Source organism: Salvelinus alpinus, chromosome 1 (genome assembly GCF_045679555.1).
Source record: "Salvelinus alpinus chromosome 1, SLU_Salpinus.1, whole genome shotgun sequence".
Taxonomy (NCBI): domain Eukaryota; kingdom Metazoa; phylum Chordata; class Actinopteri; order Salmoniformes; family Salmonidae; genus Salvelinus; species Salvelinus alpinus.
Genome location: NC_092086.1, coordinates 99,194,020 through 99,338,198, shown reverse-complemented (window position 1 = coordinate 99,338,198; position 144,179 = coordinate 99,194,020). Strand labels below are relative to the sequence as shown.

The 144,179-nt window shown below is 43.8% G+C and overlaps 1 protein-coding gene, 2 long non-coding RNA genes and 2 pseudogenes across 3 annotated transcripts; 1 reads left to right on the top strand and 4 right to left on the bottom strand.

The window, feature by feature from the left end:
* Window positions 1–8,917: 8,917 nt before the first annotated feature.
* Window positions 8,918–13,778, top strand: LOC139567502 (piggyBac transposable element-derived protein 4-like; annotated as a pseudogene).
* Window positions 13,779–24,572: 10,794 nt separating this feature from the next.
* On the bottom strand, window positions 24,573–26,006 carry LOC139536478 (uncharacterized). Its single transcript, XR_011667316.1, has 3 exons — window positions 25,329–26,006; window positions 25,144–25,227; window positions 24,573–24,917 (listed from the first exon to the last, which is right to left on the bottom strand). It is a non-coding gene; the product is annotated as an uncharacterized lncRNA (long non-coding RNA).
* An 8,700-nt stretch (window positions 26,007–34,706) lies between these two features.
* LOC139536471 (reticulon-4 receptor-like) lies at window positions 34,707–97,585 on the bottom strand. The gene is made up of 2 exons (XM_071337026.1): window positions 97,026–97,585; window positions 34,707–37,603 (listed from the first exon to the last, which is right to left on the bottom strand). Exons 1-2 carry the CDS (start codon window positions 97,045–97,047, stop codon window positions 36,213–36,215), a joined length of 1,413 nt encoding a protein of 470 aa, XP_071193127.1. The 5' UTR covers window positions 97,048–97,585; the 3' UTR covers window positions 34,707–36,212.
* LOC139536463 (general transcription factor II-I repeat domain-containing protein 2-like) lies at window positions 68,467–71,499 on the bottom strand (annotated as a pseudogene).
* An 8,913-nt stretch (window positions 97,586–106,498) lies between the features above and the next one.
* On the bottom strand, window positions 106,499–109,146 carry LOC139568364 (uncharacterized). Its single transcript, XR_011673592.1, has 3 exons — window positions 108,962–109,146; window positions 107,598–107,704; window positions 106,499–107,493 (listed from the first exon to the last, which is right to left on the bottom strand). It is a non-coding gene; the product is annotated as an uncharacterized lncRNA (long non-coding RNA).
* Window positions 109,147–144,179: the final 35,033 nt, after the last annotated feature.

Here is a 144,179-nt window from a genome sequence, read left to right as displayed (position 1 = left end):
CCTTTCATTCTCATGCATGATGGTAGATTCCTTTACCCCTGATCTTGGCACTTTCAGAGCTAATTTTAATCTCACACAACCTCTCTAGAATAGGATCATATTGACCTCATTTATTCTAAAGGTTATATATGTGAGGTATACCTCTGCAGTGTACTGACATTTCAACTATGGTTTTCTACATGTACCTGGGCAACTGTGGCCCGCGACCCCTTTTGTATGACCGTGGATCAATTCCCACTACCACCACCCCAAAAAACTATTTATATAATACAGTAGATATTTAAGAAATCATTCAGGGTCTCAATTTACTGTTGAGGATTAGAATTGTAGAACACACAAGGTGCAATTTCTAAATTTCAGCAGTTTTTCTCTTGTTATTTCAGTCACTGACATTCACTCAATTAACCCGTATCAGCTGAAAATGTTTAGATTGGTAACTTAGTCTATCCAGCTATCTAAACTTGTAGTAATCATGGTTGAATTACTGACTTGGGTGCCCTCATTGATTTTGTCAGTCCTTTTGTCAGTCATGTTAAAAACTTCAAACATTTCTCTCCATCCTTTGGCAAAATGAATGGAATTGCATGAAATTTGTTTTAAAATTGCTAAATATTATCTTAGTCCATGGCAAAATATGTAGAATTACATCAAACGTTAGTTAAAACTGCAACATTTTTTCTACGACCTTGGCAAAATGTGTAGAATCGCATGAAATCAACTAGAAAACGTAAAAAATTGTTTCTCTCCGCTGTGGCCCCCACCCCCATCAAAGTTGCCCATCCCTGTTCTAGTGTGTCCAATCAAAACCCATATTTTGACCAATGGGTAGATAATCTTCTAAGAAAACCAATGGTCCAAAACTCATGTCTCTATCATAATCTGTTTAAAACTTATTGGAGTTTTTACCATTGTAGGATGGTAAAAATTAGGGTGACTAAATCAATTCCAGAGAAAAAAAGGGGACAAAAATCATGAAAATAACATTGCGTCAGCTAGACTGGATGCTGTAAAATAATTAAGGCAATCTGACAGGCTAACCATTGATTTTGTCATCTTTCTTCTCAAATCTGGAGGACATAAAACAATACAGAGGCAAGATAGATATCGATTTTGAGACATGACATTACTTTTTTGAAGACTTCTCACAAAAACAAGCGTATCTCTGTGAAATGTCAACGGAGTGCTGAGCCTACCGCAAGCTTTTTATTTGAATTCAGCTCATGTCATGCTAATTTAGCTATTTACGACCCGCGGAAACAACTTGGAAGAGGACAACCACAAAATTTGGCCAGAAAGCTGCACTGCTCTGTCAAACGAGCTTGGTGCTTTTTATCGGATGTATTAGGTTACGATATCTGACTTTTTTGATATAATGTTAACTTAATGTTAGAGAAAGACCTGACTGAACGATTCAGAACATGAACAATCTTATTTGTCTTGGCAAAATGTATTTTATATCATAAAGAAATTAAATGTCATCACCAAAGCACCCTACATCTTCCCTTGTTTTGTGGTGGAACACATACAAAATGTGCTGCTGCATTGGGCTTAGGTATAAGGAGTTCCTGTTAGGCCCATATATGGAGTTCCTGCTAGGGCTCCATTCCAACATGAATTCGACAAGAGTCAGCTACGCCCATATATGGAGTCCCTATCAGTCTGAGTACTCAGACTAGGCTGTAGCAGTAGTGGGCCGTCAGGGCCTGCAAGGCCTTCTCTGCTGGCCTAAACATCATCAGAATATAATTTTTTTTAAAATATATTTTCCCACAAATATGTATTAAATTATTCCCCAGAGTAAGAGTTATACTCTTCATTTCATAGCTTTCCTCTTGGTTGCACTGCTTCCAGCCCCAGGTTGAGATTTGGAGGGCTGGTCTTTATGTTAGATCTTTTATCCAATCATATTCAGCCATCATGTGTTGCCAGGGGTCTAAAATCTGCTCTCAGGCCTTCAGAATCAACAGTGCGGGCGCTTGTAGCTTAAAGTGAATGGAAATTAAAATTTTGTGTCAACCAATCAGCTTTAGAGTTGGCTATTGTACGCCTGCTGGCTGGCTCCAGTGTTACACAGGAGCCAGCTAGCAGGCCTAGGGCGTCCACGTCTTTTGATTGGATTACCAATATTGAGAGGCAGGTCCTATGGGCAGGTCTATGCAGATCTAGGAAACTCTACTAAGCTGTTTTTTGAACCCACAATGGCGGAAGGAGGAGAAGATATCGATTTCGTCGAGGATATAATTATAACGCCATTCTCAAGACGAACTTTTCAAGAAAAGTTAGACATTGTAAGGAGAGGTCGCCCGACGCCACAAAGCCTGTCACAGGCGGGAAAGTGGTTCGTTCGCTCGCCACTTTCAAAGTTTCAACTACGAGCGCTGTCAATGGCTCAAAGGCTCCGAGAAGCACTGCAAACTGTACTGCTGGGAATGCCTATTATTTGCAAGTGATCGATTTGGTGTTTGGAGCCACACTGGCTTTGCAAACTTGAGTTGTCTGTTAAACACTGTTTACCCAAAAATTTCAATTTGTCAATTTCAAGGTGACGCAACGCCTGGTTATACTGCGTTTCTGTCTAAATGTATAGTGTCTAGAGCCATGGCATAATTGATGATAATAAGAGGTGGATTAATTCGGGTGGGACTGTGTAGTACCTCACTGAAGGCCTAGGCCCCAGGCCCACGGCACGCCACTGGGCTGTAGATATACCAAACCAATCAATTGTCAATTTGTGACTTTGTGCACTTTGTGACATCGGCTGATGTAAAAAGGGCTTTATAAATAAATTTGATTGAGATATACCAAACAAGCTTTCACAGACTCCAAAACAATTTATACACAATGCTCTCAGCTTAGCGAAGCCTGATAAAGACAATTTGCAGTTGTGAATGCTACACTACTTTTGAAAAAAATAAAATAATAATATTATAGAAAATAATACTCAGCTCCAGATACAAAAACATACAAATAAAGTAAATCTTGCATGAGTCCTATCAATCTCACTACATATAGGATTATACAGTGATCTATGAAATACTAAATAGAGCATACAGTAGAACAGGGAACCCCAACTGGCGGCCAATTTTATTTGGCCTCCCAAGTAAAAAAACTATTTGCATTCAAAAAACACTGTAAAAACACCAGCAAATCAGCTCCAAGTGATTATAATTTGGGAAATCTGTTCCAAACTATCCACAGTGATAATAGAGAGATATATGTGATCGTATACAAATTTAAACAAGGTTTGAAATTATTATTTTTTAGACAAATATGTGACTCACCACCTGGATTTGGTCTTATGTAGCAAAATTAGCAATGGTGTTTTACATTAGATAAAAGTAGAGACTCAGAGCTACAAAATGGTATATCATACACTGCATTTGAGGAACAATGGGAAAGTAATTCTGCTTTGAAAGTTGATCAACTTGTAAACTCACTTTTGAGAAAATTGCCTTTGAATGTTTTGCTATCTAGTGAAGAGCTCTTCTTTGTCTACACCCATTCAGCATTGTTCACACCCTCTTAAGCTTTAGCCCCACCCATCTTGTCTCGCTCTTGAGGTGCACACTCGACACTCTGGCCGATGATTTGTTTACCTCTGGATAACATGAAAACAGTCTAACCAGCTCTGCTGGCAACAATTTCATTATGCTTTTTTGCAGACGTTTAATGACACCGGCCATATTCAACGGGTGTTGTACACACATCACATAACGTTAGCTAACAAACCAGCAGGCCAACATTAGCTAGTTAAACAACAATGAACAGTGCCAACAACGCCATAGTGCTGGGAGCTAACCAACCATGTTCAATGTTAGCTAACTAACATTAGGCTCGAACTAGAACAGCAAACGGCTCTGGGAAACTAATAATAACGTCAGCTAGGGAGCCAGCCAGCTAATGTTAGCTAGCTAGCTAACAGTACACTTCATCTTGAAATTTAACCACTTTCTGTCAAAATTAGAAAACGTGTAATATCTGAAAATGTAGCTAGCTATCTTACCTGTATACATCATCGTGCATGGACGCGTCTCCCTGTCAGGAATGCCATTACCCTTAGTTTGAAGATGTAATCTGGAGACAGGTGTTTTCTCCATATCTTTAACTATCATACTTTATCACGTTTTGAAATCAGTGGAATTAAAGTCCCCCCTTATCTCAGCTCGCTGGTCACCATAGCAGCACCCACCTGTAGCACGCGCTCCAGCAGGTGTATCTCTCTGGTCACCTCCAAAGCCAATTCCTCCTTTGGCCACCTCTCCTTCCAGTTCTCTGCTGCCAATGACTGGAACGAACTACAAAAATCTCTGAAACTGAAAACACTTATCTCCCTCACTAGCTTTAAGCACCAGCTGTCAGAGCAGCTCACAGATTACTGCACCTGTACATAGCCCATCTATAATTTAGCCCAAACAACTACCTCTTCCCCTACTGTATTTATTTATTTATTTTGCTCCTTTGCATCCCATTATTTATATTTCTACTTTGCACATTCTTCCACTGCAAATCTACCATTCCAGTGTTTTACTTGCTATATTGTATTTACTTCGCCACCATGGCCTTTTTTTGCCTTTACCTCCCTTATCTCACCTCATTTGCTCACATTGTATATAGACTTATTTTTCTACTGTAAGATTGACTGTATGTTTGTTTTACTCCATGTGTAACTCTGTGTTGTTGTATGTGTCAAACTGCTTTGCTTTATCTTGGCCAGGTCGCAATTGTATATGAGAACTTGTTCTCAACTTGCCTACCTGGTTAAATAAAGGTGAGAAGAAAAAAATATATATATATATTATATCTGTTTGGGCTTCTTCTGGTCAATTTGCGGTCTACAATCTACTTTATCTAGTTGATGATCCCTGTAGTAGAAACTCAGTTAGTCTTATGGCTAAGAGGCTGATGCTAATTACCCGGGAAGTTTATTTTTCTCACTCTCTGCTGTGACCTTGTTAAGAAGGCTGAGGTGTTTCTTATTCAGTCCCACTTCCTGGGGACCTGCTATAATCCAGCTGTGCTAGCTGACCTCACACTGCTCAATAGGAGAGAGAGAGAGAGAGAGAGAGAGAGAGCAGTCCTCCACATTAGCCTGGCCATGAAAACTAATAAAAGTAATGAAGCATTAATGTTATAAACACAAGGCCACAGCCAGCTTTCATAGGAAATGAAACATCACTTAATTTATGAAAGACACATACTTAATGGTATATAACATTGGTAAGACATTACAGGGAAAAGTCACGTAGGAAAACACAGGTGTGAAATCTATAAAATGTGTGTAAGTTTATATCATATTTCCTCCATTTAACATGCCAAAAGTAGTGGAGTAATTGTATAACATTAACATACCCCCCCACCTGTGGCACATAGCATACGCCCACCCAATGCAGGCCCTCCTTACCACCGCATTAAGCTTTGACCTGAAATAGATCCTATTCTCATTTTAAGATTCCATCAACGATTTCACAAGTATTGCATCAGGTCGCTAGGGAAATTTACCTCAAACCATGCTGATAGCGTTTCATACAAAACTCGCCACGAGCCCTGGCAAGTGCAGCAATTCGGAGTGCCATAAGTGATTCCTTAGCATTGAGTTTGGGCACCAGAGAGAGGTCGGTCACCCTGTCCCCTTCAGTGAGAATAAATGAAAAAGAAATGGCTTCAACTCCTGTGGTCGGGCAGCCGCTAACGGTGCCCCTGGTGTGAAAAATGCCACAGCAAGACATTTTCAATGCTTTCATATCGTAAAGAGAAGACTGCTGGAAGTCCCATGAGTGGAATCCAGTAATGAAGAGGCTCTTCCTCTCCTGCTCCTGCTATTGAGATGAGTCACAGTGTCTTTGGTGCTGAGAGGGTTGGAGAAGTCAATGATGAATCAGGATGCTGCAATTAAATTACCATAAATACGGAATTAATTTCTGCCTCAACAGCATGTTCCTTTCTTATTAGTTAGACATTGGTTCAGGTTTTTGTTAGGGTTAAAGAAACGTTTATTTTCCTCTAACAAATGTTGCTGCAATAGTTCACAGTTAATAATGGACTGAAATTGACTTGGTAAGAATACTTACCAAGACTTGAAGATTTTGTGAGGAAGATTAATGGAAAGTTGTTATGTGTGTATAAAATGTGCAAATGTATTCTCATACTCAACTTTTGGTTGTCTTGGTTTTCATACTAGTAGGCTATGTTGGGCCATCTAGCATCCCACTGGGCACAGACTTCAGTTCAACATCTAGTTTTGATTTACATTTGATTAAGTTATCAACTAACGTGAATTCGACTTTAAATCAACAGAAATGTGAACCATGTCATAGGATTTAGGTTAACATATGGGTGAAAAAATGACAACAATTCCTGAAACGTCTTTATGTTGATGACCAATCAGTTTTCCACATTGATTCAAAGTCATCACCTTTATTTTTTGTTGTTGAAATGACATGGATTTTTTGTGCCAAGTGGGAGGATTCTTCTTTCACATGGATTTTAGCTATGAAGTTTCACTGGAAGCTAGTTCAGGTGCAGGATCTTAATTTGAGCGGGTTTGCTACAGCAAGAAAATGTTCCTGCAGCAACAGGAAATGTGAATTATTATGTGGATTCTAATTAGTGGACATTTTTGTATGGGTTGATACATTACATTTTTAAGTGGAAATGACACACTTCAGAAGCTTAAATGTTTAAATGTCCTGCATTTCAGGAAAGTTATTCTGCAACAGCGTGATCAAATTAAGATCCTAGATCTGGATGTCTCTGAATGCGGTTACAGCTGTTGCATAGTGGAAGCTGCTTTATTTCTCTACCCAGCTGAATGGTTCTGAGAGCTGTTTGAACTCATTGATCAAAATGAATTTCCTAACCAAAGGCTTCACTTCCTAAGTGAGGACTGTCTCATTTGTTTCCCTCAGTTTCATTCTCACGTTGACAGCACCTTTGATTTGATCTCAGGATAAGAACCATGATTTGTTATCATTAGACCATGTTTGAGAAGCTATGAAGTGAAATGTAATTTCACCAGTGACAAGCAGTCAGGGATGGCAGCAGGAGCGTTTCTAGGATTTGAAGATATTGGGGGTTTAGCCCAAAGCCATTGGTGGGGTCCCGGTGCATCCTTCCCCCGTCTCTCTTGTCTGACCTCTTCTGTTGCTGTCTCTTGTCTTCCTTCCTCTCTCTTCCTGTCCTTGTTGTAAAAGTGATCTCACCAGCTAATTCTTTGTTTTACGTTTGACCTTTTCACTGTCCTTATTTCACCTGTTATAATTTGAGCAAATAAATACAACTTGTAAAAATCTGCAGAGCAGCTTCAAGTGATACAAGCTGTGTGCTCAACCCACCTCTGTCCTCTCTCCATCTGCCCTCTTCTGTCACTTTCTCAGTGTCTTGTCTGTTGCTGTCTCAGGTTCTTGTTTGTTACGGTCTCCTTTGTCTATCATCTTCTGTTATGGCCTGTTGTGTTATTCTGGTGTCTCTCTATCGTATCCTATTCTTCTTTATACAGTGCATTCAGAAAGTATTCAGACCCCTTGACTTTTTCCACATTTTGCTACATTACAGCCTTATTCTGAAATGGATTAAATTGTTTTTCCCCCTCATAAATCTGTACACAATGCCCCATAATGACAAAGCGAAAAAACAGGTTTTTAGAATGTTTGCAAATGTATAAAAAATTCAAAATGTACATAAGTATTCAGACCTTTTACTCAGTACTTTGTTGAAGCACCTTAGGCAGCGATAACAGCCTCAAGTTTTCTTGGGTAGGACTCTACAAGCTTGGCACACCTGTATTTGGGGAGTTTCTCCCATTCTTCTCTGCAGATCCTCTCAAGCTGTCAGGTTGGATGAGGATCGTCATGTACAGCTATTTTCAGGTCTCGCCTGAGATGTTCGATTGGGTTCAAGTTCGGCCTCTGGCTGGGCCACTCAAGGACATTGAGAGACTTGTCCTGAAGCCACTCCTCCTGTCACGACTCCGACCGAAGGTGACTCCCCTTCCCGTTCGGGTGGCGCTCGGCGGTCGTCGTCGCCGGCCTACTAGCTGCCACTGACTCTTTTTCCTCCCCCTCCTTATGTGTTTATTTGTTACACCTGTGTTGAGGTGATTATAATTAGTTGGGCTTTATTAGTCAGCCAGCCCGCCCGTTTCTTTGTGCGGGATTGATCAGTTGTACCTTGGTATCGGGAGTAGACGAACGTATTGTTTATTTCGTTCGTAGAGTGTATTTGGACTGTTTTTTCGTCCCCCGTGTATGGGGCATTTGTTGGTACACCCAGTGTTTTCGTGGGGACGTTGTTTACCGTGTGTGCATTAAAAGCACTATATTGAACTCTCTGTTGTTCCTGCGCCTGACTTCACGCCCCCGACACCCAGAGCGTTACACTTCCATTGTCTTGGCTGTTTGCTTAGGGTTGTTGTCCTGTTGGAAGGTGAACCTTCACCCAAGTCTGGGGTCCTGAGTGCTCTGGAGCAGGTTTTCTTCAAGGATCTCTCTGTACTTTGCTGAGTTCATGCCACCACCATGCTTCACCGCCAGGTTTCCTCCAGACATGATGCTTTGCATTCAGGCCAAATAGTTCAATCTTGTTTTCATCAGACTAGAGAATCTTGTTTCTCATGGACTGAGAGTTCTTTAGGTGCCTTTTTGCAAACTCCAAGCGGGCTGTCATGTGCCTTTTACCGAGGAGGGGCTTCAGTCTGGCCTCTCTACCATAACGGCCTGATTGGTGGAGTGCTGGAGAGATGGTTGTCCTTCTGGAAGGTTCTCCCATCTCCACAGAACAACTCTGGAGCTCTGTCAGAGAGACCATCGGGTTCTTGATCACCTCCTTTACCAAGGCTCTTCTCCCCCGATTTCTCAGTTTGGCCGGGCGGCCAGCTCTTGGAAGAGTCTTTGCGGTTCCAATCTTCTTCCATTTAAGAATGATGGCAGCCACTGTGTTCTTTGGGACTTTCAACGCTGCAAAACTGTTTTGGTACCCTTCCCTAAATCTGTGACTTGACACAATCCTGTCTCGGAGCTCTACGGACAAGTTAACGTTAGCTAACTAACATTACGATTTTTTTTGTTTTACGTTTGGCTACAAAGTTGCAGGTACAAACCCAACGTTCCGCATGTCTCCAACAACTGAGTATCTCCAAAGTGACTTCCGATAAAAAAGATATAGCTAAATATGCTATCTTTGTTGTTTTCTTGGTTTCAGTTCTTCTAGCTAATGTTTAACGATCATCCTTTACGAAGTGAATGGCAATTTCTTTTTACAAAGATTTATTTTCAAACGTTGTGCTCTCGTGCAGTCCTTAAAAATCACACCTCACGAGCATCGCTGAGCAACTGCTTCATCAAGGCTTGGAAATGACTCTTAAGGACCGCTCTAGCACTCAAAGTTTCCTTATTTTTAAATGTTTAGCTACCGTTACTTTTATTTTGGTGTTGTGCATTTTCTACTTCGCTAGCTAGCTCTAATTCAACATCGGCAAGGTATAAACGGTACCTCTGGGACCATATTGTCTCAGAGGTACCTAAGTCAACTATAAGGTATCGATGAGGCGATGTAAGTAACGCTAGCTAGCTAGCTTGCCTATCTTTAGTGCTGAATCTATCGTTGAATAAAATTCTTATTTGTTGTAGGAGAATTGTGCGCATGCGCAATTGAACTTAGACCAGTATGATGTGGACGACAATAGCCAGGTAACGTTAGACACACTAGGTTTTCACAAGTTTGCTAGCAAAACTGTGCTGACACTGTCCCCTCTACTTTGTTTCAGACGAACGTTGTGAATACCCAATTAAACTTGGACCATGATGAAGGAATAGAATGTGAGAACCAGGTAGGCTCAGCTAATCATCAGGTCCTGATAACACTAACTAGACACACTTGAGTTTTCCTCAAAAGGCACATAGTCCTCAAAGCCTTAAACCTCCCGTGGTCCTCGGGTCAGGGTGACCCAGGTCCTGTGTGTGGAGGGCTCCCCGCTCTGTGCTCTGTGCTCGGTGGGTCAGAATAACCCAGGCCCTGTGTTTCCAGGGCTCCCGCTCTGTGCTCTGTGCTCGTGGGTCAGAGCGACCCAGCCAGCCACTGGCGAGGCGTATGCCGTTGAGTGTAGAGAGTCTGCGAGTGTGGCGAGTGTGCGCGTGGCTCCCCGCTCTGTGCTCGTGGGTCAGAGCGACCCAGGCCCTGTGTTTCCAGGGCTCCCGCTCTGTGCTCGTGGGTCAGAGCGACCCAGCCAACCACTACACAGGTCCAGACATGCTGCGCTGTGTGCTCGTGGGTCAGAGCGACCCTGCCAGCCACTGGCGAGGCGTATGCCGTTGAGTGTAGAGAGTCTGCGAGTGTGGCGAGTTTGCGCGTCGCTCCCCGCTCTGTGCTCGTGGGTCAGAGCGACCCAGGCCCTGTGTTTCCAGGGCTCCCGCTCTGTGCTCGTGGGTCAGAGCGACCCAGCCAACCACTACACAGGTCCAGACATGCTGCGCTGTGTGCTCGTGGGTCAGAGCGACCCTGCCAGCCACTGGCGAGGCGTATGCCGTTGAGTGTAGAGAGTCTGCGAGTGTGGCGAGTTTGCGCGTCGCTCCCCGCTCTGTGCTCGTGGGTCAGAGCGACCCAGGCCCTGTGTTTCCAGGGCTCCCGCTCTGTGCTCTGTGCTCGTGGGTCAGAGTGACCCAGCCAGCCACTACACAGGTCCAGACATGCTCCGCTGTGTGCTAGACAGCAGCCAAGTGTTATTGTTGTGCTCTGTGCTCGGTGGGTCAGAGCGACCCAGCCAGCCACTACACAGGTCCAGACATGCTCCGCTGTGTGCTCGTGGGTCAGAACGACCCTGCCAGCCACTGGCGAGGCGTATGCCGTTGAGTGTAGAGAGTCTGCGAGTGTGGCGAGTTTGCGCGTGGCTCCCCGCTCTGTGCTCGTGGGTCAGAGCGACCCAGGCCCTGTGTTTCCAGGGCCCCCGCTCTGTGCTCTGTGCTCGTGGGTCAGAGCGACCCAGCCAACCACTACACAGGTCCAGACATGCTCCGCTGTGTGCTCGTGGGTCAGAGCGACCCAGGCCCTGTGTTTCCAGGGCTCCCGCTCTGTGCTCTGTGCTCGTGGGTCAGAGCGACCCAGCCAGCCACTACACAGGTCCAGGCATGCTCCGCTGTGTGCTAGAGAGCAGCCAAGTGTTATTGTTGTGCTCTGTGCTCGGGGGTCAGAGCGACCCAGCCAGCTACTACACAGGTCCAGACATGCTCCGCTGTGTGCTCGTGGGTCAGAGCGACCCTGCCACCCACTGGCGAGGCGTATGCCGTTGAGTGTAGAGAGTCTGCGAGTGTGGCGAGGTTGCGTGTGTCTCCCCGCTCTGTGCTCTGTGCTCTGTGCTCGTGGGTCAGAGCGACCCAGCCAGCCACTGGCGAGGCGTATGCCGTTGAGTGTAGAGAGTCTGCAAGTGTGCCGAGTTTGCCCGTGGCTCCCCGCTCTGTGCTCTGTGCTCGGTGGGTCAGAGCGACCCAGCCAGCCACTACACAGGACCAGACATGCTCCGCTGTGTGCTAGAGAGAACAGCCAAGTGTTATTGTGGCTCGGGTGGGGTGGGTCAACTGCACACGGCTACACACGCGCGCGCAAGCGAGCCTCGTGCATTTTCAGGTCTTGGTGTCCCGGCCATAGAGAGGATACTAATATTGTCAGCGGCACACACACACACACACACACACACACACACACACACACACACACACACACACACACACACACACACACACACACACACACACACACACACACACACACACACACACACACACACACACACACACACACACACAAAGTGACCGGCGCCCCACCCGTGCCAAGTGCGCTCTTCCCCGCCGCTCAGTGGACCCGATCAGAGGAGCCGAGCGGCCATGGCCGTGCGTTTTACGGCCGCGCAGGTTCTAGAACAGATCTTGTCCAGCGTGGACGGAGAAGACAACTCAGATTCCGAGGAGGAAGAGGTTTCGGAAGACGAAGACGGGGAGGAATACAACCCAGAGCGCCGCCAGGTCGACGAAGCTTCTCCTGCCTCTTCTGAGGAAGAGCCCGAGGAAGCCCCCGAGGACGAGTGCGAGGACCAACGCGAGGAAGAGATCTCCTCGGCGCCGGACCAAAGGGAGATGCCGTTGCTGTCGAAAAACGGCAAAATCGAATGGTCCCCCATGGCCTACGGCCGCCACCGCAGGGCCCGACGAGACTCCGGGCCCCACGGCCTACGCCGCAACCCAGGCGCGCGACATCGCGTCCGCCTTCCACCTGTTTGTCACACCGGCGATAGAAAGGATAATTGTGGAAATGACGAACCTGCACGGAGCTAGAAAATACGGTGACGGCTGGCGAGCCATGGACGCCACGGACCTGCGTGCCTATGTAGGGCTGCTGATCCTAGCGGGCGTCTACAGGTCCCGAGGCGAGGCCGCGGCCAGCCAGTGGGACGCCGAGAGCGGCAGGACCGTGTTCCGAGCCACCATGCCGCTCAAGGTCTTTCACAGGTACTCGAGGCTGCTGCGATTCGATGACCTCCAGTCGAGACCCGCAAGACTCGCCACGGACAAACTCGCAGCCATCCGAGAGGTCTGGGACCTGTGGGAGGCGCGATTGCCGGCCCTCTACAACCCGGGGCCTGACGTGATGGTGGACGAGCAACTGGTCCCGTTCAGAGGTACTGTGCGTGCGTGCGTGCGTGCGTGTGTGTGTCTACGTGCGTGTGTGTCTATAGAGAGGTAGTAGCTGTAGCGGCTGTAGCAGCAGCGGCTGTGGCAGCAGTAGCAGCGTGTGTAACACAAAAGGCCGTTGGCCCCAATGAGACAGTAACGAGGCTAATCTCTTCTCCCCTTTCCAAAAGGCCGCTTTCCTTTCCGTCAGTACATCCCCAGCAAGCCGGCGAAATACGGCATCAAGTCGTAGGTGGCCTGCGACGCCAAGTCCAGCTACGCTTGGAAGATGCAAGTGTACACCGGCAAGGCGGCCAGCGGAGGCCCCGAGAAGAACCAGGGGATGCGCGTCGTCCTCGACCTGACAACGGGACTGAGCGGTCGCAACGTTACCTGTTACAACTTCTTCACCTCCTACGAACAGGGCCAGCGGCTCCTCGAGAGGAACTTCACCATGGTGGGCACGGTGAGAAAGAACAAGGCCGAGCTCCCGCCCGCGCTGCTCGAGTCCAAGGGCAGACAGGTCCTGTCCTCCAGGTTTGCCTTCACGCCCACCGCCACTCTAGTGTCCTACCTGGCAAAGAAAAACAAGAACGTGCTACTACAACAAGGGCGGCATGGACAACCTAGACAAGGTGGTCGGCACCTACAGCTGCAGACGGATGACTGCCCGCTGGCCCCTGGTCGTCTTCCACAACATCCTCGACGTGTCCTCCTACAACGCCTTTGTCATATGGCGAGAGATCAAGCCTGACTGCATGCCTCGCAAGCGGAACAAGCGCAGGGTGTTCCTCGAGCAGCTGGGAAAGGCACTTGTGAAGCCGCTGATCCAAAGAAGGCAGCATCTCCCCCGCAACGAAGCGGCCTCAGCACTTGTCAAAGTCCTACAGAGTGCTACGGCGGCGGCTCGTGATCCACAGCGCGAGGAGCCCGCTCGCTGCCCCGGCCACCGGGGCAAGTAAGAGGAAGAGGTGTCAGCTCTGCCCACCCAAGAAGGACTCCAAGACACACACGGTGTGCTGCAGGTGTAAGAAATACATCTGCAAAGGCTGTTCACACGCATACTGTCACACTTGCGCACATTGGGCCTTTAGCCAGGACGGGACAGGGTGACCCGGAGGACGCGGGGACTAGACACAATATGAGGACGACGGGAGGGTTAAGTGTGCTGACACAGTCTGCCCTCATTTGTTTCAGGGGAACCATGTGAATGCCCAACTGAACTTGGACCATGATGAAGGAATAGAACGTGAGAACAAGGTAGGCCCAACTAATCATCAGGGCCTGATAACATTATCTAGACACGCTTGACTTACCCTCAAAAGACACATAGTCCTTAAGTTTATTGACACAATCTGTCCTCCTTTGTTTCAGGGGAACCTCGGGAATACCGGACTAGACTTTGACAATGATGAAGACATGGGTGATGATGGCCAGGTAGGTTGAATTTTTGCTTCGTCTAACCTTGTGAATATCTTCTTGTGGATTTACTACAACTACAAAATTACTTGAAATGAATGAAACGAATGGCTAATGAGGCTACCCTTTCACATACTTAACATATACTAGCTCATACAGTGGAGAGTAAGGTTTCTATATTATTTAGATAAGATAATGTAACTGCTTCTTGGCACTCAGTCTCACACTATACTTGGCATAATTTAATTTCAGGCAACATTTGAAGATACGGACACTGATGAAGACCCTTCAGACGAACAAGAGCTAGAGGAATATGATAAAACACTCTTTGCCGCATCAGGCCTTACTGTTGGTGGTGCTATTGTTCTCATCATGTGTTTTGTTGTACAATTCAATCTGTTATGGCTTGCTCTGCAAGGGCTGTTTATGTTTCTCTGTTCATTGATGCCAAACTCCAACCTGCCTACCACAAAGTACCTGTTCAGAACATTTTTCAAGGTATGTACGGGTATAGTGGAGTTTTATTTAGTTTGCCCAGAATTTTCTACATACATAGGTCCTACCAATAAAATCTACATTCAGTTCTTGCCATACAGAGACAAGGTCGGACACACTGTCATTGTAATTCCAATGAAGGAACAGTTACGTGACATGTTTAAGAATAGCAATCTGTCTGGTTTTATCACATATCATTGCAATAGACAGAACAAATCTGAGGAAAACATTTGATTGTAAACAATACAAAACTTTCAAAGCATTATTTGATGTAAACAATATTTCATTGACATGGAATTCTGATTTCAAATCATCCAAGATGTCCATATGGCCTATACACATTGTTATTACTGAGATGCCCTTTATTTAAGATCCAGCGTGCTCACATAGTTCTGACAGGGTTATAGTTAGGCAGGCAATAAATCGAATAATTACAATTTAGCAGATTAACACTGGAGTGATAAATCATCAGATGATCATGTGCAAGTAGAGATACTGGTGTGCAAAAGAGCAGAAAAGTAAATAAATAAAAGCAGTATGGGGGTGAGGTAGGTAAATTGGGTAGGCTATATACCGATGGACTATGTACAGCTGCAGCGATCGGTTAGCTGCTCAGATAGCAGATGTTTAAAGTTGTTGAGGGAGATAAAAGTCACCAACTTTTAGATGACAAACTTGTGGTTTGACTCTGACATTATATTTCCCCATGGTACAGTGGAAGAAAAGTTGGTCATGTTGACAAACGGTTGAATAGTGTAATACCTCCAAAGAATAAAACCTTTGTGGCTCAGTTGGTAGACCATGGCATTTGCAATGCAAGAGTGGTGGTTTCAATTCCCACGGAAGATCAGTTTGGGAAAGTATGAAAAATGCATGCACTCACTAATTTAAGTTGCTCTGGATAAGTGTCTACTAAATTACTAAAAAGTGCAACTCCAAGGTCATTATCTGAAAAGCTTCTGAATGAAGAAACAGGCTTTTGTTTTACTCACTCATTTGTGTTAATGGTATTCTTCCAATGATCTATCTAAGGCACTTTCTGCTTCTAGTTAAAGGTATTGACTTGCTGCTTCTAGAATCAATAAGTCCAAATTACCTGTTGAGAGCAAATTCATTGTTGAGAACCTTTTCTCACAGAAGTCCCCAGGTTTGTATGCCATGAATCACATAACCTTTAATATTCATCAACTGTTTCATATTACGGAGTCGGTGGATAACTGAGGTCCGCTGTGGGGCACATCAAACTTTGTTTGAAACTGGGAACCACACAATATTAAAACATCCAACAAATTTGTAGAGTCACAAGCTTGATGTAGTCATTGTGTGCTATGAATATGGGACCAAATTAGTGATGCATCGATATTACATTTTTGGCCTTTACCGATATCCAATGTTTTCCATGCCAAAAAAACGGATACTGATACCAATAACCGATATTTAAAATTTTAGCGGCCTTTTAAGGATTCTAGTACAGTTAAATAGTTAACACACAGACGCAGCGGTCTAAGGCACTGCATCTCAGTGCAAGAGGCGTCACTACAGTCCCTCGTTTGAATCCAGGCTGTATCACATCCGGCCGTGATTGGGAGTCCCATAGGGCGGCGCACAATTGGCCCAGCGTCGTCCGGGCCATCATTGTAAATAAGAATTTGTTCTTAACTGACTTGCCAAGTTAAATAAAGGTTACACACACACACACCACACTGACCAAAAAGTAATTTTGCTGGCATTTACGTATGTCCCCATTACCAGTAAAGCATAATCAAAACCTATTTATTTCACTTACTTGCTGTGCTGTTTCGTGGTTCATTTGTTCAGTCATTTCCTTCTCAACCAGGGTCTCTATGGAACGCCGTTTGGTTGCGTGTCAAAAAAGATACACGTCAACACTATTTGACGTGTCAAATACCACTATTTGACCTGTCAAATAAGCTTGTTGACCAATCAGGACCTGAATATGACTGCATGTCACATAATAATTTAATGCGTTCATACATTTTTTACGTAGTTATTACACACTGATTACACTATCACTCGCATTTCATATGTCACAACGATTCATCGATACATATGCTATGACGCTGGTAAAATAGTCTCGCACACCTACAGTGCTGGTCATGAAAAAATGCAAACAATGTTCTTCCCCAAAAACTAGCTCAGGTAACTATATAGCTAGGTGTCATCATCTAAAATAACTCTAATTTATAAGACAGTTCTTATTTGATTAATGGTGGTCAGACCCATCTATGTGAAGCTAGCCACAATAAGGATTAGTCACAATAGTGGACTTTGCGGTTAGCCTTTAAAATAAAAGTATGGCATAATTCTACTATTTGTATTAATTTGCATCACTGTCAATGACATACTGTTATTTTAAAGGCAAACCGCAAATTCCACTATTGTGCCTAATCGTTATTGTGGGTAGCTTCACAACACATAACCCGGTCCGGTCGAGCCTCACTAGCCAGATGAAGCTAGCTGGCTTCTTATAACGTTAGCTTTGGGCAACAGGGTTAAGTAGCTGGCTAGCTATTTATTTTCCTGAACTGAAGTTCAATTTCAATAAGCAAACAATACTTACTCACAAGGATTCCTAAATCATAATGATAATGACAGCAGTTTCTACTGGTCATTGTTTTCAGGCTGGTTGTGTTGATGCTAGCTAGGTACCAAGCTAAAGCTATCGACCCCAGAAGTTGCGGTCGAACAAATGATGCTTTATTACCAACGCGGTTGTTACGGATACAAGTATCCTGTGTGTGTATTTCTTTTCTCTCCTTCTCCTCTCACAGATGGCAATTATCAGTCACCAAGCAGTCGCTAATCAGAAGACACCTGCTCCTTTTCCCTTACCCTATCACATCCCCTTTCCCTTGGTTTAAAAACCCAGTCAGTTGTTTTCTCTGGAGCTCGATCTCTCTGTGTCTCAATCTCTCTCTCGTGCGCTCTCTCGCGCTCTCTCTCGCTCTCTCTCGCTCTCTCTCGCTCTCTCTCGCTCTCTCTCTTTTTATTGAGCTCTCTTTTGGTTTTTGTTCCTACATGTCACATTTGTCCGGAATTATGTGAGTATGTATTGTTGTTCTTCATGACTGTTTGTTTGTTGGTGGGAAAAGGGGGTACCAAGACAAGTCGCCCATGGGCATACACTACCCGTAGGTAAACTTTGTCTAAATACCCTAGTTAGAACTGTGTGGACCACCCACTGTATTTTTGGTTAGTTAGCTAGCTGTTCTTAAAGCAGGCTAGTCTAGCTTAGGGGTGTTTTTGGATATGTATTATTTATTTCCTTGGGTCCAGCTCAGCCCCTCTTCCCGCCCCCCTTTACCGTGTGTTTAAAAATAAACCCTGTGTTTGGCGGTAGATTTAAGTTGTCTGTGGTTTTTGTTCTCACTGTTACTTTTTCACTGTTATAATTTGCATGAGTTATGTTACGGGTCTCGTTGCCATCACCCCTAGACTGTAGAGCCAAAGGGATTCGTAACAGCGGTATTGTAAACACATCGTTTGGGGCCGGTATTTGCTTGTTTGCAGACTTTTTTTTTGTACAGCTTTGAAAGTGCTACTGTATCTTTGTTGACACGCAAAGACCCAAACGGTGTTCCATAGTATGTATGTCATGAAGCTAATAGCAGTGATGCTATTACTGTGTAACAGTAACAGTGAAAAATAACGCACTTGGTAAGTTGTACCGGTGCTTGACCAGTCAGCGAAAGCCAACATCACCCACGACAGAGAAGGGTTGATTGTCAAGGGGAATGAATTCCATTATCTTGGCTTTAATGGAATACGGCTTTGAGTTGTCCCGCTGAAATTCTTACTCTTTCAAATGACTGCTCGACTTCTTGACTGCTCGATCCGCACAGCAGACATTGTAGGCTAAGTTAGGAATACTGTGTCGCACGTGTAGCGCAAAATTATATGTGCCGTCATTACATAATTTATCTACGTTATGTAGGTATGCACGGTAGCTTTGACATTGGTTTTTAACATCGGCGTTAAACTAGACATCAGGCCGATACCGACGTTGGCATTTTTAGCTAATATCGGCCGATTTTGATTTGTTCACCAATATATTGTACATCCCTAGACCAAATACTTAACTTTTTAATACTTTAATAAACATTTTGCTACACCCGCAATAACATCTGCTAAATATGTGTACGTGACCAGTAAAACTTGATTTGATATAAGTGAATTTGTCCCATTATTTTTTATCACCTAAAATGGGGGGACTATTTACAAGAATTGCTGTAATTTCTAAACAGTTCACCCAATATGAATGAAAATACCCTCAAATTAAAGCTGACAGTCTGCACCTTAACCTCATAGTCATTGTTAAATTTCAAATCCAAAGTGCTGGAATACAGAGCCAAAACAAACAAACAAGCTAATGGGGTAAATCATCATCCTCCCTACCATTTGCCCCTAGATGCTCCACTGGCCTGCTGTTCTCATCTGTCCTCCTCCTTGGCTCATCTGCAAGGTAGCAAGGTAGAGGTGCAACATCCCCACTACTAAGTGGTGTACTTGTTTAGCCAGTACATCAGCTGCCTCGTTTCCCACCACCCCCACATGGGCTGGGACCCAAGTAAACCTTGTCTGTATTCCCATCTGTCTAAGCCTGCCATGGGTTTGTAGTACCTCATACAGCAGGTCTTGTCTGCTACGTAAAGGACTGCAGACTCATCAACACTACACATAAGTCAAAGCAAATAACTACTCTGTCTGGCTTGACTTCCTCCACCCACTGCAAAACCAACTGTAGAGCCTGACGCGTCCACCTCCACTATGAATGCCAAAGAGGGATCCGGATGCGCCAGCATGGGAGCCGAGGTAAACAGGGCCTTCAGGCGACCAAAAGCTCTGTCCGCCTCAGCCGACCACCCCAGACTCACCGGCCCCCTCTTCAGCAGTGACGTAATGGGAGCAGCCACCTGCCCAAAAGCCCGGATAAACCTCCGGTAGTAGTTGGCAAACCCTAAAAACCGCTGCATCTCCTTTACTGTGGTTGGAGTCGGCCAATTACGCACGGCTGCAATGCGGTCACACTCCATCACCAACCCTGATGTGGAAATGTGATACCCAAGGAAGGAGACGGCCTGTTTGAAGAACAAGCATTTCTCAGCCTTGACGTACAGGTCATGCTCCAACAGTCGCCCAAGTACCTTGCGCACCAGAGACATATGCGCGACGCGTGTAGCGGAATAGATCAGAATGTCATCGATATAAACCACCACACACTGCCCGTGCAGGTCCCTGAGAATCTTGTCTACAAAAGATTGGAAGATTGCTGGAGCATTTTTCAACCCGTACGGCATGACGAGGTACTCATAATGGCCGGATGTGGTACTAAACGCTGTCTTCCACTCATCTCCCTCCCGGATACGCACCAAGTTATACACGCTCCTGAGATCCAGTTTTGTGAAAAAGCGTGCCCCGTGAAATGACTCAATCGCCGTGGCAATGAGAGGTAGCGGGTAACTGTAACTGGAATTTAGACCTCTATAGCCAATGCACGGACGCAGACCTCCCTCCTTCTTCACAAAAAAGAAACTCGAGGAGGCAGGTGATGTGGAGGGCCGAATGTACCCCTGCCCCAGAGATTCAGAGGCATATGTCTCCATAGCCACCGTCTCCTCCTGTGACAGGGGATACACGTGACTCCTGGGAAGTGCAGTGTCTACCAGGAGATTTATCGCACAATCCCCTCGTCGATGAAGTGGTAATTGGGTCGCCTTCTTTTTACAGAAGGCGATAGCCAAATCGGCATATTCTAAGGCAATGCGCACGGTGGAGATTTGGTCTGGACTTACCACCATCGTTGCACCGATGGAAACCCCTAAACACCTGCCTGAGAACTACTCTGACTACCCCTTTAGAGCCTTCTGTTGCCACGAAATCTTGGGGTTGTGACGGGCCAACCAGGGGATCTCCAGCACCACCGGAAACGCAGGAGAATCAATGAGGAAGAGACTAATTCTCTCCTCATGACCCTCCTGCGTAACCATGCCCAGTGGAGCCGTGGCCTCCCTGACTAGCACTGACCCTAATGGTCGGCTATCTAAGGCGTGCACTGGGAAGGATTTATCAATCTGAACAAGGGGGGTCCCTAAACTATGCGCAAAACCGCGGTCAATAATATTCCCTGCTGCGCCTGAATCTACTAGCGCCTTATGCCGGGAATGAGGGGAAAATTCAGGAAAGGAAATTACCACATACATGTGACCAACAGGGGGCTCTGGGTGAGCCTGGTGCCGACTCACCTGGGGTGTCCGAGCAGTGCTCGGCCTGGCGTCTCGACTCCCCGAAGGACCCCTCCAGCACCGATCAGCAGTGTGCCCTCTACGACCACAGCTGGTACAGGAAAGGGCTCCTCCTCCGGTCTCCCTCGCTGCAGCACCTCCTAGCTCCATGGGCGTTGGAGTGGAGGGGCTGGGGGATGAAACTGACGGGACCCGATCCGGACGCCCGCGGGTCGCCAGCAAGTTGTCCAACCGAATGGACATGTCTATCAGCTGGTACAAGGAGAGGATGGTGTCTCTACAGGCTAGCTTCCTACGGCCGTCCTCGCGCAAACTGCACCTATAGTGATCGATCAGGGCCCTGTCGTTCCATCCCGCGCCAGCGGCCAAGGTCCGGAACTCTAGGGCGAAGTCCTGTGCACTCCTCTTCTCCTGCCTTAGATGGAACAGCCGTTCACCCACTCTTGGTAGTGGTCCCTGGCCGAATCTGGATCGTTCCATACCGCGTTGGCCCACTCCAGGGCTTTGCCTGAGAGGCAGGAGACGAGGGCGTTCACGCTCTCACCTCCCGAAGGAGCCGGGTGAACGGTTGCCAGGTATAACTCCATCTGGAGTAAGAACCCCTGGCACACGGCCGCCGTCCCATCGTACTCCCTTGGGAGTGCGAGTCGAATACCACTGGGACCAGGCAATGAAGGAGAGGGTTGTGGTACTGGCTGGAGTGTGGCTGGTGGAGGTGTAGGAAGGCCACCTCTCTCCCATCTTTCCATTGTCGCCATCACCTGATCCATCGCGGTCCCCAGCCGGTGTAACACTGCCGTGTGGTGTTGAACGCACTCCTCCATAGATGTTCGGAGCTCGTCAGCTCCTGCTGACTCCATCGATCGGGTGCGGGATTCTGTGACAATGTTGCGTTAGGAGGTAGGTGAAGGAGTCAGGCGCAGGAGAGCAGAGATGTCTGAGATGCGTACTTTAATAGGCAAGTCCACCAAATACAGGTATGGCACAATCCAAAAGTCAAACGTCCTCGACAACAGAGACACCCGTTACTCACGCAAGGAGAAACAAACAAAGCTCCTAAATAACACACTCTATTTAAATGCGTGAAACAAAAAAATAGGCACAACCTCACCGAACTACATCACAAGATAAAACAATCCCACACAAACCTAGGCAGGCAACAGGGTAAATACATACACACAGAAATTAAGGCAAATTAAACCAGGTGTGAAAGAACCAAAGACAAAACAAACAGAAAAGGAAAAAAGGATCGGTGATGGCTAGTAGGCCAGCGACGCCAACCGCCGAGCGCCGCCCGAACAGGGAGAGGAACTACCTTCGGTGGAAGTCGTGACAGAACATGTTTCAAGTGTTTGCAGAAGGGAGAAGCAGAGATGTCCAAGTTGTGGAAAAGATAATGTCATGTGTTTTAAAAGTGATGAAAGTGTGACATGTTGCAATTGTGGTGGGAAAAATGGAGCCACGTCTTTGGAATGCCTAACAAGGGTGAAAGAGAATGAGGTGGCCAAAGTCAGAGCTGTCCAAAGCATTTCATATGCAGCGGCTGTTAAAAGGGTTTAGGGTTTGAATGGTGCTCCTGAAGAGTCCACGGTGGTTGATTGGCTTTCACTGCCTTTCACCAGCAGGACCCAGATATTTTAAAGGTTAAGAAGGTAGACTTTGTAGCTATGGTGATTAATGGCACTGCCCAGGTGGAGAGAAGGTCCAGGAAAATAGATATCATTATGGATGCAGCGGCGCGTTTCCTGGGACTGAAAGATTTCTTGGTGGAGGAGTTGCATGGAATATTGTCACAAGCCGTACCACCCTCTCAGGCCCTAGAGCCTGAAAAGGCAGATTTATTTTGGTTTTGTCAATGTACTATTTTTATTTGGGTGGATTAAGTTCTCAATCATGTTTGGATTTTCTTTTTACCTTGTTTTTTCAACCCTTCAATACACCTTTTTGGGTTGTGGTCTTCCAGAAAACACACATGAAGAGAAAAAGAAAAACTTCTGTCTGCTTAGTGTCCTGTCTTCTCAGGTTGTTAGTCTGGGGTAAGATGAGATAGGGTCCAGGGGCGAAAATCTGACATCAACCTTGGAGGGGACAATTACATGAAATTTTCTCAGGAGCAATTCCTGAGGGGGACACCAAAAGTAGTGCTGTAACACATAGACTATGTTGTAATATGTTAAATGTATATTGAGGGACCATAATCACTACTACTGGATAATTGACAAGAGGAATACCCATGTGAGAATGCTGTTCATCGATTACAGCTCAGCATTTAACACCATAGTACCCTCCAAACTCGTCATCAAGCTCGAGACCCTGGGTCTCGACCCCGCCCTGTGCAACTGGGTCCTGGACTTCCTGACGGGCCGCCCCCAGGTGGTGAGGGTAGGTAACAACATCTCCACCCCGCTGATCCTCAACACTGGGGCCCCACAAGGGTGCGTTCTGAGCCCTCTCCTGTACTCCCTGTTCACCCACGACTGCGTGGCCATGCACGCCTCCAACTCAATCATCAAGTTTGCGGATGACACTACAGTGGTAGGCTTGATTACCAACAACGACGAGACGGCCTACAGGGAGGAGGTGAGGGCCCTCGGAGTGTGGTGTCAGGAAAATAACCTCACACTCAACGTCAACAAAACAAAGGAGATGATTGTGGACTTCAGGAAACAGCAGAGGGAGCACCCCCCTATCCACATCGACGGGTCAGTAGTGGAGAAGGTGGAAAGTTTTAAGTTCCTCGGTGTACACATCACGGACAAACTGAATTGGTCCACCCACACAGACAGCGTTGTGAAGAAGGCGCAGCAGCGCCTCTTCAACCTCAGGAGGCTGAAGAAATTCGGCTTGTCACCAAAAGCACTCACAAACTTCTACAGATGCACAATCGAGAGCATCCTGTCGGGCTGTATCACCGCCTGGTACGGCAACTGCTCCGCCCACAACCGTAAGGCTCTCCAGAGGGTAGTGAGGTCTGCAGAACGCATCACCAGGGGCAAACTACCTGCCCTCCAGGACACCTACACCACCCGATGTCACAGGAAGGCCATAAAGATCATCAAGGACAACAACCACCCAAGCCACTGCCTGTTCACCCCGCTATCATCCAGAAGGCGAGGTCAGTACAGGTGCATCAAAGCAGGGACCGAGAGACTGAAAAACAGCTTCTATCTCAAGGCCATCAGACTGTTAAACAGCCACCACTAACATTTAGCGGCCGCTGCCAACATACTGACTCAACTCCAGCCACTTTAAAAATGGGAATTGATGGAAATTATGTAAAAATGTACCACTAGCCACTTTAAACAATGCCACTTAATACAATGTTTACATACCCTACATTACCCATCTCATATGTATATACTGTACTCTATATCATCTACTGCATCTTGCCATCTTTATGTAATACATGTACCACTAGCCACTTTAAACTATGCCACTTTATGTTTACATACCCTACAGTACTCATCTCATATGTATATACCGTACTCTATACCATCTACTGCATCTGCCATGCCGTTCTGTACCACCACTCATTCATATATCTTTATGTACATATTCTTTATCCCTTTACACTTGTGTGTGTGTGTAAGGTAGTAGTTGTGGAATTGTTAGGTTAGATTACTGTTGGTTATTACTGCATTGTCGGAACTAGAAGCACAAGCATTTCGCTACACTCGCATTAACATCTGCTAACCATGTGTATGTGACTAATAAAATTTGATTTGATTTGATTTTAATTGTTAGGTACAGTAGTTAACTGAAGGGTTGTCCCAACTTGTTTAAATCATTATAATACTACTAATAATAATAGTTATAGCAATGTTCCTTATCAGTGCAGTGTTCCTCTCTCTTGAAACGTCAACACTCTGTTTGCAAGAGTTTGCGGTTCTATAAATTGTGGGTGTGGCTGATATGGTTTTGTGTCATCACTGAGGTAACTGGACGATGCTGTGCCACTGTCCCCTATACTGGTGCTGCTGGCAACAAGGGTGACACCTGGTCCTGCCGTGGCTGTGACACTGTCCTCTGAAGTCTCTCTCCTTGGCTCTTTCCCTTTCACCACCCTCACTGACTCACAGTCTGTCTCCTAGAAAATAAATAAGGTGTTTGCTGTACTCCTAACTACCGGTACCCAAAACTACACAATTAATCACAACAGCAATACCATTGCCTTAAACAAATCTTGGTTCAGTCACCAGTTTAAATTGAGAGTGGGGGTATTCATGGCATTTTCCAATTATGTCCCTATTTTACAAATCAAAAAAATTGAGAACCTTTCATAATGTTGCCAAACAAAGACTCAACAAACTTACCTGAGACTCCCTGTCTCTGCCAGTCTGTCCCTGCATATCTGTCCCCAGCTCTGCTGTCTGTGTGCCATCTGTTGCCTGCTCTGCCTAATGACATCATTGTGAAATATTTCCATTAGCATTTCACTTCTTTCTTATGAACATTTTATCAACTGGTCTTTGAGATATTAGGCTACTAGAGTTCTTACTTTGCGTTTTGGTGTACTGAAAAATACTCTGATGTCCGTCTTTTTACCTTTTTCTGACATTTTTCTACCTGGCTGGCTGGCTGACCGGTCTAGCTGCACACACACATTTACACAACACATGCTGCACCGTTTTGAAATTTTAACATAGTTTGTTTCATATTGGCAGGCTTCCAACAATAGCTGAATTTGCAAAGCTAGCGAGCACCAATTCCGTTTCTGTGGTGTTTGCTATAATCTTTGCTACCTGGTTAAAGGTGAAAAAAATAAAAAAATTCACTAGCGACAATTTAGCTTTTGCAACGAGACCATTAAATATATTTAAGACAATGGTATAAGAGAGTGTAGTTCTGTTCAGTTTGGACTTCAGTTTATCGCTAACCTTATCACAGGGACTTTGAAGCACTACAGCTGCATGCTAATCTTGGAATAAACTGACGATAGCAAATATTCCATCTTTGACGACGCCACATAAATGGAATAGGTACTAGCTAGCTTGATAGTTAATGTTTGCTTTAGTTTGCGCGCTAGCTCTGCAAATTCAGCTAGTGTGTGAACCCTGCAACATTAAAAAAATATATACATTGCTAAGGCGCGATTGACTGGATTACCTCACGTCAGTTACGTACATTGAGTGCCTTTCGGACAGTAGATACGAGCCCTCTATTACCTTGCCAGCTAAAGAACTGGCAGTGGATCAAACCATTGTGAGGCAAAGGGCGGGCGGGGGGGTCGCAATCTTGTGAAACTTAAAAACGCGCTATTAAGTGTCTATAATCAGCACAAGTGCTTTCATTGCGTATTATTAATATTATTGAAATTACATAGTTATGTTTACAGTGATATATTGGGGGGGACAAATCATATTTTCCCCAGGATGGGGGGGTCGTGTCCCCCCCGTCCCCCCTGGGATTTCCGCCTATGATAGGGTCAAAGTAGTGGAATAAGATGGTGGGTTTTAATGAGTGTAGGGTAATTTAAACATCATTTTTTATATTTCCCCCTTTCCCATTTTGTATCTCAGTGTAAGGGATTTATACTATAGTTCAGTTGGGGGCGGTAATGCAACATATTGGATGCCAACTGCTGTTAAACTCCACTGAAGAAGAACACGACAACTTGCAGCAGCTGTTGAGAACATCGACTCTGGCTGCAGTCCTAACACATAAAAGCCACACCCTATCCCTTCATACCTCAAATTAAGTGGGCACTTCTGATGACGTTTAATGACGTCTGACGAGTATACACTTGCAGGGCAATGGGCGAGGGAGGAAGGAATGATTTTTAAATGGACCACCCTTGCCAGGAAATTCGTCACTCGTTCATCCCGCGATGATTGTGTTTTCAGTGCTTTATATGCACTACAGTCAATTATGATTGCATGTCTACTTACATTAAATATATAATTATTAATATACACCTACTGTATGATAACTAGAAAATGAATTAGCTAAATAACGTTAGCCTGCCTAGCTGGAACTTCTGAAGAAAGAAAATGTTTTATTTCTACAATTTCCCAAAACATTTAAGAGACATGTTTGTGTCGTCGTGTGCATTAATAGCACTTATTAATGCACACTCATTGGTTTTTACTTAACTCCATATGCAGTCAACATACAAGTGTGAGGTTAAAGTTTTGGCAGATTTTTCTTAGTGGATGTACAATCGTCATGAATTGATTTATGGAGAGTGTCAGGCCCCAAAGTGAATTGTACACTCGGAAACTCGACTAAAAACGAGCGCTGAGGGGCTTACATGCTGACTAGACCGGACACGTCGCGTGCGCGAGCGTCGCAAAATAAATTTTGAAATCCATGTTAATTCAATTATTGTACAAACACTGCTCACGTGCGCCAACGAGCGTCTGCGATGCCATGGGCTAAAATATAACTCCTTTCTCCCATCTCCCATCTCCTCATTGGTTTATAGAAGCAGGTACCCACGTGCCATCTCCTCATTGGTTATACCCACGTGGGTGATTGAAAGACGAAATGTTTTGCCGGTTGTCGTGGTAAAAGTGTCGATGCCAATCACCATATAAGTTCAAAGATGAAAAAGTCTGGAAGGAGAAGAGATGACTAGAAACGATTCGGTAGGCCGTTTTATGTGTGGATTAATTGTCGGAGTAGAGGACCTTGTGCATTTCAGGTAAAATAACAACTCAATGTTTATATCCCAGGACAAATTAGCTAGCAACAGCAAGCTAGCTAAATAGGACAAATTAGCTAGCAAGTGCAAGCTAACTAGCTAAATTGCCATACATGTTTAATGCTTTTCGACCTGTCCCCAAATTAATGTCATTGGTTCAGAGCTTGTTTTGATATTTTAACCTGCGTGTCGTGATCGCGTTTGGTGTAGGGGGACAAAATACATTTATGCACGATAGCGCACACGCGCAGCCGGTCTGGGTTCCGTGTTACGTTGCAAACTTCTCTTGCTTGGCTAATCATTTCGACTACACTCCAAGATGGTGATGGGGATTCCCCCAAGGGCATAAGGCGAGGGTAAGTGGACGAGGGTGTGTTTTTTACGAGTTTGAACCGCAGCCTATGACTGGATGTTAAGGCGCCACCGCCATGCTACGCGTCCGCCATGCTACGCGTCCGCCATGCTACGCGTCCGCCATGCTACGCGTCCGCCATGCTACGCATCCGCCATGCTACGCAGCCGCCATGCTACGCAGCCGCCATGCTACGCATCCGCCATGCTACGCGGCCGCCATGCTACGCGTCCGCCATGCTACGCGTCCGCCATGCTACGCATCCGCCATGCTACGCAGCTGCCTTGTTACAGTACGTATCTGCAACCAAGCCACACTGATGCCTGGAGGGGGATGGAAGACTGAGCCGAATGATGAGTGCTATGTTGCACAACACCTGCTATTGACCAGATAAGCAATGGTCAATTCCTGGACTGAGTGTTTGTGTGTTTCCTAGAGAATGCTCTCCCTAACCCCTGCTCTGTTCTTTCACCCTGTACCAAGTGGCAAGGCAGCATGTGCCAACAGACGGGCAACCTACTGGCTGTGACAGCCTTCTTGTTCACCTCACCAGCAGCTGGGACTTCATCTTGGGACTAAGTCTTGTCTTTTGTCTCGCGTTAATTTTTGAATGTTTGTAAACTGCCCAAGTCCTAAAATATAAAACTGTCTGTGGTGGCCCGGGATCTGTAGAACCTTTGTTTTGCCTACTACATTAAGCTTGTGACTCCACAAACTTGTTGGATCCATTTGCAGTTCGTTTAGGTTGTTTCAGATTATTTTGTGCCAAATAGAAATGAAATGAATATAATGTTTCTACATACTTCTACATAAAGGTATACTTTAAATGTTTCCAATGATGCCCTTTATCTACTACCCCAGAGTCAGATGAACTCATGGATACCATTTTTGTCTCTGTGTGCAGTTTGAAGGAAGTTGCTAACTGGTGCAACTACCGTTACCCATAGCCTTCCAGTCATTGTACTAATGCTAGTTATCATTGGCTCGCAAGACTACTAACTTCCTTCATACTGGACACAGACATATAAATGGTATCCACAAGTTAATCTGACTCTGGGGAAGTAAATAAAAAGCCTCATTGCCAAAATCTTGAAGTATCCCTTTAATGTAGATCATACCATGATTACAGGTAATCCTGAATGAATTGTGAATGAGTGAGGAAAATTAGAGACTCAAGGATCATACCCCCAAGACATGCTAACCTCCCCTGTTATTGGTAATGGTAAAAACATGATCAAATATAATTTCCCCCCTTTTGCATATAATGTAAATCAGTATGTGAATTATTTTATACAGCCATTATTGCTCATCTTTATCAAGGGTGTCAATAATGTCGGACCCCACTGTATATCTTGCTAGATATGAAGTGATATGTCGTGTTTAATAACTTTAAAACAAATTATTAAAATGTTTTCTATATTAAGTTTTCTCTGTATAACAAAGAGAGAGTACTTGAGTTGGATGGGGTGGCAGGTAGCCTAGTGGTTAGAGCGTTGGACTAGTAACTGAAAGGTTGCAAGATCAAATCCCCAAGCTGACAAGATAAAAATCTGTTGTTCTGCTGCTGAACAAGGCAGTTAACCCACTGTTCCTAGGCCGTCATTGAAAATAAGAATTTGTTCTTAACTAACTACGATTAATTAATGGATGGGGATGCAGGAGCCAGGTTTCATTAATGGATGCAGGAGCCAGGTTTCATTAATGGATGCAGGAGCCAGGTTTCATTAATGGATGCAGGAGCCAGGTTTCATTAATGGATGCAGGAGCCAGGTTTAAAAATCGATCCTCTATGGAGCAGGACTAATCGTGTCACTTTATTCCATTAAACCATTCAACTCAATACAAGACACACGAGAGAGAAAAGTCCCTCAGCTTGAAAGGTTGGAGTGGTAGTACTAAGACGTAACAAACTAGGCACAAATTGGCTCTCTTAGTGAGACAGGATAACTTCTGCAAGGTTTCATGTTCTGAATTATAATTATGATGTAAGCAATGCATGATTGTTGAAAAGCTCTTGTTTGAGCAGAACATCTGACGGCATGGCCATCAGGCCCTAACTGTAGATACACTTCGGTTTCACAAAGGTTCTTAGACTGTACAGTACATAGTCCTACTCACTGTGGTTTCTTCTTCTATGCAAATTAGACTCCAGAAGAGAGAGATGCTGTATTTCATAGACAAATGATACCATCTAACTCATTATTGGAATAATTATTTGCGGTACACTAATGTGTTTTCAACAACCACAGTGGACAATATGATCAATATTTGGCTCTCTCAAATTCTCTCTTTCTTTCTCTCTCTCGGAGGACCTGAGCCCTAGGACCGTACGTCAGGACTACCGGGCATGATGACTCCTTGCTGTCCCCAGTCCACCTGGCCTTGCTGCTATTCCAGTTTCAACTGTTCTGCCTGCGGTTATGGAACCGCCACCTGTCCCAGACCTGCTATTTTCAACTCTTAATGATCGGCTATGAAAAGCCAACTGAAAATTATTCATGATTATTATTTGACCATGCTTGTCACTTATGAATATTTTGAACATCTTGGCATAGTTCTGTTATAATCTCCACCCGGCACAGCCAGAAGAGGACTGGCCACCCCTCATAGCCTGGTTCCTCTCTAGGTTTCTTCCTAGGTTTTGGCCTTTCTAGGGAGTTTTTCCTAGCCACCGTGCTTCTACACCTGCATTGCTTGCTGTTTGGGGTTTTAGGCTGGGTTTCTGTACAGCACTTCGAGATATTAGCTGATGTACGAAGGGCTATATAAAATAAACTTGATTTGATTTGATATTTCATATGGCCTATCATCATTTCAGACCAAGTGTCCTACCTTAACGATGAATGAATTAAAGATGGATGAAGAATGTGTTGCCCTTGGTGATACATTTCAATTAACAGTAGCTGGATATGTATGACACTTACTGCAGTGCCAGGCCATATTCATGTCACCAAACAGGAAGTGAATGATTATATCCATGAACATTAATATTATTTAAAGATGGAATGGATGTGGTGGTTTCACCATTAAGGATTCCAGCTTTAATGTTCAGGTTTGACTGTTGGCAATGATTGACTAATGGCAATGATTGGTGGGCTAGGCTGGGACATCCAACTAGATCATCCATGCTCTGCAGTGAGGACCTTGTCAATAAAGAGGTCAGACCTCTTGCACACCTTAAGAACATTGTAAATGTACTAACAGCAATAACAGTAGATAAAATATTTTTTGTGAGGTACTGTATTGACCTCAATGAAAAGCATTTTAAATGATCAGATGTCTTTTATTTACAACATACATAAATGGGGGTTCAATTATTATTATTTGAGCCATTGCAGTACAGTTGTTATGGCTAAAGCCATGGTAAAGAATAACGCAGCTAAAACGCACTTGGGATTTACTTGTGCTCTGTTTTTCTGGAGCTATTCGAATAGGGATTTAATTTCTTACTTATGTGGGAGTATCCTATTCATCCCTGGTGTCCTTGACCTTCCGGAAGGTGCTCTATCTTAATTTGACTCTGCTTCTCACAGCAGGATGACAATCCTGCAGCAACAGAAATTGAATGTGGATTACAATTAATGGACTTTTTTGTAAGGGTTGATACATTTCTCGTAAGGGGAAAATTAAGTCTGAAATTTCAAAGTGGAAATTACAAACTTCAGAAGTGTCTTAAAACCTAAAATACACAACAAATTTTACATTTTTTGCATTGCAAGAAAGTTCTGCTCCAACAGGGTGATCAAATTAAGATCCTACCTCAAGGTTCTGAACAAATCACTTATACATGCATGTCATCATGTTGTGGTTCCTTAACCATTACCATTGACAATTATGGACGTATGGATGTTTAGCTTCTGTGTGTGTGTGTGAAATCCTCATTGTACTTGACCAAGGCAGATGAGCTGGAGTAATCATCGTTCCTCTTCACCTCCATTCATTTTCACATCTAGCTACTGTCAATGACTCTTGCCCAATCAAAGGCAGATATCGAAACAACAAGTGAAAGTGGTACAGCAGAGAATTGTTGTAATTTTTCAAGAGTTTGCAACTACAAACTAGCGAGCAGGTGCCATTTGAGTAATGCCAATAAAATCCATGTGTCTATTATTGGTCCTGTCATGTTTCCGTAGGCCTTTACAGTATCTGTCCTGAAAATGTTTGTGTTCCTGAATGATTCATGTGTTCCTAAAATTGCTTTATGGAATACAAATGGGATCTATTTAGAAAAATGTAGATACAATTACTAGTGTTTGTTATATGCATCATTGCAAGTATATGTTGAAACCATTAACAACTATTTTACTCAAAAAGATGTGTCTGTGGTCTAGTGAATGGCATCTAAAATTATTTTTAAGGTTAAATATGGAATTGATTAAATATTCCTATTAGAAATGAGAATGGCTTACCAAGAACAACTTCCAAAAGGACTAATTTGAAGTAAAAAGTAGTTGGAGTGGACTCCCGAGTGGCGCAGCGGTCTAGAGTCATCACTACAGACCTGGGTTCGATCCCGGGCTGTATCACAACTGTCCGGGATCGGGAGTCCCATAGGGCGGCGCACAATTGGTCCAGCATCCTCCGGATTAGGGAAGGTTTTGGCCGGGGGCTTTACTTGGCTCATCGTGCTCTAGCGACTCCTTGTGGGGGCTGGGCGCCTGTAGGCTGACCCCGGCCGTCAGTTGAACGGTGTTTCCTCCGACACATTGGTGCGGCTGGCTTCAGGATTAAGCGGGCAGGTGTTAAGAAGCTCGGTTTGGCGGGTCATGTTTAGGAGGACGCATGACTCAACCTTCTCCTTCCGAGCCGGTTGGGGAGTTGCAGCGATGAGACAAGATTGAGTTGGAACACTCGATAAAAAAGGCAGAGTGATTTATTTTGCTCACTTTATTTCACTCTACAGGATGCGAACAGACGACTGGCGTTTCGACGTCAAACTGACGTCTTCCTCAGTGACCTGATCATTGCACTTAGCTCCTATTTATAGCCTAATAGCCCATTGTGAAACAACAATGTAAAACAAGTATAATGATAATATGTTTCAAGGTAAAATAGTGTGTCTCGTTAATCAATTGGCCATGTCAAAATATACTGTACATAGGTGATATTTGGGTGTCTGAATCCGGATTCACAGAATATCACCAATGTATATTTTTACATGGCCTGTTGATTAACGAGACACACTATTTATGTAATTATTTTGTGCTATAACTTGCCATTTACCTTGAAACATATTATCATTTAAAAAAATTACAATTGTTGTGCCTCAATGGGCCACTAGGCTATAAATAGGAGCTAAGTGCAATGGTCAGGTCACTCCGGAAGACGTCAGCTTGATGTGGAAACGTCAGTACTTCTGTTCGCATCCTGTACAGTGGATTAAAGTTAGCAGTGCTCCAACTAATTTTTACCTTGAATTAGTCCTTTTGGAAGTTTTTCTTGGTAAGCCATTCTCATGATTATTGTCATGGTTGTTGAGCAGCCCTCCTTTCCTTTGTTTGTTGAAGCGCGAAGGCCCACTTGAACTCATTCCTATTAGAAAGTTAACCTTCATTGAGTTTGCATGATTGACTTGCCTTAAGAAAAATATATTGGCTGCAAAATATTCTACATTTTTTTGTTAATCTGTTTAACCTACTGTACATTATGCCAAGAAATGTGTGAAGGTATCTAAAATACCATATTCCTCTGAATGTGATAGCAATGATGACAATGATAGCTTAGATGATACTATTTGGAAAGGAACCATATGCAGGAGGTACATTTACCATTACATTACTGCCTCTTTTTGCTATGTGCTGGCAGATGCCTAAAGCCTATAATGTAGCTGTGTTCCCATAGGTTTAATACAGCATAGAAACTGTCAGGCGTGGACTAAAATTAATTATGGGGTGGCAGATAGCCTAGCAGTTGACAGTGTTGAGTCAATAACCAAAAGGTTGCTGGTTGCCATCTGTGCCCTTGAACAAGGCACTTAACCCTAATTGTTCTGGATAAAATCTGAATGAATTCCTTCAGTAAAACAATATAAGAATCTTCACTGTAAGGTATTGAAGTGATCTATTGCTATAATATGTTACATTATTCAGATTTTCTGTACTAAGTATCATGTTATTGCTGTTATATTGGCTAATACTACTGGGAGTAGTGCGATTAAATTAGTTTGAAATCCAGCAACAATTGGACTAAAAATATACATTTGAAAGTCCATTTAAATGAATGGAGTCAGTCATACCCTTCTATGAAATCAGATATGCATCATTACACTTAATAAGTTGTCAATATCCCTCCGATTGACCTTGAATTCACAGGGTGGCGGTGCATCAGCGACCCCACATTGATTTATGTCTGTGTCAATGTGTTTCCAGCAGGTCTCGCTCATGGGTTTTGACATAATTACATCTTGCATTCACGCATTCCAGTGTGATCAAGAAAAATGAGTGGTTTGCTCTCAGCAGGTTAAACATTGTATTTATCTAAATAGAAAGTGTTATTATGTTACAAAGCTGCCAGAGACAAGACAATCACCATCTGCAATGTTGACTGTCCCCTGTGCAGACTTGATAATCAATATTTTTTTAAACCTTTATTTAACTAGGCAAGTCAGTTAAGAACAAATTCTTATTTACAATGACGGCCTACACTGGACAATGCTGTGCCAATTGTGCGCCGCCCTATGGGACTCCCAATCGCGTCCGGTTGTGATACAGCCTGGATTCGAACCAGGGTGTCTGTAGTGACACCTCTAAAACTGAGATGCAGTGCCTTATACTGCTGCGCCACTCAGGAACCCACAGTAGGAGGCTATATTTCCTACTCATACAAAGCAAGCTGGTGACTATACTTTTTTTTATTTGCTAGAATAAATAGCGTAACGAATGTAAGAAAAAGAATACTTTATTTGCAATATATTTATACTTTTACACAAGTAAAATAAAATGCATATCTATAGTACACAGCAACTTCAGTGAACGAATAGACAGTACTCTTTTGAGAATGCTACCCATAACCACAGCGTGACAAGAAACATTAAGTATTCGTCTTACGTTTACACTTATAAACATAAAAATAGCATTTAAATCAATGTTTCACTCTAAAAAAAGATTAACAAAAATAAATGGAGAAATACGATCTATCACATCTTTGGGGTTGTCATGAAGGAAACCTCAAAACATTCTTAGTTTTAAACAGCTTGTGCTGTTTCAATGTCTTTGTAATAAACAACCACCACCATTGGCAGAGTAAACCTAGAGAGGATAGGGCCTCCCAGAATAAGTGCTTTATAGCTGGGCAGAACATACAGTATCACCTGGGAACAAATCCATTACATATATACATTTGGAATGGACATACTGTAGAAAGGCATCCATTTGTTGATTTGTCTTTTTTTTAGCTCTTCCAATTCTCTTTTCAAATTCATATCATCAGATCTACATGTAACTGACAAAATAAAGGAAACACCGACATAAAGTGTCTTAATAGGGTGTTGGGGCACCACTATCCAGAACAGCTTCATTGCACCTTGGAATATATTATAGTGTCTGGAACTCTATTGGAGGGATGCGACACCATTCCACGAGAAATTCCATTATTTGGTGTTTTGTTGAATCTACCATAAGTGTTCAATTGGGTTGAGATCTGGTGACTGAGACTGCCATGGCATATGGTTTACATCATTTTCATGCTCATCAAACCATTCAGTGACCACTCATGTCCTATGGATGGGGGCATAGCCATGGTAGCCAAATTATTGGCCAAAATAATGGCCTGCCCAGTCATTTTATAGATGACCCTAAAAGCCAATTTATGCTTGCTCCATAAATGCAATCCGGAGGTTCCGTGCGGAGGGTGTGACACAATTGCGGAGGCTTGCGGAGGCCAAATCGAGCTCCGTACAGCATCGCTGTGCGCCTCCCAAATTCTGTAACAATGCGGAGGGCTCTGTAATTCTCCGTATAGCTCTGCATTGACATGATTGGTTGACAGTAGCTGGGGGTGTGAGGTCCTATATAAACACAAACACTTCCTTGACAATTTCCTTCACAACAGCTCTGCTCTGCACCACAAAGTGCAAAAAGTATCAATGCCCTGACTTCTGGAGAGGCCATATCACAGTAAATGCTGTACGGCCACTGCAGATGGCAGATTGATCATGCAGAGCCTTTGAGCATGACGGGATGTTAATTGCCTAATTAAATCAGGAACCACACCTGTGTGGAAGCCCCTGTTTTCAGAATACTTTGTACCCCTCATTTAGTCAAGTGTTTCCATTATTTTGGCAGTTACTTGAATGAAAGGTCTGTTCCCCTTTCCCACCCTTGGCACTTAGCAGGGCCTCCTGCACTGGCCTTACACTGGCCCATATTATCCCTCTGTTATTGTAACTTCTAACAGAAGTCTAAGGATAGCCAAAACACAGGCAGAAAGACAAGCCTCCATGCTCCAATTGTAGATCCGTGGGACTTGAGACACAGAGGGTCTGACATGTTCTCCTTTGCACACCTTTTCTTCATTTCAGGGTCATTGGAGGGGCTTAGATCCTCTGAGGACTGGTCCAGGTTGTTAGATAATGTTCCCACTGGCCCATCGTTCAAACTCTGTTTGTTCTGGGGTTTGTTGGGGTCAGCTTCCAACAGTTTAGTTTTGGAGATGTTCTCTTTCTCCTTCAGAGGATTGTTGGTGATTTGTCTGCTGTTGTAGGAGGAGGGATCTGGGAGACCCTTGCTGGAGATGATGGACGACTTGTCTTTGTCTGAGAGGCAGCACCTGGGAATACCAGCCCTAAGTGGACTTTCCGTGGTGAGTTTTCCAGATCGTGTCTTGGAACTGAACACGCTAATCCAAGTATGGTCAGAGCTGTCATAGCAACCTTCCAGGTCAGGGCTCTTTAGCTGTTTCAGGTCTTTTCCGGACAGTCTGGCAGGAACATGGCACTCAAGCTCTGAGCTAGACCCTTTAAATCCCTTAAACCAGTCCCACAGGGTCCTGGCCCGGCAGTCACAGATCCACTGGTTCCCATTCAGACGCAGGTACTGGAGGGACACTAGTGGGTCCATGGTCTCCCCTGTCAACACTGTTAGATTATTGAAGAACAGAAACAAAGTGGTCAGCTTGCGCAGGTCATGAAAAGAATTGCGCTGGACGAAGGTCACTCGATTCTGATGCAGCAGCAAGCGGTCCAAGCTCACCAAGCCTCGCAGCATGTGATCTGTCACAGTCTTTATCTTGTTGTTGTGGAGGAACAGGTAGGTCAGGTTGGCCAGGTCCAGAAAAGTATCGTCATGGAGAGTCAGTAAGCTGTTGTCCTGGAGATAGAGGTGCTGCAGGGAAAATAGTCCCCTGAAAACACCTACAGGCAGCACAGACAAGCCACAGCTGTGCAGGTGCAGGGTGTGCAGTCTAGACAGGCCTCGGAAGGCCGTGGGGCTGATGATCCTCAGGTCATTGTCCCCTATGTCCAGCTCCTCCAGCCTCTCTAGGCCGTAGAAGGCACCAGCCTCGATGTGGCTGATGTTGTTGGAGTAGAGCCAGAGTACGGTGAGGTTTCTGCAGGGGCTGAAGCTGGTGGAGCGGACCACGGTAAGCTTGTTGTTCTGGAGGAAGATGCGCTGGCTGTGGATGGGGATCTCTGTGGGGATGGAGTAGAGGCCCTGCTGTTGGCAGGCCAAGGTGGGCCGCGGCTCGCTGTGGCATATGCATGGCACTGGGCAGCCCTCCACCCAACCTTCCATCCGAGGCACTGACTGAAGCCAAAGGACCAGAAAGTAGAGTTCGCCAACTGCAAAAGAGGAAGACACAAGTGGGTAATAAGAATATGTCTGGGTTCTGCTGGACTTAGAAGAAAAGCATTTGTGTTAACTTCCAAACACCCAGTCTGCTGTAAATCATGCAACATGAATAGAGTCTTGTCCTTGAGACAGAACTGAGCAATTTCCTTTAAGATAGGCCAGGTGCAAAGTCAAAATTGGCTATATTGTAAAAATGTATGAACCCAAAAAATGTGTTCTTTGTTTCTAATTTAAGGTTAGGGTTAGGCATTAGGGTTAACAGTGTGGTTAAGGCTAGGGTTAAGGTTAGGGTTATGTTTAAAATCATATTGTATGACTTTGTTCTAGCATAGGGTTTCCCAAACTCAGTCCTGGTTGATTATTTGAATCACCTGTGCAGTGTACCCAGGGGGGGCCCCAGGACCAAGTTTGGGAAAGCTGATCTAGCACATACTGTAGAACATTTAAACAGTCTCTTAAAATACCTCACAGTACATTTACAAAGTTCGAATTTACCTATTAAAAGCTAGAATATATTTAAACAATGGAAAATAAAACACAATAATAGTAGAAGCATGGAATTCATGATTTTACATATTAAAATGTAGTGATCTTTAGATCTTTACGTTTTGGGATTTTGTTGAATGAAGCAGCAGAACACAACACCCTCTATAAAATGGCGATATTTACAATCCTTAGAAGAAATCAGTTTCGCAAGTCTAATCAGAGCAGAAGATCCTGGTTTAGTTTTCACTGACTGTGCCTCAACATTTCATCTCTGTTCAGCTCTCCAACTACTGCAGTATCACAGTCTCTTCCTCTGTTTTACTACTATATAATCGCCTTGGCATTTGCAATGATGTCTTTGAATTGAGTTTTTATTTACTACAGAAAACAAAATTTATTAGGCGAAATGGATATAATGCACTCATGATGGACTCACTCAGTCAATTCACATTAAAAAATCCCCATTTCCCTGTATGAGTAAAGCATACCATATAAAGTGGATAGCGGCTGGAATACACACCAAATTTGATAGCTTTTGACTACTTCATTTTGATTCCTGTTCTGGAAGCACAGGCCAGAGAGAGAGGGAAAGAGAGAGGGGGGGTTGTAGGGAGAGAATGCGGAAGTGGGGGGGTGGACTATTTGACAAATTAACAAAACATTAGTGGGTTGAGAAAAATTGCTCCAGACTAACAGAGCAAATCACATATGAGGATAGCGGGGATTTGCCACTTGGCCTATGCTAGAGATCTCAGAGTGGATTTTCTTGCTTCAATGCTATCTGGAGTGATGGGGTGGAGAAAGGAAAGTTGGCATAGGCTCTCACATCAGTGGTGACATCACTTGAGTGCCTACAGTAGAACTCGTGTCCAGTGCAGGATGCACTTTCCTGCTACATTTACTACACTGTAAGGCTCTCTTATAGTAAAGGACAACTCAATTTGATAAAACAGATATGTTTTCTTAAACATAATATCCATAAAAAACATTAACAAACTGTGTGCTGAAAAGTCTTACATTGTGACTATGCCACCCCACCAACATATCATATGGACTACAGGTTTTTGCCAATTGATGTGCATTGTAATTTATTATTAGAAGAAAATAAGAAATGTGAGAAATGTAATATGATTTTAATAAATACCTTGGAGCAATTTAAAATGTGGGAGATTTGCGGAGGCTGTCAGACTGGCAACATGGAGGCATGTTATTTAACCAGGCTAGTTGAGAACAAGTTCTCATTTACAACTGCGACCTGGCCAAGATAAAGCAAAGCAGTGCGACACAAACAACAACACAGAGTTACACATGGAATAAACAAACATACAGTCAATAATGCAATAGAAAAAAAAGTATATATACAGTGTGTGCAAATGAGGTAGGATAAGGGAGGTAAGGCAATGAATAGGCCATAGTGGCGAAATAATTACAATATAGCAATTAAACACTGAAGTGATAGATGTGCTGAAGATGAGTGTGCAAATAGAGATATTGGGGTGCAAAGGACAAAAAATTATAATAATAACAGTATGAGGATGAGGTAGTTGGATGGGCTTTTTACAGACGTGCTATGTACAGGCGCAGTGATCTGTGAGCTGCTCTGACAGCTGCTGCTTAAAGCTAGTGAGGGAGATATGAGTCTCCAGGTTCAGTAACTTTGTTGGAGTGTTGGAGGCTATTTTGTAAATGACATCGCTGAAGTCAAGGTTCGGTAGGATAGTCAGTTTTACGAGGGTATGTTTGGCAGCATCAGTGAAGGAGGCTTTGTTAAGAAATAGGAAGCCGATTCTGGATTTAATTTTGGATTGTAGATGCTTAATGTGAGTCTGGAAGGAGAGTTTACAGTCTATCCAGACACCTAGGTATTTGTAGTTGTCCACATATTCTAAGTCAGAACCGTCCAGAGTAGTGATGCTGGATGATGATGGTGTGGGCAGCGATCGGTTGAAGAGCATGCATTTAGTTTTACTTGCATTTAAGAGCCGTTGGAGGCCACGGAAGGAGAATTGTATGGCATTGAAGCTCGTCTGGGGGTTAGTTAACACAGTTTCCAAAGAAGGGCCAGAAGTATACAGAATGGTGTCATCTGCGTAGAGGTGGATCAGAGAATCACCAGCAGCAAGAGCAACATCATTGATGTATACAGAGAAAAGAGTCGGCCCGAGGATTGAACCCTGTGGCACCCCCATAGAGACTGCCAGAGGCCCTCCGATTTGACACACTGAACTCTGTCTGAGAAGTAGTTGGTGAACCAGGAGATGCAGTCATTTGAGAAACCAAGGCTGTTGAGTCTGCCATTAAGAATGTGGTGAGTGACAGAGTCGAAAGCCTTGGCCAGATCGATGAATACAGCTGCACAGTATTGTCTCTTATCGATGGCAGTTGATATTGTTTAGGACCTTGAGCGTGGCTGAGGTGCACCCATGACTAGCTGGGAAACCAGATTGCATAGCGGAGAAGGTACGGTGGGATTCGAAATGGTCGGTGATCTGTTTGTTAACTTGGCTTTCGAAGACCTTAGAAAGGCAGAGTAGGATAGATATAGGTCTGTAGCAGTTTGGGTCTAGAGTGTCTCCCCCTTTTGAAGAGGGGGATGACCGCGGCAGCATTCCAGTCTTCGGGGATCTCAGACGATAGGAAAGAGAGGTTGAACAGGCTAGTAATAGGGGTTGAAACAATTTCGGCGGATAATTTTAGAAAGAGAGGGTCCAGATTGTCTAGCCTGTATGATTTGTAGGGGTCCAGATTTTGCAGCTCTTTCAGAACATCAGCTATCTGGATTCTGGTGAATGAGAAATGGGGGAGGCTTGGGCAAGTTGCTGTGGGGGGTGCAGGGCTGTGGACTGGGGTACGGGTAGCCAGGTGGAAAGCATGGCCAGCCGTAGAAAAATGCTTATTGAAAATCTCAATCGGTGGTGAGAGTATTTCCTAGCCTCACTGCAGTGGGCAGCTGGGAGGAGGTGCTCTTATTCTCCATGGACTTTACAGTGTCCCAGAACTTTTTGGAGTTTGTGCTACAAGATGCAAATTTCTGTTTGAAAAAGCTAGCCTTTGCTTTCCTAACTGCCTGTGTGTATTGGTTCCTAACTTCCCTGACAAGTTGCATATCGCGGGGGCTATTCGATGCTAATGCAGTACGCCGCAGGATGTTTTTGTGCTGGTCAAGGGCAGTCAGGTCAGGAGTGAACAAAGGGCTATATCGGTTCCTGGTTCTACATTTTTTGAATGGGGTATGCTTATTTAAGATGGTGAGGAAGGCACTTTTAAAGAATAACCAGGCATCCTCTACTGACGGAATGAGATCAATATCATTCCAGGATACCCGGGCAAGGTCGATTAGAAAGACCTGCTCGCTGAAGTGTTTTAGGCAGCGTTTGACAGTGATGAGGGGTGGTCGTTTGACCACAGACCCATTACGGACGCAGGCAATGAGGCAGTGATCGCTGAGATCCTGGTTGAAGACAGCAGAGGTGTATTTGGAGGGCAGGTTGGTTAGGATGATATCTATGAGGGTGCCCGTGTTTACGGATTTGGGGTTGTACCTGGTAGGTTCATTGATAATTTGTGTGAGATTGAGGGCATCAAGCTTAGATTGTAGGATGGCCGGTGTGTTAAGCATGTCCTAGTTTAGGTTAGCATGTGCTAATAGGGCACAGTTGAAAAGCAAGAGAAGAAGCGATAGGGCTCTGTAGAGACAAAGCATCTTCAAACCAGGTGGCTTGTAAATAACAGAAGACTCCAAAGTCAAAGAAGCAAAAGGCGAATGAAAGAGAGAGAGAACTAAAGAATTCTGCTTGTGAACAAAACAATAGATAAGGCTCATTTAAATTAAAATAAAATTGTATTTGTCACATGCGCCGAATAAAACAGGTATAGACCTTACCATGAAATGCTTACTTACAAGTCCTTAACCAACAATGCAGTTCAAGAATTAAGAAAATATTTATTAAATAAACCAAAGTACAAAATGTATTGAAAAAAAACACAAGCCTATATACAGGGGGTACCGGTACTGAGTCAATGTTTATTTTAATTTTTTTATTTCACCTTTATTTAACCAGGTAGGCTAGTTGAGAACAAGTTCTCATTTGCAACTGCGACCTGGCCAAGATAAAGCAAAGCAGTGCGACACATACAACAACACAGTTACACATGGAATAAACAAACATATTAATAAATAATACAGTTGAAAAATCTATATACAGCATGTGCAAATAAGGTAGTATAAGAGAGGTAAGGAAATAAATAGGCCATGGTGGCGAAGTAATTACAATATAGCAATTAAACACTGGACTGGTAGGGTGTGCAGAAGAAGAATGTGCAAGGGTACAGGTTAGTCGAGATAATTTGTACATGTAGGTAGGGGTAAAGAGACTATGCATAGATAATAAACAGCTAGTATCAGCAGTGTAAAAACAAAGGGGGTGTGGGGGGGATTAATGTAAAAGTCTGGGTGGCCATTTTATTGATTGTTCAGCAGTCTTATGGCTTGGGGGTAGAAGCTGTTAAGGAGCCTTTTGGACCTAGACTTGGTGCTCTGGTATCGCTTGCTGTGCGGTAGAAGAGAGAACAGTCTATGACTTGGGTGACTGGAGTCTTTGACCATTTTTAATTCCTGAGGGGGAAAGGGTGTTCTCGTGACTACTTCACGACTGTCTTGGTGTGTTTGGACCATGATAGTTTGTTGGTGATGTGGACACCAAGGAACTTGAAACTCTCGATCCGCTCCACCACAGCCCAACATTGTGAATGGGGGCGTGTTCGGCCCTCCATTTCCTGTAGTCCACGATCAGCTCCTTTGTCTTGCTCACTTTAAAGGAGAGGTTGTTGTCCTGGCACAACACTGCCGGGTCTCTGACCACCTCCCTATAGGCTGTCTCATCGTTGTCGGAGATAAGGCCTACCACTGTTGTGTCGTCAGCAAACTTAATGATGGTGTTGGGAGTCGTGCTTGGCCATGCAGTCGTGGGTCAACAGGATATACAGGAGGGGACTAAGCATGCACCCATGAGGGGCCCCCGTGTTGAGGATCAGCGTGGCAGATGTGCTGTTGCCTACCCTTACCACCTGAGGGTGGCCTGTCAGGAAGTCCAGGATCCAGTTGCAGAGGGAGTTGTTAAGTCCCAGGGTCCTTAGCTTAGTAATGAGCTTTGTGGGCACTATTGTGTTGAACGCTGAGCTGTAGTCAATGAACAGCAATCTCACAAAGGTGTTCCTTTTGTTCAGGTGGGAATGAGCCGTGTGGAATGCGATTGAGATTGCGTCATCTGTGGATCTGTTGGGGCAGTATGCAAATTGGAGAGGGTCTAGGGTTTCCAGGATGATGGTGTTGTTGTGAGCCATGACCAGCCTTTCAAAGCACTTCATGGCTACTGATGGGGGGCGGTAGTCATTTAGGCAAGTTACCTTTGCTTTCTTGGGCACAGGGACTATGGTGGTCTACTTTAAACATGTAGGTATTACAGACGCGGTTAGGGAGAGGTTGAAAATGGCAGTGAAGACACTTGCCAGCTGGCCCGCTCATGCTCTGAGGACACGTCCTGGTAATCCACCTGGCCCCGCAGCCTTGTGAATGTTGACCTGTTTAAAGGTCTTGCTCACATTGGCTACGGAGAGCGGGATCACAGTCGTCCGGAACAGCTGGTGCTCTCATGCACGCTTCAGTGTTGCTTGCCTTGAATTGAGCATAAAAGGCATTTAGCTTGTCTGGTAGGCTCACCTCACTGCGCAGCTCTTGGCTGGGTATGCATTTGTAGTCTGTAATAGTTTGCAAGCCCTGCTACATCCGACGAGCGTCAGAGCCGGTGTAGTAGGATTCCATCTTAGTCATGTATTGACTCTTTGCCTGTTTGATGGTTCGTCTGAGGACATAGCGGGATATCTTATAAGCGCCCAGATTAGTGCCCTGCTCCTTGAAAGTGGCAGCTCTACCCTTTAACTCGTTGCGGATGTTGCCTGTAATCCATGGCTTCTGGTTGGAATATCTACATACGCTCATTGTGGGGATGAAGTCATCGATGCACTTATTGATGAAGCCTGTGATTGAGGTGGTATACTGGTCATTGCCATTGGATGAAGCCCGGAACATATTCTGTATTGAGTGAGTCACTGGTACTTCCTGCTTTAGAGTTTGTTTGTAAGCAGGAATCAGGAGGACAGAATTATGGTTCGATTTGCCAAATGCAGGGCGAGGGAGAGTTTTGTATGCATCTCTGTGTGTGGAGTAAAAATTGTCTAGTTTTTTTTCTTCTCTGGTTGCACATGTGACATGCTGGTAAAAATGAGGTAAAACTGATTTAAATGTGCCTGCATTAAAGTCCCTCGCCACTAGGGGTGCCACTTCTGGATGAGCAATTTCTTGTTTGCTTATGGCCTTATACAGCTTGTTCTTAGTGCCAGCATCGGTTTGTGGTGATAAATAGACGGCTATGAAAAATATAGATGAAAACTCTCATGGTAGATAGTGTGGTCTACAGCTTATCATGAGGTACTGAACCTCAGGCGAGCAATACCTTGAGACTTCCTTAATATTAGACATCGCGCACCAGCTGTTATTGACAAAAAGACACACATACCCACCCCTCGTCTTACCAGACGTAGCTGTTCTATCCTGCCGATACACAGAAATCCCAGCCAACTGTATATTATCTGTGTCATCGTTTAGCCACGACTCGGTGAAACCTAATATATTACAGTTTTTAATGTCCCGTTGTTAGGATAGTCTTGAACAGAGATCATCCAGTTTATTCTCCAGCAATTGCACGTTGGCCAATAGAACGGATGGTAGAGGCGGTTTACCCACTCGCCAACGAATTCTCACAAGGCACCCCGATCTCCACCCCCTGTATTTCTGTCTTTTCTTCACGCGAATGACAGGGATTTGGGCCTGGTCTCGGAGAAGCAGTATATCCTTCGCGTCGGACTCATTAAAGAAAGAATCTTCGTCCAGTTCGAAGTGAGTAAATGCTGTTCTGATATCCAGAAGTTATTTTCGGTCATAAGAGACGGTAGCAGCAACATTATGTACAAAAGAAGTTACGAAATGCGAAAATGCGAAAAAACACACAAAATAGCCCAGTTGGTTAGGAGACGGTAAAACGGCAGCCATCCCCTCTGGCGCCATTATTAATTAACACAATATAATATATTTGTATTCTAGGATTTTTTTAGAGCCATTCCAACCAGACAGTTATTTCATCAACATTGCCCAACGTGTTTTGGGATGTTGGCATTGCCCATCGGTCCTCAGTGTGATAGAGGCAGGCCTTAGTCATCTAAGTTAAATATTCCTCTGGCACAGGTGCCAGCTTTGGGACTAGGAGACCTCTCAGAAGAGATGCTCACAGCTTCACCATTATGTTCTCTATCGTAAAGGTCCCCACAGTTACAGTAATTATCCTGTAAATGAAGCCATCATCATTTCAGGCACTGAGAGGTGACTCCCAAATGAACTGCCGCCACGTAGCGTATTTACTCACTGTGAAAACAGCACGTGTGCATTTTCCGACACTAAAACGAAACCTGAAATTGTACAATGCACTCATAAAGATGTTGGTAGGTATTGACATACTGTACATGTATTTACAGTACATTCACAGAAACTCATCAACAAATGTCTTAACGGGGTTTACTTTATTATTGGTATAAAGATTTTCAGGACCCCCATTGTTTCTGAACAGCTTGGGAGTCTATGGCTATTATAGTTGGCAGCAATTCCGCTGGTTCTTTTCAGAGGGAGAAAAAAAGCATATCTTTCAGCACTGAGCCAGGCAAGAAGAAAAAGCTGATGCTTGCTAGACAGGACACCACAGTACAGACAGTCACAACAAGTCATTAAAACTGCAAAGCATTGAGATCAGCTCAGGAAGAAGTGTTTGCAGTAAATATACATAAAGTCAACTCGACACCCAAGCATACGGTATCAGTATTTAAGAAAAATACGTTTTTCAGAGTTTTTCAGAGAAAAATACGTTTCAGAGTTGATAACAAATTTTTTCACCTTTATTCAATCATACAAATCAGCTAGAATGAACTTAAAACTTTCAATTCCATTTTAAAACTGGTTGTTTAGATCCTGGTTGCTAATTGGGCGAGCTGTCTACCTATAGTAAACTGTAATATACCGTAGAATACTATACTACACACTGTACTATCCCTCGATCATGATGGAAACTCTATTCACAGTAGAATACTATAGTGAACACTACAGTATTATGTGCAAAAAAACACTGTAGTAAATACTACAGTATCTAATTTGCATATACCCTGCCCATTCCCCTCCCCCATATCACAGTTTGTACCCCGCATAAGTGAGAAACCTACATGCCAAGTATAGATGATATATTGTGTTCCCTACAGATAATATGAAAGAGCATAAGCGCTGAACTATCTGTTCAGACCTACCTACCTACCTACTGCTTATGGAAAATGTGCTCTTTTAGTATTTCTCTAGTAGGTTCCATCAAGGAAACAGGCTCTGCTTCAATGTCAAATATAATAATACCAAAACACTATAGTAAATACTACAGTATAATAGAGTCTGCAAAACACTACAATAAATACTACCGTTTAGTAATGTCCGCAAAAACATGACAGTAAATACTACAGTACACTACAATCTGCAAAAACAGTATATTAATTACTATAGAATAATATATACTACAGTTATTTTACTACAGTATTTATACTATTGTTAACTGTAAATACTACAGTATACTACAATATACTACACTAAATACTATAGTAGGCCTAAATACTAAAGTAATGTCCGCAAAAACACTACAGTGAATACTACAGTATTTAAACCATATTATAAACTGGGTGGTTCGAGCCCTGAATGCTGATTGACTGAAAGCCATGGTACATCCGACCGTATACCACATGTATCACAAAACATGTATTTTTACTGCTCTAATTATGTTGGTGACCAGTTTATACAGTGCATTCGGAAAGTAATCAGACCCCTTGACATTTTCCACATTTTGTTACGTTACAGCCTTATTCTAAAATTGATTAAATTGTTTTTTTCCCCTCATCAATCTACACAAAATACCCCATAATAACAAAGCAAAAAAAGGTTTTTACACATGTTTGCACATTTACATATAATTTTTTTTTTTTAAATCACATTTGTATAAATATTCAGACCCCTTAGTACTTTGTTAAAAGCATCTTTAGCTGCGATTACAGCCTCAAGTCTTCTTGGGTATGAGGCTACAAGCTTGGCACACCTGTATTTGGGGAGTTTCTCTCATTCTTCTCTTCAGATCCTCAAAAGCTCTGTCAGGTTGGATAGGGAGTGTCGCTGCACAGCTATTTTCAGGTCTCTCTAGAGAAGTTTGATTGGGTTCAACTCCGGGCTCTGGCTGGGCCACTCAAGTACATTCAGAGACTTGTCCTGAAGCCACTCCTGCGTTGTCTTGGCTATGTGCTTAGGGCCGTTGTCCTGTTGGAAGGTGAACCTTCACCCCCAGTCTGAGGTCCTGAGCGCTCTGGAGCAGGTTTTCATCAAGGATCTCTGTACTTTGCTCCATTCATCTTTCCCTCGATCCTGACTAGTCTCCCAGTCCCTGCCGCTGAACAAAATCCCCACAGCATGATGCTGCCACCACCATGCTTCACAGTAGAGATGGTGCCAGGTTTCCTCTAGACGTGACGCTTGGCATTCAGGCCAAAGAGTTCAATCTTGGTTTCATCAGATCAGAGAATCTTGTTTCTCATTGTCAGAGTCCTTTAGGTGACCTTTGCAAACTCCAAGTGGGCTGTCATGTGCCTTTTACTGAGGAATGGCTTCTGTCTGACTACTCTACCATAAAGGCCTGATTGGTAGAGTGCTGCAGAGATGGTTGTCCTTCTGGAAGGTTCTCCCATCTCCACAGAGCAACTCTGAAATGCTGTCAGCATGACCATCAGTTTCTTCCTTCCCCAGATCTGTGCCTCAACACAATCCTGTCTCGGAGCTCTACGGACAATTCCTTCAACTTCATGGCTTGATTTTTGCTCTGACATGCACTGCCAACCATGGGACATTATATAGACAGGTGGGTGCCTTTCCAAATCATGTCCAATCAATTGAATTTACCACAGATGGGCTCCAATCAAATTGTAGAAACATCTCAAGGATGATCAATGGAAACAGAATGCACCTGAGCTCAATTTCGAGTCTCATAGCAAAAGGTCTGAATACTTATGTAAATAAGTATTTTTATTTTTAATACATTTGCAAAACATTTATTATGGGGTATTTTGTGTAGATTTATAAGGAAAAACATGTATTTAATACATTTTATAATAAGGCTGTATCGCAATAAAATGTGGAAAAAGTCAAGGGGTCTGAATACTTTCCGAATGCACTGTAATATAAATAATGCACTTCAGGTTTTTGTGGTATATTGCCAAAATACCATGGCCAAGGGCTGTATCCAGGCACTTGTGCAAAGGAACAGCCCTTAGCCGTGGTATATTGGCCATATACCACACCCCCTCGGGCCTTATTGCTTAAGCATACCATAGTATTCATGTGGGCGACCTCGGAAACAATGTTTCACTTTTGAGTTTTGATCTCTGTACCACTAGAGGCTGTGTATACACTTAACACTTACATGCGGTTGCTGCTATCAGAATACGAAGATCGCATTGAAGGTCATGACAGGTCAAGACACACAAAAGTCGCATTGTGGTCAGATTGTGTTCAGATCTGGCATACTACTTCAGGAGGTGGTCAGGGGCGCATTGTGTGTGGATTTCTTCTCAGTCTGGATGCAATCAGGCCACCTGAAAGCGCATAGAGTGGGCCACTTCATCAGCACAAATCTTGTGTTTTGGGAGCGAGAGGCACATCTTTTCATTAAAAGTTGGAGGAAATACCTTCCTAGCGTGTGAGGAACGTGTTTGCTGGCTTTATAAATGCTAGCCAGCTAGCTTATTAGGAAAGCATTTTTGGGGGGGCTGGAGATATGCTAACCTGTTCGCAATACCCTTAACTTTACTAGCTAGCTTGCTGGCTAGTTACAGAGGTTAGCTGGCTAGTTAGCTACAGTAGTTGGCTAGTGCCATCAAGTTGTTGTGTTATTATCAAATTTAGCCTGTTCCACCATTTGCAGAATGCATACTGGTATTATAATATAGTGTGGGAAAAGGGAATCCGGACACTATAAATGCACTAAAAGAGTCAATGAAACGCAGACTGTTCCATCAACCAGATTGGAGCACATTCATCAAGTCTGATCTAACTAAGTGGATATTGCTTAAATCCGTTATGATTGATTTATTGTAAAAAGCCCACAATGTGGTTACTTAAGTCCGATTTGGATATATTTGGCTGTTTTCACTGCACAAGATTTACATAAGCGGTCCCTTTTAAGATTTAGAAGAAGTGACTGCTAAATGCTAACTCCAGTTCGTATAAACTGGTTAGCATAGCTAGCATTCAGAAATCGGTAGTCAAAGTCTTTTTTAACTGTAATGCAGTTGATTGGTAACGATGACATGAATATGTGTTGGGGTTGACAGCCATACAAGCATTATACTCAGATTTGTATCTCAACATAATGTGAAATACACATATAAACAATAGCCTAAATATGTTAATTCCATTGTTTTGGTTGAGTTCGATTGACCTCTTTACCACGTCTATAACCCTTTTCCATAAAAAAATATTCATGTGCTAGAACTAATGCGCATCAAGAAATAACGACGACAAACGTACTGGAAAACTGCTTAAATCAACTTTAGGCGCACTAGAGCACATAAGATAAATCTGCTTATAAGAAGTGGTTTTAACTCCATTTTAATGTAAACTTTGCTTTTGAGAAACCGAATCAAGAGAGTTAAGGATTTATGCATGCTCAGTTGTTGGGTCTCGAGCACTGGGCGAAAGGACATTTGAAATGGAAGTTATGGAGCTCCCTTGCGTTCTTCTGTTATGTAGAAAAGTTACAGGAAACTGATATGTGGAGAATGATACATTTGCATCTGATGGCCATCACGTATAAACTCAGCAAGAAAGGAAACATCCTCTCACTCTCAACTGTGTTTACTTTCAGCAAAATTAACATGTATAAATATTTGTGAGGACATGAGACATAAACTGAACAAGTTCCACAGACATGTGACTAACAGAAATTTAATAATGTGTCCCTGAACAAAGGGGGGGTCAAAATCAAAAGTGACAGTCAGTATCTGGTGTGGCCACCAGCTGCATTAAGTACTGAAGTGCATCTCTTCCTCATGGACTGCACCAGATTTGCCAGTTCTTGTTGTGAGATATTACCCCACTTTTCCACCAAGGCACCTGCAAGTTCCCAGACATTTCTGGGGGGAATGGCCCTAGCCCTCACCCTCTGATCCAACAGGTCCCAGACGTGCTCAATGGGATTGAGATCCGGGCTCTTCGCTGGCCATGACAGAACACTGACATACCGGTCTTGCAGGAAATCACAGACCGAGCAGTATGGCTGGTGGCATTGTCATGCTAGAGGGTCATGTCAGGATGAGCCTGCAGGAAGGGTATCACATGAGGGAGGAGAATGTCTTCCCTGTAACGCACAGCGTTGAGATTGCCTGCAATGACAACAAGCTCAGTCCGATGATGCTGTGACACACCGCCGCAGACCATGACGGACCCTCCACCTCCAAATTTATCCTGCTCCAGAGTACAGGCCTCGGTGTAACGCTCATTCCTTCTACGGTAAACTCAAACCCGACCATCACCCCCGGTGAGACAAAACCACGACTCGTCAGTGAAGAGCACTTTTGCCAGTCCTGTCTGGTCCAGCGATGGTGGGTTTGTGCCCATAGGCAACGTTGTTGCCGATGATGTCTGGTGAGGACCTGCCTTACAACAGGCCTACAAGACCTAAGTCCAGCCTCTCTAAGCCTATTGCGGACCGTCTGAGCACTGATGGAGGGATTGTGCGTTCCTGGTGTAACTCGGGCAGTTCTTGTTTCCATCCTGTACCTGTCCTGCAGGTGTGATGTTCGGATGTACCGATCCTGTGCAGGTGTTGTCACACGTGGTCTGCCACTGCGAGGATGATCAGCTGTCTATCCTGTCTCCCTGTTGCGCTGTCACAGTACGGACATTGCAATTTATTGCCCTGGCCACATCTGCAGTCCTCATGCCTCCTTGCAGCATGCCCAAGGCACGTTCATGCAGATGAGCAGGGACCCTGGGCATCTTTCATTTTGTGTTTTTTTAGAGTCAGTAGAAAGGCCTCTTTAGTGTCCTAAGTTTTCATAACTGTGACCTTAATTTCCAACCGTCTGTAAGCTGTTAGTGTCTTAACGACCGTTCCACAGGTTTATGTTCATTAATTGTTTATGGTTAATTGAACTAGCATGGGAAATAGTGTTTAAACTCTTAACTATGAAGATCTGTGAAGTTATTTGGATTTTTACGAATGATCTTTGAATGACAGGGACGTTTCTTTTTTTGCTGAGTACATAGTGAACAAAAATATAAACGCAACATGCAACAATTTCAAAGATTTTCTTGAGTTATTAGGAAATCAGTCAATTTAAATAAATTCATTAGGCCCTAATATGGCTTAGGGCAGGGGTGCAGCCATGGGTGGACCTGGGAGGGCATAGGCCCACCCAATGGGGAGCCAGGCCCAGCCAATCAGAATGAGTTTTCCCCCACAAATGGCTTTATTACATACAGAAATACTCCTCAGCACAAGGTGAACCTGTGTAATGATCATGCTGTTTAATCAGCTTCTTGATATGCCACACCTGTCAGGTGGATGGCCTATATTGGCAAAGGATAAATGCTCACTAATAGGAATGTAAACAAATTTGTGCACAACATCTGAGAGAAATAATTATTTTGTGCATATGGAAAATGTCAGGGATTTTTTTTTTCAGCTCATGAAACATGGGACCAACACTTTACATGTTGTGTTTATATTTTTGTTCAGTGTACATTTCTATGCTATTGTAGGCTACTGTAGCTTGCATTTGATTTGGAGCTGGTAAACAGAATTAATAAATAGCCTATAAATTCAGTTTATTGCTGTAGCTTTCTGTTATTATGCAATTATGAATGGCCAAGTTTAGTTTAAATGAGAAGTTATCAATTGGGAAGGGAAAGGGGATAGGGCCTATTGAAATAGCCTAGGCCTATTGAAATTACAAGTCAATCACGCAAATTGGCCTAACTATTGCATTATCCATTTATAACGGTGTGTATAACTTTTGCACAATTGCCAGAAAATATCATGCGTTTTTTTTTTTTGTCCTAGTGTTCCTTGGGCAGAGTTTTCGAGATCCTCTGTCCAACTTTAATCACTCTTTCCTGACCGATTTATCCATAGCTATGCAAATGCAAAAAAACAAGAAATATTTATTTACAATCACTATCAGTCAAAGAAATTAAATCCATTGATGGAAAATGATCTGGCGAATATAATAAGGAACAATTCTATTTTGTTTTGCGACATATGCAAATTCTTTGTTAATAATATTTTTTGGGATGGCAAACACTTTTTTTAAATTTGTTTTATGTCGCTACAGGTTACATTGACATTGCTTCTTAATTCGCTATGAAAAATGGGTTAATGTGGACATGGTAGACACATTTAAATGTAGCTGTAGACTCATGACGTGTTCACAATCAGAATACAAAAGCTAAATGAACTGCCAAGTCTAGACATAGAGAGTGAATGATGCCTAGACTAGACTAGACTAGACGAGACAATTATTTCTGAGACAAGCGAAATCACGCATCAACGTCATTCTCATGGAAATATCCAAGTAAATGCCCAATAGAAAAAAACAAACGAAAATGCAGCTAGTGTACTGTCATTCCAGGTGCAATGTTTGACATGATTGAGTTAGCTATAGTTGGCTATAGCTAGCAAGTGACAAGAACGTTATCCAGCCTTCATAGCAACCATATTGTTTAGAACAGACGTCCAATTTCTTTGCAAAAATAATTTACGAGTGGATCGCATCTGTAATAACATGACCAAAAGATCTAACAACCAGATTTTTGTCCAGACTATATTTTCTGGTGTAATAATGAAATTGTATGAATTTACTTATCAAAATAAAGTTAATGAAAATATGTTATTCATTGTTATTTTAATATGTTGGTAACCGTTTTATTAAAGCAATAAGAAACGCGAGTCAGTGCTGTATCATGAATACAGTTACAGGTAAATGGGTTGACTGGCCGTTCGCTATCGTGTCGGGCAGAACAACGCCATTTACTTTTGACTGAATTCATGATACAGCACTGCCTCTTGTGCCTTATTGCTTAAATATAAATATACTTTAGTCGAAAGCCCTGATTTGCAGAACACTAAGACAAAACCCTGTCAAATGATGACAACCAACATCTGGTAAACAGCAAATGAAAGCATGGGTGCTACCGAGTTGGTGGCAGGGGGGTTTATAAACAATATGACAATCTCCAGATATTAACTATACAGTAATTGCAGAGCGGGCAGCATATTGTAACAACAATATGTCCTTGTTTAAGTCAAATTGCAGGCAGGTGCAGAACATCACTCAGTCACAGACTATGCTAAAAAATATACTGCAAGATTATCCCAAATTAATTAAAGGTGTGAAGTGCATCAGTGTGCATAGACTGTGTGCATAGACATAGGTGTATCGTTGTGCGTCATCTACATTCTTGACAGACTGGTATTTTTTTATCCTCTTTAACGTGTCACGAAACAGTGTGAAATTGTTTTACCTGACTGAAGTGCACGTCAACAGAAAAAAGCTAAAACAACATTTTTGGGGGGATTACATTTGCACCGACATGCAAGAGAGAGAGGGGGGCCCCAATCCATCACAAAGAAATCCAGAAAAGTTTGACTGTGCCCTTAAAGGTTTTCTTTATACGTACAAGCCTGTGTTGTGGGGCCCATGTTGTGCTGAACATCCTATGGAGGGGGAAAAGGTGCTGCATTATTAACAAGCTGCTCTTGTTCGGGTGCTCCTGGGTGCACTAAGCCCTGTGGTGGAAAATAGATTCTGCAGTAAATAGTAGCGATAAGGCACGAGGCCACTGAACCCTGGCGCTCTCCACCTCTAGATCATCGCACAACGCTCTCTGGAGCTTCTCATTGCTCAGCTGATAGGACACTTCTCAGCCACAGCCTTTTATTGATCCATCACCTTTTCATTTAGAGGGCTGTCCAGTCTAAGCCCTGCCTTGCTCTCCACAGCACAGCACAGCTCCTTTGCTGGCCAGCCCAGACAGCCATCACTCTTGGTGTTGTTCCCTTCCCCTTTTCTCATCCTCTTATCTCACCGCTGCTGAACAACAACCGAAATGCAAGCGGACATGAAATTAGTTTGTGTACCTCACTCGACATGGCCCTGAAGAAAGGGGTAGGGGGTGTTGAGTAAGCCGAAGGCAGCGTCGGCGGTGATTTGATAAGTGTCTGTGTTCGACAGGCGGCAGCTGCGAAGGTGGAGGATCGCACAGCTGTAAGGGCACCTATCTGCTGCCTACCTCCACTGTTCAGGCGGTCACAGAGAGGAGTAGGAGAGGCTGAGCCCACGGTCCTCCTGCCTGTCACAGACAGTCTGAGCTGCCTTGGTACTGCTGTACTGAAGGGGGTAAACATGCCTGCAGCTGGAGAACAGAGCCTGCTCTCTGATCCCCACCACAGCCTGGTGGTACTCGAATACTGGCTATGAATACTGTGCCTATTAATCAGCTGCCTAAAACCATAAAACCTGCCGTAGCAATATTTATGGAAAAAGCTTTGTTTACAATAGTGTCAGTGCACACACTTGTTTTCTTACGAAATCTGGAAGGATCTACTTGTGACTCCCGTGCCTACACTCATATGTTCCATTTGGAATGAAGCCTATGATTATGTAAGCTCAACCTGCTTTTTGTTTGTTCAAATGAGGTGCTGCCTTGAATTCATCCTATTTTGGATATTTTCCATGGGTACACTCCAATGTTCAAATATCTGTGAGAGTAGCCCAATTGGTATTTTCACAATGCCCAAAAACATTTCACGATTTTATTTGACAATGGGTAACAAGGGTATGCATGCTACAGCATGTATTTCATGAAAACTTCAAAGCGAGTCTGATTCTATTGGGTCCCATGTCAGCCAAACCTATTGTCTCAGCTTCCATCCTCCCATTGATAATAGAACAAAGCTCACAATGTATATTTTCTTCATGGAGGCTGAAGGGTTGAGTCATAAATCACCAGTCTCCACCTTCACTGCAAATAGTCTCACATTGCATCTATTATGCAGCTATGTTTTCCAAGAAATGTGGATCTGAAGTTAACATGTTAGCGTGCCTTTTGAATCCATCCAAAATCAAAGTTTATTGGTTGCGTACACAGATTTGCAGATGTTATCGCAGGTGCAGCGAAATGCGTATTTTTAGTTCCAACAGTGCGGTAATACCTAGCAATAAAAAATACGAAATAATAATAATACTAATATCAGAACAAGCAATTGTTCTTCTGTCTCGTGGTTGTTGGTAATCAGGCCTACTGCTGTTGTGTCGTCAGCAAACTTGATGATTGAGTTGGAGACATGCATAGCCACGCATTCATGGGTGAACAGGGAGTAGGTTCCTGCTATGTATGCCTTGCATAAATACACAAATAAAAAAAGTTACAGAGAAAGATGCCATACAGCAGAGAAAAAAGGATGAAAGTGATTTCACACAGATGTGACGTTGCATCTTAACGGCCCTCATAAAAACCCTGCATATCTTCCATAGTTCTTCCATATTATTATTATGTGGCTTAGCCTATTCAAATATATTGTGGGATTTGTATGTCACATACACTGAGTGTACACAAACATGTACGAAACATTAGGAACACCTGCTCTTTCCATGACAGACTGACCAGGTGAACCACACCTGTTATATCCACTTCAATCCGTGTGTATCAAGAATGCCACCCAAAGGACATCCAGCCAACTTGACACAACTGTGGAAAGCATTGGAGTCAACATGGGCCAGCATCTCTGTGGAACGCCTTGTAGAGTCCATGCCCCGACGAATTGAGGGCAAAAGGGGGTGCAACTCAATATTAGGAAGGTGTTCCTAATGTTTTGTACACTCAATGCATACACACACAAATATTAATAATTGTGTTAGATCGTTAAATTCTACTGATCAAACAACATTATATTCAGATATGAATAAACTCTGTCTGTATAAAATATTTTATGTACATTGGCAGATTGAATTTAAGCTGTACATTGCCAAGCGTCTATGAATCAGCAACGACAACTTGATAAGCATCTCACACTCTCCATTTCTCTCTGCTTCTCTCCATCCCTCTACCATCCCACCCTCGGTTTCTTACCTCCATAAGTCTCCTCTACCTTCCCACTCTGAGTGTCCTTGCATCTATCATCTGCCCTCCCCCTCCTTTCCTTTCATCTTTGTGTATTCACAACCACAAACTCAAGAGGGAAATCTGTTTGCACATGGGCGCCTTTGACGATCTGAACTGGGATCTCCTCTGCCTGCATGTCTCTACCGCCCCCCCTCTTCTCTCTCTCTCTCTTTATCACTTCCCCCCTCTCCCTCTCTTCCCCACTCCTCTCTATCACACACTCCCCTCTCCCACTCCTCTCTCTCTCTCTCTCACACACACTCCCCTCCCTCTCTCATCAACTGCCACACATTGTATTCACCAGAGGAACACACAGTAGATGAGCTATCTGTGAAAGTAGCCCCAACGCTACACTGCTGCATGTATGCATCTAATGATCAGAACAGTACAGTGTCAGAGCATAGCACCCCTCAATGAATACTAATTTAAACACTAAATGATTGTGTAGAGCCATATGCGCGATGTGCCCGTAGAATCTTATTCCCCATACACATTATGCAACTTTCTGATCACCCAGTTTTAATTTGCATACTAGTTTAGGCTATACGGTATAAGCCCAAACTCTTAGAAAAGGGTTCTTCAAAGGGTTCTCCTATGGGGACAGCCAAAGAACGCACAGTTGTGTCAAGTTGCCTGGATGTCCTTTGGGTTGTGGACCATTCTTGATACACATAGGAAACTGTTGAAAAACCCAGCAGCGTTGCAGTTCTTGACACACTCAAACCAGTGTGCCTGGCACCTACCACTATACCTCGTTCAAAGGCACTTCAATATTTTGTCTTTCCCATTCACCATCTGAATGGCACATACACAATCCATTTGTCAATTATCTCTAGGCTTAAAAATCCTTCTTCAACCTGTCTCCTCCCATTCAACTACACTGATTGAAGTGGATTTAACAAGTGACATAAATAAGGGATCATAGCTTTCACCTGGATTCACCTGGTCAGTCTATGTCATGGAAAAAGCAGGTGTTCCTAATGTTTTGTACACTCAGTGCGCATTCTCAGAAAACAGTGCAAATACAGTTGATCTGCCTCTCGCAAAGCCTGCAGTCTAGAAGCTGATGTTCTAAACCATATTATGGGAAAACATCAAAGTGAGAAGGTAATCCTTTTGGAAAAAGCTCCTGACTGTGAATACATGGAAAGGTGCACCTGTAAACTGCTTTAAGCTATGCTATCATAATGTTTTATTCTGTAAACATGTGGGTGGCCTGGTGTCTTTGTTCCTCAAGTGATTTATGATCGGGACTTGAAACATCGCTGACAGAACTGCCTGGCAGTTCAAACTCACTTAATTATGCCATTAGCTCCAGTCAACATAGAAAATGGGTCATCCCACTGAAATGGAGAGAGAGATAGAGAGTAGGTGAAGAAAGGGAGTCTGTAGTAAAACAACTATTTGAGACTGCCAGGCTTAAAAAGCTACAGAACTGATGACATAATTGTCCAACACAGTTATCACCATGACATAAACAATAATGACAGGAACTGACTTAGTTAGGACACAAAGAGTTATGTAGGTAACCTAAGCTTCAATAAGTCAGCTAAACTATTTTCAGAGTCAGCCAATTTCAAAAGGTCCATAGTTATCTAAAAGGAAACAACCCCAAAAAATGAATCCGCACAACACAAATGAACATTGCAAACTCAAGACAAGCATCTGCTATTTACAGCTGATAATGTGTGTCCAAAATATTATCACCCCTTTGGAAAAGCTTCCAGTTTACTGTAAGACATTGAAGAGGAACCGCAAAATCTAAGACGAAAACTAATTTAGGAGATTGTCTATTTTAAACTGAACCCCAAAAAGGGGAAGCAGGGAAGGAAGGAGGAAAACAAACAATGGCTGAAAATAGTTTAGAAATGTGTTCCTTTGTGTGGCATTAATCCACATGCAAAGCAAGATTGTCTTCTGTGTTGGGCAACTTGTCCTTCTGTAACCGATGTGAAATGGCTAGCTAGTTAGTGGTGGTGCGCGCTAATAGCGTTTCAATCGGTGACGTCACTCGCTTTGAGACCTTGAAGTAGTGGTTCCCCTTGCTCTGCAAGGGCCGCAGCTTTTGTGGAGCGATGGGTAGCGATGCTTCGAGGGTGACTGTTGTTGATGTGTGCAGAGGGTCCCTGGTTTGAGCCCGGGTATGGGCGAGGGGACGGACGTAAAGTTATACTGTTACATTGATGCTGTTGACCCGGATCACGGGTTGCTGCGGAAAAGGAGGAGGTCGAAAGGGGGGTGAGTGTAACTGATGTGAAATGGCTAGCTAGTTAGCGGTGGTGCGCGCTAATAGCGTTTCAATCGGTGACGTCACTCGCTTAGAGACCTTGAAGTAGTGGTTCCCCTTGCTCTGCAAGTGCCGCGGCTTTTGTGGAGCGATGGGTAACGATGCTTCGGGGGTGACTGTTGTTGTTGATGTGTGCAGAGGGTCCCTGGTTCGCGCCCGGGTCGGGGCGAGGGGACGGATTAGAGTAATACTGTTACACTTCCACGAGACAGGATTTGCTGAAGATGGGTTTTTTTGAGAGGAAGATGCTCCGAGTCCTCTGGCCAACAGGGATAAATACAAGAACAGAATGCCGCCAGACAGACTAGTGGAAAACAGACAGCAGAGATCCAATGTAAAAGGATTTGATCCCGTTCCCTGTCAGATAAAGCTTGATCATATTAATGCACCATACTGTGGTCCACCCCGTCAATATAGTCTATTGGATTATAAGTCGCGTTTAAAGTCATTGGAGCTCCATTGGAAACTCAGATTCTTCCCCATCCATTCTTAGTGTTCCTGACTGAGAAGTGAGCAGCGATATCACTATCATGATGTCACTTCTATCAATAGAGCCTGCTAACATACAGTAGAGGTTGCTTTGGGGAAATCTCATAATATCTGAACTAATCACAATTCCACAAAAATGTGGTTACGGAGCAGAGGGATATTAGAGAGGGCAGGAACAGTGATTCACTACAGCTTGCTGTATTTTAGCTATGGAAAATGTTTTACTGAGGAAGATAAAGGATAGAAAACTCAATGCTGATTGGTTTACACATGCACACAGTTCAGCAGGTCTCTTGAGCAGCCAGGCTTTTCATGCTCAATGGAAAATGTCTTAGACTATGAATTCCGGTCTTGGTCCTCGAGCAAGTCCAACCCAGCTGGTGGCCTCCAGGCAGAATTGAAATAACCAAATCAATAATTTAATTCAAACCCCCAATCAGACCACAGAGAGGACATCACAGAGATTAAATGGGCAAGTCAATTAGATTGAAATAACTGTCCATTGAGTGATAAGCAAAGCTGTATTTCTGTGAACAATGGACTCAGTATTGAGTTTGTATGGTTCTTGACATATACAAAGTAGGCCTAAGGCAAGCTACCAAAGTAGAACAGACACCTGATATGTTGTCATTCCTGCTAGACCTGCTGAGACTAATCTAGAAAGGTACAGTTGAAGTAAGAAGTTTACATATACCTTAGCCAAATACATTTAAACTCAGTTTTTCACAATTCCTGACATTTAATCCTAGTAAAAATTCCCCATCTTAGGTCAGTTAGGATCACCACTTTATTTCAAGAATGTGAAATGTCAGAATAATAGTAGAGAGAATTATTTATCACATTCGCAGTGGGTCAGAAGTTTACATACACTCAATTAGTATTTGGTAGCATTGCCTTTAAATTTGTTAGCATTGCCTTTAAATTTGTTAACTTGGGTCAAATGTTTTGGGTGGCCTTCCACAAGCTTCCCACAATAAGTTGGGTGAATTTTGGCCCATTCCTCCTGACAGAGCTGGTGTAACTGAGTCAGGTTTGTAGGCCTCCTTGCTCGCACACGCTTTTTCAGTTCTGCCCACAAATTTTCTATGGGATTGAGGTCAGGGCTTTGTGATGGCCACTCCAATACCTTGACTTTGTTGTCCTTAAGCCATTTTGCCACAACTTTGGAAGTATGCTTGAGGTCATTGTCCATTTGGAAGACTCATTTGCAACCAAGCTTTAACTTCCTGACTGATGTCTTGAGATGTTGCTTCAATATATCCACATCATTTTCCTACCTCATAATCAACATGATGCTGCCACCCCCGTACTTCACGGTTGGGATGGTGTTCTTCGGCTTGCAAGCCTCCCCCTTTTACCTCCAAGCATAACGATGGTCATTATGGCCAAACAGTTCTATTTTTGTTTCATCAGATCAGAGGACATTTCTCCAAAAAGTACGATCTTTGTCCCCATGTGCAGTTGCAAACCGTAGTCTGGCTTTTTTTATGGCGGTTTTGGAGCAGTGGCTTCTTCCTTGCTGAGCAGCCGTTTAGGTTATGTCGATATAGGACTCATTTTACTGTGGATATAGTTACCTTTGTACCTGTTTCCTCCAGCATCTTCAGAAGGTCTTTTGCTGTTGTTCTGGGATTGATTTGCACTTTTCGCACCAAAGTACGTTCATCTCTAGGAGACAGAACACATCTCCTTCCTGGGCGGTATGACGGCTGCGTGGTCCCATGGTGTTAATACTAGCGTACTATTGTTTGTACAGATGAACGTGGTACATTCAGGCGCTTGGAAATTGCTCCCAAGGATGAACCAGACTTGTTCTTGGGTGATTTATTTTGATTTTCCCATGATGTCAAGCAAAGAGGCACTCAGTTTGAAGGTAGGCCTTGAAATACATCCACAGCTACACCTCCAATTGACTCAAATTATGTCAATTGGCCTATCAGAAGCTTCTAAAGCCATGACATCATTTTCTGGAATTTTCCAAGCTGTTAAAAAGCACAGTCAACTTAGTGTATGTAAACTTCTGACCCACTGGAATTGTGGTACAGTGAATTATGAGTGAAATAATCTGTCTGTAAACAATTGTTGGAAAAATTACTTGTGTCATGCACAAAGTAGATGTCCTAACTGACTTGCCAAAACTATAGTGTGTTTACAAGAATTTGTGGAGTGGTTGAAAAACAAGTTTTAATGACTCCAACCTAAGTGTATGTAAACTTCTGCCTTTAACTGTATCATAGACAGGGACACAACACTGAGTTGTATAGAGGATAGATATTACTGAAACCATGCTATTATATATGTGGGAGTGTTGGGCAGTATCCATATTTTCACACGTCATACCGTTTCTGTACCATACGGTATACATTATTACCGGAAGTGCCCACAAGGGGCGCTATTTATTAAACGGTATTGAAAATCATACCGTCGGTATTTTGAAATACCCCAGTAGACAATACAAATGGTATATTGTCCAAGGCTAATATGCAGTGACAAAAACTTGAGAAGTTTTCATTCTGTCCTCTAAATTGTCATGGTAAATTGCAGCTCTTGTTAAGGGCAGGCTAAAAGTGTGGGCTAGATAAAGAGAGGGGCATCATTATTATATGTGACCCACCACCTGGATTCAGTCCTATGCTGCAAAATTTGAAGTAGTGTATTTTACATTGGCTAAAAGTAGAGACTCCAAGCTAGAACATTGTAAATCATGCACTGCAGTTGAGGAACAATGAAAAAGTTATTCTGCTTTGAAAGTTGATAAAACCCCACTTTTGAGAAAATGTCCCATGAATGTTTTGGTACACCTACTAGAGTACTCTATGTTTACACCCTTGCAGCATTGTTCACACCCTCTTAAGCCTCAGCCCCACCCATCTCTTTAAGGATTCAATGTAGTAAAAAAAACAAAGATTTCAAACAAAAAGTGGTGAACGTAGTAGAAAAAAGTAGTAGTAAACATTAAATGTATCTAGTCCTTGGCCTGACTTTGGTGCAGGTCATGTTGTTCTTCACATTACCATCTCTGGTCAACACACACCATATCAAATAAAATCTAAGTTTATTTAACACATGCACAGGACACAGAAGGTGTAAACGGTACAGTGAAATGTTTACTTGCATAGTGGAGTCTTTTGTTTAGACATGTAGCTAGCTAGCTAACTAAACAATAAACCATAATCCCAACTCTGATGCCGCGTTCAAAACAACTGGGGACAACTCAGAATTTCATTTCGGGACCTCGAGCCTCTTTCTAGAGCTCATACAGAGGTCATACATGTAATGTTATCTAGCGAGCCAGCCAGCTAAAGTTAGCTACAGTAGATAGCTAACAGTAAGCTTTAACTTGCAATGAAAATAACTTTCTGACAAAATTAGAAACATATTATATCTGAAAATGTAGCTAAACTCTTACCCGTATACATGGATGGACGCTTCTCCCTCATGGATGCCATGGTTGCCCTTAGTTTGATGTGATCCGGAGACAGGAGTTTTATACAACAGCCTTCTTTCTGTGTTTTCTTTTTGTACTCTCTCTGCATTTGGCAATCATCTCTGCTTCCACCGGTCAAAGAGAGTGAACATGGCACGATCATCCTCCAGAAAGTAGTCCATCACAACGTTTTCACACTGTGCTTTGTCGATAGCGCTATTACCTTCAGGGCAGCAATGTTGAGAACAGTAGCTACATTTATTCAGTTCTTCATTATATATATTTATTAAAGCCGTGGAAAACAGGATTATCCACACATATTTAGCAGCTCATGTTATAGACAGAAGCATGCTACATAGCAGACCAATCCGAACTCATCTCTCGGCATGTCCAACTCATCCATTATCTCAGCCAATCACGGCAAGCAGGAAGGTTTTTTTCGAGGCTTAGCCAACTATGCTCGTTATTTAGCAATTTGATTCGTATTTACAGATGGCAAACAAGTTCGTTATTAAGGCACATGAAAGGTCACATGTTCCATTTGTGCCCCAAAATGTATTTTGATAAACAGTTTTACAGAAACTTCAAATGCCTCTCCTGTGAAGTAGTGACGTGTGACATATGACCTATTTTCTTCAGAATTTTCCTTTGTCTACACCCATTCTTTGAAAAGTGTCACGTGTGCTCCCTCTCTGGCCTCTAGTTCACCAGGCTGCTCGTTATGGCGCACACCTGTCACCATCGTTACACGCATCTGCGTGTCATCACTCACCTGGACTCCATCACTTCCTTGATTACCTGCCCTATATATGTCACTCCCTTTGGTTCCTTCCCCAGGCGTCATTGTTTCTGTTTCCTGTCTGTGCGTTGTTCGTGTTTCTTGTTTTGTATTATGTTTCATTTATTTATTAAAACACTCACTCCCCAAACTTGCTTCCCGACTCTCAGCGCACATCGTTACAGAGAGGGAGCTTTTGAGCATCCTCTGTTCTCTAGCCGAACCTGTCTCCCAGAGAAGCCTGAGATGTCCCACTCTCTCTCAAGCTATGTTTGTGCAGTATTTTTAGGGAGGAATTCATTAAAGTGAAAAACAAATGCTCTGGCATTATTTATAACATGCATTGTCAGGACTGTCGGTATAGAGATCCCTCTGCATGGGCTGGAAAAGGAATGTGGTTGGAATAAGAACCACAATTCTGTCTAAGTTTTTACATTAATGGAGATTAAGATTACTAACATTTTCTTCTCCCACCATACAATCTATAGTTTCCTCATGCTAGCTATAACAGCAGTTGTCCATACTTAACAGTTAATTGATAGAGTACTCTAGCAGAAAAATATTGGATAGCTCATTGGTGCGCTAACACATCATGGCGTAGAAATGGACCATGCTTGTGGCCTTCCTGGTTTATGGCGTTCAGCAAGTTAGGCCATCAAGTATTCTTGGGAGAGACAGAGTGATGCCATCTTTTTTCATGCGTCCATACAGCACAATGCAAATCTACAGGTACAGTAACTGCCAAAATAAAGGAATGGGCTGAGGTTGGAGCAACCCAGCCGGTCGCTGTCAAGAGGACTTGCTTTGTGCACAGGTGGAACAGGCCGCAACAAAGGATCTCACATCCTCAATCATGTTGGGCCACCAGAATTTCTGCCTCAGGAACTCCAGTGTCCGATTAACCCCTGGATGCCCAGTTAATTTAGAGGAGTGTCCCCATTGTAGCACTCCAGAATAGGCTGATTGCGGAACATAAAGTCTGTTAGTGGGACCCCTGCCGGGGTCAGGTTCTCAGGTCTGGGCTTGTCGTACCATGGTCTCAATACTCCATATCACAGGGGCCACAATGCAGGAGCTGGGGATGATGGGATCGGAGTCCCTCTCCTCATTAAAGACATCATGTTGACGGGACAGGGCGTCTGGTTTCTGATTCTTGGATCCATGGAGATAGGCTAGTGTGAAAACAAACTGTTAAGAACAGCCTACCTAGCCTGGTGAGCGTTCAACCTCTTGGCTTCTTGAATGGAGATCAAGTTCTTATGGTCCATCCAGATCACGAAAGGATGAGGTAACCGCAGTAGAGATTCAGCACCCTTCACACATTCACCTGTCATGCTCCTGTGGGCTCAGATGTGTGTGTCTCAGCTGCATGGGCTCCACAATGTTGGGTTCGGGGGGCTTGGGGTTCTCAAGAAACTGGGATACTGGGGTAGTGTCAAAAAGGGGCTGTCTCACGTTCTTGGAGGCGGTTTTCGATCCTGATTGCCAGTGTTATCAGGGACTCGAGGTCTTTTGCCAGTTCCCGAGAGGCGAGTTCATCCTTGATGGAGTTAGACAAACCCTGGTGGAAAGCGGTAACCAGGGCCTCCGTATTCCACGCACTCTTGGCGGCGAGGGTGCAGAACTCAATGGCCAGGTCAGCCACTGGTCTACCCCTTGGCGGATGTTGAACAGTCGGCTGGCAGCTTCTCGTCCGCCGACTGGGTGGTCGAAGACTAGTTGCAGCTCGGCAGTGAAGGCTAATACGGAGCTGCAGGATGGTGGCTGTTGTTCCCACAACGCTGTTGCCCACGCCAGAGCCTTGCCCGAGAGTAGAGAGATGTAGGCAATCATGGCCCGATCGGTAAGGAACGAGGAGGACTGTAGCTCAAACACCAGAGAGCACTAAGTGAGGAACCCCTTGCATACCTGACTGGTAGTGTGCAGGCTTTTCTTACACTAACTTCTCTCACTGAATTAATTTATGCACTTGTCAATATTCAGAGAAGCTCACAGCTTCACGGCTTAACCCATTAGGACTATGTATAAATGACTGAGCTATGGTGCAAACTCCAAATGTTCGATTTTTCCATTGCATCAAAATGTAACACCATTGTATTTCAGGCAGGAATTCAATACCCTTGTCTGTACAATTTGCCCTGAATCTATCCTACCACACCCAGAAATCTGCTCCTTTTATTCTCTGTTCCCAACGCACTAGACGACCCGTTCTTATAGCCTTTAGCCGTACCCTCATCCTACTTCTCTTCTGTTCCCCTAGTGATGTAGAGGTTAACCCAGGCCCTCTCATTAATTGATTTCTGTAACCGTAAAAGCCTTGGGTTCATGCATGTTAACATTAGAAGCCTCCTCCCTAAGTTTGCTTTACTCACTGCTTTAGCACTCTCTGCCAACAATGATGTCCTAACCGTGTCTGAATCCTGGCTTAGGAAGGCTACCAAAAATTCTGACATTTCCATCCCCAATTACAACATTTTCCATCAAGATAGAACTGCTAAAGGGGGCGGAGTTGCAATCTACTATAGAGATAGCCTGCAGAGTTCTGTCATACTATCCAGGTCTATGCCCAAACAGTTCGAACTTCTACTTTAAAAAATCCATCTCCCCAGAAATAAGTCCCTCACTGTTGCCGCTTGCTCAGCTCCCAGCTGTGCCCTGGACACCATAGGTGAATTGATTGCCCCCCATCTATCGTCAGAGTTCGTACTGTTGGGTGATCTAAACTGGGATATGCTTAACACCCCGGCCGTCCTACAATCTAAGATAGATGCCCCCAATCTCACACAAATTATCAAGGAACCTAACAGGTACAACCACAAATCCGTAAACATGGGCACCCTCATAGATATCATCCTGACCAACTTGCCCTCTAAATATACCTCTGCTGTTTTCACCCACGATCTCAGCGATCACTGCCTCATTGCCTGTGTCCGTTATGGGTCCGCGGTCAAACCATCACCCCTCATCAGTGTCAAACGCTCCCTAAAACACTTCTGCGAGCAGGCCTTTCTAATCGACCTGGCCCGGGTATCCTGGAAGGATATTGACCTCATCCCGTCAGTAGAGGATGCCTGGTTGTTCTTTAAAAGTGCATTCCTCACCATCTTAAATAAGCATGCCCCTTTCAAAAAAAATTGAACTAAGAACAGATATAGCCCTTGACAAGCACAAAAACATCCTGTGGCGTACTGCACTAGCATCGAATAGTCCCCGCGATATGCAACTTTTCAGGGAAGTCAGGAACCAAAATACACAGTCAGATAGGAAAGCAAAGGCTAGCTTTTTCAAACAGAAATGTGCATCCCGCAGAACTAATTCCAAAAAGTTCTGGGACACTGTAAAGTCCATGGAGAATAAGAGCACCTCCTCCCAGCTGCACCCTGCCCTGAGGCTAGGAAACACTGTCACCTCCGATAAATCCACGACAATCGAGAATTTCAATAAGCTATGTTGGTGAATTTTGACCCATGCCTCCTGAAAGAGCTGGTGTAACTGAGTCAGGTTTGTAGGCCTCCTTGCTCGCACACGCTTTTACAGTTCTTCACACAAATTTTCAATGGGTGTCACGTTCCTGACCTGTTTTCTTTTGTCTTTATTTAGTTGGTCAGGGCGTGAGTTGGGTGGGTTTGTCTATGTGTGATTTTCTATGTTGGTATTTTGTGTTCGGCCTGGTATGATTCTCAATCAGAGGCAGCTGTCAATCGTTGTCCCTGATTGAGAATCATACTAAGGCAGCCGGGGTTTCACGTGTGTTTTGTGGGTGTTTGTTTCCGTGTTTGTATTCGTGCCACACGGGACTGTTGTCGGTTGTTTCATTTTGTTATTTTGTTTCGTGTTCAGTTTCGATTTAATAAATTATCATGAGCACTACCCACTCTGCATGTTGGTCCGATCCATGCTCCTCCTCGTCTGAGGAGGAGAACGACTATGACGACCGTTACAATGGGACTGAGGTCAGGGCGTTGTGATGGCCACTCCAATACCTTGACTTTGTTGTCCTTAAGCCATTTTGCCACAACTTTGGAAGTATGCTTGAGGTCATTGTCCATTTGGAAGACCCATTTGCGACCAAGCTTTAACTTCCTGACTGATGTAATGCCAGGTTGCTTCAATATATCCACATAATTTTCCTGCTTCATGATGCCATCTATTTTGTGAAGTGCACCAGTCCCTCCTTCAGCAAAGCACCCCCACAACATGATGCCTCCACCCCTGTGCTTCACGGTTGGGATGGTGTTCTTCGGCTTGCAAGCCTCCCCTTTCCCCTCCATAACAATGGTCATTATGGCCAAACAGTTCTATTTTTATTTCATCAGACCAGAGGACATTTCTCCAAAAAGTACAATCTTTGTCCCCATGTGCAGTTGCAAACCATAGTCTGGCTTTTTTATGGCGGTTTTGGAGCAGTGGCTTCTTCCTTGCTGAGCGGCCTTTCAGGTTATGTCAATATAGGACTCATTTTACTGTGGATATAGATACTTTTGTACCAGTTTCCTCCAGCATCTCCACGTGGTCCTTTGCTGTTGTTCTGGGATTGATTTGCACTTTTCGCACCAAAGTACGTTCATCTCTAGGAGACAGAACACGTCTCCTTCCTGAGCGATGTGACGGCTGCGTGGTCCCATGTTGTTTATACTTGCGTACTAGTGTTTGTACAGATGAACCTGGTATATTCAGGCGCTTGGAAATTGCTACCAAGGATGAACCAGACTTGTGGAGGTCTGCATTTATTTTTTGAGATCTTGGCTGATTTCTTTTGATTTTCCGAATGATGTCAATCAAAGAGGCACTGAGTTTGAAAGTAGGCCTTGAAATACATCCACAGGTACACCTCCAATTGACTGAAATGATGTCAATTAGCCTATCAGAAGCTTCTAAAGCAGGGGTGTCAAACTCATTTTCACCGAGGGCCACATCAGCATAATGGCTGTCCTCAAAGGGCCAGATGTAACTTATAAATGTAATCGAATGTAATGTAAAATAAATGTAACTCCTCCTTAATGTTAAATAACTAATTATTTATTATAACTTATTCAAGTGACAATTACAGTTGCATAGAAAATATATGTTTGCTTGTAGCTCTAACATAAATCCTTTAAAATTTTGTCAGCTTATGAAAACCCACATAACTCCATTAATGAAGGATCAAACTGTCCAAGTGAATAAAGAAAAATAACATAAAACTGAGCTGCAAAGAACATGTATGACACATGTAGCATTTTACAAAAAAAGGCTGCACACAGCCTTGCACCCAACTGATGGTTTGATGACAACAATTTGTCTGCATACACACATAAACCTGCAAACATTAAATAATTACTACAGCAGCTACACATAAATAATATGTAATCAACTAAAAATACCAAAATAAAGGTTGACTCAGTTCACAACTATATTGGTCAAGTTTCTCGGTTAGTCTTTGATGAGGAGATGCTGCCTGTCCTTGAACACACCAAGTGGATTCTCTCTCTACTATCGATTGATCATGTTCTGAAAATGATAAACACAAAACAAAATGCAAGCACAATCATTAAATTGCACACAGTTTAACTGTTCTTCTTCTTGGTTGAATTACATTTTATTATATTTTAATAAAGTTTTTTTTTTAAATGCTTGCCTGTGTGTTTTCTGACCAGATGTCTGACACCGTTTTCCCGTTACCAGTGTGTCAATGTCTGGTTTTAGGTCCTGTGCTGAGGCAATGCGTAGAACAGCATGGAGGTTGTCATCCGTGAGGCGTGATCTGTGCTTGTTTTTGTTCAGATTCATTATGGAAAAAAACTGTTCGCACAGATAGGTGCTCCCAAACATGGACAGAACACGGGCAGCATGAAGTCGAAGCTGTGGCATCAAACCAGGAGGCAGCAGACGGTAAAAGTCCTGGATTGTAGCATCCTGAAACTTTGCTCTCAGGCCACTGTCGCTTTGAAGCTCAATTAGCTCCATCTGAAGGTGTTGGGGTGCAGTGCAGACATCGGTGGTGAAAGGATTGGCAAAGATGTCAAAGCCAGACTGTTGTGCTCTGAAGTCAGAGAAGCGCCGATCAAACTCAGTCTTTAACCAGCTCAGTTTGGTAGCCAACTGAGCACATGAAAAAGTCTCGGGAAATGAGGCTGACATGCTCTGACAAACAGGAAAGTGAACAAGATTGTCCTGTTACACTTGCCACATCCATAAGTCCAATTTACGCTGGAAAGCCGTGATCGTGTCGGATATCTGCGTGATGACTTGTTTGCGTCCCTGCAGCTTCTGATTCAGCTGGGCGAGATGGTCGGTTATGTCACACAACACAGCAAAGTCACACATCCACTTTGGATCTGATAGTTCAGACATGAGTTTTCCTTTACTCTGCATAAAAAGAGCAATGTCTTTCCTGAGCTCGAAAAATCGCTTGAGGACTTTGCTCCTACTCAGCCACCGCACTTCTGTATGGTACAGCACATCCCCGTGTTCCGAGCCCATCTCCAGCAAAAACTGCTGGAACTGACGGTGATTCAGGCCACGCGCCCGAATGAAGTTCACTGTTTTCATGACTGTGGTCACAATGTCCTCCATCCCCAGCACCTTCCCACACAAAGTTTCTTGATGGATAATGCAATGATACGTTATCAAAGTGACAGTTCATTTTTTGCATTTTCCCCTTCATTAGTCCAACCAAGTCCACTTTTCCTCCACACATTGCCGGTGCACCGTCTGTAGTTAATCCTACCAAGTTTTCCCACTGCAATGCATTTTTACTTACGGACTTCTCTACCGCATCAAAAATGTTCTGTCCCGTCGTGGTCCCATGCATTGCAGCCACATCCAACAGCTCCTCAGTGATAGAGAGGTCCGACTTTACGCCTCTAATAAAAATTGATAACTGCGCTGTGTCCGTGTTATCTGTGCTTTCATCAACAGCTAATGAAAAAGCTGTGTAGCTGCGTGTCTCCTCGGCCAGCTGTGTTGTAAGATTTTCTGCTAGTTCCTTCACTCGGTCGGCGATGGTGTTTCTTGATAAACTGACATTTTTAAAAGTCTGTAACTGGTCGGGACACACCTGCTCACAGACCTTCAGCATGCACTGCTTCAAAAACGCTCCCTCTGAAAAAGACTTGGAAGCGTGGGCGATTTCTTCAGCCACAATGAAGCTAGCTTTCACCGCGGCCTCGTTTTTGGCTGTGGATTTCATGAACAAACTCTGCTGCGACCGCAGTTTGCCTTTTAATTCTTGGGCAATTTGTTGCTTTTCTTGAAGGCTAGCTTTAGCGTACTTAGCTCCGTGTTTGGTGTCAAAATGTCGACGCAGATTGTACTCTTTGACAACCGACACCGCCTCGTAACACAAAAGACATACCGGTCTTTCTCCTTGAAGCACAAACAAGTATTCGCCTTCCCATCTTTCTTGAAACAGTCTTCCGTCTGCATCAACTTTTCTCTTTCTGGACATTTTGGGATCATTATTTATATCTCAATTCCACTCGTTGGCATGGACACTGCCGTGGCTAGCGTAGTCGAAAGGCATTGTGGGAATGTAGTTTTTGGTCAAAGCACGCTCTTAATTTATTTTTTGGTATTTATTTTTAGACACTCAAAACTTTTAAGCTCTCGCGGGCCACATAAAATGACCTGGCGGGCCACATCTGGCCCGCGGGCCTTGAGTTTGACACATGTGTTCTAAAGCCATGACATAATTTTCTGGAATTTTCCAAACGTTTAAAGGCACAGACAACTTAGTGTATGTAAACTTCTGACCCACTGGAATTGTGATACAGTGAATTATAAGTGAAATAATCTGTCTGTAAACAATTGTTGGAAAAATTACTTGTGTCATGCACAAAGTAGATATCCTAACCGACTTGCCAAAACTGGTTTGTTAACAAGAAATTTGTGGAGTGGTTGAAAAACGAGTTTTAATGACTCCAACCTAAGTGTATGTAAACTTCCGACTTCAACTGTACCTACCTCATCCCCATATTTGTTTTTGTTTTTCTGCTCTTTTGCACACCAGTATTTCTACTTGCACATCCTCATCTGCACATATATCACTCTAGTGTTAATTGCTAAATTGTAATTACTTTGCCACTATGGCCTATTTATTGCCTTACCTCCTTACTTCATTTGCACACACTGTATACAGATTTTTCTAATGTGTTATTGACTGTATGTTTGTTTTTCCCATGTGTAACTCTCTGTTGTTGTTTTTGTCGCACTGCTTTGCTTTATCTTGGCCAGGTCGCAGTTGTAAATGAGAACTTGATCTCAACTGGCCTAACTAGTTAAATAAAGGTGAAATATTTTCTTTTAAGTCTCAAGCTCACGAAGGTATAATAAATTGCTACTGTGCTGAGTTTTGTAGACGTAAGCTGTATTGCACTTGTTTAAAAGAGCAAGTTTAATGTTGTGAAGCTGACAGCTGTAAGCCTTAGTTATTATTCTGTTTTTAAGTTAACACAGGTGTGAGTGTTGACGAGGACAAGGCTGGAGATCACTGTCATGCTGATTGAGTTCGAATAACAGACTGGAAGCTTCAAAAGGAGGGTGGTGCTTGGAATCATTGTTCTTCCTCTGTCAACCATGGTTACTTGCAAGGAAACACGTGCCTTCATCATTGCTGTGCACAAAAAGGGCTTCACAGGCAAGGATATTGCTGCCAGTAAGATTGCACCTAAATCAACCATTTATCGGATCATCAAGAACTTCAAGGAGAGCGGTTCAATTGTTCAAAAGAAGGCTTCAGGTCGCCCAAGAAAGTCCAGCAAACGCCAGGACCGTCTCCTAAAGTTGATTCAGCTGCGGGATCGGGGCACCACCAGTAAAGAGCTTGCTCAGGAATGGCAGCAGAACGATGGGCTGGTGTCAAGAAGGGCAGCCACTTCTCTCTAGGAAAAACATCAGGGACAGACTGATATTCTGCAAAAGGTACAGGGATTGGACTGCTGAGGACTGGGGTAAAGTCATTTTCTCTGATGAATCCCCTTTCCGATTGTTTGGGGCATCCGGAAAAATGCTTGTCTGGGGGAAGACAAGGTGAGCGCTACCATCAGTCCTGTGTCATGCCAACAGTAAAGCATCCTGAGACCATTCATGTGTGTGGTTGCTTCTTAGCCAAGAGAGTGGGCTCACTCACAATTTGCCTAAGAACACAGCCATGAATAAAGAATGGTACCAACACATCCTCCGAGAACAACTTCTCCCAACCATCCAGGAACAGTTTGGTGACAAACAATGCCTTTTCCAGCATGATGGAGCACCTTGCCATAAGGCAAAAGTGATAACTAAGTGGCTCGGGGAACAAAACATCGATATTTTGGGTCCATGGCCAGGAAACTCTCCAGACCTTAATCCTATTGAGAACTTGTGGACAATCCTCAAGAGGCGGGTGGACAAACAAAATCCCACAAATTCTGACAAACTCCAAGCATTGATTATGCAAGAATGGGCTGCCATCAGTCAGGATGTGGCACAGAAGTTAATTGACAGCATGCCAGGGTGGATTGCAGAGGTCTTGAAAAAGAAGGGTCAACACTGCAAATATTGACTCTTTGCATCAACTTCATGTAATTGTCAATAAAAGCCTTTGACACTTATGAAATGCTTGTAATTATACTTCAGTATTCCATAGCAACATCTGACAAAAAATATCTAAAGACACTGAAGGAGCAAACTTTGTGGAAATTAATATTTGTGTCATTCTCAGAACTTTTGGCCACGACTGTATAGGTTTAGACTGCAAACATTCACAAAAATTACGATTCTGTAAGCATATTTCTGTAGAAAGTTTCATAGAATTGATCGATAGAGACAATGCAGAGCTTCAGCAATATTTCAGTGTTTTTTCTCAGTGTAGAAGGTTTGAAAATGGGTCATCTGCCTTCCTTGCAGAAGAAGCTTTTAGGTTTCATAATACCCTCAGCAAGTCAAACCTGTAGTTAAAGCAATCATCAGCTGTTTTTAATAAAGCCAATAATTACTGACTAGGTGTGAAAATGACGAGCTGCAAAAAATAAATGCTTACATGAGGGTTGTTGCCTGAACAATTTATTGATTGTTGAATAAAAAAAAATAAAAAAAAGCAGTAATAAACCAGAGCCTGTATGTTATTGTGATTATTGTCATGGCTGTGCAAGTTGGCAGTATTCAGTGATTGGAGCAGAGCCAGCAATCATAATAATCAATAAAAAAACATTTGAATGCCTTATCATTGTATTGACATGATGTGACATCCAAATCAAATCAAATCACATTTATTTGTCACATACACATGGTTAGCAGATGTTAACGCGAGTGTAACGAAATGCTTGTGCTTCTAGTTCCGACCATGCAGTAATATCTAACAAGTAATATAATCTAACAATTTCACAACAACTACTTTATACACACAAGTGTAATGGAATGAATACAAATATGTACGTAAAAATATATGCATGAGTGATGCCCGAACGGCATAGGCAAGATGCAGTAGATGGTATAGAGTACAGTATATACAGTGGGGAGAACAAGTATTTGATACACTGCCGATTTTGCAGGTTTTCCTACTTACAAAGCATGTAGAGGTCTGTCATTTTTATCATAGGTACACTTCAACTGTGAGAGACGGAATCTAAAACAAAAATCCAGAAAATCACATTGTATGATTTTTAAGTAATTAATTTGCATTTTATTGCATGACATAAGTATTTGATCACCTACCAACCAGTAAGAATTCCGGCTCTCACAGACCTGTTAGTTTTTCTTTAAGAAGCCCTCCTGTTCTCCACTCATTACCTGTATTAACTGCACCTGTTTGAACTCGTTACCTGTATAAAAGACACCTGTCCACACACTCAATCAAACAGACTCCAACCTCTCCACAATGGCCAAGACCAGAGAGCTGTGTAAGGACATCAGGGATAAATTGTAGACCTGTACAAGGCTGGGATGGGCTACAGGACAATAGCCAAGCAGCTTGGTGAGAAGGCAACAACTGTTGGCACAATTATTAGAAAATGGAAGAAGTTCAAGATGACGGTCAATCACCCTCGGTCTGGGGCTCCATGCAAGATCTCACCTCGTGGGGCATCAATGATCATGAGGAATGTGAGGGATCAGCCCAGAACTACACGGCAGGACCTGGTCAATGACCTGAAGAGAGCTGGGACCACAGTCTCAAAGAAAACCATTAGTAACACACTACGCCGTCATGGATTAAAATCCTGCAGCGCACGCAAGGTCCCCCTGCTCAAGCCAGCGCATGTCCAGGCCCGTCTGAAGTTTGCCAATGACCATCTGGATGATCCAGAGGAGGAATGGGAGAAGGTCATGTGGTCTGATGAGACAAAAATAGAGCTTTTTGCTCTAAACTCCACTCGCCGTGTTTGGAGGAATAGAAGGATGAGTACAACCCCAAGACCACCATCCCAACCGTGAAGCATGGAGGTGGAAACATCATTCTTTGGGGATGCTTTTCTGCAAAGGGGACAGGACGACTGCACCGCATTGAGGGGAGGATGGATGGGGCCATGTATCGCGAGATCTTGACCAACAACCTCCTTCCCTCAGTAAGAGCATTGAAGATGGGTCGTGGCTGGGTCTTCCAGCATGACGACCCGAAACACACAGCCAGGGCAACTAAGGAGTGGCTCCGTAAGAAGCATCTCAAGGTCCTGGAGTGGCCTAGCCAGTCTCCAGACCTGAACCCAATAGAAAATCTTTGGAGGGAGCCGAAAGTCCGTATTGCCCAGCGACAGCCCCGAAACCTGAAGGATCTGGAGAAGGTCTGTATGGAGGAGTGGGCCAAAATCCCTGCTGCAGTGTGTGCAAACCTGGTCAAGAACTACAGGAAACGTATGATCTCTGTAATTGCAAACTAAGGTTTCTGTACCAAATATTCAGTTCTGCTTTTCTGATGTATCAAATACTTATGTCATGCAATAAAATGCAAATTAATTACTTAAAAATCATACAATGTGATTTTCTGGATTTTTGTTTTAGATTCCTTCTCTCACAGTTGAAGTGTACCTATGATAAAAATTACAGACCTCTACATGCTTTGTAAGTAGGAAAACCTGCAAAATCGGCAGTGTATCAAATACTTGTTCTCCCCACTGTACATATGAGATGAGTAATGTAGGGTATGTAAGCATTATATAAAGTGGCTAGTGATAAATTGATTACATACATTTTTCCATTATTAAAGTGGCTAGAGTTGAGTCAGTATGTTGGCAGCAGCCACTCAATGTTAGTGGTGGCTGTTTAACAGTCTGATGGCCTTGAGATAGAAGCTGTTTCAGTCTCTCAGTCCCCGCTTTCATGCACCTGTACTGACCTCGCCTTCTGGATGATAGCGGGGTGAACAGGCAGTGGCCCGGGTGGTTGTTGTCCTTGATGATCTTTTTGGCCTTTCTGTGACATCGGGTGGTGTAGGTGTCCTGGAGGGCAGGTAGTTTGCCCCCGGTGATGCGTTGTGCTGACCTCACTACCCTCTGGAGAGCCTTACGGTTATGGCCGGAGCAGTTGCTGTACCAGGTAGTGATACAGCCTGACAGGATGCTCTCGATTGTGCATCTGTAAAAGTTTGTGAGTGTTTTTGGTGACAAGCCGAATTTCTTCAACCTCCTGAGGTTGAAGAGGCGCTGCTGCGCCTTCTTCACCACGCTGTCTGTGTGGGTGGACCATTTCAGTTTGTCTGTGATGTGTACGCCGAGGAACTTAAAACTTTCCACCCTCTCCACTACTGTCCCGTCAATGTAGATAGGGGGCTGCTCCCTCTGCTGTTTCCTGACGTCCACGATCATCTCCTTTGTTTTGTTGACATTGAGTGTGAGGTTATGACACCTGACACCACACTCCAAGGGCCCTCACCTCCTCCCTGTAGGCCGTCTCGTCGTTGTTGGTAATCAAGCCTACCACTGTAGTGTCGTCTGCAAACTTGATGATTGAGTTGGAGGCGTGCATGGCCACGCAGTCGTGGGTGAACAGGGAGTACAGGAGAGGGCTGAGAACACACCCTTGTGGGGACCCAGTGTTGAGGATCAGCGGGGTGGAGATGTTGTTACCTACCTTCACCACCTGGAGGCGGCCCGTCAGGAAGTCCAGGACCCAGTTGCACAGGGCGGGGTCGAGACCCAGGGTCTCGAGCTTAATGACGAGTTTGGAGGGTACTATGGTGTTAAATGCTGAGCTGTAATCGATGAACAGCATTCTTACATAGGTATTCCTCTTGTACAGATGGGTTAGGGCAGTGTGCAGTGTGATGGCGAATGCGTCGTCTGTGGACCTATTGGGGCGGTAAGAAAATTGGAGTGGGTCTAGGGTGTCAGGTAAGGTGGAGGTGATATGGTCCTTGACTAGTCTCTCAAAGCACTTCATGATGACGGAAGTGAGTGCTACAGGGCGGTAGTCATTTAGCTCAGTTACTTTAGCTTTCTTGGGAACAGGAACAATGGTGGCCCTCTTGAAACATGTGGGAACAGCAGACTGGGATTAGGATTGATTGAATATGTCTGTCGATAATCGATATACTGATAGAATTTGGGGAGCCTTGTTTTCAGATTAGCCTTGTTAAAATCCCCAGCCACAATAAATGCAGCCTCAGGATATGTGGGTTCCAGTTTACATAGAGTCGAATGAAGTTCTTTCAGGGCCATCGATGTGTCTGCTTGGGGGGGAATATACACGACTGTGATTATGATCGAAGAGAATTCTCTTGGTAGATAATGCGGTCGGCATTTGATTGTGAGGAATTCTAAGTCAGGTGAACAGAAGGACTTGAGTTCCTGTATGTTGTTATGATCACACCACGTCTCGTTAATCATAAGGCATACACCCCTGCCCTTCTTCTTACCAGAGAGATGCTTGTTTCTGTTGGCGCGATGCGTGAAGAAACCAGGTGGCTGTACCGACTCAGACAAGTCCAATACAGCAAATGAAAGATACACATCTTGTGAATCCAGTCAACATGTCCAATTTTTTAAGTGTTTTACAGCGAAAACAGCACGTATATTTATGTTAGCTCACCACCAAATACAAAAAAGGACAGACATTTTTCACAGCACAGGTAGCATGCACAAAGCCAACCTAACTAACCAAGAACCAACCAAACTAACCAAGAAACAACTTCATCAGATGACAGTCTTATAACATGTTACACAATAAATCTATGTTTTGTTCGAAAAATGCTATAAATCAGTTTTACATTGCTGCTACCATCACAGCTACCGTCAGAAATAGCACCGAAGCAGCCAGAGTAATTATAGAGACCAACGTGAAATACCTAAATACTCATCATAAAACATTTCTGAAAAATACATGGTGTACAGCAAATTAAAGACAAACATCTTGTGAATCCAGCCAATATTTCCGATTTTTTAAGTGTTTTACAGCGAAAACAGCACGTATATTTATGTTAGCTCACCACCAAATACAAAAAAGGACAGACAATATAGCATTATATTAGCTTACTACAATAGCCTACGACACAACCGCATTCATTCATCAAGGCACGTTAGCGATAGCAATAGGCACGTTAGCGTTAGCGAATAAACCAGCAAAATATATTAATTTTCACTAACCTTCATAAACCTTCCTCAGATGACAGTCCTATAACATCAGGTTATACATACACTTATGTTTTGTTCGAAAATGTGCATATTTAGAGCTGAAATCAGTGGTTATCCATTATGCTAACGTAGCATCTTTTTCCCAGAATGTGCGGATATTTCTATTAGACTCTCACCTATTCTGACCAAATAGCTATTCATAAACATTACAAAAAAATACATGTTGTATAGGAAATGAGAGAAACACTAGTTCTTAATGCAATCGCAGTGTTAGAATTCTAAAAATATCTTCATTACGACATAAGGCTTATGTTATAGCGAGAGAGTGGCCAAAACCTGGGCGCAAAACTACTAGTACACAGTTCGACAGATATATGAAATAGCATCACAAAATGGGTCCTACTTTTGGTGATCTTCCATCAGAATGTTGTACAAGGGGTCCTTTGTCCAGAACAGTCGTTGTTTGGATTTAGAACATCGTTTTTCCCTCTTGAATTAGCAAGCACACTGGCCAAGTGGCGCGAAGCTCTCCATCGTCAACAAACACAGACAACGCAACACGCCTAACGTCCCAAAAAAAATTCAATAATCTAATAAAACTATATTGAAAAAACATACTTTACGATGATATTGTGACATGTATAAAATAAAATCAAAGCCGGAGATAGTATTCGCCTATAACGACAGCTTTCCAGAAGGCAATTCCAGGTTCATCTTCGCGCTTTCCAGAAAACAGGAAATGGCGGACACGTCATTCCAAGAGGATTTATTTCACCTCAGACCAAGATAATCACTTCATTTCTTCTCTCACTTCCTCTTGACATCTAGGGGAAGGTGTATGACGTGCATGTATACTCATACGTATCATGCCCATTTATAGGCAGGCCCTTGAACAGAGCATCATTTTCAGACTTTCCACTTCCTGGTCAGAAAGTGTGCTGCCAAATGAGTTCTGTTTTACTCACAGACAAAATTCAAACGGTTTTAGAAACTAGAGAGTGTTTTCTATCCAATAGTAATAATAATATGCATATTGTACGAGCAAGAATTGAGTACGAGGCCGTTTAAATTGGGCACGATTTTCCCCCAAAGTGAAAACAGCGCCCTCAGTCCTCATCAGGTTAACTTCTTATGGCTGCAATCCCGGTAACGGGATGATATGACAACAGCCAGTGAAAGTGCAGGGCGCCAAATTCAAAACAACAGAAATCTCATAATTAAAATTCCTCAGACATACATGTTTCTTATACCATTTTAAAGGTAATCTTGTTGTTAATCCCACCAACGTGTCCGATTTCAAATATGCTTTTCAGTGAAAGCACTACAACCGATTATGTTCGATCACACCAAACCACAATAAGCACAGCCATTTTTCCAGCGAAAGATAGCAGTCACAAAAAGCAGAAATATAGCTCAAATTAATCACTAACCTTTGATGATCTTCATCAGATGACACTCATAGGACTTCATGTTACACAATACATGCATGTTTTGTTTGATAAAGTTCATATTTATATAAAAAAATCTGAGTTTACATTGGCGCGTTACATTCACTAGTTCCAAAAACATCCAGTGATAGTGCATAGCCACATCGTTTCAAAAGAAATACTCATCATAAATGTAGATGATAATACAAATTATACACATGGAATTATAGATATACCTCTCCTTAATGCAACCGCTGTGTCAGATTTTAAAAAAACTTTACGGAAAAAGCAAACCATGCAATAATCTGAGACGGAGCTCAGAACAAGAGTCAAATTAGCCGCCATGTTGGAGTCAACAGAAACCAGAAATTACATGATAAATATTCCCTTACCTTTGATGATCTTCATCAGAATGCACTCCCAGGAATCCCAGGTCCACAATAAATGCTTGATTTGTTCGATAATGTCCGTTATTTATGTCCAGTTAGCTACTTTGGTTATCGCGTTTGGTAAACAATTCCAAAGTCACAAAGCGCGTTCACTAAAACGTGCCGAAATGTCCAAAAGTTCCATAACAGTCAGTAGAAACATGTCAAACGATGTATTGAATCAATCTTTAGAATGTTGTTAAAATACATCTTGAATAACGTTCCAACCGGAGAATTACATTGACTTCAGATGAGCGATGGAACGGAGCTGCCTCTCACGTCAAAGCATGGTCACCTCATGGCAGTGGTTACTCATTCCTGTCTCCTTCGGCCCCCCTTCACAGTAGAGTCATCAGACAAAGTTCTATTGACTGTTGACATCTAGTGGAAGCCGTAGGAAGTGAAAACTCATCCATTTCTCGCTGTAATTTCAATTGGAGCTTGGTTGAAAATCTACCAGCCTCAGAAAAAATCCAAACAGGAAGAGGAACTTCTCAGGTTTTTGCCTGCCATATGAGTTCTGTTATACTCACAGACATAATTCAAACAGTTTTAGAAACGTCAGAGTGTTTTCTATCCAATACTAATAATAATATGCATATATTACCAACTATGACTGAGGAGCAGGCCGTTTACTCTGGCACCTCTGTGCACCTTTCATCCAAGCTACTCAATACTGCCCCTGCAGCCATAAGAAGTTAACGAGAGAATCACTGACATGATGTCAGCTGGTCCTTTTGTGGCAGGGCTGAAATGCAGTGGAAATGTTTTTGGGGAATTCAGTTCATTTGCATGGAAAAGAGGGACTTAGCAATTAATCACTCTTCATAACATTCTGGAGTATATGCAAATTGCCATCATACAAACTGAGGCAGCAGACCTTGTGAAAATTAATATTTGTGTCATTCTCAAAACCTTTGGCCACGACTGTAGTACTGCTTATAATTATTGAACAAGAATTGCACTTTCTTGCATCAATCGCACCATCATCAGAGTATGGACTGTTGAGTGAAAATTCTGAGAGTTGTCATTGGAGCTATATAAAATTAGCAAAAAAGAAACATCCTCTCACTGTCAGCTGCGTTTATTTTCAGCAAACTTAACATGTATAAATATTTCTATGAACATAACAAGATTCACCAACTGAGACATAAACTGAACAAGTTTCACGGACATGTGACAAACAGAAATGGAATAATTGTTATGCTGATGAATGAGGACCCAACAGCGACGTAATAGTAACAGAGTCTTTATTCCAGTATCAAACAAACAATGATTCTCCTGGATATATCAAAGGTAAATCCAAAACAGGAAACTGAAATCCTCTCGTCAGTAGAGAGGAACGACAGGAGACGCGACCACAGACTGCAGGTCGCTTAAGGAAGGCACAGGCCGTAGCTGACATAGACACCTGCTCACACGCAGCATCTGAAGAAGGCAAAAACACGACAGGGCGGAACAAGGACACAGGAACAGCAAACATCAAACAAGAATCCGACCAGGCAGAAGCGGAAAACAGAGGGAGAAATAGGGACTCTAATCAGAGGGCAAAATAGGGGACAGGTGTGAAAGAGTAAATGAGGTCGTTAGGAGAATGAGAAACAGCTGGGAGCAGGAACGGAACGATAGAGAGAGAGAGCGGGAGAGGGAGAGAGGGAGGAGGAGAGAGAGAGAGAAAGAGGGAAAGAACCTAATAAGACCAGCAGAGGGAAGCACAGGGACAAGACATGAAGATCAAAGACAAAACATGACAGTACCCCCCCACTCACCGAGCGCCTCCTGGCGCACTCGAGGAGGAACCCTGGCGGCAACGAAGGAAATCATCAATCAACGAACGGTCCAGCACGTCCCGAGATGGAACCCAACTCCTCTCCTCAGGACCGTAACCCTCCCAATCCACTAAGTACTGGTGACCACGTCCCCGAGAACGCATGTCCATGATCTTTCGTACCTTGTAAATAGGAGCGCCCTCGACAAGGACGGGGGGGGGGGAGGGAAGACGAACGGGAGCGCGAAGAAAAGGCTTGACACAAGAGACATGGAAGACAGGGTGGACGCGACGAAGATGTCGCGGAAGAAGCAGTCGCACAGCGACAGGATTGACGACCTGAGAGACACGGAACGGACCAATGAACCGCGGAGTCAACTTGCGAGAAGCTGTCGTAAGGGGAAGGTTACGAGTGGAAAGCCACACTCTCTGACCGCGACAATACCTAGGACTCCTAATCCTACGTTTATTGGCGGCTCTCACAGTCTGCGCCCTGTAACGGCAAAGTGCAGACCTGACCCTCCTCCAGGTGCGCTCACAACGTTGGACAAAAGCCTGAGCGGAGGGAACGCTGGACTCGGCGAGCTGGGACGAGAACAGAGGAGGCTGGTACCCAAGACTACTCTGAAACGGAGATAGCCCGGTAGCAGACGAAGGAAGCGAGTTGTGAGCGTACTCAGCCCAGGGGAGCTGTTCTGCCCAAGACGCAGGGTTTCGAAACGAAAGGCTGCGTAATATGCGACCAATCGACTGATTGGCCCTTTCTGCTTGACCGTTAGACTGGGGATGAAACCCGGAAGAGAGACTGACGGAAGCACCAATCAAACGACAGAACTCCCTCCAAAACTGTGACGTGAATTGCGGACCTCTGTCTGAAACGGCGTCTAACGGGAGGCCATGAATTCTGAACACATTCTCAATGATGATTTGTGCCGTCTCCTTAGCGGAAGGAAGCTTAGCGAGGGGAATGAAATGTGCCGCCTTAGAGAACCTATCGATAACCGTAAGAATCACAGTCTTCCCCGCAGACGAAGGCAGACCGGTAATAAAGTCTAAGGCGATGTGAGACCATGGTCGAGAAGGAATGGGAAGCGGTCTGAGACGACCGGCAGGAGGAGAGTTACCTGACTTAGTCTGCGCGCAGTCCGAACAAGCAGCCACGAAACGGCGCGTGTCCCGCTCCTGAGTAGGCCACCAAAACCGCTGGCGAATAGAAGCAAGCGTACCCCGAACGCCGGGATGGCCAGCTAACTTGGCAGAGTGAGCCCACTGAAGAACAGCCAGACGAGTAGAGACAGGAACGAACAGAAGGTTACTAGGACAAGCGCGCGGCGACGCAGTGTGAGTGAGTGCTTGCTTTACCTGTCTCTCAATTCCCCAGACAGTCAACCCGACAACACGCCCTTCAGGGAGAATCCCCTCGGGGTCGGTAGAAGCCACAGAAGAACTAAAGAGACGGGATAAGGCATCAGGCTTGGTGTTCTTATTTCCCGGACGATAGGAAATCACGAACTCGAAACGAGCGAAAAACAACGCCCAACGAGCCTGACGTGCATTAAGTCGTTTGGCAGAACGGATGTACTCAAGGTTCTTATGGTCAGTCCAAACGACAAAAGGAACGGTCGCCCCCTCCAACCACTGTCGCCATTCGCCTATGGCTAAGCGGATGGCGAGCAGTTCGCGGTTACCCACATCATAGTTGCGTTCCGATGGCGACAGGCGATGAGAAAAGTAAGCGCAAGGATGGACCTTATCGTCAGACTGGAAGCGCTGAGACAGAATGGCTCCCACGCCCACCTCTGAAGCGTCAACCTCGACAATGAATTGTTTAGTGACGTCAGGAGTAACAAGGATAGGGGCGGATGTAAAACGCTTCTTGAGGAGATCAAAAGCTCCCTGGGCGGAACCGGACCACTTAAAGCAAGTCTTGACAGAAGTCAGAGCTGTGAGAGGGGCAGCCACTTGACCGAAATTACGAATGAAACGCCGATAGAAATTAGCGAAACCGAGAAAGCGCTGCAACTCGACACGTGACTTAGGAACGGGCCAATCGCTGACAGCCTGGACCTTAGCGGGATCCATCTGAATGCCTTCAGCGGAAATAACAGAACCGAGAAATGTGACAGAGGAGACATGAAAGGCGCACTTCTCAGCCTTCACGTAGAGACAATTCTCTAAAAGGCGCTGGAGTACACGTCGAACGTGCTGAACATGAATCTCGAGTGACGGTGAAAAAATCAGGATATCGTCAAGGTAAACGAAAACAAAAATGTTCAGCATGTCTCTCAGTACATCATTAACTAATGCCTGAAAGACAGCTGGAGCATTAGCGAGACCGAACGGCAGAACCCGGTATTCAAAATGCCCTAACGGAGTGTTAAACGCCGTTTTCCACTCGTCCCCCTCTCTGATGCGTACGAGATGGTAAGCGTTACGAAGGTCCAACTTAGTAAAGAACCTGGCTCCCTGCAAAATCTCGAAGGCTGACGACATAAGGGGAAGCGGATAACGATTCTTAACCGTTATGTCATTCAGCCCTCGATAATCCACGCAGGGGCGCAGAGTACCGTCCTTCTTCTTAACAAAGAAAAATCCCGCTCCGGCGGGAGAGGAAGAAGGCACCACGGTACCGGCGTTGAGAGAAACAGACAGATAATCCTCGAGAGCCTTACGTTCGGGAGCCGACAGAGAGTATAGTCTACCCCGAGGGGGAGTGGTCCCCGGAAGGAGATCAATACAACAATCATACGACCGGTGAGGAGGAAGGGAGCTGGCTCTGGACCGACTGAAGACCGTGCGCAGATCATGATATTCCTCCGGCACTCCTGTCAAATCACCAGGTTCCTCCTGAGTAGAGGGGACAGAAGACACAGGAGGGATAGCAGACATTAAACACTTCACATGACAAGAAACGTTCCAGGATAGGATAGAATTACTAGACCAATCAATAGAAGGATTATGACATACTAGCCAGGGATGACCCAAAACAACAGGTGTAAAAGGTGAACGAAAAATCAAAAAGGAAATGGTCTCACTGTGGTTACCAGATACTGTGAGGGTTAAAGGTAGTGTCTCACATCTGATACTGGGGAGAAGACTACCATCTAAGGCGAACATGGGCGTGGGCTTCCCTAACTGTCTGAGAGGAATGTCATGTTTCCGAGCCCATGCTTCGTCCATAAAACAACCCTCAGCCCCAGAGTCTATCAAGGCACTGCAGGAAGCAGCTGAACCGGTCCAGCGTAGATGGACCGACAAGGTAGTACAGGATCTTGATGGAGAGACCTGAGTAGTAGCGCTCACCAGTAGCCCTCCGCTTACTGATGAGCTCTGGCTTTTACTGGACATGACATGACAAAATGTCCAGCAGAACCGCAATAGAGGCAAAGGCGGTTGGTGATTCTCCGTTCCCTCTCCTTAGTCGAGATGCGAATACCTCCCAGCTGCATGGGCTCAGTCTCTGAGCCGGTGGGAGGAGATGGTTGAGATGCGGAGAGGGGAAACACCGTTAACGCGAGCTCTCCTCCACGAGCTCGGTGACGAAGATCTACCCGTCGTTCTATGCGGATGGCGAGTGCAATCAAAGAGTCCACGCTGGAAGGAACCTCCCGGGAGAGAATCTCATCCTTAACCTCAGCGTGAAGTCCCTCCAGAAAACGAGCGAGCAACGCCGGCTCGTTCCAGTCACTGGAGGCAGCAAGAGTGCGAAACTCTATAGAGTAATCCGTTATGGATCGATCACCTTGACATAGGGAAGCCAGGGCCCTGGAAGCCTCCTTCCCAAAAACTGAACGATCAAAAACCCGTATCATCTCCTCTTTAAAGTTCTGATAATCGTTAGAACACTCAGCCCTTGCCTCCCAGATAGCTGTGCCCCACTCCCGAGCCCGACCAGTAAGGAGTGATATGACGTAAGCGATCCGAGCTCTCTCTCTTGAGTACGTGTTGGGCTGGAGAGAGAACACAATATCACACTGGGTGAGAAAGGAGCGACACTCAGTGGGCTGCCCAGAGTAACATGGTGGGTTATTAACCCTAGGTTCCGGAGACTCGGAAGACCAGGAAGTAGCTGGTGGCACGAGATGAAGACTCTGAAACTGTCCAGAGAGATCGGAGACCTGAGCGGCCAGGGTCTCAACGGCATGACGAGCAACAAACAATTCCTGCTCGTGTCTGCCGAGCATTGCTCCCTGGAACTCGACGGCAGTGTTGAGAGAATCCATAGTCGCTGGGTCCATCTTGGTCGGATTCTTCTGTTATGCTGATGAATGAGGACCCAACAGCGACGTAATAGTAACAGAGTCTTTATTCCAGTATCAAACAAACAATGATTCTCCTGGATATATCAAAGGTAAATCCAAAACAGGAAACTGAAATCCTCTCGTCAGTAGAGAGGAACGACAGGAGACGCGACCACAGACTGCAGGTCGCTTAAGGAAGGCACAGGCCGTAGCTGACATAGACACCTGCTCACACGCAGCATCTGAAGAAGGCAAAAACACGACAGGGCGGAACAAGGACACAGGAACAGCAAACATCAAACAAGAATCCGACCAGGCAGAAGCGGAAAACAGAGGGAGAAATAGGGACTCTAATCAGAGGGCAAAATAGGGGACAGGTGTGAAAGAGTAAATGAGGTCGTTAGGAGAATGAGAAACAGCTGGGAGCAGGAACGGAACGATAGAGAGAGAGAGCGGGAGAGGGAGAGAGGGAGGAGGAGAGAGAGAGAGAAAGAGGGAAAGAACCTAATAAGACCAGCAGAGGGAAGCACAGGGACAAGACATGAAGATCAAAGACAAAACATGACAATAATGTGTCCCTGAACAAAGGGGGGTCAAAATCAAAATCAAAAGTAACAGTCAGTATCTGGTATGGCCACCAGCTGCATTAATTACTGAAGTGCATCTCTTCCTCATGGACTGCACCAGATTTGCCAGTTCTTGTTGTGAGATGTTACTCCACTTTTCCACTAAGGCACCTGCAAGTTCCCAGACATTTCTGTGGGGAATGGCCCTAGCCTTCACCCTCTGATCCAACAGGTCCCAGACGTGCTCAATGGGATTGAGATCCGGGCTCTTCGCTGGCCATGGCAGAACACTGACATACCTATCTTGCAGGAAATCACGCACAGAACGAGCAGTATGGCTGGTGGCATTGTCATGCTAGAGGTTCATGTCATGATGAGCCTGCAGAAAGGGTACCACATGAGGGAGGAGGATGTCTTCCCTGTAACGCACAGCATTGAGATTGCCTGCAATGACAACAAGCTCAGTCCTATGATGCTGTGACACACCGCCCAAGACCATGAGGGACCCTCCACTTCCAAATCGATCCCGCTTCAGAGTACAGGCCTCAGTGTAACGCTCATTCCTTCGACGATAAACACGAATCCGACCATCACCCCTGGTGAGACAAAACCGTGACTCGTCAGTGAAGAGCACTTTTGCCAGTCCTGTCTGGTCCAGCAACGGTGGGTTTGTGCCCATAGGCGACGTCGTTGCCGGTGATGTCTGGTGAGGACCTGTCTTACAACAGGCCTACAAGCTCTCAGTCCAGCCTCCCTAAGCCTATTGCGGACAGTCTGAGCACTGATGGAGGGATTGTGCATTCCTGGTATAACTCGGGCAGTTGTTGTTGCCATCCTGTACCTGTCCCGCAGGTGTGATGTTCGGATGTACCAATCCTGCGCAGGTGTTGTTACACGTGGTCTGCCACTGCAAGGACGATCAGCTGTCCGTCCTGTCTCCTTGTAGCGCTGTCTTAGGCGTCTCACAGTATGGACATTGCAATTTATTGCCCTGGCCACATCTGCAGTCCTCATGCCTCCTTGCAGCATGCCTAAGGCACGTTCACGCAGATGAGCAGGGACCCTGGGCATCTTTCTTTTGTTTTTTCAGAGTCAGTAGAAAGTCCTCTTTAGTGTCCTAAGTTTTCATAACTGTGACCTTAATTGCCTACCGTCTGTAAGCTGTTAGTGTCTGTTCCACAGGTGCATGTTCGTTAATTGTTTATGGTTCATTGAACAAGCATGGGAAACAGAGTTTAAACCCTTTACAATCAAGATCTGTGAAGTTATTTGGATTTTTACGAATTATCTTTGAAAGACAGGGTCCTGAAAAAGGGACGTATATTTTTTTGCTGAGTTTACATTGGAAATATGTGGGAGGTGTTTTGGGGTAGATAACATATATGGATGCTGTTAGACAAAATTGAGTATTCTTAATCTGGCATGAATGACGTACTACACGTGTACTGTAGTTGGGATGTTTCATGGGATGCATTTACAATGCAGAGGAGAGGTATGAACCATCACCTTCAAGCTCTTCTGAAAACCCCATCAACGTCAGAATAACAAAGTAGCTAGTAGCTGTGCAACCTTTTGAGTCTGTGCCTTTCTTCAGAATAATTATGAACATAAAATATTCTCAGTTGACATTACAAATTCTCTTGTCTGGGAAAGTATTGCAATCTTTTAGGCCAAATGTTTCTGACACTTTAATTGGCATAAATACATTTGTTAAGATGCTCCCTCTTTCCCCTTACCCAGTCAGGAAGCTCAAGCATGGGGTATCAGGGCCTGCTATCAGCAAGGATAGATAGCACTTACAGGTTGAAAGTCTTAATGCTGCATTACTTATTTATTGAAACACTGATTATTGGTTTACTGGTACATGCCCCTATGTCATCAATGTCATAATAATCATCAAACTCTCACAGACCCATTCACCATCACAAAACGCCTCATTGCATCACAGACCTCTGCCTATAATAACATGAATGGACCATGAACCAAAATGTGTTCTAAATTAAACAGAAGTTACAGATTAAGCAAAGTAAATCCCATCGGTTTAATTCGAACTCCATTGAGTAGCAATGTTCAGTGTATGTGGAAACCATTCACAGCACAGTCAATGGTCTGTGACTTCACGCTACAATACCCAAGCAAATAAAGGAGAAACACAGGTTTAACCATGCAGGTGTGTGTGATATCTAGTGGATGATGTACATTTTCCACACCCTAATTCCCCCCAAAAATGCCTGGTACCATTTGGCTCAATTATCAATCAACCAAGCCATTCCTCCCTTCCTCTGCAACACGCATAATAATGAGAAGAACATGCCTTCCACCAATAAACCACCACCATACCCTCCACCCTCCCAGACACTTTCATGGTAGATACCGCCCGTCCATGTCCACGACTGATTGAACCATAAAGTCTCCAGCGAGCTAATGGAAGGGGCCCACCCACAGCATGCTCACACACAGGAATGGATTCAACCCTTCTGCAATTAAAGCTAATCTGAGGCCAAAGGCGTAGCCTAATGGATTTCAATAAAGGAGGCTGGCTGCACCAGACAATTGGGACGTTGATTTATGTGTGCTGAGCTGTAGAGGGAAAGTGGTTGATGTACAGGAAGCACTGTGAGGAGCTGTGGAGGGAAAGTGGTTGATGTACAGGAAGCACTGTGAGGAGCTGTGGAGGGAACGTGGTTGATGTACAGGAAGCACTGTGAGGAGCTGTGGAGGGAAAGTGGTTGATGTACAGGAAGCACTGTGAGGAGCTGTGGAGGGAAAGTGGTTGATGTACAGGAAGCACTGTGAGGAGCTGTGGAGGGAAAGTGGTTGATGTACAGGAAGCACTGTGAGGAGCTGTGGAGGGAAAGTGGTTGATGTACAGGAAGCACTGTGAGGAGCTGTGGAGGGAAAGTGGTTGATGTACAGGAAGCACTGTGAGGAGCTGTAGAGGGAAAGTGGTTGATGTACAGGAAGCACTGTGAGGAGCTGTGGAGGGAAAGTGGTTGATGTACAGGAAGCACTGTGAGGAGCTGTGGAGGGAAAGTGGTTGATGTACAGGAAGCACTGTGAGGAGCTGTAGAGGGAAAGTGGTTGATGTACAGGAAGCACTGTGAGGAGCTGTGAACACCTCAGTGGTTGTTTCTCCAAGAGGGATATCATGCACTGCTGAGTGTAATGACTACAGGCTCAATCTTTCAAATGTGATGGGTTTGGGGATGGATTGACCTTTACACTGACTAGATTCCTGTTTCCACTCAACATACCATATCGTATGAGCATTTGTCTGATCTTTAAACCTGACCAAACACAGCAGAGCTATAACAAAGGATTTACGATTATTTTATTGGATAGCAAAGGATTCGTGCCTTGTTCTCATTTGCAAAACCATTCTATATTTACAGTGCAGGCTGTTCAAGGTCTTTCCTCCAGTAAGTAAGAATGAAAAATACACAGTACACCACTTACATGATTTATAAACAATTGCCAGTGGATTCCAGATTATTACTCTCTTCCTACAGACAATGGTGTAACTGTGCACACTATAGGACACAGAAACAATAGCTATACCTGTCATGCTTGTCATATTACATAATACCACAAACACAATGTCTATACAGACATATATAACAACCTCTTGATAACCAGCTATCCATTCCTTCTGCATCCTCTCTGTCTTTTATCTCATAACCTTTGCTCTTGTTTCCACACACACCAACAGGCACGACAACGCCTCTTCCCCCTCAGGAGGCTGGAAAGACTGCAAGGCACTACAGAGGGTAGTGCATACGGCCCATCACTGGGGCCGAGCTCCCTGCCATCCAGGACCTCTGTACCAGACAGTGTCAGAGAAAGGCCCTAAAAATTGTCAAAGACTCCAGCTACCCAAGTCACAGACTGTTCTCTCTACTACCGCACGACAAGCAGTACTGATGTACGTACCAAGTCTGGAACCAACAGGACCCTGAACAGCTTCTAACCCCAAGCCATAAGACTACTAAATCGTTAACCAAATAGCTACCCGGACAATCTGCATTGACCCTCTTTGCACTAACTCGTTTGATTCATCACATCCAAGATGGCGTAGCAGTCGGATGTGTCTTTGTCCTGTCTGTCCCGTGTAAATAGTATTCGTATTTTTCGTATACATTTCGTATATATTTTAATTTCACTTTCCATCTAGGAACTGAATATACATTCCTACATTCCGCCTCACCCAATGTGGTACGGACCTGCTATTTTTTTTATACTTTATAACCGTAACCCCAATCAGAAGCTAGCCAGATAACTAGCTACTAGCTAGTAGTCAGTTAGCCACTGCTGCGGTCTTCGCCCTTAACTCGGACACAGCCAGCTTCAATACCGGGCCAATACCTGCCAGTCTGCAAGCGCGATATCAACCCAGAGCATATAGGACTGCTTTTTCTCTACCACATCACCGGATTCCTGACGCAAGCTCTGGACAATTACACCGTATTATCACAGCTAGCTAGCTGCAACCGAGTGGCTACTACTGGCTAACACCTCTGTCCCGAAGCAAGCACCAGTTAGCCTTGAGCTAGCCTCGAGCTAGGCCCATCTGCCGGCTAGCCGAAGAGGTCTACCAGCGAATTCTTGGGCTACAATACCTCTTTTGCCAATTGGACTGGACCTTTTTTTTGCCGACACAGAGCCCTGCCAATCCATCACAACTGGTCTAAATCAGCTACAAGCTAATTTAGCCATTTTTTTGCCGCTGCTAGTAGCTTTTACCTTCTGCACAGACACCAGCCCTGTTATTAGCCTGGATATTACTCACCAATTTACCAGCATCGGACTGTCTCTCGACAACAACGCCGGATTCCTGCCGTAATCCCTGAGCCACTACTTCTGATCCTCACAGCTAGCTTGCAGCTAGCGCAGTTAGCGCCACTGCCACGAAGCTAGCACCAGTTAGCAAACACAATTCTACAATTCACAACCTCTCTTTCGCCATTCGGCTTGGATTCTCTGGATTCTCTGTCGACACGACCACGTCTGAGCAGACCCCCTCCGTCTGAGCAGACCACCCCCCGGGCTACTAACTTTAAACGCCGCGTGCTAGTTTAGTGGAGGCCTCCCTGCTCCATCTACGGCTGCCCCCTGGACACTATGATCACTTGGCTACATAGCTGATGCATGCTTGACTGTCCATTAATTCACGGTACTCCATTCTGTTTATTTGTGTTTTATCTGTCGGCTCTGTGCTTTAACTCAGGATCTGTGTGTAGTTAATCCGACCCTCTCTGCCTAGTCGTCGCCATTTTTACCTGTTGTTGCTGTGTTAGACTAGCACCCTGTTATTGCTGCTGTTATCTTACCTGTTGTTTTAGCTAGCTCTCCCAATCAAGACCTGCAATCACTTTATGCCTTATTGTATGTCTCTCTCAAATATCAATATGCCTTGCATACTGTTGTTCAGGCTAGTTTTCATTATCATTGTTTTGGTTTGCAATGGACCCTGTAGTTCCACTCTCCGTACCTCTGATACCCCCTTTGTCCCACCCCCCACACATGCGGTGACCTCACCCATTGAGACCAGCATGTCCAGAGATACAACCTCTCTTATCATCACCCAGTGCCTGGGCTTGCCTCCGCTGTACCCGCGCCCCTCCATACCCGTCTGCACATTATGCCCAGAATCTATTCTACCACGCCCATAAATCTGCTCCTTTTATTCTTTGTCCCCAACGCTCTAGGCGACCAGTTTTGATAGCCTTTAGCCGCACCCTCATCCTACTACTCCTCTGTTCCTCGGGTGATGTGTAGGTAAACCCAGGCCCTGCATGTCCCCAGTCACCCTCATTTGTTGACTTCTGTGATCGAAAAAGCCTTGGCCTCATGCATGTCAACATCAGAAGCCTCCTCCCTAAGTTTGCCTTACTCACCGCTTTAGCACACTCTGCCAATCCTGATGTCCTTGCCGTGTCCGAATCCTGGCTTAGGAAGGCCACCAAAAATTCTGAGATTTCCATACCCAACTATAACACTTTCCGTCAAGATAGAACTGCCAAAGGGGGAGGAGTTGCAATCTACTGCAGAGATAGCCTGCAAAGTTCTGTCATACTTTCCAGGTCTATGCCCAAACAGTTCGAACTTCTAATTTTAAAAATTAATCTCTCCAGAAATAAGTCTCTCACTGTTGCCGCCTGCTACCGACCCCCCTCAGCTCCCAGCTGTGCCCTGGACACCATCTGTGAATTGATCGCTCCCCATCTAGCTTCAGAGTTTGTTCTGTTAGGTGACCTAAACTGGGATATGCTTAACACCCCGGCAGTCCTACAATCCAAGCTTGATGCCCTCAATCTCACACAAATCATCAAGGAACCCACCAGGTACAACCCTAAATCCGTAAACATGGGCACCCTAATAGACATTATCCTGACCAACCTGCCCTCCAAATACACCTCTGCTGTCTTCAATCAAGATCTCAGCGATCACTGCCTCATTGCCTGTATCCGCCACGGGTCCGCGGTCAAACGACCACCCCTCATCACTGTCAAACGCTCCCTAAAACACTTCTGCGAGCAGGCCTTTCTAATCAACCTGGCCCGGGTACCCTGGAAGGATATTGACCTCATCCCGTCAGTTGAGGATGCCTGGTCATTCTTTAAATGTTACTTCCTCACCATATTAGACAAGCATGCTCCGTTCAAAAAATGCAGAACCAAGAACAGATATAGCCCTTGGTTCACTCCAGACCTGACTGCCCTCGACCAGCACAAAAACATCCTGTGGCGAACTGCAATAGCATCGAAGAGCCCCCGCGATATGCAACTGTTCAGGGAAGTCAGGAACCAATACACGCAGTCAGTCAGGAAAGCAAAGGCCAGCTTTTTCAAGCAGAAATTCGCATCCTGTAGCTCTAACTCCAAAAAGTTCTGGGATACTGTAAAGTCCATGGAGAACAAGAGCACCTCCTCCCAGCTGCCCACTGCACTGAGGCTAGGTAACACGGTCACCACCGATAAATCCGTGATAATCGAAGACTTCAACAAGCATTTCTCAATGGCTGGCCATGCCTTCCTCCTGGCGACTCCAACCTTGGCCAACAGCCCCGCCCCCCCCGCTGCTACTCGCCCAAGCCTCCCCAGCTTCTCCTTTACCCAAATCCAGATAGCAGATGTTCTGAAAGAGCTGGAAAACCTGGACCCATACAAATCAGCTGGGCTTGACAATCTGGACCCCCTATTTCTGAAACTGTCCGCCGCCATTGTCGCACCCCCTATTACCAGCCTGTTCAACCTCTCCTTCGTATCATCTGAGATCCCCAAGGATTGGAAAGCTGCCGCGGTCATCCCCCTCTTCAAAGGGGGAGACACCCTGGACCCAAACTGTTACAGACCTATATCCATCCTGCCCTGCCTATCTAAGGTCTTCGAAAGCCAAGTCAACAAACAGATCACTGACCATCTCGAATCCCACCGTACCTTCTCCGCTGTGCAATCCGGTTTCCGAGCCGGTCACGGGTGCACCTCAGCCACGCTCAAGGTACTAAACGATATCATAACCGCCATCGATAAAAGACATTACTGTGCAGCCGTCTTCATCGACCTGGCCAAGGCTTTCGACTCTGTCAATCACCATATTCTTATCGGCAGACTCAGTAGCCTCGGTTTTTCTAATGACTGCCTTGCCTGGTTCACCAACTACTTTGCAGACAGAGTTCAGTGTGTCAAATCGGAGGGCATGTTGTCCGGTCCTCTGGCAGTCTCTATGGGGGTACCACAGGGTTCAATTCTCGGGCCGACTCTTTGCTCTGTATACATCAATGATGTTGCTCTTGCTGCGGGCGATTCCCTGATCCACCTCTACGCAGACGACACCATTCTATATACTTCCGGCCCTTCCTTGGACACTGTGCTATCTAACCTCCAAACGAGCTTCAATGCCATACAACACTCCTTCCGTGGCCTCCAACTGCTCTTAAACGCTAGTAAAACCAAATGCATGCTTTTCAACCGTTCGCTGCCTGCACCCGCACGCCCGACTAGCATCACCACCCTGGACGGTTCCGACCTAGAATATGTGGACATCTATAAGTACCTAGGTGTCTGGCTAGACTGCAAACTCTCCTTCCAGACTCATATCAAACATCTCCAATCCAAAATCAAATCAAGAATCGGCTTTCTATTCCGCAACAAAGCCTCCTTCACTCACGCCGCCAAACTTACCCTAGTAAAACTGACTATCCTACCGATCCTCGACTTCGGCGATGTCATCTACAAAATAGCTTCCAACACTCTACTCAGCAAACTGGATGCAGTTTATCACAGTGCCATTCGTTTTGTTACTAAAGCACCTTATACGACCCACCACTGCGACCTGTATGCCCTAGTCGGCTGGCCCTCGCTACATGTTCGTCGTCAGACCCACTGGCTCCAGGTCATCTACAAGGCTATGCTAGGTAAAGTGCCGCCTTATCTCAGTTCACTGGTCACGATGGCTACACCCACCCGCAGCACGCGCTCCAGCAGGTGTATCTCACTGATCATCCCTAAAGCTAAAACCTCATTTGGACGCCTTTTCTTCCAGTTCTCTGCTGCCTGCGACTGGAACGAATTGCAAAAATCTCTGAAGTTGGAGACTTTTATCTCCCTCAACAACTTTAAAAATCTGCTATCCGAGCAGCTAACCGATCGCTGCAGCTGTACATAGTCCATCTGTAAACTACCCACCCAATTTACCTACCTCACCCCCCATACTGCTTTTATTTATTTACTTTTCTGCTCTTTTGCACACCAGTATCTCTTCTTGCACATGATCATCTGATGATTTATCACTCCAGTGTTAATCTGCTAAATTGTAATTATTCGATTTATTGCCTACCTCATGCCTTTTGCACACATTGTATATAGATTCTCTTTTTTTCTACCATGTTATTGACTTGTTTATTGTTTACTCCATGTGTAACTCTGTGTTGTCTGTTCACACTGCTATGCTTTATCTTGGCCAGGTCGCAGTTGCAAATGAGAACTTGTTCTCAACTAGCCTACCTGGTTAAATAAAGGTGAAATAAAAAAATTCAAAAAAACATACGCTGCTGCTACTGTTTATTATCTATCCTGTTGCCTAGGCACTTTACCCCTACCTATATGTATATATCTACCTAAATTACCTCATACCCCTGCACATCAACTTGGTACTGGTACTCTGTGTATATAGACAAGTTATCGTTACTCATTGTGTACTTGTTCTTCATGTTACTATTTGTTCTATATGTTTCTCTCTGCGTTGTTGGGAAGGGCTAGTAAGTAAGCATTTCACTGTTAGTCTACACCTGTTGTTTACGAAGCATGTGACAAATACCATTTGATTTGATGGTTTTCACCATCTGCTCTCAAGTATTCTCCATGTCTCTAATGAGTCTAATCCAACACCCTGTTTGCAATATCTCGCATATTCTCTCTCTCTCTCTCTCTCTCTCTCTCTCTCTCTCTCTCTCTCTCTCTCTCTCTCTCTCTCTCTCTCTCTCTCTCTCTCTCTCTCTCTCTCTCTCTCTCTCTCTCTCTCTCTCCCTCTCTCTCTCCCTCTCTCTCATTCACACACACTTCACACCCTAGTTTCTTGCTGTCTAGATTTCTACCACACACTTAGACACTTCCAACCTATGCTCTCTCCCTATCTCTCTATTCTTTCTCTGCTTCCTTTGAGCTATGGATCGTTTGATGTATTTTCATCACACTGGGCATTTGGTTGGGATTATTATTCATTATTCAGGACTGTTCTCCTCTACCCCCCAGCTGGTGTGATAGACAGGGATCCAGCCTGGCAGCCTCCCTCCCTGGGTCTGGTGGTGAATCACACTTTATGTATAGTGACCTGGGCTCACCAGGAATTAACATTTAAGAGGCGTGCAGTGGCAGCCCACATGCACAGACAGAAAAAGAACAAAGACAAAAGTAGGCATGCACTCACTCATACAAACAAGAAACCAGATTATTTAATTGCTATTAGGTAAGGCAAACACCCCGCCCAATCCCCAACTCCCCATTCCCCAAATCCCCACTGCGTGACTAGATGCGACTTACAAAATGAGCAGTGAACACTGATAAATCATTTTCATGAGCTCTGGTGGTCTTCGCCAACACTTAGGATGACATGGGTGATTGGTCACGGTGCACAATAGTCTCAAAGGCGCTGGTAAAAAAAAGAGAGCGATAGAGAGAGAAAGCGTAGTGCAAACAGAACCCCCCCCCCTTTTTTTATCTGACAAATGGAGCCCTTGGGATGTCACGTGTTTACACATTGATTATTTTGGGTTAACTATAAAACAACATTACATGTTTACTATGCATGTTTTATGTGTTCCAACTATCATGCAACATTAGGCTACAAGATCATTTTAAAAGATAAACGTCGAAAAATACGTTGCTTATTATATATCTATTAGCATACATTGGCATGTTACAGGCTATATCTTCTCATTTAAACAAGTTAAGTACACATTAAGTAGGCCTAGGCTATACATCAATACGTTGTGTTCAGACTTACAATAGCAAGCACTGATATTTATATAATATGTTTCTGCAAATCAACATAAAATCGTCTGCAAATTGAATCAGAGTATGCTAAACCAGTAAAAGACTAACAAACAAGCAAACACACGACACATTCGGATCTGATGTAAACGTATCCCATACGTACCTCGGATAAAAACGGACTTCATTTTGGAGATAGAATCCAAAAGAAGGCACCTCTTGTGTGCGTGGTAAAATACTTGTTCTCTGCTTGAAAAGCAAAGACCCTGTTCAGAGGGATAGCAGTGGAAAATCCAGGGCACCGTCCATGAAAACTTTAGCCCAAGGTTTTAACATAGAAGCGAGATGGAGAACGCAGTCTCCTCTTCGCGCCACGCTTAGTCATTTGAGAGGTGCGCAGGGAACAAAACCTCCGATTTACATCCGAATACAGGCAACCCAAAGGAACGTATCCAAACGGACCACATAAACGCACGGGTGGCAGCAATCCAATCGGCTACAGAATTAAAACCAGCAGCTGTCCACGGTCAAGAACAGTCATATATCCAATCATCCTTCGTGTGGTTTCCAACGCAGAGTTATCCTAGATGAGTAGTTCATTGTCGGTTAGCTTGTGAGGGTGGGGATCCAAAGACCTGCGCATCTCTAGCAGCTTAGAACAAGACAGGGCAGTGGGGAGATGCAGGCGCGCGGGCGTCTTTTTGAGCCAGAACGTGAGGAGGCAACTGAGATCATGGACTCATTGACACAGGCAGCCCAATTCGGATATTTTTTCCCACTAATTGGTCTTTTGACCAATCACATCTGATCTTTTGACATCTGCTCTATTTCAGAGCTGATCTGATTGGTTAAAATACCTATTAGTGAAATAAATATCAGAATTGGGCTGCTTGTGTAAACGCAGCAAATATGTTGGTGTTGCTGAACTTCTCTGTACTCTGATCACAACCCATATCGTGGGACAACAACACGCAGAACCGATGATCGCAACAAACGACATCCACTTGGCAAAAACTGGTTGTATCAACGTTGTTTCCACGTCATAAAAAAACACACAAAGAAACAATATGATGAGATGAATCAATGTGGAAAACTGATTGGATTAGTGAAAAGACTACTATTTTTTTACCCAACTTTTAACCTAAATCCAATGGCATGGTGACATTTGTTGTTGATTTAACGTTAAATTCACGTTGACAACTCAACCAAATGTAAATCACAACTAGACGTTGAAATTATGTCTGTGCCCAGTGGGTAATACGCATCTCAGGACCATTATGTGATGGACAGCAAACAAATTGTATATTTTTATTTTGTGATAGGTGTTGGTAGTGCTCTTGATTTATCTCGACCCGTTTAATTGATTGTAACACGACATAGAAAATGAGCTTATATCATAGGCTAGTCGTAATGATAGGTGAGAATGAGATCTCCCTATCAGGCTATTCTAAATTAAGAGAGAGAGACGCCTCCCAGCGGTGGTGTGAACACTCAAGTTAGCGCACCTCCCTGACTTTACTGTCTCAACAAGCCTATATTATATAACTATTATACATGTTGCTGTAAAAAGCACACCATTTAATAGAAGCCTATCAGTCGGTGTTTCATGAAATGTTTGCCACAGAGAAGACAAACATGTTTTTTCTTTCAATATCTGTAAAACACACTTCAACAGAGATTTATGTTTTTGCCTTTTCCACCTTGCCTCATTGTGTTTATGCTAATCAGCACCATGGACAGCGCACATATCCACCGCGCTCTTTCCCCTCTAGACGAGTAAACTTGAGGCTATCCTGCACTAAGGAGTACAGACGAGAACACTGGCTGTTGTAATTACCTGTCCTGTTTACATGATAGATGAATGATCTGGTTCCATGTGTTCAATGACCACTGTGTGCAAGTAACAGCAGGCCTAGCTCATGCAATGAAATTAGCGCGTTGTTTACTAAACGGAACACTATTTTGCGCCATAGAAAACATAAACTCATCAAAAAAAGAAATGTCGCCTCCCGGGTGGCGCAGTGGTCTAGGGCACTGCATCGCAGTGCTAGCTGCGCCACCAGAGTCTCTGGGTTCGCGGCCAGGCTCTGTCGCAGCCGGCCGCGACCGGGAGGTCCGTGGGGCGACGCACAATTGGGCTAGCGTCGTCTGGGTTAGGGAGGGTTTGGCCGGTAGGGATATCCTTGTCTCATCGCGCTCCAGCGACTCCTGTGGCGGGCCGGGCGCAGTGCGCGCTAACCAAGGGGGCCAGGTGCACGGTGTTTCCTCCGACACATTGGTGCGGCTGGCTTCCGGGTTGGAGGCGCGCTGTGTTAAGAAGCAGTGCGGCTTGGTTGGGTTGTGCTTCGGAGGACGCGTGGCTTTCGACCTTCGTCTCTCCCGAGCCCGTACGGGAGTTGTAGCGATGAGACAAGATAGTAATTACTAGCGATTGGATACCATGAAAATTGGGGAGAAAAGGGGATAAAATTAAAAAAATTAAAAAAGAAGAAATGTCCTCTCACTGTCAACTGCGTTTATTTTCAGCAAACTTAACATGTGTTCATACAAATATTTACACAACAAGATTCAACAACTGAGGCATAAACTGAACAAGTTCAACAGACATGTGACTAACAGAAATTTAATAATGTGTCCCTGAACAAAGGGGGGTCAAAATCAAAAGTAACAGTCAGTATCTGGTGTGGCCACCAGCTGCATTAAGTACTGCAGTGCATCTCTTCCTCATGGACTGCACCAGATTTGCCAGTTCTTGTTGTGAGACGTTACCCCACTCTTCCACCAAGGCACCTGCAAGTTCCCGGACATTTCTGGGGGGAATGGCCCTAGCCCTCACCCTCCGATCCAACAGGTCCCAGACGTCCTCTATGGGATTGAGATCCGGGCTCTTCGCTGGCCATGGCAGAACACTGACATTCCTGTCTTGCAGGAAATCACGCACAGAACGAGCAGTATGGCTGGTGGCATTGTCATGCTAGAGGGTCATGTCAGGCTGATCCTGCAGGAAGGGTACCACATGAGGGAGGAGGATGTCTTCCCTGTAACGCACAGCGTTGAGATTACCTGCAATGACAACAAGCTCAGTCCGATGATGCTGTGACACACTGCCACAGACCATGACGGACCCTCCACCTCGATCCCGCTCCAGAGTACAGGCCTCGGTGCAACGCTCATTCCTTCAACGATAAACGCGAATCCGACCATCACCCCTGGTGAGACAAAACCGCGACTCGTCAGTGAAGAGCACTTTTTGCCAGTCCTGTCTGGTCCAGCGACGATGGGTTTGTGCCCATAGGCGACGTTGTTGCCGGTGATGTCTGGTGAGGACCTGCCTTACAACAGGCCTACAAGCCCTCAGTCCAGCCTCTCTAAGCCTATTGCGGACAGTCTGAGCACTGATGGAGGGGTTGTGCATTCCTGGTGTAACTCGGGCAGTTGTTGTTGCCATCCTGTACCTGTGATGTTCAGATGTACCGATCCTGTGCAGGTTTTGTTACACGTGGTCTGCCACTGTGAGGACGATCAGCTGTCCGTAATGTAGTGCTGTCTTAGGCGTCTCTCTAATGAATGTGCCTGTCACGGCATTCATTGGAAGAAGAAGAGGAATCGTCAGACCAAAATGCAGCGGGGTACGTGTTCATCTTTATTCGCTTAACTGACTGAACACTGAATACAAAATGACAAAAAGAATAGCCGAAACAGTTCTGCAAGGTGCAACCAACACTAAACAGAAAATAACCACCCACAACTAACAGTGGGAAAACAGGGTACCTAAGTATGGTTCTCAAACAGAGACAGCGAAAGACAGCTGTCCCTGATTAAGAACCATACCCGGCCAAAACATAGAAATACAAAACCTAGACATACAACCATAGAATGCCCACCCACATCACACCCTGACCAAACAAAAAATAGAAACATACAAAGCAATCTACGGTCAGGGCGTGACAGTGCCATCCCACTGTACAAAAACTGGTTGAATCAATGTTGTTTCCACGTCATTTCAAACCCAGAAATGTCAATGTGATGATGTTCAATCAACGTGGAAAACGAATTGGATTTGCAAAAAGTAATCCATTTAACTTAATTTAATCTTTTTTTGACCCAACTTTTAACCTAAATCCAATGACATGGTGACGTTTTTTGTTGATTTCACCTTGAATTCACGTTAGTTGACAATTCAACCAAATGTAAATACAAAACTAGAAGTCTGCCCAGAAGGATAGACAACACATACGTAGCTTCAGAAAACAAAACACAAATCTGTTAAGGTCAGTAATTTGTGCAAATCTCTGCATTCATTATCTGCCTGTCACACTTGGCATCCATTCACATGAAACAGACATTCTTTATTCCATCGTGGCTGGGACCTCTGTTCCCAACAAGATCTCATAGTCTCATTTCAGGATTCAACATTTGTCAAATTTTGGAGGGTTAAGTTTGGGCATCAATTCTGACTGGTTATGGTAAGGGTTAAGGTTTAGGATAGGGTTAAAGCAGTAAAAACATAATGGTTGGGTGTAGGCATTAATTCTGACTGGTTAAAGGTGCAATATGCAGAAATCACAATTTCCTGGTTGCTACAATTCTAATTGTTCTCCCAATTTCAGCTTTTCTGACATAACAAGCTATGTATAGTGTAGAGAATCATTGTACCGAATCATACCGAAATAACTTTTCAATAACCAGAAATATTGTATTTTCAGCTGTTTGAAGCTGGTGTACAAAACTGAAAGTGAAAGACACGAAAACAAAACTTAAAAACAGGAAGCATTGAAATAGCTAACATAGAACAGATCGACCGTGTCACGATCGTGTGGAGGAGAGACGGACCAAAACGCAGCATGTGGAAAATAAGCCATCTTCTTTTATTTTTTACTACGAAGATGAACATGAAACGAAACACTATTACAAACTATACAAAAACAACAAACGACCGTGAAGCTATAAACGTAGTGCACACACACAGGCTACAAACGTTCAACATAGACAATTCCCCACAACCAGCTAAAGCCTATGGTTGCCTTAAATATGGCTCCCAATCAGAGACAACAATAACCAGCTGTCTCTAATTGAGACCCAATTCAGGCAACCATAGACTTTCCTAGATACCTACACTCAACCATAGACACAGCTAGACTACTATACTAAACATAAACCCATCTACTCTAATAAACCCCCTAAACCTTACAACCACCCTAGACACTACAAAAACCACATACATTCCCCATGTCACACCCTGACCTAACCAAAATAATTAAGAAAACAAAGAATACTAAGGCCAGGGCGTGACATAACCCCCCCCTTAAGGTGCGAACTCCGGGCGCACCAGCACAAAGTCTAGGGGAGGGTCTGGGTGGGCGTCCGTCCACGGCGGCGGCTCCGGCACTGGTCGTGGTCCCCACCCCACCATAGTCACTACCCGCTTTCGTAGCCTCCTCCAAATGGCCACCCTCCACATTAACCCCACTGGATTAAGGGGCAGCACCGGACTAAGGGGCAGCACCGGACTAAGGGGCAGCACCGGACTAAGGGGCAGCACCGGACTAAGGGGCAGCACCAGGATAAGGGGCAGCACCAGGATAAGGGGCAGCACCAGGATAAGGGGCAGCTCCGGACTGAGGGACGGCGGCTCCGGACTGAGGGACGGATCCTGGCTGGATGACGGCTCTGGCGGATCCTGGCTGGACGGCTCTGGCGGATCCTGGCTGGACGGCTCATGGCTGGCTGACGGATCTGGCTGCTCATGGCTGGCTGACGGATCTGGCTGCTCATGGCTGGCTGACGGATCTGGCTGCTCATGGCTGGCTGACGGATCTGGCTGCTCATGGCTGGCTGACGGATCTGGCTGCTCATGGCTGGCTGACGGATCTGGCTGCTCATGGCTGGCTGACGGATCTGGCTGCTCATGGCTGGCTGACGGATCTGGCTGCTCATGGCTGGCTGACGGCTCTGGACGCTCATGGCTGGCTGGCGGCTCTGGCAGATCATGGCTGGCTGGCGGCTCTGGCAGATCCTGTCTGGTTGGCGGCTCTGGCAGATCCTGTCTGGTTGGCGGCTCTGGCTGGTCATGGCTCGCTGACGGCTCTGGCTGGTCATGGCTCGCTGACGGCTCTGGCTGGTCATGGCTCGCTGACGGCTCTGGCTGGTCATGGCTGGCGGAAGGCTCTGGCTGGTCATGGCTGGCGGAAGGCTCTGGCTGATCCGGTCTGGCGGAAGGCTCTGGCTGATCCGGTCTGGCGGAAGGCTCTGGCTGATCCGGTCTGGCGGAAGACTCTGGCTGATCCGGTCTGGCGGAAGACTCTGGCTGATCCGGTCTGGCGGAAGACTCTGGCTGATCCGGTCTGGCGGAAGACTCTGGCTGATCCGGTCTGGCGGAAGACTCTGGCTGATCCGGTCTGGCGGAAGGCTCTGGCTGATCCGGTCTGGCGGAAGGCTCTGGCTGATCCGGTCTGGCGGAAGGCTCTGGCTGATCCGGTCTGGCGGAAGGCTCTGGCTGATCCGGTCTGGCGGAAGGCTCTGGCTGATCCGGTCTGGCGGAAGGCTCTGGCTGATCCGGTCTGGCGGAAGGCTCTTGCTGATCCGGTCTGGCGGAAGGCTCTGGCTGATCCTTTCTGGCGGAAGGCTCTAGCGGCTCCTGTCTGGCGGAAGGCTCTAGCGGCTCCTGTCTGGCGGACGGCTCTGTAGGCTCATGGCAGACGGGCGGCTTTGCAGGCTCATGGCAGACGGGCGGCTTTGAAGGCTCAATACAGACGGGCAGTTTATGCGGCGCTTGGCAGACGGACAGTTCAGACGGCGTTGGGCAGACGGGCAGTTCAGGCGCCGTTGGGCAGACGGGCAGTTCAGGCGCCGCTTGGCAGATGGGCAGTTCAGGCGCCGCTTGGCAGACGGGCAGTTCAGGCGCCGCTTGGCAGACGGGCAGTTCAGGCGCCGCTTGGCAGACGGCAGACTCTGGCCGGCTGAGACGCACTGTAGGCCTGGTGCGTGGTGCCGGAACTGGAGGTACCGGGCTAAGGACACGCACCTTCAGGCTAGTGCGGGGAACAACAACAGGGCACACTGAGTTCTCAAGGCGCACTATAGGACTGGTGCGTGGTACCAGAACTGGTGGTACCGGGCTGAGGGCACGCACCTCAGGACGAGTGCGGGGAGAAGGATCAGTGCGTACAGGGCTCTGGAGACGCACAGGAGGCTTGGTGCGTAGTGCCGGGACTGGAGGCACTGGGCTGGAGACACGCACCACAGGGAGAGTGCGTGGAGGAGGAACAGGGCTCTGGATACGCACTGGAAGCCTGGTGTGTGGTGTCAGCACTGGTGGTACTGGGCTGGGAACACACACCACAGGGCTAGTGCGAGGAGCAGTAACAGGACGCACAGGACTCTGGAGACGCACAGGAGGCTTTGTGCGTGCTGTAGGCACTGTCTTAACCAGACGGCTAGCACGCACCTCAGGACGAGTATGGAGAGCTGTTCCCGGTGACATTAAATCACCAACACGTTCATTCGGACGGATGCCGTGCCTCATGCACCAAACCAATACATTCCTCATAACTCTCTCCTCCAATTTCTCCATTAACTCCTTTACTGTCTCTGCGTCACTCTCCTCCAAATCCGCCCTCACCGGCTCCTTACGGTAAGCAGGAGGAGTTGGCTCACGTCTCCCGACTGACCCAACTAAACTACCCGAGAGCCCCCCCCCAATACATTTTTGGGTTTGACTTACGGGCTTCCAGCCTTGTTTCCTTGCTGCCTCCTCATATCTCCGCCTCTCTGCTTTCGCTGCCTCCAGCTCAGCTTTGGGGCGGTTATATTCTCCTGGTACTTCGCGGTCCAGAATTTCCTCCCAATTCCAATAGTCCTGTGTAGGTGGGTCCTGTTGTTGTTGCACACGCTGCTTGATCCGATGTTGGTGGGGAATTCTGTCACGATCGTGTGGAGGAGAGACGGACCAAAACGCAGCATGTGGAAAATAAGCCATCTTCTTTTATTTTTTACTACGAAGATGAACATGAAACGAAACACTATTACAAACTATACAAAAACAACAAACGACCGTGAAGCTATAAACGTAGTGCACACACACATGCTACAAACGTTCAACATAGACAATTCCCCACAACCAGCTAAAGCCTATGGTTGCCTTAAATATGGCTCCCAATCAGAGACAACAATAACCAGCTGTCTCTAATTGAGACCCAATTCAGGCAACCATAGACTTTCCTAGATACCTACACTCAACCATAGACACAGCTAGACTACTATACTAAACATAAACCCAACTACTCTAATAAACCCCCCTAAACCTTACAACCACCCTAGACACTACAAAAACCACATACATTCCCCATGTCACACCCTGACCTAACCAAAATAATTAAGAAAACAAAGAATACTAAGGCCAGGGCGTGACAGACCGCTTCTTAGACTTGCTTTCAATGAGAATGACAGATATATAACTCACATTTCTATGTGAATTTGGCCTGTTCACCCAAAAAGTTACATAATGCAGCTTTAAGGTAAGGGTTAATGTTTGGCATAGGTTTGAAAAAAATAAAAAAGAGTGCTTGGCACTGGGATTGAACCCGCAATCCTCGGAGCCGGAGCGCACAGGTAATAGGAACTCCCGTTGCCCCCAGTGGACGGTATTGAAGGAATCTCCCGATGTCCTGGATACCTGGCCGAACGTTGAATACTGAAGTCTATCTGGTGTGATCTAGCTACACTTCCCTACTTATGAGATATGGCTAATTTGCCTCTGGAGGCTGAGAAAATGCTGCACTCCACTGCATTGTCTTTCAGAGAGAAACACAAACCTCATTAACATCTTGCAACCGGGACAATGTGAAATTGCTTATGTTAAGCTGCAATTACATGGCATCCTACTCTTTTTACTCACACTCACATTTCATAATTTAATTGGATTTCCTAACACTTCCTGCTGTTTGCAGGCTGCAGGATGGAGGGGTGTAAGTGTAAGTCTCTCTAAAATGCATGTCTAAATCTGCCTACCCCTAACACTGTGAATAAGAACTTTTGTCAGTAACTCAGTATAATGTGGAAGTAAATCTACCTGTTATACATGTTCCTATGATTGTCAGGGTTGGCAATCTGTTTATTAACCAATACATTTTAGCTGAAGTAATCGTGTATCCAATTGACTTGCTCCTGCCATACAGTACAGCTATGACTGGGCTGTAAAGTATTTCCTTCACATTACAACCAGACAACAAGCACAATGATGCAACATGCTTTTCTGCTTCTTGCATACACACGTTTATATGAAGCTTCATGGAAACTTAGTAGCTTATAAGCGGTCTATAATATTGGTGAATGCTCATGGCATGTTTGCTCTGGTCATCGGCTGTGTTTGTACCATCCCTTTGACTCCTGTTCCACCCTTTGTTGAGCATTAGTAAACAACAGCCTTTGCCAGGTCATTTTTTCTGCTGCATTAAGTAATGATGCCTTAGTGAATTAGGCATGTTCCCTCATATGCCTATGGAGTTTTTATAAAGAAGCCAACATGTGAAGGTATGCATGCCCTGTCTGACGTATTACAGATATATAATAAAGTATCGTAATATGCTGCAGGCATTTATCAAAAGACAATCACTTTATTAAATGCATCACTTTATGTTGTTTTTCTGTTCAGAAACATATTTATTTTTTAAGTCCACACTTAAGACATGTTATATAAATCTTCTGTGCTCTGTCTTTTGGTATTAGGCTTACTGTGAGCTTGGAGATACAGACAGTTCTGTGTTTCTCTAAACTGGTTGGTTTGTACAAAACAAGTACAACAGATCTGTTTACTCTATTTACTGTGCCTCAGAAAATTCTAGGTCATATTTTCTGCAAAATGACTGAAATTATACATCAATACAAGGAAGGTAATATAACTGTTACAAGTTTTGGCCTGAGGCAAGAAGACTTTATGGATTTTGAATCAGCTTATATATCAAGCCGAGAATTCTCCTCGGCATCACAAAAACAAGTTATCTTTATGTACATATACAATCTATCCACAGAACTCTACCCATCTCCCACTCGCTCCCAATTATATATGGAGCCTGTAATTAAAAGATGCAAATCACTGTGGGCTTTTCAACTGTCAGGGAAGGGGGTGAAACAGGAAGGGCTTTGTGATTCAGACCTTCTGAAGTACCTGTGACACACGGTTTGTAGTCAGTTGATTAATTCTATGCTCCGTGGACTCATTCACTACACTTTTAGAAAGCTTTCCGGGTCTATTTGAAGACATCTCCAAAAACACTTTACATTTCACCAAGATGCCCTAACCCTACAGAAATATGCACCTTTTATGGCACAGACATGTACTGCAACATCAGGTTCCAACAACAGAGTTTTATTTAAAATCATAAATCATCCTAATACTGTCTTGGTACTGTTGGAAAGAGCTGTGAGCAGGTTCAGCAAAGGTCTCTTAGGACAGGCAATTTTCTGTACAGTAAACTTGAGCAGGAGCCATATGATGGACCCTCCAGCACCACAATCTATGTTCTGATTAGAACTTAGCAGAGATTGAGTGATGTAACAACTCTGTTTGGAGATGTGTAGGCAGCTATTAATATTCTTGAGACAGTGTTCCGGAGCAGGAACCCAAAGCTTCTTAGCTGTGGGATGAAAAAGTCAATATGAACATGAATTAATGATTCCTAAGCTCATCAGCAGCGCAGTGCTCACCAAGGCCGACATTTTGTGTACAGTCATTAATTACCTCTGTGCATACATCAGGCAGGAAGGAACACATTCGTGTTCGAACACTTCCAATATGGGTGGAAGACACTGATGGGCCCCAAGTCCAAAGAGGAGAAAGCTTGCCATCTGCCAATGAAAGAGAGTCAATGACAGTCACATCTGCTCTTTTCACCAGTTTGGCATTAGCGTCAGACATCTATGCAGGAGACACACAGACACAAAATATTTAGCAAAATGACTGAAAACGTATTTGTCATCTTATTACCGGTGATACTTTTTCAATAAGCTAAAAATTCCTCCTGCAGGATTGATGCCCCTTATTGAACAAAACATAGCTCAAGTTTTAAACGCATTCATTAAGTGAATGGTAACAGACCCTTTCTGCCTTCAATAGACAATAAGAATGAACACAAGAATAGGATGACCTTTCAGCATTATTAATAATCACCTGTTCCTACTATTCAGGAGTACAAAATATAAGTAATCCAAACAAAAATTAGAGTGTTATGATTGAGAAGTAATGCTCAAAGTACAAGTTTATGATTAAAAATGTATTCTTAAAGTAAAGGGTTATGATTAAAAAGCAATGCTCAATGTACAGGGTTATGCTTGAAAATAAATGCTTAAAGTGCAGGGTTATAAATGAAATGTAAGGTTAGGTTTCACTATCACCAGCACGATGACAATGATTTAAGTATAGCACAGGAGTGCATTTCTATTTCAACTGAAAAAGTAATGAAAAAAGGAAACTCAGAGTGATGCATCAACCTCACATATCCACATATATAAAGCAATGGTTCAACATAATTACCCTTGTAGAAGTCATTGCCCTTGTGAATTATCCTCTAATACTGAAAAAGTACCACAAAGCAAAATGTAACATTTTATGCTTATTGCCACTCAAAATGGGCAAATGTCCACATTTCAACAAGGGCTAGAACAGTGAAGGTAAGGTAAAGTTCAGCTATTTCTCAACCCTGACATAGAAGTGACATTGACGTGTGGCCTAGCGGGCACCTTTCTCACAGTACATCACCTTCGTCAAGGTGCTTTGTCTATATTTGTTGACCGACCTTTCCTACATTCAGATAAATTGGAAAGGTATGGTGTTCTCTGACAGGGTCTCTTTTAAACGTTCAAGACAATGACAAGACTGAGTCTCTCCAGCACATTGCATTACCATATATAATACTGTACTGTATATTGATATAAAGACATATCATTAATCTCTTCCATTGCTACAGTATCGTGTATTACATGTATTTGAAAGTGTAAATATCCCAGGTAAAAAAACAGAAATCATATATCATATTTTAACAGCATGATTACTGTCTCAGTGGTTACTAGAAAGAGCAGAAAGAACGTTGACGAAAAAGCCATTACCTTGTCCTGGAGAGGGCTCTCTCTGGATGCTTAGCTGACTTCTGATGAGCAATTAAATTCTCAGGTTTCTTCTCTGTTGGTACAGCATTTAGAATAGCAATGGGAGCAAAGAGAGGGAAATGCTTCTGGATCATTATTTTCATAGATCTACTGCAGATGGGATTTTCAGTCAAGTCTTGTCTACCTACTCAAATAGCTTGCTCTTGCCTGGGTTGCTCTTTGGGGGGGGGGGGGGGGGCTGAAGAAGTCACGTCTCACCACCAATCTGACATTCCTCAGAATTCACACCCACCTTAGCTGGGTGAGAAGCAAGCAGACCTGTAACGACAGGTGAAGAAGGGAGAAGGCCAAACACGCAATAGAGTACTTTCTCCAATCTGTGCCTGAGGCACCTACACTCCAACACCACCATATTATGTGTCATCCTATATCTTGTCTAATATAGAGGTGACTGCAGTCTGAATGGCCCTAATAATGTAAAATGAGAAAAGCGGTCTCAAAAGTCTGACAACTGTTGTGCGATCTGAAGCTGATGCTGTTCACACCTTGGTTCTCAGTGTTAAATAGAATCTCTCTCTCTCTCTCTCTCTCTCTCTCTCTCTCTCTCTCTCTCTCTCTCTCTCTCTCTCTCTCTCTCTCTCTCTCTCTCTCTCTCTCTCTCTCTCTCTCTCTCTCTCTCTCTCTCTCTCTCTCTCTCTCTCTCTCTCTCTCTCTCTCTCTCTCTCTCTCTCTCTCTCTCTCTCTCTCTCTCTCTCTCTCTCTCTCTCTCTCTCTCTCTCTCTCTCTCTCTCTCTCTCTCTCTCTCTCTCTCTCTCTCTCTCTCTCTCTCTCTCTCTCTCTCTCTCTCTCTCTCTCTCTCTCTCTCTCTCTCTCTCTCTCTCTCTCTCTCTCTCTCTCTCTCTCTCTCTCTCTCTCTCTCTCTCTCTCTCTCTCTCTCTCTCTCTCTCTCTCTCTCTCTCTCTCTCTCTCTCTCTCTCTCTCTCTCTCTCTCATGTTATGTGTGGGCGTATGTAGTGTGTGTTGAGGTGTCAGTGTAAGTACTGTCCATTCGGAAAGTATTCAGACCCATTGACTTTTTCCACATTTTGTTACGTTACAGCCTTATTCAAAATTGATTTAAAAAAAAAAATCCCTCATCAATCTACACACAATACCCCGTAAAGTCAAAGCATGTTTGCAAATGTATAAAAAAACAACAGAAATATCACATTTACATAAGTATTCAGACCCTTTACTCAGTACGTTGATGAAGCACCTTTGACAGTGATTACAATCTTCTTGGGTATGATGCTACAAGCTTAGCACACCTGTATTTGGGGAGTTCCTCTCATTCTTCTCTGCAGATCCTCTCAAACTCTTTTAGGTTGGATGGGGAGAGTCACTAAACAGCTATTTTCAGGTCTCTCCAGAGATGTTCGATTGGGTTCAAGTCCGGGCTCTGACTGGGCCACTCAAAGACATTCAGAGACTTGTCCCGAAGCCACTCATGCGTTGTCTTGGCTGTGTGCTTAGAATCGTTGTCCAGTTGGAAGGTGAACCTTTGCCCCAGTCTGAGGTCCTGAGCGCTCTGGAGCAGGTTTTCATCAAGGATATCTCTATAATTTTCTCCGTTCATCTTTTCCTCGATCCTGACTAGTCTCCCAGTCCCTGCCGCTGCAAAACATCCCCACAGCATGATGCTGCCACCACCATGCTTCACCGTAGGGATGGTGCCAGGTTTCCTCCAGACGTGAAGCTTGGCATTCAGGCCAAAGAGTTCAATCTTGGTTCCATCAGACCAGAGAATCTTGTTTCTCATGGTCTGAGTCCTTTAGGTGCCTTTTGGCAAACTCCAAGTGGCCTGTCATGTGCACTTTACTGAGGAGTGGTTTCCAACTGGCCACTCTACCATAAAGGCCTTATTGGTGGAGTGCTGGAGAGATGGATGTCCTTCGGGAAGGTTCTCCCATCTCCACAGAGGAACTCTGGAGTTCTGTCAGAGTGACCATCGGGTCCTTGGTCACCACCCTGACCAAGGGCCTTTCTCCCCCGATTGCTCAGTTTGGCCGGGTGGCCAGCTCTAGGAAGAGTCTTGGTTGTTCCAAACTTCTTCCATTTAAGAATGATAGAGGCACATTGTTCTTGCGGACCTTCAATGCTGCAGACATTTTTTGGTACCCTTCCGCCAATCTGTGCCTCGACACAATCCTGTCTCGGAAGTCTACGGACAATTCCTTCAACCTCGTGGCTTTGCTTTTGCTCTGACATGCACTGTCAACTGTGGGACCTTATATAGACAGGTGGGTGCCTTTCCAAATCACGTCCAATCAATTGAATTTACCACAAGGGGACACAAATCAAGTTGTCGAAACATCTCAAGGATGATCAATGGAAGCAGGATGCACCTGAGCTTAATTATTAGTCTCATAGCAAAAGGTCTGAGTACTTTTATTTTTTTATTAAATAGCAAAATTCTATAAAAACCTGTTTTCGCTTTGTCATTATGGGGTAATGTGTAGATTGACGAGGGACATTTTTTATTTAATCCATTTCAGAAAAGGCTGTAGCATAACAAAATATGGAAAAAGTCAAGGGGTCTGAATACTTTGCGAATGCACTGTGTGTGTGAGTTTGTGTATAGAGTCAGTGTAAAAGAGTTAGCGCAGAAAAGGGTCAATGCAGGTAGTCAGAGTAACCATTTGATTAGCTATTTAGCAGTCTTGTTTAGCAGTCTTATGGCTTGGAGGTAGAAACTGTTCAGAGTCCTGTTGGTTCCGAACTTGGTGCATCCTTACCGTTTGCCATCCGATAGCAGACAGAGCAGTCTGTGGCTGGTGGCTGGAGTCTTTGAATTTTTGGGGGGCCTTTCACTGACAGCGCCTGATATAGAGGTCCTGGATGGCAGGGAGCTCGGCCCCAGTAATGTACTGGGACATACTCACCACCCTTTGTAGTGCCTTGCGGTCGGGTGCCTTGCAGTTTCCGTACCAAGCGGTGATGCAGCCAGTCAAGATGCTTTCAAGGGTGCAGCTGTAGAACTTTTTGAGGATCTGAGTGCCCATGCCAAATCAGCTTGCTGAGGGGGAAGAGGCGCTGTCATGCCCTCTTCACAATTGTGTGGGTGTGTGTGGACTATGTTAATTCCTTAGTTATGTGGACACCAAGGAACTTGAAGTTCTCGACCTTCGCCACTACAGCCCCATCGATGTGATGGGGACATGCTCGACACTCCGTTTCCTGTAGTCCACAATCAGCTCCTTTGTCTTGCTGACATTGAGGGTTAGGTAGTTGTACTGGCACTACACTGCCAGGTCTCTGACCTCCTCCCTATAAGTTGCCACATCGTCGTCTGTGATCAATCCTACCGCCATCGTGTCATCAGCAAACTTGATGATTGGGTTGGAGATGTGTGCAGCTACGCAGTTGTGGGTGAACAGGGAGCACAGGAGGGGACTAAGTCCACACCCCTGAGGAGCCTCTCTGTTGATGGTCACCGTGGCGGATGTGTTGTTGCCTACCCTCACCGTTTGGGGGCGGCCCATCAGGAAGTCCAGGATCCAGTTGCAGAAGGAGGTGTTCAGTCCCAGGGCTTGGGGATGAGCTTGGAGAGGACTATGGTGCTGATCTGTAGTCAATGAATACCATTCTTACATAGGTATTCCTTTTGTCCAGGTGGATGAAGGCAGTGTGCTGTGCAAAAGCGATTGCGTCATCTGCGCATCTGTTGGGCAAAACGTCATTACAGGACTAATATCGAATCCTACTGGTGCTCTCATGCATGGTTCAGTGTTGCCTGTGTAGAGGGAAGGATTTTTCAGCAGAATTGTCCAATATTAAACCGGAAGAGAAAACATTCTGTACAAAAATTTGAATTAGAATATAGATTTAGAAAAACTATATTTGGAAATTTGTCTAAGGCTTCAGTACATAAAAACAGATATTATGTAATATGCGCACGTTTCATATCAACGGAAGGAGGAGATTGAGCTGCACCCACTGCAAGTTACGTTAAATCTCTAGCATAAACACACGGGGAGTTATTCTATATTCAAAATGGCCCGTGACGTGTGACGTGAGGGTGCATCAATTGACTACACCATCAGGAGCACATCATACTCGAGATCATTAAATAAACTTTACAAAGTGCAAGTGCAGTTCCAAGTTAGTATACTTTACATCATCACTGGTCTAAAAGCCATAATCAACATAAAATGTATAATTAAAATAAATCATCCTAATTAAATCATTAAGACTGAAGAGCACCTGGTCATCTACATAATTCAATAATTCATATGTACGTACATCATGATCCCAAAAAATTATATTAAAGGGATAATCCATCCCCAGCAATCAAAATCATAATATTCCTGTCAATTTGGTGAAAGCCTATTTCTATTAGTTAGTAAAATTCTCCCTATGATTTAACTTCTAAGGGGTCTGTCTGTGAAATCAGGAAATCATTTAGGAATGCATCATAGCTACACTACATGACCAAAATTATGGGCACACCTGCTCGTCGAACATCTCATTCAAAAATCATGGGCATTAATATGGAGTTGGTCCCCCATTTGGTGCTATAATACCCTCCACTCTTCTGGGAAAGCTTTCCACTAGATGTTGGAACATTGCTGCGGGGACTTGATTCCATTCAGCCACAAGCTCAATAGTGAGGTCGGGCACTGATTTTGGGCGATTAGGCCTGGCTCGCAATCGGCATTCCAATTCACCCAAAGGTGTTCGATGGGGTTGAGGTCAGGGCTCTGTGCAGGCCAAATCAAGTTCTTCCACCAATCTCGACTAACCATTTCTGTGTGAACCTCGCTTTGTGCACACGGGCATTGTCATGCTGAAACAGGAATGGACCTTCACCAAACTGTTGCCACAAAGTTGGAAGCACAGAATCGTATAGAATGTAATTGTATGCTGTAGCATTAAGATTTCCCTTCACTAGAACTAAGGGGCATAACTTGAACCATGAAAAACAGCCAAAGACCATTCTTCCTCCTACACCAAACTTTACAGTTAGCACTATGCATTGAGGCAGGTAGCGTTCTCCTGGCATCCACCAAACCCAGATTAGTTCGTTGGACTGCCAGATGGTGAAGCGAGAACTGCAACACTGCTGGGTTTTTCACGCTCAACAGTTTTCCGTGTGTATCAAGAATGGTCCAGCACCCAAAGGACATCCAGCCAACTTGACATCACTGTGGGAAACATTGAAGTCAACATGGGCCAGCATCCCTGTGGAACGCTTTTGACACCATGTAGAGAACTGAGGCTGTTTAGAGGGCAAAAGGGGGTGCAACTCAACATTAAGAATGTGTTCCTGGTGTTTTGTACACTCAGTGTATTTAGCTAAGATGTGCTAAATCTAAAAAGTGTACCAAATGATTCAACAAAATGTATCCTTCAAGTACCATCTCGCAATGCTCCCTGCGTATCTGTGGGAAACGTGGGAAAGGCTGTTGTTGCCATAGCAACATACTGTGCACTTGCTCTGGGCAGAGAGGAACTGCATGTTGAATTAGTGAAATAGACTCCTAAATTGACAGTGCAGTTTGTTTAGGCAATTGTACAGCTAGCTAGCTAATTCACTTGCTGATATGTGATTGATCTAGCCAGCCCCGAGAGAGCATTGCATTGTGGGTTTTGTAGTCGACTTGAGCTGCAACAGATTTTCACATGTTGCTACCAACCTAGTCTCGGTTAGTAAAATTCTCTCGCGAAAGTATGTCATTGCCTGTTTTACTTCTGGGGAGTATGGTGTTAACAATTGCGATTACCTTTTTGCAAAGAAAAGAAGCGAAGTCTCCTCCCTTGCAAACGGACTCTCTCTGCCAAACCCTTCTCTTCTGTTAATTTCACCCATGTTTATAATGAGCATATTTTAGCTTTCATACATTTTTCTGAATCAGAAAATGTTGACTTTGTGGCTGTGGAATCTTGTGGAAACCGTATATCATCAGCACACAGGCTTGAAATCACTGCACCAGTTTAAGCACTGCCTTTGCCCAATCCTGATTCGTGCAAATAATCGATGATAAAAACCCCAAACCAGGAACTACTGCTGCTCATAATCACATAATTATATGTGTGCCTTGATAGATTCTCGTTGTTTCATCTGTCCATGAGAAATTACTACCAACCTTATTATAACAACAAAATTAAACATTTGTCCACAAAAAATATTGTTTTCGCATATTTGTGTTATTTAACACTGTTTAACACTCTTAATCATAGGAATTAGTGTTTTGGGGTAGATTATCCCTTTAACATTGACAATGACATGTTCATAAATATCAATGGAGTAGGTACCTCTCCAGTAAACCACTAACTGCCTGGCAAAGAGCCTTTGTAATACCAAATTCACTGTCAGGCCATTTTAGTAGTTGCACACCTCTAAATAGTGTGTCAGTGTTCTCTCAGCAGTCAGTGTCTGTCTCAGTAGCAGCTTGGCTGGTGAGTGTCTTCACACAACACGAACATTTGATCCCAGCTGTAATTGATATTCATCTAATCCCTCCTCCAATTCCAGGCGGTTAGACATGCTAAAATCATTGCATCCCTTCTGCTCATGCTCTAAAGCCTTCTCCTGCTTGGCAAATTGATGTGTGTCCCGGAGGGCCTCGATACACATTAATCTGCTTAATCCAAATGTAATTGCTGCATGCTTCCTCTTCTCTTCAGAACGGCTCTGACGGGTTTACTGAGTGGTGTTCATCATAACGCAGGGCATTATTTCCCTGTCTGTTCTGTTGTAGGAGAGAAGGCTCATTGTCACCTTCACAGTTCACACCCTAACTGCTGGTCTGGTAAGAATTCCAGGGGATGGAATGTTGGATACATACACTCATATGCTACTTTTCGACTGGTAACACCAGTGTTACACTAGGGCATAGACCCTTAAGCTGTACTAGGGAAGTTGTGTTTCTAATGCTAGGGCTGTCAGTGGGGAGAATCAACAGGTGTTAAAGTTTACAGCTAACCAACGTTATTTAAATGAAAGCTGAAAAGTACCAGTGACATGGCTTTGGCCCAAAGTGAGGACTGGTCCGCCGGGCCATGGCCAGTGAGACACAGGTCTCACTGGCCGGCCCACGTAGATGCAAACAGAAAAGTCTGAGCTTTTGGGTAAAACACTGTGGTAAATCCTGTATGGAAATGTGCCAATAGAGTGTATTACAGAGGAGGTTGATGGGAGGAGCAACAGTTGAAGTAGGAAGTTACATACACCTTCGCCAAATAAATTTCAACTCAGTTTTTCACAATTCCTGACATTTAATCCCAGTACAAATTCCCTGTCCTAGGTCAGTTAGGATCACCACTTTATTTTAAGAATGTGAAATGTCAGAATAATTGTAGAGAGAATGATTTATTTCAGCTTTTATTTATTTCATCACATTCCCAATGGGTCAGAAGTTTACAAACACTCAATTAGTATTTGGTAGCATTGCCTTTAAATGTTTTAACTTGGGTCAAATGTTTCAGGAAGCCTTCCACAAGCTTCCCACAATAAGTTGGGTTAATTTTGGCCCATTCCTCCTGACAGAGCTGGTGTAACTGAGTCAGGTTTGTAGGCCTCCTTGCGTGCACACACTTTTTCAGTTCTGCCCACGAATTTCTATGGGATTGAGGTCAGGGCTTTGTGATGGCCACTCCAATACCTTGACTTTGTTGTTCTTAAGCCATTTTGCCACAACTTTGGAAGTATGCTTAGGGTCATTGTCCATTTGGAAGACCCATTTGCGAAAAAGCTTTAACTTCCTGACTGATGTCTTGAGATGTTGCTTCAATATATCCACATCATTTTTCTCCCTCATGATGCCATCTATTTTGTGAAGTGCACCAGTCCATCCTGCAGCAAAGCACCCCCACAACATGATGCTGCCATCCCCGTGCTTCACGGTTGGGATGGTGTTCTTTGGCTTGCAAGCCTCCCCCTTTTACCTCCAAGCATAACGACGGTCATTATCGCCAAACAGTTCTATTTTTGTTTCATCAGACCAGAAGACATTTCTCCAAAAAGTACGATCTTTGTCCCCATGTGCAGTTGCAAACCGTAGTTTGGCTTTTTTATGGCGGTTTTGGAACAGTGTCTTCTTCCTTGCTGAGCGGCCTTTCAGGTTATGTCGATGTAGGACTTGTTTTACTGTGGATATAGATACTTTTGTACCTGTTTCCCCCAGCATCTTCACAAGGTCCTTTGTTGTTGTTCTGGGATGGATTTGCACTTTTCGCACCAAAGTAAGTTAATCTCTAGGAGACAGAATGCATCTCCTTCCTGAGCGGTATGATGGCTGCGTGGTCCCATGGTGTTTATACTTGCATACTATTGTTTGTATAGATGAACGTGGTACCTTCGGGCATTTAGAAATTGCTCCCAAGGATGAACCAGACCTGTGGAGGTCTACAAATTTTTTTCTGAGGTCTTAGCTGATTGTTTTTTATTTTCTCATGATGTCAAGCAAAGAGGCACTGAGTTTGAAGGTAGGCCTTGAAATACATCCACAGGTACACCTCCAAATGACTCAAATGATGTCAATTAGCCTATTGGAATCTTCTAAAGCCATGACATCATTTTCTGGAATTTCCAAGCTGTTTAAAGGCACAGTCAAATTTGTGTATGTAAACTTCTGACCCACTGGAGTTGTGATACAGTGAATGATAAGTGAAATAATCTGTCTGTAAACAATTGTTGGAAACATTTCTTGTGTGCTTGCACAAAGTAGATGTCCTAACTGACTTGCCAAAACTATAGTTTGTTAACAAGAAATTTGTGGAGTGGTTGAAAAACGAGTTTTAATGACTCCAACCTAAGTGTATGTAAACTTCCGACTTCAACTGTATGTGAGGATGGGCTCATTGTAAAGACTGGAAATATAATTAATGGACCGGTTCAGGCACATCAATCGTATGGAAACCACATGTTTGAATCTGTTCCATTTATACCATTCCATCCATTACAATGAGCCCATCCTCTTATATCTCCACCCAGCAATCTCTGGTGTATTAGTGATGTTGACTGCTCTGCCTGAAAGATTAGTTAAATAAGTAAATGAGCAAGAAATAAATACAATGTTCTGTTAATGTTGTGCTGAGCATATTTAAATGCTGAATTTCTCTTCCTGTTTTGGAATCTCTCAGAATTATGAATGGCCCAGAGAGAAGGAGAGCACATACACTCACCCCTCCTTTGCTGACTCTAGCAGAAAGTCCTGAATTTTGATGATTTTGTGTATAATCATGTTGAAGCCGGATGTTGACCCACAATCGATAACAGGTCAGGCGATGATTGATGGCATAATGTTTTCACATTTTTACAAGGCCATTTATTATTCTGAGTTGCCTAGCTGTAGGTCCACATAGCATAAGTGCTTCCACTTTCGCTTTCAATCAAGTTTTGTACTCAACTCTTCCTTCATCTCAAGTGTACTGTACCTAACAACAAAAACCATCTCTAGAATTATTCCCTGTCAAACTATGCTTTCCTCTCCCCTTTATATTTATATCATTAATCAAATTCTGAGAAGAACATTTCTTAGGAAAACAAGATAGAGGGTAAAACGAGTGAACAACAGCAATAGGGACACTTCATAGGCCTTGACTTACTGAATATGATTGATATGTGATGATAGTGTGTCTTGGGTTGGGGAGGTGAGATATATTGTCACCATTGGCCTATGCAGCCAGGCTGAGAGCAGAGCAGCAGAGGACGTCTCCAGGCTCCCCGGCCGGGCCTCCACACCCACAGGAGCTCATTAGAAGTTAATGAATCAACACTATTGATCCGTTGTCACTTCCCTGTGCTGGTGCCTGAATGGAGCTAAGGGTTCACGTTTACCATGGCATGCTCCACAGGGATGAAAGACCCCTGTCTGCAGGCTCCTTGACCTGACCTGAAGGGCCTGGGCCGAGTCAGGATGGCGCCAATTTAAACTCTTTACCCCCAGTAACTCCAGCCAACCGCTTCTCTAATTCTATTTATTTGCCTCTCTTTGTCTCCCACTCACTTGCTCAAGGTAACTACTATGATAATGATGCCATTTCCAACGTTATTATTCTGTTTGTAGAATAGTTTTTGTGAGTACAAAACTGAGAATAATTGGGCTCTATATAAGATAAAGAAATGTGTATATTTTGTTCTTATTGCATGCTATTAGGTATATTCATTACTAAGAACTATATTCAATTGTATATTGAATATACAGTTGAAGTCGGAAGTTTACATACACCTTAGCCAAACACATTTAAACTCAGTTTTTCACAATTCCTGACATTTAATCCTAGTAAAAATTCCCTGTCCTAGGTCAGTTAGGATCACCACTTTATTTTAAGAATGTGAAATGTCAGAATAATAGTAGAGAGAATGATTTATTTAAGCTTTTGATTCTTCATCACATTCCCAGTGGGTCAGAAGTTTAGATACACTCAATTAGTATTTGGTAGCATTGCCTTTAAATGTTTTAACTTGGGTCAAACGTTTCGGGTAGCCTTCCACAAGCTTCCCACAATAAGTTGGGTGAATTTTGGCCCATTCCTCCTGACAGAGCTGGTGTAACTGAGTCAGGGTTGTAGGCCTCCTTGCTCGCACACGCTTTTTCAGTTCTTCCCACTAAATTTCTATAGGATTGAGGTCAGGGCTTTGTGATGGCCAATCCAATACCTTTGTTGTTCTTAAGCCATTTTGCAATAACTTTGGAAGTATGCTTAGGGTCATTGTCCATTTGGAAGATCCATTTGCAACCAAGCTTAAACTTCCTGACTGATGTCTTGAGATGTTACTTCAATATATCCACATCATTTTTCCTCCTCATGATGCCATCTATTTTGTGAAGTGCACCAGTCCATCCTGCAGCAAAGCACCCCCACAACATGATGCTGCCACCCTCGTCCTTCACGGTTGGAATGGTGTTCTTCGGCTTGCAAGCCACGCCTCCCATTTTCCCTCCAAACATAACGGTGGTCATTATGGCCAAACAGTTCTATTTTTGTTTCATCAGACCAGAGGACATTTCTCCAAAAAGTACGATCTTTGTCCCCATGTGCAGTTGCAAACCATAGTCTGGCTTTTTTATGGCGGTTTTGGAGCAGTGGCTTCTTCCTTGCTGAGTGGCCTTTCAGGTTATGTCAATATAGGACTAGTTTTACTGTGGATAAATATGCTTTTATACCTGTTTCCTCCAGCATCTTCACAAGGTCCTTTGCTGTTGTTCTGGGATTGATTTGCACTTTTCGCACCAAAGTACATTCATCTCTAGGAGACAGAATGCGTCTCCTTCCTGAGCGGTATGACGGCTGCGTGGTCCCATGGTGTTTATACTTGCGTACTATTGTTTGTACAGATGAACGTGGTACCTTCAGGCGTTTGGAAATTGCTCCCAAGGATGAACCAGACTTGTGGAGGTCTACAATTTTTTTCTGATGTCTTGCCTGATTTCTTTAGATTTTCCCATGATGTCAAGTAAAGAGGCACTGAGTTTGAAGGTAGTCCTTGAAATACATCCACAGATACACCTCCAATTGACTCAAATGATGTCAGTTAGCCTATCAGAAGCTTCTAAAGCCATGACATCATTTTCTGGAATTTTCCAAGCTGTTTAAAGGCACAGTCAACTTAGTGTATGTAAACTTCTGACCCACTGCAATTGTGATACAGTGAATGATAAGTTAAATAATCTGTCTGTAAACAATTGTTGGAAAACTGTCTTGTGTCATGCACAAAGTAGATGTCCTAACCGACTTGCCAAAACTATAGTTTGTTAACAAGAAATTTGTGAAGTTGTTGAAAAAACAGTTTTAATGACTCCAACCTAAGTGTATGTAAACTTCCGACTTCAACTGTACATTTAATACGTGTACATTTAATGACTGTTGTTATAGATAAGAGTGTGATTAAAACTTCATACATGCTGTACATTAAGGCTAATGTTCTATCTAGATAATAGCAGAAAATTAAACTGTTATTTTCTACTCTCTTGTAATATGCCTAGCCTCAAGAGTCAAGCTTTTGATTTTTTTGTAAATCATCAATCTACTGGCTTTCATGTTGTGATCATCAGAGGGAACTGTCAAAGAATATCAACTCCTTATTCTTCATCTCGGCATTTTGCCTAATTAGTATAAACATTCTCTCCTATGAATCATTCCTTCACTTTAATGTTACTGTCAAAAATACAGATATCAAAAGTTCTATTCTAATCTTTGCAACTAAAGTTAATGTTTTTAGAGAGATGCCTGCTAAACCTGCTTCACCAGAACACTTGGTGTCGGTGTAGCTGTCACAACAAACACTGAGACAGCGCATTCAGCCATCAGTGAAGAACAGCACCAGAGATTGGAAGAAAAAGGTAATCACCCACGTAGCAAATACCTAGCAAAACTCAAAGATTTTTCACAGATCATTTGTTTTCCAGACTGGTTAGGTACTGTTATATTTTTCTGATAGTTTAAGACAGTGTGCAAAGAGCCATACTCCCTGTGGTTCAGCTCCCTCATGACCAACTCTCTGACCATGACAATCCGTAGAAACGCGAATATTCCCAGTAGATACCCTACACCATTTCTGGTACCTAGTATGAGAAGGACAGATGCTATTTAAATATTTTCTGTAAAAAGAAGAAATGTAAAATAGCATCTATTATTCTCATACAAACATGGGAGTGTTTCCATTGGTATCCTAAGCAATGCACCATCTCCATCTCTGTTGAGCGATTCAAAAATATTAGATTATTATATTTCCAGATAAAGCTCCAACAGATGATTTGCATTCATTTATTTAGGTTTGTGATTCTCACACTATATTAGAAAATTATTCAGCTACTACTGTAGATAATAAGGGTCTTATTCAAGAAATGTTTTTGTTGAGATAGTTATCTTATTTTTTGGCATACCTATTCTGTCAGAAGGTGAGTGTAGCTGGTGCATGAAGTCAGGCACAGGAGAGCAAAATGAGTGAGCAACGTACTTTACTCAAAAAATAAAGGCACAAGGAAAACAAATACACTTGACCAATAACCAACGGTAAATATCATGCATGGGTGAACTAAGCACCCGTCGAAAAACCAGCCATCATAAACCGAACTGAACATAGGAATAATCACGCACAACAAACATGGAGGAAACAGAGGGTTAAATACATGAACATGTAATTGGATAATGAAAACCAGGTGTGTAGAAAATAAAGACAAAACCAATGGAAAATGAAAGATGGATCAGCGATGGCTAGAAGACCGGTGACGTCGAACGCCGCCCGAACAAGGAGAGAGACCGACCTCGGCGGAATTCGTGACATATTCACTTTGTCATATGGCATGCTGACATGTAATTTATTGCCCTTAAGATATTTGCCTTATCTTATGAGACTGTATTTCTCCATATTTGAGGTAGACTATATGAATATGATTCTTGATTGGTCTGGTATGGTATTTATATTCTTTACTGGTACACAGATTTATCCAGCACTCCTCTGCTGAGCTAATAAAATAGGTGCCTGGGACGAACTCATGATCCAGTCCATCTCTACAGTAGAGTACAGGGCAGTGGTGGATAGAACCAATAGATCCAGTCTCAGGACAATATAATTAATTTGGTGCAAGATATCATCATGGCGTACCACAGTTTTGTGAGCCCACCCCTCCCCTCCCCCCATTTTGCCATGAGACAGAGAGAAAAATGTGCAATTTTATAGCCAACATCATGCTATTCTAAAGAACGGTGCCAGAGGGGATGGCTGCCGTTTTACGGGCTCCTAACCAACTGGGCTATTTTGTGTGTTTTTTCGCATTGTTTGTAACTTATTTTGTACATAATGCTGCTGCTACGGCCTCTTATGACCGAAAAGATCTTCTGGATATCAGAACAGTGATTACTCACCTCGGACTGGACAAAGATTTCTTCTTTAATGAGTATAACGCGAATGATATATTGTTTCTCCGGGACCAAGCCCAAATCCCTGTCATTCGCGTGAAGAAAATACGGAGGTACAGGAGGTGGTGATCGAGGTGCCTTGTGAAAATTAATTGGCGAGTGGGTAACCCGCCTCTACAATCTGTTCTATTGGTCAACGTGCTGGTGCGTGATGTCTAATATTAGGGAAGTCTCGAGGTATTGCTCACCTGAGGTAGAGTACCTCCTGATAAGCTGTAGACCACACTATCTATATTTTTTCGAAAGACCGTCTATTTACCACCACAAACTGATGCTGGCACTAAGACCACACTCAATAAAGCCATAAGAAAATTAGAAAATGCTCATCCAGAAGCGGCGCTTCCTGTGCCGTGGAAGCGGCGCTTCATGCAGGCAAATTTAACTCTGTTTTACCTCATTTCTACCAGCATGTCACATGTGCAACCAAAGGGAAAAAATTCTGGACCACCTTTACTCCACACACAGAGATGCATACAAAGCTCTCCCTCGCCGTCCGTTTGGCAAATCTGGCCATAATTCTATCCTCCTGATTCTTGCTTACAAGCAAAAACTAAAGCAGGAAGTACCAGTGACTCGGTCAATACGGAAGTGGTCAGATGATGCGGATGCTGTGCTACAGGACTGTTTTGCTAGCACAGACTGGAATATGTTCCGGGATTCATACAATGGCATTGAGTATACCACCTATACCAGTCACCGGCTTCATCAATAAGTGCATCGACGACGTCGTCCCCACACTGACCGTACATACATATCGCAACCTGAAGCCATGGATTACAGGCAACATCCACACCAAGCTAAAGGCTAGAGCTGCCACTTTCAAGGACACTAATCCGGACGCTTATAAGAAATCCCGCTGTACCCTCAGACGAACCATCAAACAGGCAAAGCATCAATACAATTTTATTTTATTTGATCTACAGGATACTGCCTATGTTAAACTTTCTAATTCATCGTCTGCCTTTTCCAGCCAAGAAAATATATTGTCTAAACTGCTATGGGAAAACACAGGACAAATGATGAGTCTGGGGAGAATGGAGCTAGTTGTCCCTCCTTCCAGGCAGCCTTCTGCCCCCCATAACATGTCCCTCTGATGAGGAAACGCTGTGAGTGCATGTGGCTCTCTTTCATACAGACACAGACCTAACCTACTCCCATCCATCGATTGGCTCTTCCTGACACCAGGACAATGGCTGTGATCAGTCTTCCTACAGAAGGAGGATTAGCAGTGTGCTTTGTATCTGGTTACGCCAATAAAGATTTTCTCCCCTATTTTCTCTACACTTTAGTGTAAAAATAAATGTAATCTGCGATTGCATTGATAATCTTGCTATGATGATGCACATTAAGTATGTAATAGTGCTTTATGGATGTTTGTGATAAATGGGTGTACACAATGTCATACTGCAATACAGAGAAGGTGACTAACGGCACTAATAGAAATACAAGGGAGACACTGCATCGCAGTGCTAGCTGTGCCACCAGAGACTCTGGGTTCGAGCCCAGGCTCTGTCGCAGCCGGCCGTGACCGGGAGGTCCATGGGGCGATGCACAATTGGCCTAGCGTCGTCCGGGTTAGGGAGGGTTTGGCCGGTAGGGAGGGTTTGGCCGGTAGGGAGGGTTTGGCCGGTAGGGATATCCTTGTCTCAGTATGTAAAAATGTAATAAAATGTATGCACTCTACTGTAAGTCGCTCTGGATAAGAGCGTCTGCTAAATGACGTAAATGTAAATGTAATGTAAATGTCTCTCCCAAGCCCGTACGGGAGTTGTAGCGATGAGACAAGACAGTAACTACTAACAATTGGATACCACGAAATTGGGGAGAAAAAGGGGGGGAACTAAAAAATATTACAAGAAATACAAGGGAGGCCACGAATAACATGTTAAGAATGATGTGTATTCAATTATGTGTATTCACAAACAAATCAGCTGGCATACAGAATCAAACCAAAATTCTCCCAAATCAAATTATAGGCTAAGTCTCTGAATCACAAATGAAAATGCCAAATCAATATCATTTTTTAGTTAAGCAGTAATCTCTATGTCCTCCAATGAATGTACATGCTCAGTTCAGTCCCAAAAACTCGAAATAAGATCCAATTATTCAAGCAGCGATAAATAAAATAAGGCTTGAATTTTGCAGTTCAGTTGTAAATCTGTGTAATAATCCGGATGGAAATAAATCACCAAACAATTTTCTAAGGACTTAGAAATAGCCTTCCACACTTTAGTTATTGTAAGTCAATTGTCCACACAAAGGAAATGTATCTTGATGATCAACACAATTTCCCTTACCAGCATTTAAGAAAGTTCTCACTTGTATGGAGCAAGAAAACTAGGCTTTTAAACTATACCGAACAAAAATATAAATGCAACATGCAACAATTTAAAAGATTTTACTGAGTTACAGTTCATATAAGGAAATCAGTCAATTGAAATAAATTCAGTAGGCCCTAATGTATGGATTTCACATGACTGGGAATACAGATATGCATCTGTTTTTCACAGATACCTTAAAAAAAGGAAGGTGCGTAGATCAGAAAACCAGTTAGTATCTGGTGTCACCACCATTTGCATCATGCAGCACGACACATCTTCACATAGAGTTGATCAGGATGTTGATTAAGCCCTGTAGAATGTTGTCGAACTCATCTTCAATGGCTGTGCAAAGCTGCTGGATATTAGCAGAAACTAGAACACGCTGTCGTACATGTTGATCCAGAGCATCCCAAACATGCTCAATGGGTGATATGTCTGGTGAGGCCATGGAAGAAATGGGACATTTTCAACTTCCAAGAACTGCGTACAGATCCTTGTGACATGGGGCTGTGCATTATTATGCTGAACCATGAGGTGATAGCGGTGGATAAATTGCACGACAATGGGCCTCAGTATCTCGTCACGGTATCTCTGTGCATACACATTGCCATTGATAAAATGTTATTGTGTTCGTTGTCCATAACTTACACCTGTCCATACCATAACCCCACCACCACCATGGGGAACTCTGTTCACAAACTTGTGTTGTGACTTGACTTTCATTAATCTGATGACTGTTATTTACTTAATCCACTAACTATGTTTAATTGTTACCCGATTAAATGAGTCATGTAACAACAAACCCATTAGGAATTTGGGGCACCATGCAAGAAGTTGTTTAACGAGTTACCATCTCCCAAATTAAACTGTAGAAGATATAAGTTAAACATTGATAACAGTCACTTATTAATCATTACCTCATATCGGTCTCATTCTGAACAGTTGTGACCTTTTGGATCTGCAAGAACCCCAGTCTTGCTGATTATTCAGTACTACACAAATTGGTTTAACTTCTTGCAACTATAGGGGGTGCTGTTCCGCATTAGCATATTTGTGTCTCCAAATTAAACTGCCTCGTGCTAAATTCTTGATCGTACAATATGCATATTATTGTTATTATTGGATAGAAAACAGTCTATAGTTTCTATAGGAGTTGAAATTTTGTCTCTGAGTGGTACAGAACAATTTCTACAGCACTTTTCATGACAGGGTTCAGATTTCAGAAATTTTTACCTCTGATCTGGGGTCTGTTTTTAAGGCGACAGTGAATGCTATGAAGAAACCGACACTGCCTACGTCTTCCTCTGGGTGTCTGTACGTCATCACGTTTTCAATGAACTCGATGGGATATTCCCAGCCATTATAAAAGCCCAAAATGTACAGAGACCCCCCTTTCTCATCGTGCGCCTGAAGCGTGAAGGCCATCGGACTTGCCTCGTTCCAAATCGTTTTTTAGAGAGTGATATTTCTCCGGTCATGTTTTCAGTCGTTATAGTTGTTAAAAACATCATAATGTAGTTAATTTGAACCGTTTTATAGCAATTTATATCCGTTTAGTGCGATTTTGAGGAATTTATTTGTCGTGCCCTTTTTAGCTTTGGAAACGTTTCGGGGTGTCGGTCGTTGGTGGTGGACATTTCGAAGGACAGAGGACATCTATCGACCAAAAGACGTTTATAACATAGAAAGGATACATTGCCCAAGAATATGATGGAAGATCAGCTCAAAGTAAGCAATATTTAATATGATAAACCGTGTTTCTGTCGAAATATTTTAAACGCATATTTCGCCATTTTGTTTGGTATAGCTTCACCTGGCGAACCCTGTATTGAAAAGTAAGGATAATTTTAAAAATGTAAATCAGCGGTTGCATTAAGAACTAATTTGTCTTTCGATTCCTGTCTACCCTGTATTTTTTAGTCAAGTATATGATTAGCTTTCAATTAAACTAGATCACTCTGATAGATGACGTCAGACATATTGAGGCTTGATTTCCTAGTATTTTTATTGTGTAACCACGGTTTTGTATGGCTAAATATGCACCTTTTCGAACAAACTGTATATGTATGTTGTAAAATGATGTTACAGGAGTGTCATCGGAAGAATTCTGAGAAGGTTAGTGAAAAAATTAATATCTTTTGGCGGTGATTACGTTATAGCGCTCTTTGGCTGGAATCGATGCTCTGGTAACGTTTTCACATGTGGTATGCTAACTTATCGATTTATTGTGTTTTCGCTGAAAAACGCTTAGAAAATCTGAAATATGGTCTGAAATCACAAGAACTGGGTCTTTCCATTGCTATGCTTTGTCTATTTTTATGAAATGTTTTATGATGAGTAAATTGGTCATACACGTTGCTCTATCTAGTAATTCTAGTGGATTTGTGATGGTCGGTGCAATTGTAAACTGTGATTTCTACCTGAAATATGCACTTTTTTCTAACAAAAACTATCCTATACCATGAATATGTTATCAGACTGTCATCTGATGGGTTTTTTTATAGGTTATTGGCTATCAATATCTTAGTTGAGCCGAATTGGTGATAGCACCTGAAGGAGTAAGAAACTGATGGAGTTAGAATAGTGGTGTATTTTGCTAACGTGTTTAGCTAATAGATTTACATATTTTGTCTTCCCTGTAAAACATTTTAAAAATCTGAAATGGTGGCTTTATTCACAAGATCTGTATCTTTCATCTGGTGTCTTGGACTTGTGATTTAATGATATTTAGATGCTACTATCTACTTGTGAAGCTATGCTATCTATGCTAATCAGTGTGTGGGGGGTGGGGGGTGATCCCGGATCCGGGGTTAGTAGCCGTGAAAGGTTAATCATTTATTTACTAACTAACTAAATAATAACACAGAATACACATACAAACTTCAATGAGACAAAAGTCCCTAGTGGACTGACAAGATATGACGGCTTGTTACAACATAACGTTAGAGGGGGGAGAGAGAGACAAAGGAAAAGAGACACTTATCGTATATTTGGAAACTACGCTCACAGTAACCATTTACTTTGCACACGAACCACCGCCCGTTGGGAGTAAGAAATTAATGTATTTACGTGTTTGAATGCCCTCTTTCGTCATCTATCTCTGTTGAAACCAAACCTTCTTGAAAGGGGGTTTTGTTGGCCTTTCCTGTGGGCTACTTGTACACGCTCTGATTGTCCACCAGAGGTCACGATGTCCTTCTTCTTAGTTGTTTGGTCTCCAAAGGGCTGTTTCCTCACTAGCTGTACTAGTGATTGTCTGTGAGGATTTTCTCCTTTCTTCCTCGGGTAAATAATCAAAGTTCCAAACTCACTTTACACGCGTAGCTGCAGACTGGCGGTTCCTGGTCTGGTAAGTTCATTTTCTTCACCTCGTGTTGAGAGTTTCAGGGTTTCTAACCATTTCAACGTGTGGACCATGGTCTCACGTCTTTCTAGTCTAAAGGAACATGAGTTTTACTTCTTCACCTCGTGTTGGTTCAACATTTCAACCATTTCCCACGCTCCACACTTTTCTGGTCTCATTGGTGAGGTTATCTTCTTCACCTCGTGTTGAAATTGAAAGTTTCAACCATTTAAGACATGTAGCTCTCGCCTAATGTTTCCTGGTCTGATATGTTAATTCTTACCCAGTCCTTTTAAGCACTCTGGTCACAAAGGGTGGTTCCATCACACTGACAAGCTCTCTCACCTCACCCGGGCGTGGCTACTTAATTTGCAAAGTATTCTCAAAGCAATTATCTTAGAAAACTAAAATCACATTCCTATCTTAACAAAAATACTATCACAATGTGTCATACTGTCTACACAATATATTGGATGGAAACTTTTCCTCTAGAGATTTACAGCAGGATAGGAAGGGTGACCATCCAGCAGCTCACCCTCTCCTCTCTGTGGGAGAGAGGCTGGGTTACTGTCACCCCCCCCCCCCCCCCTCCCCAGTTGACATCAGCAAACTGCTTGCCCACACAACGCCATACACGTGGTCTGCGGTTGTGAGGCTGGTTGGACATATTGTCAAATTCTCAAAAACAACGTTGGATGTGGTTTCTGGTAGAGAAATGTGTCTTGCAACAGATCTGGCGGACATTCCTGCAGTCAGCATGCCAATTGCTCGCTCCCTCAAAACTTGAGACATCTGTGCCACTGTGTTGTGACAAAACTGCACATTTTAGAGTGGCCTTTTATTGTCCCCAGGACAACGTGCACCTGTGTAATGATCATGCTGTTTAATCAGCTTCTTGATATTCCACATTTGTCAGGTGGATGGATTATGCTGGCAAAGGAGAAAGGCTCACTAACAGGGATTTGTGCACACAATTTGAGAGAAATAAGCTTTTGTGCGAATGGAACATTTCTTGGGTCTTTTATTTCAGCTCATGAAACATGAGACCAAAACTTGTGTGTTTGTGTTTATATTTTTGTTCAGTCTACAAGCAGTTTCCTAGTTGCTAAACATTTTGGACCACAACCTGGGGTGTAATTATTAGTCCAAACCGTAGCAAACAGTTGCGTTTTGCTGCGAAAACAAGAGTTTCTATTGGACAAATGTAGTTTTGTTATTTTTGCTTCCATTTGGTTTTGTTTGGTTCCTAGTGAATACTAGTCTGGTTAGCACCTTCCTCTCTAAGTCCTCCTGACTTCAGAGTCTGGAATTACTTTTTGATGTTGTCGCCACAATGCATCAATAATGAACAGGGGCTGTGGTTTTACTGGTTTGCTCTCCTTTCTCACTCAAACACTGACATGTAGCCACACACAGCCCCCAAGCGTCACCCCCTTCCATTACAACAGTTGGATTTTCAGATGCAAACAAAGAAAGCTCTCAAACCCCTCAGCGTACAGCCTATTGCATTTACAGAAGCCTCCATTCATAACAGTCTGTCACAGCTCTCCTTGCGCTGTGATCCACGTGGGTCACATCAGCCAGGCTAAAGCCTCATTCAGATTTCCCATTTTTTTTATTTAACCTTTATTTAAGAAGGCAAGTCAGTTAAGAAATAAATATTTTTTACAATGACAGCCTACCCCGGTCAAACCCTAACCTGATTGTGCTCCGCCCTATGGGACCCCCAATCACAGCCGGTTGCTATACAGCCTGGAATCGAACCAGGTCATATAGTGATGCCTCTAGCACTGAAATGCAATGCCTTACCACGGCTGCGCCAATCAGAAGCCCATAAGTACTCAATTACGTTGCACCAGATGTCATGAATTTCAATGGGCAGGTCCACAGCAAAGTGGAAAGGCAACGCCCCCTTGCGGTTGAAGGCTCTGTTGCGAGATGGACACGTCACACAGGAAGTTACCAAACAACAGAAGATGGCTTTATAGGATAGCTAGCAACTTGTAAACAATGACCCATTCCTATAAGTGAGTACTATTTTAATAGTAATTTTAAATAATACACATTGGCTGTTAAGCCAATTATACTGAACAAAAAATATAAACGCTGCAAATTTAATCAGGTAATGGTCCTGACGTACCTAAAAAGAGTGTCAAGGGAAGCCAGCTTGGATGTGGCTTCAGACCAATCACATCACAAGCCAAACGTCATTATTGACAGAAAAAAACTAGAATTGTTTCATCTGATTGTGTTGTGTTAATCAAATTTCAATCAAATGTATTTACAAAAGCACTTCTTACGTCAGCTGATGTCACAAAGTGCTGTACAGAAATGCAGGTGTAGAAGCATGGTGGCTAGGAAAAACTCCATAGAAAGGCCAGAACCCAGGAAGAAACCTAGAGAGGAACCAGGCTATGAGGGATGGCCAGTCCTCTTCTGGCTGTGCCGGGTGGAGATTGTAACAGAACATGGCCAAGATGTTTAAATGTTCATAGATGACCAGCAGGGTCAAATAATAATAAATCACAGTGGTTGTAGAGGGTGCAACAGATCAGCACCTCAGGAGTAAATGTCAGCTGGCTTTTCATAGCCGATCATTCAGAGTATCTCTACCACTCCTGCTGCCTCTAGAGAGGTGAAAACAGCAGGTCTGGGACAAGGTAGAACGTCCGGTGAACAGGTCAGGGTTCCGTAGCCACAGGCAGAACAGTTGAAACTAATCTTTGCAACTAAAGTTAATGTTTTTAGAGAGATGCCTGCTAAACCTGCTTCACCAGAACACTTGGTGTCGGTGTAGCTGTCACAACAAACACTGAGACAGCGCATTCAGCCATCAGTGAAGAACAGCACCAGAGATTGGAAGAAAAAGGTAATCACCCACGTAGCAAATACCTAGCAAAACTCAAAGATTTTTCACAGATCATTTGTTTTCCAGACTGGTTAGGTACTGTTATATTTTTCTGATAGTTTAAGACAGTGTGCAAAGAGCCATACTCCCTGTGGTTCAGCTCCCTCATGACCAACTCTCTGACCATGACAATCCGTAGAAACGCGAATATTCCCAGTAGATACCCTACACCATTTCTGGTACCTAGTATGAGAAGGACAGATGCTATTTAAATATTTTCTGTAAAAAGAAGAAATGTAAAATAGCATCTATTATTCTCATACAAACATGGGAGTGTTTCCATTGGTATCCTAAGCAATGCACCATCTCCATCTCTGTTGAGCGATTCAAAAATATTAGATTATTATATTTCCAGATAAAGCTCCAACAGATGATTTGCATTCATTTATTTAGGTTTGTGATTCTCACACTATATTAGAAAATTATTCAGCTACTACTGTAGATAATAAGGGTCTTATTCAAGAAATGTTTTTGTTGAGATAGTTATCTTATTTTTTGGCATACCTATTCTGTCAGAAGGTGAGTGTAGCTGGTGCATGAAGTCAGGCACAGGAGAGCAAAATGAGTGAGCAACGTACTTTACTCAAAAAATAAAGGCACAAGGAAAACAAATACACTTGACCAATAACCAACGGTAAATATCATGCATGGGTGAACTAAGCACCCGTCGAAAAACCAGCCATCATAAACCGAACTGAACATAGGAATAATCACGCACAACAAACATGGAGGAAACAGAGGGTTAAATACATGAACATGTAATTGGATAATGAAAACCAGGTGTGTAGAAAATAAAGACAAAACCAATGGAAAATGAAAGATGGATCAGCGATGGCTAGAAGACCGGTGACGTCGAACGCCGCCCGAACAAGGAGAGAGACCGACCTCGGCGGAATTCGTGACATATTCACTTTGTCATATGGCATGCTGACATGTAATTTATTGCCCTTAAGATATTTGCCTTATCTTATGAGACTGTATTTCTCCATATTTGAGGTAGACTATATGAATATGATTCTTGATTGGTCTGGTATGGTATTTATATTCTTTACTGGTACACAGATTTATCCAGCACTCCTCTGCTGAGCTAATAAAATAGGTGCCTGGGACGAACTCATGATCCAGTCCATCTCTACAGTAGAGTACAGGGCAGTGGTGGATAGAACCAATAGATCCAGTCTCAGGACAATATAATTAATTTGGTGCAAGATATCATCATGGCGTACCACAGTTTTGTGAGCCCACCCCTCCCCTCCCCCCATTTTGCCATGAGACAGAGAGAAAAATGTGCAATTTTATAGCCAACATCATGCTATTCTAAAGAACGGTGCCAGAGGGGATGGCTGCCGTTTTACGGGCTCCTAACCAACTGGGCTATTTTGTGTGTTTTTTCGCATTGTTTGTAACTTATTTTGTACATAATGCTGCTGCTACGGCCTCTTATGACCGAAAAGATCTTCTGGATATCAGAACAGTGATTACTCACCTCGGACTGGACAAAGATTTCTTCTTTAATGAGTATAACGCAAATGATATATTGTTTCTCCGGGACCAAGCCCAAATCCCTGTCATTCGCGTGAAGAAAATACGGAGGTACAGGAGGTGGTGATCGAGGTGCCTTGTGAAAATTAATTGGCGAGTGGGTAACCCGCCTCTACAATCTGTTCTATTGGTCAACGTGCTGGTGCGTGATGTCTAATATTAGGGAAGTCTCGAGGTATTGCTCACCTGAGGTAGAGTACCTCCTGATAAGCTGTAGACCACACTATCTATATTTTTTCGAAAGACCGTCTATTTACCACCACAAACTGATGCTGGCACTAAGACCACACTCAATAAAGCCATAAGAAAATTAGAAAATGCTCATCCAGAAGCGGCGCTTCCTGTGCCGTGGAAGCGGCGCTTCATGCAGGCAAATTTAACTCTGTTTTACCTCATTTCTACCAGCATGTCACATGTGCAACCAAAGGGAAAAAATTCTGGACCACCTTTACTCCACACACAGAGATGCATACAAAGCTCTCCCTCGCCGTCCGTTTGGCAAATCTGGCCATAATTCTATCCTCCTGATTCTTGCTTACAAGCAAAAACTAAAGCAGGAAGTACCAGTGACTCGGTCAATACGGAAGTGGTCAGATGATGCGGATGCTGTGCTACAGGACTGTTTTGCTAGCACAGACTGGAATATGTTCCGGGATTCATACAATGGCATTGAGTATACCACCTCAGTCACCGGCTTCATCAATAAGTGCATCGACGACGTCGTCCCCACACTGACCGTACATACATATCGCAACCTGAAGCCATGGATTACAGGCAACATCCACACCAAGCTAAAGGCTAGAGCTGCCACTTTCAAGGACACTAATCCGGACGCTTATAAGAAATCCCGCTGTACCCTCAGACGAACCATCAAACAGGCAAAGCATCAATACAATTTTATTTTATTTGATCTACAGGATACTGCCTATGTTAAACTTTCTAATTCATCGTCTGCCTTTTCCAGCCAAGAAAATATATTGTCTAAACTGCTATGGGAAAACACAGGACAAATGATGAGTCTGGGGAGAATGGAGCTAGTTGTCCCTCCTTCCAGGCAGCCTTCTGCCCCCCATAACATGTCCCTCTGATGAGGAAACGCTGTGAGTGCATGTGGCTCTCTTTCATACAGACACAGACCTAACCTACTCCCATCCATCGATTGGCTCTTCCTGACACCAGGACAATGGCTGTGATCAGTCTTCCTACAGAAGGAGGATTAGCAGTGTGCTTTGTATCTGGTTACGCCAATAAAGATTTTCTCCCCTATTTTCTCTACACTTTAGTGTAAAAATAAATGTAATCTGCGATTGCATTGATAATCTTGCTATGATGATGCACATTAAGTATGTAATAGTGCTTTATGGATGTTTGTGATAAATGGGTGTACACAATGTCATACTGCAATACAGAGAAGGTGACTAACGGCACTAATAGAAATACAAGGGAGACACTGCATCGCAGTGCTAGCTGTGCCACCAGAGACTCTGGGTTCGAGCCCAGGCTCTGTCGCAGCCGGCCGTGACCGGGAGGTCCATGGGGCGATGCACAATTGGCCTAGCGTCGTCCGGGTTAGGGAGGGTTTGGCCGGTAGGGAGGGTTTGGCCGGTAGGGAGGGTTTGGCCGGTAGGGATATCCTTGTCTCAGTATGTAAAAATGTAATAAAATGTATGCACTCTACTGTAAGTCGCTCTGGATAAGAGCGTCTGCTAAATGACGTAAATGTAAATGTAATGTAAATGTCTCTCCCAAGCCCGTACGGGAGTTGTAGCGATGAGACAAGACAGTAACTACTAACAATTGGATACCACGAAATTGGGGAGAAAAAGGGGGGGAACTAAAAAATATTACAAGAAATACAAGGGAGGCCACGAATAACATGTTAAGAATGATGTGTATTCAATTATGTGTATTCACAAACAAATCAGCTGGCATACAGAATCAAACCAAAATTCTCCCAAATCAAATTATAGGCTAAGTCTCTGAATCACAAATGAAAATGCCAAATCAATATCATTTTTTAGTTAAGCAGTAATCTCTATGTCCTCCAATGAATGTACATGCTCAGTTCAGTCCCAAAAACTCGAAATAAGATCCAATTATTCAAGCAGCGATAAATAAAATAAGGCTTGAATTTTGCAGTTCAGTTGTAAATCTGTGTAATAATCCGGATGGAAATAAATCACCAAACAATTTTCTAAGGACTTAGAAATAGCCTTCCACACTTTAGTTATTGTAAGTCAATTGTCCACACAAAGGAAATGTATCTTGATGATCAACACAATTTCCCTTACCAGCATTTAAGAAAGTTCTCACTTGTATGGAGCAAGAAAACTAGGCTTTTAAACTATACCGAACAAAAATATAAATGCAACATGCAACAATTTAAAAGATTTTACTGAGTTACAGTTCATATAAGGAAATCAGTCAATTGAAATAAATTCAGTAGGCCCTAATGTATGGATTTCACATGACTGGGAATACAGATATGCATCTGTTTTTCACAGATACCTTAAAAAAAGGAAGGTGCGTAGATCAGAAAACCAGTTAGTATCTGGTGTCACCACCATTTGCATCATGCAGCACGACACATCTTCACATAGAGTTGATCAGGATGTTGATTAAGCCCTGTAGAATGTTGTCGAACTCATCTTCAATGGCTGTGCAAAGCTGCTGGATATTAGCAGAAACTAGAACACGCTGTCGTACATGTTGATCCAGAGCATCCCAAACATGCTCAATGGGTGATATGTCTGGTGAGGCCATGGAAGAAATGGGACATTTTCAACTTCCAAGAACTGCGTACAGATCCTTGTGACATGGGGCTGTGCATTATTATGCTGAACCATGAGGTGATAGCGGTGGATAAATTGCACGACAATGGGCCTCAGTATCTCGTCACGGTATCTCTGTGCATACACATTGCCATTGATAAAATGTTATTGTGTTCGTTGTCCATAACTTACACCTGTCCATACCATAACCCCACCACCACCATGGGGAACTCTGTTCACAAACTTGTGTTGTGACTTGACTTTCATTAATCTGATGACTGTTATTTACTTAATCCACTAACTATGTTTAATTGTTACCCGATTAAATGAGTCATGTAACAACAAACCCATTAGGAATTTGGGGCACCATGCAAGAAGTTGTTTAACGAGTTACCATCTCCCAAATTAAACTGTAGAAGATATAAGTTAAACATTGATAACAGTCACTTATTAATCATTACCTCATATCGGTCTCATTCTGAACAGTTGTGACCTTTTGGATCTGCAAGAACCCCAGTCTTGCTGATTATTCAGTACTACACAAATTGGTTTAACTTCTTGCAACTATAGGGGGTGCTGTTCCGCATTAGCATATTTGTGTCTCCAAATTAAACTGCCTCGTGCTAAATTCTTGATCGTACAATATGCATATTATTGTTATTATTGGATAGAAAACAGTCTATAGTTTCTATAGGAGTTGAAATTTTGTCTCTGAGTGGTACAGAACAATTTCTACAGCACTTTTCATGACAGGGTTCAGATTTCAGAAATTTTTACCTCTGATCTGGGGTCTGTTTTTAAGGCGACAGTGAATGCTATGAAGAAACCGACACTGCCTACGTCTTCCTCTGGGTGTCTGTACGTCATCACGTTTTCAATGAACTCGATGGGATATTCCCAGCCATTATAAAAGCCCAAAATGTACAGAGACCCCCCTTTCTCATCGTGCGCCTGAAGCGTGAAGGCCATCGGACTTGCCTCGTTCCAAATCGTTTTTTAGAGAGTGATATTTCTCCGGTCATGTTTTCAGTCGTTATAGTTGTTAAAAACATCATAATGTAGTTAATTTGAACCGTTTTATAGCAATTTATATCCGTTTAGTGCGATTTTGAGGAATTTATTTGTCGTGCCCTTTTTAGCTTTGGAAACGTTTCGGGGTGTCGGTCGTTGGTGGTGGACATTTCGAAGGACAGAGGACATCTATCGACCAAAAGACGTTTATAACATAGAAAGGATACATTGCCCAAGAATATGATGGAAGATCAGCTCAAAGTAAGCAATATTTAATATGATAAACCGTGTTTCTGTCGAAATATTTTAAACGCATATTTCGCCATTTTGTTTGGTATAGCTTCACCTGGCGAACCCTGTATTGAAAAGTAAGGATAATTTTAAAAATGTAAATCAGCGGTTGCATTAAGAACTAATTTGTCTTTCGATTCCTGTCTACCCTGTATTTTTTAGTCAAGTATATGATTAGCTTTCAATTAAACTAGATCACTCTGATAGATGACGTCAGACATATTGAGGCTTGATTTCCTAGTATTTTTATTGTGTAACCACGGTTTTGTATGGCTAAATATGCACCTTTTCGAACAAACTGTATATGTATGTTGTAAAATGATGTTACAGGAGTGTCATCGGAAGAATTCTGAGAAGGTTATGGAAAAAATTAATATCTTTTGGCGGTGATTACGTTATAGCGCTCTTTGGCTGGAATCGATGCTCTGGTAACGTTTTCACATGTGGTATGCTAACTTATCGATTTATTGTGTTTTCGCTGAAAAACGCTTAGAAAATCTGAAATATGGTCTGAAATCACAAGAACTGGGTCTTTCCATTGCTATGCTTTGTCTATTTTTATGAAATGTTTTATGATGAGTAAATTGGTCATACACGTTGCTCTATCTAGTAATTCTAGTGGATTTGTGATGGTCGGTGCAATTGTAAACTGTGATTTCTACCTGAAATATGCACTTTTTTCTAACAAAAACTATCCTATACCATGAATATGTTATCAGACTGTCATCTGATGGGTTTTTTTATAGGTTATTGGCTATCAATATCTTAGTTGAGCCGAATTGGTGATAGCACCTGAAGGAGTAAGAAACTGATGGAGTTAGAATAGTGGTGTATTTTGCTAACGTGTTTAGCTAATAGATTTACATATTTTGTCTTCCCTGTAAAACATTTTAAAAATCTGAAATGGTGGCTTTATTCACAAGATCTGTATCTTTCATCTGGTGTCTTGGACTTGTGATTTAATGATATTTAGATGCTACTATCTACTTGTGAAGCTATGCTATCTATGCTAATCAGTGTGTGGGGGGTGGGGGGTGATCCCGGATCCGGGGTTAGTAGCCGTGAAAGGTTAATCATTTATTTACTAACTAACTAAATAATAACACAGAATACACATACAAACTTCAATGAGACAAAAGTCCCTAGTGGACTGACAAGATATGACGGCTTGTTACAACATAACGTTAGAGGGGGGAGAGAGAGACAAAGGAAAAGAGACACTTATCGTATATTTGGAAACTACGCTCACAGTAACCATTTACTTTGCACACGAACCACCGCCCGTTGGGAGTAAGAAATTAATGTATTTACGTGTTTGAATGCCCTCTTTCGTCATCTATCTCTGTTGAAACCAAACCTTCTTGAAAGGGGGTTTTGTTGGCCTTTCCTGTGGGCTACTTGTACACGCTCTGATTGTCCACCAGAGGTCACGATGTCCTTCTTCTTAGTTGTTTGGTCTCCAAAGGGCTGTTTCCTCACTAGCTGTACTAGTGATTGTCTGTGAGGATTTTCTCCTTTCTTCCTCGGGTAAATAATCAAAGTTCCAAACTCACTTTACACGCGTAGCTGCAGACTGGCGGTTCCTGGTCTGGTAAGTTCATTTTCTTCACCTCGTGTTGAGAGTTTCAGGGTTTCTAACCATTTCAACGTGTGGACCATGGTCTCACGTCTTTCTAGTCTAAAGGAACATGAGTTTTACTTCTTCACCTCGTGTTGGTTCAACATTTCAACCATTTCCCACGCTCCACACTTTTCTGGTCTCATTGGTGAGGTTATCTTCTTCACCTCGTGTTGAAATTGAAAGTTTCAACCATTTAAGACATGTAGCTCTCGCCTAATGTTTCCTGGTCTGATATGTTAATTCTTACCCAGTCCTTTTAAGCACTCTGGTCACAAAGGGTGGTTCCATCACACTGACAAGCTCTCTCACCTCACCCGGGCGTGGCTACTTAATTTGCAAAGTATTCTCAAAGCAATTATCTTAGAAAACTAAAATCACATTCCTATCTTAACAAAAATACTATCACAATGTGTCATACTGTCTACACAATATATTGGATGGAAACTTTTCCTCTAGAGATTTACAGCAGGATATGAAGGGTGACCATCCAGCAGCTCACCCTCTCCTCTCTGTGGGAGAGAGGCTGGGTTACTGTCACCCCCCCCCCCCCCCCCTCCCCAGTTGACATCAGCAAACTGCTTGCCCACACAACGCCATACACGTGGTCTGCGGTTGTGAGGCTGGTTGGACATATTGTCAAATTCTCAAAAACAACGTTGGATGTGGTTTCTGGTAGAGAAATGTGTCTTGCAACAGATCTGGCGGACATTCCTGCAGTCAGCATGCCAATTGCTCGCTCCCTCAAAACTTGAGACATCTGTGCCACTGTGTTGTGACAAAACTGCACATTTTAGAGTGGCCTTTTATTGTCCCCAGGACAACGTGCACCTGTGTAATGATCATGCTGTTTAATCAGCTTCTTGATATTCCACATTTGTCAGGTGGATGGATTATGCTGGCAAAGGAGAAAGGCTCACTAACAGGGATTTGTGCACACAATTTGAGAGAAATAAGCTTTTGTGCGAATGGAACATTTCTTGGGTCTTTTATTTCAGCTCATGAAACATGAGACCAAAACTTGTGTGTTTGTGTTTATATTTTTGTTCAGTCTACAAGCAGTTTCCTAGTTGCTAAACATTTTGGACCACAACCTGGGGTGTAATTATTAGTCCAAACCGTAGCAAACAGTTGCGTTTTGCTGCGAAAACAAGAGTTTCTATTGGACAAATGTAGTTTTGTTATTTTTGCTTCCATTTGGTTTTGTTTGGTTCCTAGTGAATACTAGTCTGGTTAGCACCTTCCTCTCTAAGTCCTCCTGACTTCAGAGTCTGGAATTACTTTTTGATGTTGTCGCCACAATGCATCAATAATGAACAGGGGCTGTGGTTTTACTGGTTTGCTCTCCTTTCTCACTCAAACACTGACATGTAGCCACACACAGCCCCCAAGCGTCACCCCCTTCCATTACAACAGTTGGATTTTCAGATGCAAACAAAGAAAGCTCTCAAACCCCTCAGCGTACAGCCTATTGCATTTACAGAAGCCTCCATTCATAACAGTCTGTCACAGCTCTCCTTGCGCTGTGATCCACGTGGGTCACATCAGCCAGGCTAAAGCCTCATTCAGATTTCCCATTTTTTTTATTTAACCTTTATTTAAGAAGGCAAGTCAGTTAAGAAATAAATATTTTTTACAATGACAGCCTACCCCGGTCAAACCCTAACCTGATTGTGCTCCGCCCTATGGGACCCCCAATCACAGCCGGTTGCTATACAGCCTGGAATCGAACCAGGTCATATAGTGATGCCTCTAGCACTGAAATGCAATGCCTTACCACGGCTGCGCCAATCAGAAGCCCATAAGTACTCAATTACGTTGCACCAGATGTCATGAATTTCAATGGGCAGGTCCACAGCAAAGTGGAAAGGCAACGCCCCCTTGCGGTTGAAGGCTCTGTTGCGAGATGGACACGTCACACAGGAAGTTACCAAACAACAGAAGATGGCTTTATAGGATAGCTAGCAACTTGTAAACAATGACCCATTCCTATAAGTGAGTACTATTTTAATAGTAATTTTAAATAATACACATTGGCTGTTAAGCCAATTATACTGAACAAAAAATATAAACGCTGCAAATTTAATCAGGTAATGGTCCTGACGTACCTAAAAAGAGTGTCAAGGGAAGCCAGCTTGGATGTGGCTTCAGACCAATCACATCACAAGCCAAACGTCATTATTGACAGAAAAAAACTAGAATTGTTTCATCTGATTGTGTTGTGTTAATCAAATTTCAATCAAATGTATTTACAAAAGCACTTCTTACGTCAGCTGATGTCACAAAGTGCTGTACAGAAATGCAGGTGTAGAAGCATGGTGGCTAGGAAAAACTCCATAGAAAGGCCAGAACCCAGGAAGAAACCTAGAGAGGAACCAGGCTATGAGGGATGGCCAGTCCTCTTCTGGCTGTGCCGGGTGGAGATTGTAACAGAACATGGCCAAGATGTTTAAATGTTCATAGATGACCAGCAGGGTCAAATAATAATAAATCACAGTGGTTGTAGAGGGTGCAACAGATCAGCACCTCAGGAGTAAATGTCAGCTGGCTTTTCATAGCCGATCATTCAGAGTATCTCTACCACTCCTGCTGCCTCTAGAGAGGTGAAAACAGCAGGTCTGGGACAAGGTAGAACGTCCGGTGAACAGGTCAGGGTTCCGTAGCCACAGGCAGAACAGTTGAAACTGGAGCAGCAGCATGACCAGGTGGACTGGGGACAGCAAGGAGTCATCGAGAGAGAGAGAGAGAGAGAGAGAGAGAGAGAGAGAGAGAGAGAGAGAGAGAGAGAGAGAGAGAGAGAGAGAGAGAGAGAGAGAGAGAGAGAGAGAGAGAGAGAGAGATAAGACAGGAGAAATACTCCAGATCTAACAGACTGACCCTAGCCCCCCGACACATAAACTATTGCAGCATAAATACTGGAGGCTGAGACAGGAGGGGTCGGGAGACACTGTGTCCCCGTCCAACGATACCCCCGGGCAGGGCCAAACAGGCATGATATAACCCTACCCATTTTGCCAAAGCAGACCCCACACCCCTAGAGGGATATCTTCAACCATCAACTTATTATCCTGAGACAAGGCCGAGTATAGCCCACGAAGATCTCCCCCACGACACGAACCCAAGGGGGGGTGCCAACCCGGACAGGAAGATCATGTCAGTGACTCAACCCACTCAAGTGTTGCACCCCTCCTAGGGACGGCATGGAAGAGCACCAGTAAGTCAGTGACTTAGCCCCTGTAATAGGGTTTAAGGTAGAAAATCCCAGTGGAGAGAGGGGAACCGGCCAGGCAGAGACAGCAAGGGCGGTTCGTTGCTCCAGTGCCTTTCCGTTCACCTTCACACTCCTGGGACAGACTACACTCAATCATAGGACCTACTGAAGAGATGAGTCTTCAATAAAGACTTAAAGGTCGAGACCGAGTCTGCGTCTCTCACGTGGATAGGCAGACATTCCATAAAAATTGAGCTCTATAGGAGAAAGCCCTGCCTCCAGCTGTTTGCTTAGAAATTCTAGGGACAGTAAGGAGGCCTGCGTCTTGTGACCGTACCGTATGTGTAGGTATGTATGGCAGGACCAAATCAGAAAGATAGGTAGGAGCAAGCCCATGTAATGCTTTGTAGGTTAGCAGTAAAACCTTGAAATCAGCCCTAGCCTTAACAGGAAACCAGAGGCTAGCACTGGAGTAATATGACAAAAATGTTTGGTTCTAGTCAAGATTCTAGCAACCGTGTTAAGCACTAACTGAAGTTTATTTGTTACTTTATCCGGGTAGTCAGAATGTAGAGAAGTGCAGTAGTCTAACCTAGAAGTGACAAAAGCATGGATACATTTTTCTGCATCATTTTTGGACAGAAAGTTTCTGATTTTTGCAATGTTATGTAGATAGAAAAATGCTGTCCTTGAAACAGTCTTGATATGTTCGTCAAAAGAGAGATCAGGTTCCAGAGTAACACCGAGGTCCTTCACAGTTTTATTTGAGACGACTGTACAACCATCAAGATTAATTGTCAGATTCAACAGAAGATCTCTTGTTTCTTGGGACGTAGAACTAGCATCTCTGTTTTGTCCAAGTTTAAAAGTAGAACATTTGCAACCATCCACTTCCTTATGTCTGAAACACAGGCTTCCAGGGAGGGCAATTTTGGGGCTTCACCATGTTTCCACGAAATGTATAGCTTTGTGTCATCCGCATAGCAGTGAAAGTTAACATTATGTTTCCGAATGACATCACCAAGAGGTAAAATATATAGTGAAAACAATAGTGGTCCTAAAACGGAGCCTTGAAGAACACCGAAATGTACAGTTAATTTGTCAGAGGACAAACCATCTACAGAGACAAACGGATATATTTTCGACAGATAAGATCTAACCAGTGTCCTCTGGTGGTTAGCTAGCTAACTTGTGGTTTTCCTTAATTCTCCATACTGGCCAATAATTATAACGGCGATTCTCATCCAACCATATACTCAAATATTGTGACCCTGGCCTGAGAGGATGGAAGTTCAACATGTAGCTAGATGTAGTATGCTAATGTTAACTAGCTGGCCTGTCGTAGGAAGTTAGGCTAGCAAGCAAGTATTTTAGCCAGGTTGCCTTGGACAACAAAAACTAAACGTATGTACTGTATGACAGTCATAGACTGTTTAGGCAACATGAAGGAGGAGGATGGCAATGGCGTTTCTCTACAAGTAGGTTGAGTCAACATATTTTTTCTACTTGCACGCTTGCACACACACACACCACACACACACAAATAAATCAGTACCATGGACATCCACATATGTAGACAAAATCGTTGTTGGCATCTTTTAGTTATCACTGTATTAGACTAAGCATAGGTGATTAGATGATGTTGAAATGTTGAAGTTGAAAAGGTGCTGAAATAGTGGAGGCAGACCCTGTTTTCATTGCGACTTGCGGTAACTCTCCATGGTTCTAAATCAATAGTTTTTTAGTAGTCCGAAAATTTCTGAAACATTACCTTGCTTGATCATGATGTAGGTAATGTAACTGTGTTACATGCAATATGTTTTGTGGACTTCACCAGACAGATGTTGCTCTCCGGTTCTGTAATGAAACAAATGTGTGGTTGAATTTATTCTGCCACTGTGTCCACTTATTGTCTCGGCCTTAGGCCTATATATTACAGTGTCAAGACATATGAACTAACAGGTTATAGTGCAAACAATGCTATTATCACAACACATAGGATGTAATATGTTTTCTTTTCCTGGATTGGCTTCCCCGGTGATTTTACCCACACACCGCTACTGTGGCTGACAAGCAAAACATTTTGGGAGTATGTCAACAATCGACTAATGAAACAAATACCAAAAGATAGTTTTTGGGTGGAATTTTGAAAAACATAATTCCAACTTTGCAATTATGAAATATTGTGTGTAGGCCAGTGACAAAAAATCTCACTTTAATCCATTTTAAATTCAGGCTGTAACGAAACAAAATGTGGAAAAAGTCAAGGAGTGTGAATACTTTCTGAAGGCACAAAA

Excerpts from the sequence above, each read along its gene's own strand:
- LOC139536471 (XM_071337026.1), bottom strand. The coding sequence starts at position 97,047 with ATGAAGTCCGTTTTTATCCGAG. Across the intron at positions 37,604-97,025 it reads GAAGTCCGTTTTTATCCGAG|TTGGCGAACTCTACTTTCTG; the intron begins GTACGTATGGGA and ends CCTCTTTTGCAG.